General features: G+C 32.5%; 14 protein-coding genes, 1 long non-coding RNA gene and 2 other non-coding genes across 28 annotated transcripts in view; 7 read left to right on the top strand and 10 right to left on the bottom strand.

Moving 5' to 3' along the window:
- Positions 1-21,580: 21,580 nt before the first annotated feature.
- LOC107404884 (probable arabinosyltransferase ARAD1) lies at positions 21,581-25,660 on the top strand. Of its 2 annotated transcripts, none has more exons than XM_016011879.4 (10): positions 21,581-21,732; positions 21,821-22,300; positions 22,407-22,580; positions 22,967-23,124; positions 23,210-23,357; positions 23,820-23,935; positions 24,023-24,161; positions 24,782-24,892; positions 25,134-25,202; positions 25,324-25,660. In XM_016011879.4, the coding sequence occupies exons 2-10, from the start codon at positions 21,851-21,853 to the stop codon at positions 25,450-25,452; spliced, it is 1,494 nt and encodes a 497-aa protein (XP_015867365.3). In that variant the 5' UTR covers positions 21,581-21,732; positions 21,821-21,850; the 3' UTR covers positions 25,453-25,660. The 2 variants fall into 2 exon arrangements, with proteins under 2 accessions (XP_015867365.3, XP_015867366.3); XM_016011880.4 differs by having other exon boundaries at positions 21,594-21,732; positions 21,824-22,300.
- A 23,955-nt stretch (positions 25,661-49,615) lies between these two features.
- On the bottom strand, positions 49,616-49,687 carry TRNAC-GCA (transfer RNA cysteine (anticodon GCA)). Its single transcript has one exon. It is a non-coding gene; the product is annotated as a tRNA-Cys (tRNA).
- Positions 49,688-50,375: 688 nt separating this feature from the next.
- LOC107404885 (uncharacterized) lies at positions 50,376-52,872 on the bottom strand. The gene is made up of 3 exons (XM_016011882.4): positions 52,548-52,872; positions 51,621-51,675; positions 50,376-50,949 (listed from the first exon to the last, which is right to left on the bottom strand). Exons 1-3 carry the CDS (start codon positions 52,749-52,751, stop codon positions 50,600-50,602), a joined length of 609 nt encoding a protein of 202 aa, XP_015867368.2. The 5' UTR covers positions 52,752-52,872; the 3' UTR covers positions 50,376-50,599.
- A 151-nt stretch (positions 52,873-53,023) lies between these two features.
- Positions 53,024-55,691, top strand: LOC107404888 (uncharacterized). Of its 2 annotated transcripts, XR_007242154.2 has the most exons (3): positions 53,024-53,314; positions 54,341-54,476; positions 55,354-55,579. XR_007242154.2 is itself a non-coding variant. In XM_016011884.4 (2 exons), exons 1-2 carry the CDS (start codon positions 53,198-53,200, stop codon positions 55,474-55,476), a joined length of 240 nt encoding a protein of 79 aa, XP_015867370.1. In that variant the 5' UTR covers positions 53,054-53,197; the 3' UTR covers positions 55,477-55,691. The 2 variants fall into 2 exon arrangements, 1 of the variants encoding a protein (XP_015867370.1); XM_016011884.4 differs by lacking the exon at positions 54,341-54,476 and having other exon boundaries at positions 53,054-53,314; positions 55,354-55,691.
- A 469-nt stretch (positions 55,692-56,160) lies between these two features.
- TRNAV-CAC (transfer RNA valine (anticodon CAC)) lies at positions 56,161-56,234 on the bottom strand. Its single transcript has one exon. It is a non-coding gene; the product is annotated as a tRNA-Val (tRNA).
- A 773-nt stretch (positions 56,235-57,007) lies between these two features.
- On the bottom strand, positions 57,008-60,382 carry LOC107404883 (serine/threonine-protein kinase VIK). The gene is made up of 12 exons (XM_016011878.4): positions 59,959-60,382; positions 59,438-59,677; positions 59,247-59,321; positions 58,905-58,985; positions 58,688-58,782; positions 58,465-58,585; positions 58,292-58,371; positions 58,089-58,151; positions 57,882-57,994; positions 57,693-57,778; positions 57,367-57,485; positions 57,008-57,275 (listed from the first exon to the last, which is right to left on the bottom strand). The coding sequence occupies exons 1-12, from the start codon at positions 59,995-59,997 to the stop codon at positions 57,137-57,139; spliced, it is 1,251 nt and encodes a 416-aa protein (XP_015867364.3). The 5' UTR covers positions 59,998-60,382; the 3' UTR covers positions 57,008-57,136.
- Positions 60,383-61,328: 946 nt separating this feature from the next.
- On the top strand, positions 61,329-63,250 carry LOC107404887 (uncharacterized). The gene is made up of 2 exons (XM_048477669.2): positions 61,329-61,649; positions 62,715-63,250. The coding sequence occupies exons 1-2, from the start codon at positions 61,388-61,390 to the stop codon at positions 62,948-62,950; spliced, it is 498 nt and encodes a 165-aa protein (XP_048333626.2). The 5' UTR covers positions 61,329-61,387; the 3' UTR covers positions 62,951-63,250.
- A 190-nt stretch (positions 63,251-63,440) lies between these two features.
- LOC107404882 (F-box/kelch-repeat protein SKIP4) lies at positions 63,441-69,207 on the bottom strand. 3 transcript variants are annotated; one of them, XM_048477426.2, is made up of 4 exons: positions 69,122-69,207; positions 68,825-68,876; positions 65,022-65,527; positions 63,441-64,184 (listed from the first exon to the last, which is right to left on the bottom strand). In XM_048477426.2, exons 3-4 carry the CDS (start codon positions 65,501-65,503, stop codon positions 63,587-63,589), a joined length of 1,080 nt encoding a protein of 359 aa, XP_048333383.2. In that variant the 5' UTR covers positions 65,504-65,527; positions 68,825-68,876; positions 69,122-69,207; the 3' UTR covers positions 63,441-63,586. The 3 variants fall into 3 exon arrangements, with proteins under 3 accessions (XP_048333383.2, XP_048333381.2, XP_048333382.2); XM_048477424.2 differs by having other exon boundaries at positions 69,112-69,199; XM_048477425.2 differs by lacking the exon at positions 69,122-69,207 and having other exon boundaries at positions 68,825-68,948.
- Positions 65,892-69,200, bottom strand: LOC107404889 (pentatricopeptide repeat-containing protein ELI1, chloroplastic). Its single transcript, XM_016011885.4, has 3 exons — positions 69,112-69,200; positions 68,825-68,876; positions 65,892-68,244 (listed from the first exon to the last, which is right to left on the bottom strand). The coding sequence occupies exon 3, from the start codon at positions 68,153-68,155 to the stop codon at positions 66,284-66,286; it is 1,872 nt and encodes a 623-aa protein (XP_015867371.3). The 5' UTR covers positions 68,156-68,244; positions 68,825-68,876; positions 69,112-69,200; the 3' UTR covers positions 65,892-66,283.
- Positions 69,208-70,320: 1,113 nt separating the features above from the next.
- On the bottom strand, positions 70,321-77,468 carry LOC107404880 (acyl-CoA hydrolase 2). Of its 2 annotated transcripts, XM_048477895.2 has the most exons (17): positions 77,283-77,466; positions 76,990-77,082; positions 76,479-76,546; positions 76,316-76,397; positions 75,773-75,819; positions 75,027-75,152; positions 74,629-74,706; positions 74,093-74,180; positions 73,208-73,320; positions 72,552-72,614; positions 72,413-72,468; positions 71,871-71,975; positions 71,655-71,711; positions 71,208-71,309; positions 70,981-71,029; positions 70,834-70,902; positions 70,321-70,684 (listed from the first exon to the last, which is right to left on the bottom strand). In XM_048477895.2, the coding sequence occupies exons 1-17, from the start codon at positions 77,296-77,298 to the stop codon at positions 70,607-70,609; spliced, it is 1,290 nt and encodes a 429-aa protein (XP_048333852.1). In that variant the 5' UTR covers positions 77,299-77,466; the 3' UTR covers positions 70,321-70,606. The 2 variants fall into 2 exon arrangements, with proteins under 2 accessions (XP_048333852.1, XP_048333853.1); XM_048477896.2 differs by lacking the exon at positions 71,208-71,309 and having other exon boundaries at positions 77,283-77,468.
- Positions 77,469-80,766: 3,298 nt separating this feature from the next.
- LOC107408739 (uncharacterized) lies at positions 80,767-85,568 on the top strand. 2 transcript variants are annotated; one of them, XM_048478104.2, is made up of 6 exons: positions 80,767-80,941; positions 81,832-82,542; positions 83,007-83,065; positions 83,702-83,830; positions 84,231-84,366; positions 84,933-85,568. In XM_048478104.2, exons 2-6 carry the CDS (start codon positions 81,838-81,840, stop codon positions 85,242-85,244), a joined length of 1,341 nt encoding a protein of 446 aa, XP_048334061.1. In that variant the 5' UTR covers positions 80,767-80,941; positions 81,832-81,837; the 3' UTR covers positions 85,245-85,568. The 2 variants fall into 2 exon arrangements, with proteins under 2 accessions (XP_048334061.1, XP_048334062.1); XM_048478105.2 differs by having other exon boundaries at positions 81,735-82,542.
- A 713-nt stretch (positions 85,569-86,281) lies between these two features.
- Positions 86,282-93,256, bottom strand: LOC107406235 (beta-amylase 7). 4 transcript variants are annotated; one of them, XM_025069382.3, is made up of 11 exons: positions 92,777-93,231; positions 91,625-92,065; positions 91,085-91,372; positions 90,678-90,755; positions 90,227-90,430; positions 89,563-89,757; positions 88,839-89,003; positions 87,906-88,166; positions 87,411-87,629; positions 86,848-87,067; positions 86,282-86,636 (listed from the first exon to the last, which is right to left on the bottom strand). In XM_025069382.3, the coding sequence occupies exons 1-11, from the start codon at positions 92,996-92,998 to the stop codon at positions 86,614-86,616; spliced, it is 2,316 nt and encodes a 771-aa protein (XP_024925150.1). In that variant the 5' UTR covers positions 92,999-93,231; the 3' UTR covers positions 86,282-86,613. The 4 variants fall into 4 exon arrangements, with proteins under 4 accessions (XP_024925150.1, XP_015868825.1, XP_024925152.1 ...); XM_016013339.3 differs by having other exon boundaries at positions 91,625-92,260; positions 92,777-92,916; XM_025069384.3 differs by lacking the exon at positions 92,777-93,231 and having other exon boundaries at positions 91,085-91,412; positions 91,625-91,884.
- An 801-nt stretch (positions 93,257-94,057) lies between these two features.
- LOC107406234 (beta-amylase 2, chloroplastic) lies at positions 94,058-99,648 on the bottom strand. The gene is made up of 9 exons (XM_016013338.4): positions 98,963-99,648; positions 98,037-98,114; positions 97,467-97,670; positions 97,007-97,201; positions 96,224-96,388; positions 95,761-96,021; positions 95,413-95,631; positions 94,780-94,999; positions 94,058-94,304 (listed from the first exon to the last, which is right to left on the bottom strand). Exons 1-9 carry the CDS (start codon positions 99,245-99,247, stop codon positions 94,282-94,284), a joined length of 1,650 nt encoding a protein of 549 aa, XP_015868824.1. The 5' UTR covers positions 99,248-99,648; the 3' UTR covers positions 94,058-94,281.
- A 13,464-nt stretch (positions 99,649-113,112) lies between these two features.
- Positions 113,113-117,544, top strand: LOC107423592 (transcription factor EGL1). The gene is made up of 8 exons (XM_048478368.2): positions 113,113-113,617; positions 114,165-114,419; positions 114,668-114,764; positions 114,916-114,930; positions 115,251-115,307; positions 115,401-116,285; positions 116,510-116,938; positions 117,199-117,544. The coding sequence occupies exons 1-8, from the start codon at positions 113,493-113,495 to the stop codon at positions 117,268-117,270; spliced, it is 1,935 nt and encodes a 644-aa protein (XP_048334325.2). The 5' UTR covers positions 113,113-113,492; the 3' UTR covers positions 117,271-117,544.
- Positions 117,545-132,394: 14,850 nt separating this feature from the next.
- On the bottom strand, positions 132,395-134,192 carry LOC132803182 (uncharacterized). Its single transcript, XM_060815455.1, has 2 exons — positions 133,091-134,192; positions 132,395-133,020 (listed from the first exon to the last, which is right to left on the bottom strand). The coding sequence occupies exons 1-2, from the start codon at positions 134,190-134,192 to the stop codon at positions 132,395-132,397; spliced, it is 1,728 nt and encodes a 575-aa protein (XP_060671438.1).
- A 4,719-nt stretch (positions 134,193-138,911) lies between these two features.
- On the top strand, positions 138,912-140,401 carry LOC125423565 (uncharacterized). Its single transcript, XR_007242267.2, has 2 exons — positions 138,912-139,259; positions 140,131-140,401. It is a non-coding gene; the product is annotated as an uncharacterized LOC125423565 (long non-coding RNA).
- A 1,849-nt stretch (positions 140,402-142,250) lies between these two features.
- Positions 142,251-142,876, top strand: part of LOC107423585 (uncharacterized) — an 8,398-nt gene continuing 7,772 nt past the window's right edge. The window contains exon 1 of one of the 3 annotated variants that reach the window (XM_060815902.1): positions 142,251-142,446. In XM_060815902.1, coding sequence (XP_060671885.1) covers positions 142,346-142,446 — 101 coding nt within the window. In that variant the 5' untranslated portion in view covers positions 142,251-142,345. The other 2 variants (XM_016033168.4, XM_060815903.1) reach the window with 2 other exon arrangements.

Raw genomic sequence — 142,876 nt, 5'->3', positions numbered from 1 at the left:
GCTAAGAAAAAGCAAAGGGGCGTTGACACAAATTAAAACCGAGAAAATGCAAAATAAGTAGGGAGTAGGTGAGTAGGATCCAACGAATAGAGGGATGATTGGGATTGCAATTGGATGGAAACAAAAGAAGGCTAGAAACACGTGAGAGGATCACAGGAACACAAAAACCTCTGCTGCTCTGCCAGGTAGGTGTGGACGAAAGGCAATAAAGTCAAGACAGTGAAAGCCTATCCGAATCCTAATCAGGGACTCGCATTTGGCCCGCTCATCTGTATAATAGATTAGCTTTTAGCTACTTTAATTTTATATACATATAATATAAGATTAATAGTATATAGTCTATGCTATAGAACACTGTTTTCCCAACTCATCAAAATCTTCTGTTTGGCTTAGCCTACCCATTAGCCCCCCCAAAGTCCTCCCCTCTGCACTCTTATTACTTCAACCCCACTACCCATCACATGCATGTAGGCTCCACTTTTCTTCCCCTACCTCCCTCTCCCACAGCACGCGCCTTCAAATTCCCCACCACCCTCATCAACTTGATGATTAATCTTCTACAGTCTTTCTGTATTATTTGTTTCGTGGGTCATGGAGTACTACTGTTCTTAGGGACCATTATTTACTAGAATTAGCAATTCTTTGACAAATGGAAAAAAGTTAATTTTACCATCGAAATATTATGTGTATATATTTAATTTGATAAATCAGTTTTATGCACCAAATGAAAAAGAGTTTGTAATAGATTCCATAGCAATGTGATAAATTTTAACACTAATTTGATAACATAATTGATTTTTAGTTTTTATTTTTTATTTTTCTTTATGTATAATTTGTTAGGTATTTAATTAATTATAAATAAAGAAAAAACAAAAATAAATATAATTTTAAATTATATTGGAATTTTAAAAAAATTATAATAATTTTAAATGTTTAATAAATTATAATTTATACTAATTTATATTTGAGTTAAGAAAGTTACACAAATTAGTTAAAAAAACATAAAACTAAAAACCACCAACACAAGTAATCTGTTGCTAGTTTAAATCATGACTTGGAGGATTGCTATATTATTTGACAGAGCTCTAACCAGTAATTATTTTGTTATTATTATTATTTTTAATCTCAAAAGTCCAAAAAATTTACTCTGAAAATTACGTGTTTCTACTTTGTATGTAATCAAATTGACAATTCAATATGTACGGACCGAAGATAATATTAGTCCAGCCAAATTTTGAGGGTTGATAGTAGTTTGTAATGCATGGTTAGATGATACTCGCCGTACTAGTCTATAGTGCAAGTCTTAACTTGACCATGACTATTTATTTATTTATTTATTTACTTTCCTTTAATTGACGATTCGTGACTATGCTAAATTTCCACATTGACACATTTAACAATGACTTGTGGGTCATATATGGTTACTGTTTTTGGGGACCATTTTTGTAATATAATGACAAAATTCTCCTTTAAATTTATATGGGAGAGTTTTTATGTTCCATTGCAAATTTTCAAGTTGTATGATGTAGTCAAAAACATTTTTTTTAACTAACCAACTTGCAAAACTCCCTTAGGATACCAACGATAAGCATGAATAAATTAGTTCAATATAGAATTAGGAATTAAGATATTCTATTTACCAAGAAAAAAAAAAAAAAGGAATTATGAAATTGATTTTCATGTAAATAGTGAGAAAAGATTTTATACATACAGTAATTTTGATATTTATCTCACATATTGAATGAATGGTTGATAAACAAGTTGTATATAATTTTCTTTGAAATCCTATTAAAATTGATTGATTTGACGCCATGAGGTGACTTTTGATGTATATAATCTTAAGGAACTTAGAAATGCCGTATATAAAGTATATACTTTTCCTAATTAATGATCTCCTTATTTTCCTTTTATTTTTCTTACTAAAGTCAATTGATTAATTAATATACATTGAATTGATTTAGTTATGAATTAGGTTTTATATTATTTTTGCCAGGCTAGTTGCCTTCTTTGCTTGGCCAGTTGAAGAAAAAAGTGTTTCTTGTTTTAAATTGGTATGCTAGTAGTGGGTAGGTTATTGCCCAACTTGGGATTGTATTGACAAAAAAAATCTACTCATTAATTAAAGATTTGTCTTTGCCTTTTTTTTTTTTTTTTTGTAATAAAAGATTTGTCTTTGCAAGTAGCTTAGCATTTTGGAATTTTCATAAGATTCTTTCATGCAACAATTTGATGCGGTTACGTGGCCCAGCCGATAAACAAGAATTTTATCCAATTTCTAATGCATGTGTCACAGAGATTCTTATCAAATTGATTGTGACAGAAAATTTTTTTTTCACTATTTATAAACTTTTTTGTTTTTCGAAATTTTAATAAACTATTTAACAATAGTTTTTTTGAATATATAAGTTAATACGTTCCTGTAGTAAATTATTTTCCTAACCGAACTGATAGATCAACGGCTAGAACTCAAATTCCAATAAAGCCTTCTACGTTTATAAATAAATATCAATCATTAGATTGTGCAATGATTAATGCCAACAGATTTCATTCAACAGATTTGTATTATTATATAACATTTATAGTACTTCGTGGTTTTAGACCAACCACAAAAGTTATTTGATTTACCAATTTGATGGAGGGCCATATACCTAGACCAACTGTCCCTAAAAGGCAAACTTTATTATTATTATGATTATTTTTTCATCACGCGGAAGAGAATTAAGGACTTGTAATATTGGTGGTCATATACATATGTACATTGATGTTGTTTATACATTAAATGACTACCTACCCTTTTTATTCTTATTTATTTTTCCTCAGCTCGCTAACTTATTAGCTAATGTGTAATGTAAAGGGAAGTTGAGGTTACCAGAAACTCTTGATTATATGAAGATGGGGAGTCCAATATTTTGATATACTAGGTGTTGGCCACGTGGTGGACCATGGTTTAATAGTGTTACATAAATTTTTTTTTTACGTGAAATATAATTTTAATTTGTAAATTTTTGAATTTTGAATTTTATTGAGTTATATCATAATTATTATTCTAAAAAATATATGGAATAACTTAAAAGAGAATATCTTCATGCTAATGAAAATGATTGTTGTATATATAAATATATAAATATATTATATATATATATATATATATATATATAATTATGAATATATGCAATTTAAAGTGAATATAATTATGATATTTATATAAGAATGAAGATGGTCATCATAACCTCATTGAAGCTAAAATAAAAAAAAATAAAAAAAATAAAAAAAGAAGAAGGGGGGGGGGGGGTTGGGGTGGTGTGTGGGTTGGAAGATAAAAATATCGTTTATAATTTATATAACACATGTCAGGACCCGTCCAAAATTCCTCATCGGAACCCTAAACAAACCTTGATCCTAGGAAAACCCTACCGGATTCTCCAATGGAAAATACGGTAGAACCTCCCCTAAGGGTTGGACTTACCACAAATTTCCTGCACTGAAAACACACACTTCTATATACATCCCTTTATTCCTCCCACGTTACTACAATATAATTCCACAATTTGCAGCACTCCAAAAGAATAACAGGAAATTAATGCAGTATTTAATAAAATGCGTCTAATATAGTATACAGAGCATTTTACAAATAAATGTGGAATTAATACAATGATAGATAAAGAATCAATACAAGACGGAGAGGAAAAAGGAAAGAAATGCTTCTTGGACTTTCGGCAATGAACTGAGACGTCGGGCTAATCCCGGATGATCAACGTCTCCCAATCTTTGACCTAGGGGAACGGAATTTAAAAAATATGAGATGCTAATCATCTCAGTGAGTGACCCTATCTACTGTACAATTATAAAGCCACGATAATTATAGCACATTTGATTAATTAAGAATAAATAAGTAAATAAATAATAATTAATTGGAAATAATATTTTCTCTCAAAACCCTCGCTATTCACTCCGTTGAAAAGGTTCCTCTTTTAAAACATTTTCGCAAAATTCGTTATTCGTATGCTCCAAAATCAAGGAATCGTTAATTTAATAAATAATAATTAAATAATCCAAATATAAATAAAATGTAATAAAATATAATAAAATAAATTTGGAATACTTGCATTAAAGAAATATAACATAACGGAAAAACTTTCAATATATCTAATTCATAAAATTTGATTTAATCAATCAAAATAAGGAATGCCAAAAATGTAATTTAAATAATTAATTAGATGGTAACGCAAATAAAATACATTTAATTTAAATACGATTTTAAAACTTTTAGGGTTTGAAATTTCTATCTAAAAATACCATATACCAGTGATGTCCTCCGATATCTAGCGTCCAGAGCACCCACTGGTGGGGGGTTAACAAAATACAAATAATTTTCTCATATCACAAAGTCCATCAAATAATGTTCCATGGGCATAATTATAAAATTTGAAACCACCAATTTAAACCAATATTTTCCTTGAAATATTTAAAATCAAATCATGCCCAAAAAAAATAATATTAAAACCACATGAATTTCATATATAATTGAATTCCACAAATCCTCAAAATCCATTTAAATCAACAAATACTTAAAACCACATAAATTTCATATATAATTAATTCATATAATTGTGCACAATAATTGAATAATAACCATAGCAATAATTAAAATAAATCAAATCACAATTTCTTTAAATTCCCAAATATATTCTTTTGGCACCAAAATATATATTGAAAACATTATAATTTAGCAATACAATTTATATGGAAATCCTCTTAATATCAAATACATAAAACATATTTAACAAATATTTAATTATGAAATATTCCAACAATGAAATTTGATAATAATTACCAAAATCTCAAATTCCTTAGAACCAAAATATTTTATAATGCATAAATATTTAATTCCATTCAATTTTGGCACCAAAATTCCAAATATCAATTTACTAAATATTCAACACATCAAACATATTTTTCAAATAACCAATTAACACAAAATATATATATATATATATATATATATATATATATATATATATATATACATATATATATATATATATATGTATTTTAACATCCCAAAATAAATTTGAAGGTGGGTCACTCACCTGGAGCACGCAATTAACCTAAGATTCTCCATGGGATCAATTCCACGACGCACATATGCTCCTAGAACAACAATTCACACATAATCAAATAAATTAATATTTTATTCGGATAAATAATACTCGGTACCCGGGGGGTCTAACACAAACGTCAACCAAAATTGATGAATAATATACTGAATCGAAGCTTGAGTAACGAGGATCGCATTATCGATCTCCATTGATCCCAATTCCCCCGGTGGTGGTCAGAATTTGCCCGGAAAGTACCGGCCGAACTTGAACTTGAGAGATCTCTTAAATGGTGGGGGTTTTGGGCAATCTAATCACGGAAATGGACTCAGATGGGTCAAAAATGGTGGGATAGAGGTATGGGTCGAGTTGGGTTGGCTGGAAAACACAAGAAAAGAGGAGAGAGAAAATTTCCGGCCGTTGGGCTTCTCCGGCCCGATCTGGGCGCGTCCGGCGACTGGTGGCCATAAAATTTTGTGGCCGAGCTTGCCTCCGTCCCCCGCTCCTCTCTGGCCGGCGTGTGTAGCAAGGTGGTGGCCGGAATTAAAAAATACGACAAGAATCCGAGAGGAGGAAAAGGAAAGGAAAGGAAGAAGAAGGAAGAAGAAGAAGAAAGAAGAAGGGGCCCGTGGCCCTTTTTTCCCACGTGGGGGAAAAGAAAAGAAGAAAAAAAGAAAAGAAAAAGAAATAAAAAGAAAATAAAATAAAATAATTAAATAATATTAAAAATAATATTATTATATAAAATAACAATAATAAAATAATATGGTATTAAGCATGGTTGACATGTAGCATCTCATCATGGTGACACATGGTCACATTTATTAAGTCACACGTGGCACATTGTTACATGTTTAATAAATAATATTAAAATAATATGGTATTTTAAAACTTTGCAGGTCCATAACTTTTTAACCAGATATCCAATTTAAGCATGCCGATAGTCTATGAACTCGTATCGACGAGTACTCCACAACCATGCATGAGTCAAAGCTCAACTTTGCATGAATAAAAAGTCAACTCGGGCACCCTTGGACAGTTTGGATCGCAATCTTGTTTTGCTCATAACTTTCAAACCGTAGCTCCGTTTTCAACGTACTACTAGTCTACAAACTCGTGCCAACATGTACTTCGTAACGGTACCTCAGTCAACCTAGAATTCCATCAGGAGCAAAAAGTCAACTTTTGACCCCTTGGGTCAACGGTCAAAGTCAACGGTCAACCTCAGTCAAAGTTAGAAAATTTTCGTTGTACTTTGGGACAGGGTGTTACAACACATATATGTATAAGTATGTACATAATTAACCATTAATAGAAAAACGAAGAGGTTGATGGAGAGCTTGATTTGTGGGCATATGAAAGTCCAAGTCCAAACCTACTATCAAACCTTAGTAAATCCAAAACATGCCTCTTCCTTGGTTTTTTATTTATTCATTTTTTGTATGGTTTTGCTTGTCCAAAACCTGCTATCCAAAACCAGCAAACAATCTCTACATTTTTTAACCTTTTTTTTTTTTTTTTCCTATTTGATTGTTTAGTCATCTTTTTTAGAATCCTTCAAAGAATTTAACTCACTTTCTATCTATAATTGACCCAAAAAAAAAAGAAAATTGCGAAGGAACAACCAAACATCAGGAAGACGAAGATAATAATTAGGCCATTAAAGATAAAATTGGAAAATAACAAAAGAAAACTAAAATAGTAAGAAAAAAGGAAAGAAAGTGATAGAGAACGTTTAAAAAAAAAAAAAAAACCAAATTCGGTCAAATGCCAAATCTTACTTTCTTTGAGTAACCCGCGCCCCCCCCCCCCCTCCCCCGGGGGCCAAAAAAAAAAAAAGAAGAAGAAAGTAGAGTGTAGAGAAACAACCAAACATCAAAAACATAATTAGAATATTGAAAATAAAATTGGAAAAAAAAGAAGGAAAAACATAGAAAAAATAGAGCACAATTAAATAAGACGCCAAATATACAAGCACAGACAATCTAAAGGCCACAAATGCAATGGAAATTGAAAATCAAAATTTCAAAGAAGATCCAAAGATATACACAAACCAGGTTCAGGGAATTCTTTTTTACTGTTCTAGAAATGCAACGGGAGCAAAAGAAGTAATGCAATAAAAAAAAATTTTAAAATTAAAATCTTACCATACCTACAAATTCAATCCCAAGAATTCATGGTAGAAGGTAAATCTATTTGAGTAGAAGCCATGCCTCACTGTAGATTGTTCGGCTTCTCTCTATTACTGGCCTCCGTCTCTCTCTCTCTCGCAAAAAAAAAAAAAAAAAAAATATATATATATATATATATATATATATATAAATAAAAACTGCAAATGGAAAATAGAGAATGGAAAGTAGGAATAGAACTTGGAAATTTTCGAGGGAACTGTGGGTGATTGGCCTTCAAACCACCACAACATAATGAGAGAGAGAGAGAGAGAGAGAGAGAGAGAGAGAGAGAGAGAGAGAGATTGATAGAGAGAGAGAGACAGGGGGCATTGTCCAGGTTTGAAATGACATTTCTGAATGCGCGCAATATAGAAATTTCTTTTTAGCTATTGCTAATCTACGCCACAAACACACAGCGCACGGAAAGTTTATCTTTTGGGCACCGTACGATTTGGCCATTTGGCTTTGAAATTTGATGGCTACCCATTAGCTCAAGCGGTGGCAAAATGGTAAGAAAGGGGTATCTAAGGTGTATACAATTGATACCCAAAAAAAGTGTTATCCACTTCGAAGATTTAACCGTCCAAATGATGGCGATTGTGGGACCACCCTAAGATTTCATTTAAATACCATAAAATATGAAGCAGCTGATTGACCTTTTTTTTTTAACCTTTTTGGAATAACAAAAATGGAGGCAATACATGCACATAAAAGCCTCTACTCGTCTCCCAAATGAAAGAATGCTGTCAATCTCAACCGCACAAGTAACAGTAAGAAACTGTTTTTTTGACTTTCAATAGTAAAAAAAAAATTTATGATATGAACTAAATTAAATTTGCTAATTTATTTCTAAATTTCTCCCATAACATTTAAACAAATAAGTTAATAAAGTAAAAAGATTAATAACATTTTACAAAATAATATGAGAATTTTGTAATCTATGGAGGATAATAAATTGATAAATTGCAATAGTTTTCAAAGTTTTTTTTTTTCATTAATCCAAGAAAAAAAAATTATTTTTTTGTTAATATCTAAGCATAAGATTTTTGAGAAGAAAATATATAAATAGTTCTGTATAACAAATGTATTGGTCAAAAACTACATCTCTATGAAAGATCATATTGATTTAGAATACATGAGCTAAGCCAGATATCAATTCTACAAAAAAAAAAAAAAACATTTTAAAAATTACATCAGCATGAAAGATCATATTGCCTTAGAATACATGAGCAAAAAAAGATATCAATTCTACAAAAAAAAAAAAAATTCAAAAATTACATCTGCTTCATATTGCCTTAGAATACATGAACCCAAAAAAATATCAATTCTACAAAAAAAAAAATATATATATATATATATATAAATAAAATAAAATAAAATAAAATTTCCATTTTTGGTTCCCAAATTCTACGATCATGCCTAATTTTTATTTGCTTCCAGACTAAATTTTTTGTAACACATTAAAAGGTCTTCTCATTTAGCATGTTTGAACAATAACTTTACTTTTTTATTTTTTTTATTTTGGATAAAAATTCATAGCCATATTTATATCCAAAACAAAAACAACACATTCAGTTATCAAAATTTATAACTATTATGATATAAAATATAACAAAAGTATAAAAAATTACCCTTCTACAGTAATTTATCATGAAGATCAATTTTGACTATTCTAAAACTAAACCAAAAAAAATTCTACACTAAGTTAGCTTTTTCTAAATGGAATTAAATTTATCACTTATTCATTAACTGCTCAAAAAAAAAAAAAATTACCAAAAACAAGTTTCCATACGAATCTAATTTTAATTGTCCAATCAAACCAGTAAGTCCAAAACATGCCTCTTTTTTTGGTTTTTTATTTATTCATTTTTATATGGTTTTGCTTGTCCAAAACCTGCTATTCAAAACCAGCAAACAATCTCTACATTTTTTAACCTTTTTTTTTTTTTCCTATTTGATCGTTCAGTCATCCTTTTTAGAATCCTTTAAAGATTCTAACTCACTTTCTATCTATAATTCCCCCCCAAAAAAAAAATGTATAGGAACAACCAAATATCAACATCAGAAAGAAAAAAATAATCATTAAAGATAAAATTAAAAAATAACAAAACAAAACTAAAATCGCAAGAAAAAAGAAAAGAAAGTGATAGAAAACATTAAAAAAAAACCCAAATTCGGTCAAATACCAAATCTTACTTTCTCTGTCTATGACGAACCCAAAAGAATTAAAACAAAAGAAGAAGAAAGTAGATTGTAAAGAAACAACCAAAACATCAAAAATATAATTGGGAAAGAAAAAAGGAAAAAAAAAAAAAATAGAGCACAAATCAATTCAGAAGCCAAATCTACAAGCAAAGACAATCTAAAGGCCACAAATGCAATGGAAATTGGAAATCAAAATTTCAAAAAAGAACCAAAGATATACACAAACCAGGTTTCAGAGAATTTTTTTTTTCTGTTCCAAAAAAACAACGGAAGCAACCGAAGTAATGTAGTAACCAAAAAAAAAAAAAGTCTAAAATTAAAACCATAGGAGTACAAATCCAATCCCAAAATTTCATGGCAGCATATAAATCCATTTGAGTAAAGCCATATCTGTGGGACCACCGTATGATTTCGTTCAAATATGATGGTGTTGATTGGCCCTTTTTTTTTTTTTTCACCTTTTTGGAAAAACAAAAAAGGAGGAAATACATGCACATAAAAGCCTCTACTCGTCTCCCAAAAGAAAGAATGCTCTCAATCTCACCCGCACAAGTAACAGTAAGAAACTGATTTGTTTTTTTTCCCTTTTTCATACTTTTTTTATTTTATTTTTTTCTTTGTTTCCTTGACTCATTGAATAGATACATTTGCCCTATCTCTCTCTAACCCTCTGTGAAGGAAGCATCGATTTATCCTTCGTGCAGCTCAGCCTAAGTAATTTTTTATTTTTTATTTTTCTTCAACTTGATATTTCGATTTTGTTTCTTTCTATTGCCTTATATTTCCATTTTCTTTTAATTTTTAATTTTTTTTATTTCCCTGGCCTTCAATAGTTCCACTATCAATATTTTCTTTCTTTCTTTAACATACCTTTTTTTTTTTTTTATATTTTCTCCAAATTTGTGTTTCTTCATTTTATTTTTTGGGTATTATAACTTAAAGTAATTTTTTCCTTTTCTTATGATACTCATGGACGTCTATGTACTAACAAGGACAGAGTGATAAAATTATCTTTTTCCAAAACAAAGCATGAAGACGAGTCCCATCATAACAGTATTATAGAAATAAAAATTTATTTTAAAAAACCCAAGAAAAGAGAGAAAGTGAAGAAAGAGTGTGTGTGCGCGCGTGTGTGTGTGTGTGTGTGTGAGTACTGTTTAGTCATTTTCTTCATTTCCATAGAGAAGCACACATCTCAAGAGAGAGAGAGAGAGTCCGCTTTCACAGATTACACCTCAAGCAAAAAAGAGATAGCAAAAAAGAGATAGCAGTGAATAATGATGGGTATTTTGGTAATTTTAGGGGGGCCCGAAAATTTGTATTTTTATATGTAATTATAGATTATAAATATATATATAGCTATACATAAAGTCAGCAATTACCGAAACATATTTTTACATTAATTGTAAGTACAAGAAAGGCTGTCAAGTTGCAGAAAAACCAGTTGTTTAGATGATGCGGAGGATGTGCAATTTTATCTTGACACATGGAAAAAAGGTTGGCAAAACGCATGGAGGAGTGCCGTTTTTGAACCAAAATGAATAGGAAAAAATGACCAAAAATCGCTTCTTTTCGCGTTTATAGTATAGACAAAGGATATTAAAACTTAGTTGAAGCTTCCAACTAAAATTTGTTTTCTGAAGCAAAAAGGAAAATAAATAAATAAAGAATATGATATATTGTAATTCATAGTTTTATTTATTTATTTTTTATGTTTTATTTTATAAGTATTAGTGCCCAAAATCACTATGTTGTGTTGGACAAATAATCAAGATGATATAAAATATTCGAAAATACTCTGTTTTTGCAAATTTGTACAAAATACCTTTGGATTTTCAAAATAATTTTTTTCAATAAAATGTAATATATTGTTAGCCAATAGAAATATTTTAATTAGATGTGTATTAATTTATTTGATGCATAACGATTTTGTTTTATTTATTTTTTCATATTGAAAGTGGGAATTTTCAAACTCGAGACTTTATGCATAAGGACTGGATATATAGTATTACTCTTAAGTAGGATCAATATGGCCATTGCATAGAAACTTAAACCTAAACAATTTTCCTTTCTATCATTATTTTTTTTTTTAATCAATTACACTTTAATACATTTAAACTATTCTAGTTTAAATAAGTTGCATTTTCGCTTTTAAATTTAAAACATTTCAACTTCAATACTTTAGTTTTAATTTGTTACATTTTAATCCAATTAAATTTTTTAATTAATGGTGATTAACAATTTTTTCATATTTAATCGATATTAAAATATAATTTATCAAAATTAATTTTAATTGGTTACAATTTAAACTTTTTTATTTTCTAAAAATTTACATTTTAATACTTTTAATCGTTAACTATCATTTGCCAAAAATCCAATTAGGCTAAAATAAATTTTAATGGTTTAAATTGGAATGTTTAAAAAAGCAACTTTCTCAAAGTTACGAAAACACTAAAATGCAATTAAGTAAATTCATTAGAGAAGAAAAAATGATTTTTTTTAAAAATAACCACCTGCCACATCAAAAATTGAAACATAGTAATTTTTGAAAAACTAACCTACTTTTAACTCAACCAAAATATCCTTCATTAAATTTTTTTCTTTCCTTTTTTTGTTTTTTTTTTCTCTATCAAAAGACAGTTTTTTTTTCCCTCTATTTTTGCTTTCAAAACGCAACTAGGGTTTCCCTTTCTACTTTCCTCTTTGAAAAGTTCAATTGCTGTCGCCACCTAGAGGTAGAGGATAGACACACCACCATTGGCCCTACGCCATTGTCATTGTCCTCTCACCACCGTCATCCCACTAACAACTAGTCGTCATAGCAGCTGCAGGTTGCTCCCTTGCTGTTGCCGCTGCAACCACTAAGTCATTCTGTAAAGGTTGTGTAAGTTTGTTTAGTTAACGAAATTATGAATTTTGTTTCTTTCAAATTGTTCAATTTCTGCAGTATCATGGGTTCTATGGGTTTCATGGGTTTTCTGTTGAGGTTTGGAAGTGGGAATAGAAGCTTAGTCATTGTGTGTGTATTGGTTGGTATCGAATGCAAGTGATTGACATGATGGCTTTTTAGACTGGATTATCTTTGTGAATTAGAATTTGCTTTTGGATCAATTTGGCATCGTCGAGTGACTTCTAAATTGTTGCTTAAAATAAAATAAAATAAAATAAGTGGCTTATAAATTGTAAGAATGTTGGCTGGTTAGAATCCTTAAAAATTTGGAGATATGGTGTTACATAATCAATTCTAAAAGATACGGTTGACATGAAATGAGTGGAAGATAATCTATTAGCAAAATGGAATAGCCTGCTTAGTTCTTGTAGTGCAAGATGTGAGAAAAGTTCAATGGCATAGCAAATAATTTACAATTTCAATCATATTTGGTCTTCTATTAGGGATATTTTTCTTTTGGATTTACCTTACTTTTCTTCTTTGTAGATGCATTTCTTATTTTTTATTTTCATTTTTTTTTGTTTGTGATGTGTTTTTGGCATATGACTATCAGCTATTCTATGGTGATCTCGGTAATGAGGTGAATGATGATGTTTTTTGCAAAGCTTTTTCTTGATTTCCTTCCTTTAACATAGCTAGAGTAAGTATTTATCTTGTTTATTTTTGTTTACCACTTTTATTATTTGTAATTTCTTGCTTAGAGTGAACTTTTTGCATTTCCTCTTCAGATTGTTATTTGAAGTGCATAGAGCAGTTAATGTTTTGTGTTTTTAAGGTAGGTCTTGTCCACAGTTTACATGTTCCATACATTTCTTGGCAATATGAATATCTTTAGTACAAGTTAGTAGAAATTTTTTATGTTATCTGGTATAAACGAAAAAGTTACTAAGATTTTTAATATTCGTGTACTTGTAATATTTATGAATAAGTGGCACACTTGAGGACCTATGGGTTGTGGAGTCCTAGGTTTTAAATTATGTGATTTTTCAAGAACATCTTTTTTGTGAATGTGAGACCTCAGAAAAAGAACAAAATCTGGTCTGACTATTAGCTGGATGGATAGTTGAAATGAACATGTAGAGCTTAGGTTGGTTAATAGCTTGACTTATTGCTTGGTTGGGTCAATTTGAATGTGTTGGAGTCAGGTTAGTAAACCATTAAGCCTTCAAATGGGTTTTATTCTAAGGGTATTTTACTATCCCTGGGCATGGGATTCTTTATGTTTTCTTTAACTATTAACGATGATCCTATTGTGATTTTTGGGATTAAGAAAGCAAAATTGGAACCTAAAAAAATTGCCATGTTAAACTTCAAAACAGGCTTCAATTACATAGAGCACAATAAGAGCCCTTTATTATTTTATGTTATGATTTATGACAATTATTGTACAAAATAATCCACGTTTTCAAGGAGAGATATATGCGTGTACCTTGCTTATTCTGGTCTGTTAAAATAGTTAATTACGTTTTGGTTTGAAGAATTTAAAAACAGAATCAAACCATTTTCTTCTTCTAAATAATAATTCCCAATTAAATGCACTTTCTCAAAATAGGGGGTTCCTATCAAAGGAAACAATAGTTTAGCTAATTTTTGTATGGAAAATCTGTGTGTTTGGTGTGATTGAATGAATGAATAAATTTTTATTTTTCTTTGGAGTCTTAAGAAATCTGTGTGATTATACATATTATACCATATAAGCTTGTACAATGGTCTCGGTAAATTCGTTAATATTATTTTAATAGAGTTTCTATTACTATTTCTCAGAATTTAGAACCATGTAAATTTTACCAACGGTCATGCACTTTATGTTTATTTTAACTGGTGATTTTATATCCAGTGTCTGTGATTGGTTCTTCTAGCATGGTGATTGTTTCATTACATTTTTCATATTTTGATGAGTATATATTGCTTTACTCTGGCTATGCTTTGGAGTTTGTCATCTTGGTTATGCTTTACTTTAGCTATTATGTTGTGGAAGTTGGAAAAACTTATATTATCTATGTGCCTATGCAATTCTAATCGCTATGTCTATTATTTTACATACTAGATTACTATTGAAGTATGCTCATGAGGCTTAGAACAAAGAACCAAGCATATGAGTTGGATGGTGGATTCATAAACAACATAATATCTTTTTTACTGCTTTGTTTTTGTTATTTCATAATATTTATAGATGTAAAGATAATGATGGATTTTGATGTTCATTTAACAAAGATAACTAATTTACTTTATAGAAAATGTGACATTTTTATTAGAATTCATTTTTACACAAACCCCTTAGGTCCAACCTAGTTCCATCTTCCGGAAAATTTTTTGCTTGTCGGAAAAAATTTCCTCCAAGCGGAAATTTTTTTTCTCCAATTAAAAAATAACTGAAAATATTTATTCCTGTCGGAAACCAATTTCCTCCAGTTGGAAAATCATTTTCCAATAGATGAATAAACTAATATTAGGGTAAAAACAAATTTGAAAATGAGAATGGAGACAAAATATGTCATGAACTCAATAAATGAAAGTCCATCACATAATATATATGTATGTGTATATATATATATATATATTAAATTCAATTATTATTATAAATATATAATGAAAATTAACCATTAAGATGAAGAAGGATTTAACAAATAATATCTTGACTTTTAAAATCACTAATCAATTAAAAGTTAATCCAAGTGGATAAGTATTTAACTTTCAATATTTAACATCCACTATTATAGTTTGATCAATGTGTTATCAATCAATCTATATGCTTATAACTTTTGATAAATTCTTCTTCTTCTTCTTCTTCTTCAAAAAAAAAAAAAAATTTATATATTTTGTATTTCTTTTCAAAATTATTTCGAGATTTCAAAAAATCTTTTCTAAACTAAAGATTCAAAATCATTTCCACAATACCTCTTTTCATTTAGAATTAAATTCTTAAAGTAAAATTTCTAAATACGTACTACACTATTATCACAACATAAAAAAACATTATCATCGAGTAGAAAATATATCTATGATACAAAATAATTGTCAAAAGATATTAAACTATAACACTAAATTAAAAATTCCTAATTTGAAGTATAAGATAATGTATTCGTACATCTTTGCCTATAATGTCCAACGCCACCACATCGGCTATATCTACGTCCAAAAACATCTTCACCTTGAGATGGTATGCATTGCATCCTCGGCCTATCAACTCACTTACGCATCTATCTCGGGGGAAGAATAATATGACTTAACACATCATTTGGAGTATGCCATTGTTTTTTATTTAACATAGGGTAAATAGATTCAGTATAAGCTGCATGATATGCATCCACAGTGTAGTAATGAGAACACATCCATAAGGAGTAATTTGGCATTCTCTGCAAGCAGTAATATAATGATCATAAGGATATTGATCAAGATCGAAGATTTTGCATGAGCATGTTTTTGATTGGAGGTTAACTATGCCCTTCAAACTCCCACCTTCCACAAGAAACCCATACATATTAACGGCCTTCACATGCAGCCTGATAGACTCCAAATTGAGGAGTTTGAGTTGCTCTTCCATATAGTCAGTCATATGCTTTGTCAATTTTTCACCTGCAGTTCGTAGTTCATAAAACCATTTTTGTAACAAATCCCGTATGTGCTCAATCAATGCTACTATTGGCATCTCTCCAGCATCTAGCAAAATACCATTTAAGCTTTCTGCAATATTGGTGGTCATGATAGTGTACCTTCTACATGGAGAAAGAGAATGTGCCCACCTTGTAAGGTCACATGCTCAGATGTACTGAGCAGCCCTACTGTCTTTTACCTTAATTTGTCCCATATAAAACTCATTGTGAGCATGAAACATTGTATTATCATATGATCATCTTTCGCATGTTCATTTGCTTTAATATTTCTGTTTATGTGGTAAGCGCACAGCCCATGATATGCATTAGGAAAAACTTTGTATATTTCCTTTTCAATAGTTGGGTGTCTATCACTTACAAACACCAAATCTGGAAAATCTCTAATAGCATCCTTGAGGTTTTGGAAAAACCATGTATATGCTTGCTCGTTCTTTCCATTTCCAATGCCGAAAGCCAAAGGATATATTTGCTTATTGCCATCCATGCCCACTACAATATACATGTATCCTTTGTATTTTTCTTTTAAAGTAGTCGCATCAACAGCCAACACAGGTTTTATGTGGGATATAAATCCCTTAATGTATACTCCAATCGTCATAAAGAAATATACACAATGGTTATTGTCTTATGTTTTAATATGTGTAAGAGTTCCAGTATTTTTTGACATTAACTCATAATAGTAGGGAGGCAGCTTAGCAAAATTCTCCTCTGGAGATCCTTTAACATTGCTAAATATATATTCTTTACCTCTCCATGCTTTATTATAGCTTATATTCACCTCATATTTTAGGAGAAAGTCATGTTGAATTTTTTTGAATTTGTAAACACTTCGGATACGAACCTATGACGACCTGTGCCTAAGCCCATATTATATTAATCTGGATCTAATTATATTCAAGTTCTAATAGTTACTTTAACCTCTAACCAACCTGTGATTAGAAACCTTGGTATATTGAAGATGCCACAATAGGTGATGGATATTCTATTGATAAGTCAAAACTAAAACACTCATTCACTAATGGTGTTTTAGGTGTTCAAAGAGAACAAAAAAAAATCAATCTCACAAATAATTTTTTGTATGAATAATGTACTGAATATTATTGATAAAACAAGTCTTTAAATAGCCTAAAAAGCTACAAAATAAAACCCTAATTATCTAGGTAAAATCAGCCACCAAAGCATAGGAAATCTAGTTTGGCTGAAATTCACTTCATTTCCTAATCTAATTTTTGGGAATTAATCAATTTACAATGAAAATAATAAAATAATAACTTTCCTAAGTTAATTTTTCCAGCAAAGAAATAAATAGAAACCAAATAAAAGACTAATTTTCTAAAACAAAAAGTTAAAATCAAATTAGAAAACTAGTTGACTAGTTTGACTATTAAGGTATTTTTGATCAATCTCTAGCTTGTTTGGGCTCTAAATCAGCTTCCATATGCCATGTAGGATGCCAAATATGATTAATAATGATTTCCACACGTTGCCCCTTGATTGGAATAAGTCAAACAAGAAGAAAACTCAAAGCCAGCAGCTAAACAGAGCACATTTTCGGCCAAATTGAGATGCTGTCCGTACAAGTCCTTTTTAGATGCTTTTGATTCTGCCTTGGCTGACTTCCATGTCCTCTTAATGATATTCACTAGGTTTATGAAGTGATGGAACCATTCCTTGCTTCCCGGAATCCAAATTTGCATGAAAACAGCTATCTGAGTCTGTGTCGGCTTCCACCACTTGGATGCTTAGAACAGATTTTGTATCTTTGGGTACGAACAAGGTCTTTTGAGAATTAAATACTCCCTGTATAAATGCTCCCAGGTTGTCCTTAAACCTCTTGGCTTGAACTCTAGTGATCGGCCCAATCTTCATCCGTATTGGGTTGGCACCCCAGCGGATTGTCAGTTGTGTGGTTTCGGGCGGATTCACATCATTCTCCTCCTCTTGAAAATGATTTTTCCTCAAATAAAAATCATCACCTGCAGCAAAAGGAGATAAGTCAGCAACATTAAATATAGCACTAACATTATACTCACCCGGTAAATCAAGTTTGTAGGTATTTTTCATTATTCCGCTCCAAGACTTGAAAAGGTCCATCTCCACGAGGCATAAGCTTGGACTTCCTTTGTTCAGGAATCATTTCATTCCTTAAGTGCAACCAAACCAAATCTCCTGAGTCAAACACTAACACAACAAAATCTAGAAATACATGCTCATTATGGCAAAAATTACACTTATTAAAGTTAGCAAATAATCTCTTCCACTAAGTAAAGCTCTCAACAATGCAGATAAAGTTCTATACAACAAACAGATCTTTAAATAACCATCTTTATAAATTATAACCAGCAATGATTTCTTATTCAAAATTGCTTTATTAACATCACCAAAACTCAAAATTTTTTATTCTTCCTCTTTTTCCTTTCTTTTCCTTTCTCACTCATGGATCCAAGGATTTTTGCATCACTCTCGGTTTTTGCTAGTTTTTCTTCCCTCTCGGGTTTCTCCCCCTTCCTCACCATATTTTTAGTTTTCTCATGATTTTACCACTCAATTTGAGTCTTAGATTGTTTACCTTGGACAGCTAGCTCGGACTTACCCTTTTGGATGGATGGTGAAGCCGTAGGTGCTATACTAGTTTTCTCTTTGAGCTTTTCGGCCTCCCTCCTTTGTTGTATTTGTATTTGATCTCTATATACTTCATTGGGAGTTAATGGCTCCAGTTTGACCTTTTTACCTTTAAATCTAAAAACAATACAATTATCTCGATCATAATGAGCAGCATCTTTATCAAATTGCCATGGCCTACCTGATAGAATATGTTCGGCATGCATAGGCACAACATCACACAAAATAACATCCACATATTTATCTATGCTAAATTTTATTTTGGCTTGTTTATTCACTTTCATCTCACCACTATCATTAAGCTATTGTAATCTATATGGTTATGGATGTTTAATAGTTGTTAAGCCTAATTTATCAATCACTGTTAATTAATTTACAATGAAAATAATAAAATAATAACTTTTCTAAGTTGATTTGTCTAGCAAATAAATAAATAGAAATCAAATAAAATACTAATTTTCTAAAACAAAAAGTCAAAATCAATTGAAAGCTATTTGACTAGTTTGACTACTAAGGCATCTTTGACCAATCTCTAGCTTGTTTGGGCTTCAAATTAGCTTCCATATGCCATGTAAGATGCCAAATATGATTAATAATGATTCCCACACATTGTGCCTTGATTGGAATAAGTCAAATAAGAAGAAAAATCAAAGCCAGCGGCTAAACAACACATTTTCGGAGAAATTGAGATGCTGTTCGTACGAGTCCTTTTTAAATGCTTTTGATTTTTCTTTGGCTGGATTCCATGTCCTCTTAATGATATTCATTGAGTTTATGAAGTGTTGGAACCATTCTTTGCTATCCGAAGTCCAAATTTGCACGAAAACAACTACCCTAGTCCGTATCGGCTTCCACCACTCGGATGCTTATAACAGGATTTGTATATTCGGGTATGGACAAACTCTTTTGAGAATTAACTACTCTCTGTATAAATGCCCCCAGGTTGTCTTTAAATCTCTTGGCTTGAGCTCTAGTGATCGGCCCAGTCTTCATCCGTATTGGGTCGGTACCCTAGCGGGTTGTCGGTTGTGCGGGTTAGGACGGATTCGCATCTTCTTCATATTTAGATTTGATACATTGCCCAATAACCTGCCTATTTGCCTGCTTATGTTCTCGATACATGATATTTAATGAGCAAATGTGTATGTTATCAAAAATTCTCACAAGAAGTATTTCCCCATTTTTTAATTTGGTTGCACGCAGTTATCATTTACAAGTATTTTCTAAACACACAACCTCATAGCGTTGTGTAGATGACTGTGTTACCTTAAACTCTTTATTTTCACGCATTAAATAAATACTAAATTTATTTTGTAAGTCACATTTGTTGCAAAATATCTATCCAACTACAATGCTCACATAACCAGTTAACTTTTATGGAAATATAGCCATAGAACCACTTTTGTTACTCGATGATAAGTGATTAGTTGTAGCATGATGAACCCTAACATCATCAATTCCTTCATTGTTCATTTCAGAATGCATATCATTATTATTGTCAGGCAAATCATGTTTAAAATCTACATCATTATGATCAACATCATCTCCTGTTGCATTGCAATTCTCATAATTATTAATATTATGTAACTGCTCATACTCCTCTTTGTTAGGAAACTTTTCAGCACAGTCACCTCCAATATCAACTCCTTCATGGATGTTAAATGATGTCCAGGATTTAAAGACATCTACTTGATCTCTAAACTGAGTTTCATGAACTACAATGTCATGAAATGTAGCTTCAATAGGTTCATATTTAGGAACTTGTGGTAAACAAACACCAATTGGAGGACGAGCAAAAGATAGATCATTACTTCCATTATCCGAAGCAAAGACTGTTTCATGAACTTTTCTAGATACATGTTCAACTTTTGAAATTATTTCAACATACAATGGAGGTCGTATTATTGTCATCTCTCATTTCTCACTTTTTGAAGAAAGCATTTCACATCCTTATCATTGCGTATTTTTATAGGATCCAACTTTTCTGCGCATTGTCCATATATCCATTTTAGCTTTAGCAAATATTCATTTCGGTATATCTCAATAGAATTGAAAATCTCATCCTCTAATTCTGATTTTGTGCATCTTTTGCTGACGGAAATTGTTATATTTTTATCATTCTGATACTTCTAATGACCACCATAATTTCGCATCAATGTTCCATCATATAAAGCCACAATTACAATATCATCATCTTCCATTTTACTATAAAATTAAATGAATAACGTTAAACTAAATTAATAATTATATAAAAATATGAATAATACTAAACAAACATATTAACTATCTCAAAAAAACTGATTTTGTTTTTTTTTTTTGGACCAAATATAATATTTTTCTACTGGCAGAAAACTAATGAAACCTAACAAACTTGTGAAAAATGACGGAAGTTTATATTTTTCGTCAATTTTTCTCTACTTTTATTGGTTTTCATGATTTTTCAGTTCTACATAATTTTTCTTCCATTTTCATACTATATGTCAATTAAGTATCTTTAAACTTAAATATAACCGCTCATAAACTAATTTATTATATATCCATATTAAAAATTTTTAAAAAATATAAAAAACAAGAAAATACAAAAATAAGAGAGTAGTTGGACAATTTCACACCAATGTTTCATCTAATAAGAAATTTTATTTTTTTTTGCCTAAGTTTAACTTCAAAGGTGAGAGAATATAAGAAAAAGAGAATAAAAACAGATAAGATATCAATGAGAATAAACTTACCGGTGAGAATGCTTTTGTTTTAGGTGAATGGGTGTTTATTTAAGAAAGGAGTAATGAGTTTAGGCTTAAAAAAAAAAAAAAACTATTTCATAATTTTCAATTTAACCAAGAATATATTTGTTCACATACATGTTTTTAAATTTTTTTTTTTTTAGCTATTTTTCAAAAATATCCCAAAAAAAAAAAAAAGAAAAACCCGAATGAAATCGGGTTTATTTTTACCCGGGGAGGAGCAAACCGTCTCGTATGGTTGGGAATTTCCTAGAGCACCTGGAAGCTTTCTTCCATTGATTTGGATCCCAAAACTCAGCCATTCAAAACCCTAATCGATCTTGGTCACTCTCGGTTAGTTCTTCGTCGTTCCTCGAATTCGATTCAGTTTTATTTCTGCAAATGATTTGAATTTTGTTTTGATGGTTTTGAATTTTGGTAGTAGGACACACACAGAGAGTAGTAGGATATTATGGCTGGTAAGCAAACTCCAAGATTAAAATCCCCAATCCTATTATGGTTCACAGTTGCTCTCCTTGCTCTCTCCCTCATTTTCTTCCTCATCTCCTTCCATAGTCCCAGTCAGTTTCCTGACCCCAAAAATTCAATCACAAAGCTCAATTACCTGCCCGAGACCTCCTTTGTCACCTCGCTTGACCATTTCCTTCTAACCCACAAGCCCAATCCACTTCCTCAGGAGACCAAATTAAGTGTGAATGAGCTTGACGACCTGATTTGGAAGAGTGAAAACCATAGGCTGTACGAGGATCCCTATTACCCTATCACCATGCCCATTAGGGTTTATGTCTATGAGATGCCGAGCAAGTTTACGTATGATCTTCTATGGCTGTTCAGAAAGACCTATAGACAGACCTCCAATCTCACCTCTAATGGAAGCCCTGTGCACCGACTCATCGAGCAGGTATTCCGTTTTTAGATTTTGAGTGTTGGGTGTGCATTTGGAATCAATTTTGCGAAGGTAAAATTAGTCTATAATTTTATTTTATTTTATTAATTTTTTTTTTCAGCATTCAATTGATTATTGGCTTTGGGCGGATCTGATAGCTCCAGAATCACAAAGGCTTTTGAAAAGTGTTGTGAGAGTTCATCGGCAGGAGGAGGCAGACCTCTTCTACATTCCTTTCTTCACCACCATCAGCTTCTTCTTGTTGGAGAAACAGCAATGCAAGGCACTTTACAGGGTGTGAGTGTACTTCCAAGGTTTATTGTTACATCGCTGTGATTTGCTTTATACATCACATTGTAAATCTCAATCGTTTTTTGTTGTTTTCCCCTTAATTTTGTGATAAAAAGCATAATGCCAAAGCATCTGTATGTTGCATTGTTTTTTAACATGAAATCTTGTTGCCCATTAAACTCAATCTTGCATTATCATATGTCTGATCATTATTTTTATCACTATTGATCTTTGTGATTTGTTCTCCAACAACAAGAAAAACTCATCAATTGAGCGAACTACCCCATATCTGTATCACGAGAATGTTTCCTGCAATTCACAACATTATAGCATTTATGAGGAATGTTTTTAGTTCTTGATTCAGTAATGTACAATTACCTATGGTTGTAGGAAGTTCTGAAGTGGGTCACAGATCAGCCTGCATGGAAGCGATCTGAAGGAAGGGATCACATACTTCCTGTTCATCATCCTTGGTCTTTCAAGTCTGTTCGAAAATTTATGAAGAATGCAATCTGGCTGCTACCTGATATGGACTCTACAGGGAACTGGTGACTTAAATTTCTAACAGCTTTAAGTTTTAGCAAATTGTTACTCTCTGAGGCTGTTCTCAAGTAATTTTTACTCATCTTCTAGGTACAAGCCTGGACAAGTTTTCCTGGAGAAAGATCTAATTCTTCCCTACGTTCCCAATGTTGATCTATGTGATGCCAAGTGCTTATCAGAAAGTGAGTTGAAACGAACCACTATTCTTTTCTTCCGTGGGCGACTTAAAAGAAATGCCGTAAGAATCTTTTTTTATTTTTGTGTATCTTAAAGATTACTTTCAATTGAATTATGTACCTACTGGAAGTAAAATTAAGAGATATATGGTATCACTGCATGGCAACATTTTTCAAATGATATATGTTAGCATTAGTTGGAAACTCAATTCTTGGCATGCTTTGAATACTATGTAAAGCTACTCACTTCTAATAAACCTAATTAAGAATAAGATCTGTATATTAAGTTGCTTTTCATGGGATTGATCATGTATGAAAACTTGAATGCATGTTATTATTACTTAGCTATGTATTACGAGGGGATAGTTAGAAATGTCTTTTTGTTTTCCCTGGACAAGGCTCTATCAGTTTTTAATATATGTGTTTCACAATCTTGTTTGTGTTGCTTTATCTTCTTTTCTTTTTTTCCTTTTTCCCCTTGTTGCTGCTATGTGGTTTCGCCGTTCATGGTGTTGTACTTTCAGGGAGGGAAGATACGTGCAAAACTAGGAATGGAACTAAGTGGTGCTGAGGGTGTAGTTATAGAGGAAGGATCAGCTGGAGATGGAGGAAAAGCAGCAGCTCAGAATGGAATGCGCAAGTACAATAATTTAGACCTTACTCTGTTTTGCAATGTGGTTATCTTTTACTTTTGTCACAGTAGTTGATTTTCATCTTATACTGTTAGGTCTCTCTTTTGCTTAAGTCCAGCTGGTGACACTCCATCATCTGCTCGATTGTTTGATGCTGTAGTTAGTGGATGCATACCAGTAATAGTAAGCGATGAGTTGGAGCTTCCTTTTGAGGGAATTTTGGACTATAGGAAGGTAATTGATTTAATTTAGTTTTTATATCTTAAAAGCTTGTATTATTTACTGTCTTCCTTGATGTTTCTCTTTGTAGTATAGAAAGATTGAGTTGAAGGATGATAATTAAAGATGCTCTAGTATATTTATGGAGATATATTGGAATAGCATGAGTAAAGACAAGCTGCTAGAGGTTTTTGAGTTAGAGTACTATTCTATAGTTTTAGTCAAGTTACTGAAAAAGTTATGGATGCAATGAATATAGACAGTAATCAATGTTATGTTTTCTTCTAGTCTTGTTTATTTGTTTATTACTTTCTGTACTTTCATTTTCAATGGCATTACTGTTATCCTTAGATGCTACAAAAACTTCACCCTTTTACTATCATTGCTATTGTTTTGCATAAAAACTGTGGTTTTGATAATCTGTGTCTGTGTATATGCAAGTATGGCATGCAGTGGTGTACATACGTATGGTTATGGAGTATGTTGTGTATAGGACAATAGCCTGCAATTTTTGATACACTTATGCCGTTTATTATTTTTGTGGAACAATATGATACATAGGTATCTTATGATATTAATAACTATAATTTTAATGTTTAGCTAGCTGATCTCAAGGTTTTTATTGTTTTGTGCAGATAGCTTTATTTGTTTCATCCAGTGATGCTGTACAACCAGGATGGCTTTTAAATTATCTGAAAAGTATTAGCCGTGCTCAAATTAGAGAAATGCAACAGAATCTTGCGAAGGTCTGCAATTGTACTTTTTTTTTCCATTTTGGTTTCCATCTATGTTGGGTGACAAATGGCATGCTTTATTCTTATTGTTTAAGCAAAGGATAAGTTGTAATAATAATGTTGTTCAAATGTTTCTTGAAGCCTTAATACACTTTTCTATTTCTTTTTTCAGTTTCACATTGGTATCGTGTAATAGATGTTTCTTGTGACAATAACATTGTGGTCTTGACCTTGTCATTTAATTTTTGTGCAGTACTCGAAGCACTTTATATACTCCAGTCCGGCTCAACCATTGGGTCCCGAAGATTTGGTTTGGAGAATGGTAAGTTTCCTACGCCTCTCGAGGGTCGGTGTTTTATTTTCTGTCATACTTTTATTGTTAATATTATGTGGAGATAAGGATTGGACATTTTTGTGAGGGTGTTGGTTGTTGTGGTAAATAGATGGCGGGTAAGCTTGTGAATATAAAGCTTCATGCTCGGAGGTCACAGCGAGTGGTTAAAGAGTCCAGACGCATCTGTACTTGTGATTGCAAGCCTTCTAACTTGACAACCACTTCCAATCCCTTATAATAATCCATTCATTGGTTTTTGATGTATTTTCATTTTGGCTTGTTATATTCTTTGGTTGTAGATTCTGTTTCTTAGAACTCGTTTTTTAATGGATTCCCAGAAATATGTGATTTTATTTTTATTTGTATTAATCTTTTGTAATCTGAAAAACGTTTTCCACAATCATTGATAATGAGTTTTCTTCTGGCCATGACTATTGGCCTTTCAATCGTGTGGGTTTCAAATGAGTTTCACGCGATGGGAGGCTTTACCATGTGAGAATATTTTGTCGTTGAATATGTTTTTTATGTGTATAATTTAAATCTAATAAATTATTCTAGAACTGCAATTGAATTTCTCATTGAATGGCCATTCTTTTCTCCGTTGAAACTTGAAACGCGATTGCCAATCAACTTTCTATCAAAATACTATTATTGTCTTTGATGATGAGCCACAAATAATAATATATGCTAAGCCCCGAATAATATTTTGCAATAAAAGCTAATTGGCAATTGTTATTATTATTATTTTTTTTTTGGTGGAAAAAAATAAGAATATCTGATGCTCATCGGTAATGATAAAAACTTTATAAAAATAATAAAGAAATTATTTTCATTTCTTAGCTAGTTTGGTCATTGTGGATGATCTATGTTACAAATTGATTTCCATTTGAATTGCATAATTCTTCTCTGGGAAAAGAAAATTATAATTAACTTATTAAGAAATGGCATTAGTTTTTCTTTTTTGACTGAATCAAGCTAGATTGATCTTTCTTTAGGTTTTATGTGTCAGCAGTGTTAACTAATAGTACCATTTTTTGTTTTTTTTGGGTGAATTAGTATATTTTATGTTTATTGAAATGGTGAAGCATGGAATAATTATAAATTTAACATTTTCGAATTAAAAACAAGAGTTTAATAATAGGAAAAAACATGTTAATAAGATATGGACTAAGATATACATTTTTGGCGTAACTACAATGAGTTTTAACTTTATTTTTCAAACATAAAAGGAGGTAGTTTCATAATTAAACTACATAAAGTGTTCCAACTAATCAATTAGTTTACATTTCCCCGTTAATTTTCTGTTATATATAGTTAAGATATAATTTATCAATTATAACCAACCCAAAAAAAAAAAAAAAAAACATTTCATTTATGTTAAAAAAATATTTTATTTATACTGAAAATCTCATTTAAAAATCACTGATAAAACACATGATATAGATAATTCATTGAATATGACTTTTATTTAATTATATATATATTTTTAATTTGTCTTACTGGTATCCAAATACAGTCCTTGCAAGTTTCATAAAAAAAAAAAAAATAATAAGTATGGTCAATATAGCACTAAGAAAAAAAATAAAATAAAAAGAAAAATAGATTTGAATGAAACGCACCGTTTAGGAGGGAAGGAATTAGGAAAGTAGTATCCAAGAAAGAAGGTTAAAATTCAAAAATTGGAAAGAAAAGGGACCGTTGGGGATGGGAGGAATCGGTCAAACTGTGGTCAACGGGGGCATGGATTAGGTTGGGCACCTGAGAGTGAGAAGAGAGCCTCCAAAAGCAAGGAATCCGAGCTAGATCCAACGGCCACAAAATCCATCGTCGATGACCTACTTTGCTCTCTCTCTCTCTCTCTCTCTCTCTCTCTCTCTCTCTATATATATATATATATATATATATATTACCCTTTTCACTTGGTGTCCAAGAGTCGCCGTTTCTACTTTCTTCTTCCAAAAACCCGTCTTTCATTTTTCTCTGCTCTCTGAGAATTTCATCATCATCTTTGTCAGTCTGTGTGTTTGTAATACTTTTTTGTGTTGATATTTTGGGGGGGTGATTAATTAGGACTCAAAAAGTCGGCAACGAATTTCAGGAATGGGGAAGAAGATTGAAGTTGTGTGGACTAAAAACACAGAGTTTGAGAGTTGGGAAGAGAGGGAGATGAGGAGGAGGAGGAGAGAAAAAGAGAGAGAAGCTGCAAGAGTGGCTTTAGAACAAGTCGAAAGAAGCGTGGTAGGTCTGTTTAATGATAATCTTCAAGCCGAGATGGAAATTTCCATTATGTGTCGAGCTTCGCCTTACTATCGTGTTTTTGGTCGCAATCCATTAAATGGGCTGGGCTTGTTTCTCAAGCGTGACGATGATTATGAAGATGATGATGATGATCATGAGGATGTGGTGGTGGAGGTCCATCATACAACCAACAACAACAACAACAACAACAACAACAACAACAACAACAACAACGACAACAACAACAACAAGAAGTCGTTCAAGTCCCACGATGGCCGCCAAGTTGATCACACATCATCATCGTCATCTGAACGGCCGTTGTCACCAAGAAAGGCAAAGGCTGATTGGATTTCCATGTTAAAGTCTCGGTTTATGGACATCATCTCCAAGTCACAGCAACAGCTTCGTCTTCTTGATTTCAACCAACAAAACCAGCTTCTGATGACCAAAAAAGATGCAACTTTCAACAGGAGCTCAACAAGGCACTACTGCAAAAGCAAGCCTCGTATTAGTAGTGCTCCAATTCCTGGTGCTATATTAGCATAGACCATAGAAATTATATGGTATCCTAAACTTACTTTGTGTTCAAGACACAATACTTGAGCCTGCCTGGAATGACGGGATGCAGATTTTGTCTTTCAGAGTAAACAAAGCTCTCTGCTTCTCCCCTGTTAATCCTTCCTCTCACAAGAGTGTAGATGTATATGATTTTTGACATTATGTGGTTCAATTTCTTGTGTTAAACTGTTTATGTATAGCTATAGGTGGGAAGGATCATGGGTTTTTCTTTTTTGTTGTTAATGTATATAATCTTTGTATATTTTAAATAATATAAATACCCAGCAATGCTAATCATTCTTCTATTCTTCCCAATAATTCATCTCTTCTGAATTACTCAATTCTCTGCCTTTTGGAAGTGGTTCGGTGTTTAAGCTTGCAACTTTGGACATAGATATGTTATTGCCAATTGTGTTTCTGGATCACTTCCTTTCTGTTAACAAAATAATAAAGTGGTGCAACTTTTCAATGTTATATACTAATCTTTGATGTGGTGCTGCACTTCCCACCATCATGAAAATGGTACTCTCAATCTAATTGTGGCAATTCCAGTGTAAAATGAAGCCTCCATATTTAAAACTCTTCCTCAAAGCATCAGCTTATTTTAAATCTGATGCTTTTATTTGTTTCTTTATTTATTTTTTAGGCTATAAAGCAGAACATGATATCAATTATTGAAAAATCTGCGAGGTAATATGAGCTAAAGTAAGGAGCATAGAGCTAACAGATTAAAAATATGGTTTAGTTAAGCATCGTTTTTCATTCATTATGAAGCAACTTGAGTATATCAAACTAGTTTATGGAGTGTGTTTTCCACTTTAATGGATATGATTCTTGTGAAAATGAATGGCACAGATTTGTTGTGGTTGCAATGGTTGGACTTCATGTTAGCCACCTAATATGAGTTTTCTAGATGAGATTTTACACTTTGGTTTTGTTTTGTTAGGGAACTGCATCAGTTGCAGGCATATTACTAGATGCATCGAAGATTAACAGAGAGGTAGATTTGTGTCCGACAGTCCTCTCAAATATGTATAACCTAAGATTGCTCAAAATTTATGGATCTGACCCAAAAAAGAAGTGCAAAATGCACACTCCTCAAGGTCTCATTCTCTTTATAATACTCTAGTGTATCTTCAATGGGATGGATATCCTTTGGTATCTTTACCATCAATATTTATCACGGAGAATCTGGTTGAACTCAAATTGGTGCATAGTCAAGTTGAGCTAGTCTGGAATGAAATTCAGGTATATGCATTAATCCTGTTGTTTTTCCCTTATAGTTTATTCATTTATTTTTTTTAACATATATATATATATATATATATATGCACTTTACATTTTCTAGTAATTACTTTTCTACATTTTCTCACATTTTAAGTTTGTTATAACGGGTATTATTCTGAAGGAGGAGGTAAAGGTAGTTTCAACATTAAAGATAAACATAATCTCCATTGACTAGTAGATTACATGTTTTGATTGATGAAAATGGTCAATTTTAACAACAAACTTAAAGTGGCAAGAGTATATGCAATTACTTACTAAGAAATAGAGCGATATATTTATTATGCTTAATTTAGTATATGAATTATGAAGTACCTATCTCTAGATATGCTAAATAATTATAGCTAGTCCTTGTCATTTATTTTTGTTGGAAACTTAAGAAAGATAGATCTTAGTTACTCCAAGAACCTGCTCATGTCCCAGATATCTCTCAAGCACCAAATATCAGGAGTATAAACCTTGAAGGCTGTTCAAGCTTTCTTGAAATTCCTTAGTATTTTCAAAATCTTGAAAATAAGAGTTTTCTGAACGTGAGAGGCTTCTCTAAACTTGTGCATTACCAGAGATAACAGGGAGAGTAAAATACTTGGGATTGGGAAATATGAAATATGAAGAATTTCCCTCTTCAATTTGGTCTCTGGATAAACTTGTTTCATTGGATCTAGAAAATTGGAAAGGCATTATGAATCTTCCACACAACATTTGCAGGCTAAAATAAGTGGAAGTTCTCAATCTATTTGGCTGCTATTTTCTTCAGAAGCTTTAAGATCTTCCAAGGAATACAAGAGAGTTAGATTTGAGTGGGACAACAATAAAAGAACTGCCTTCATCAATTACTTGTTTGTCAAGTCTTGTCAAATTTAATATGAGGAACTGTACAGAGCTTGAAAGTCTACCAAAAAGCATTTGTAAGTTGAAATATCTCCACAATCTCGATTCTCTGGATGCTCAAAATTGGAAAACTTCCCAGAAATCTTGGAGCCTATGGAACATTTGAATTTGATTCCAATTGGTGAAACAACTATTAAGGAATTGCTTGAGTTGGTTCAAAATCTAATTTGGTTAGAATTCTTAGGCCTAGATATGAGAAGGAATATTGAGTTTGTCCTAAAAAATATATACAATTTGAAATTCCTTAGAATCCTTTACTTTCCAGGTTGTTCAAAATATGAAAATTTGCCTCCCCTTCCAACTGGTTTGCTCCAATTCAATGTAAGGTTTTGTAACAGCCTTAAATATTTACTAGAGCCTCCACAATATCTAGCAGTCATTGATGCAAGTGAATGTGTTTCATTGGGATTATCATTGGTGGATGTTGTTTGCCATGAAAGGTGCACATTCCATAATCATCTTGAATTGGATCAGAATTCATGCAAGAACATATCCATAGCAGAACATTTTTCATACTGCAGCATTAACAAGAGACGTTTCCAATGTGTGTTATGTACTCTCTACCCCTTCTTCTCAAGAACTCAATTCCTTGTTTTGATCATGTAATAAAAACTACATATTCAAAATAGTGTTCTGGTTTATAATAACATAATCTCTTAAATGATTAAAAAAGGGAAAAAAAAAAACAAAAGAAGATCTCAATTTTCAAACCACAACATAGTTTTTCGTATTCATGCATGGCCAAACAATGGCTTAATTTTTTATGATATGCTTAAGGAATTAAACTAATCATAGATGACTTATCTTTTCAACAATCAATAGTACAGGAATTTGAACATAACAGTGGCCATGGATCAGTTGTTATTTCTTATTTAGGAAATGAAATCCCAAAGTGGTTCAGGTATCAAAACTGGTGTTCATCAGTAAACGTCAAGCTTCCATGCAAACTTCAAGAGTTTTACAATTTCCATTGTTGTTGATTTCAACAAAGTCTATCAAAGCTCAGGTTTCAGTTTTCATTATACATGTCATTTCCATCTCTGATGCTGAAATTTACAAATCAGATGGTCATATGTGGTATATTGGTTTGAAAAGGGAGGCCAATTCATGCAGCACAGATCATGTGTTTATGTGGTATGGGAACAACTTCTCTTTCAATGAAGCAGAAGAAAATTTAGGACCAAATTAGTCCACTCTTTGTTGCAATATCACAGAGTTGGTGTTTGAGCTGTATGTTTTCGTGGTAAAGTTGGACTAGAAAAGTCTGCCGATAAGAATCTTCCCATACCCATTCAATTGACAACCCGCTAGATCCTATATAGTTAAAGATCATGCCAATCACTAGGGCTCAAGCCAAGAGATTTAAGGACAAACTGGCTGGATTTATACAAGAAGTTATCAATTCTCAAAAGGGATTATTAATACCAAAAGATTCAAAGCATGTTTTAAGCATCCAAGTAGTGGAGGCCGATACGGACCCATGTAGCTGTTTTAGTGCATTTTTGAACTCCGAATAGCAAGGAATGGATCCAACACTTCATGAATTGATATCACTAATAGATCTTGGAATCAAGTCAAGATAGAAGCAAAAGCAATCAAAGAAGCCATTTGCACATGAAAGGAGTTTTTGGCCGAAATTGCTGTATTTGCTGCTGGCTTTACTGTATTTTGTTAATTTAACATTTTCTCTTTGTTCTAATCAAGTGAAACGTATGGGAATCATAAATAATCCTGTTTGGCATCCTACACGGCACATTGGATCTGATTTGGAGCCTTTACAACCTGGAAATTGATCAAAGTTAGCTTAGTATTCAAACTAGTTAACTAGTTGCCTAATTTGAATTTGACTTTCTGTTTTAGAAAACTATCTTTTATTTTGGTTTTATTTATTTATTTACTGAACAAATTCCTTTAGGAAAGTTAGAATTTTATTACTTTGATTGTAAATTAATTAATTTCTTTTTCAAAATTAAGGAATAAATTAATACAAATTAGATTAAGAAATGGTGTGAGATTAGTTAATTTCCTAATTTGATTCTATATTGGCCGAAATTTCCTTATCCTTTTAGGGTTTTATTTTGTACGTTCAAAGCCTATTTAAAGGCTTATTTTCAATGAAAAATCAGCTTACATATTATTCAGAAAATTAATTGTGAGAAAGAATTCTCTTTGTTCTTTGTGAACACCTAAAACACCAATAGAGAGTGAGTGTTTTAGTTTTGACTTATCAATAGGACATCCATCACCTACTGTGGCGTCTTCATTATACCAAGGTTTCTACTCACATGCTGGTTAGGGGTTAAGGTTTCCATAAGAACTTAAACTTAATTTTTCGATCTAGACTAATATAATATGGGTTTAGGAGCAAGTTGACTTAAGTTCGTATCATTTGCTGCCTATGTGTACCATCGCTCTTCAGATGATTTTTATAAGGTGAAAAATAGTGGGGTCCATCTTCTATATGGTCAAGATGCTTAGAATTTCATAGAACCAAATGTAGAACAAGAAGGTACAAAAACTAAGAGATATCATGATGAATTACAACCAAGTGGACTCAAAATGGTTAGATCTGGTAATGATTGAAAGAGAAGAACACCAACCAAATCTTAAGAAAAGTTCAAAACAGAATCAACTTCTTTGTTCTGACTTTTCCATGAGATTTGACACTGAATAGCTGTCTTCGTTCTTGATTCTGGTGACTCAAAAGGCTTAACCATGAACTGCGGAGCCTTTGCTATTTATTTAGTCATTTTATAAATAAAATGATAAAAATACATTTTCTGTTGAAAAAACACATACTCAACTTCATAAGCCCTATGAGATATTTTAATTTTTATTTGATTAGGATGGCTCATTTTTAGGCATTTTTGCTTTAATTTTCTAGTGATTACATACCATGCATTGACAGTCACTATATGGGTGTACATGAGCCATACGTAAATAATTTGGGAGAATTAAGGAAGAACTATCTCTCTTTTAATGTCCAAGACCCAATTGAGTTGGTTCTTGATGATAGGTTTTACAATAGACTTGTATTGAGCAAAAATTAGTTGTGATCTTTTGATCACGAAAAACACACAAAATCAATACAAAAACAAAAAGAGACAAAAAAGCACGAAAAGTGAGAAGAAAAAGAGATATTATTTACTACAAAATTTATACACAAAAAAACTTCTCTAAAACTCTCTCTTGGAGTCTTAAAAACCTATGTTGTCTCTTATGTGTGTTATATAATGCAAGATTAAAATTAAACATCTATTTATAATGCTCTTTAAGGTTGAAAAAACCCTAATAGAGCAGCTTTAGGAGAAAAAAGGCTGGACCCTCACAATTTTTCCCCTCCATCCGCATGTCAAAAACTTGATGGTCACCCACCATCTAAACCAACTATGTCTCTACACAGATTCAACTTCTTTGGCATGACAACCTTTGTAAACATATCTGCTCGATTCTCCTTTGTGTGAATCTTCACCAATCTAAACAATTTATGCTTAGTCACATCGTGTATCCAATGATAGTGGATATCGATATGCTTTGTTTGAGAATGATACATTGAGTTCTTGCTCAAATCCATAGTACTTTGATTGTCACAATGTATCTTATAGTTATTCTGCTTGATGCCCAGTTCATGGAGCAAATGCTTTAACCATAACATCTCCTTACCGACTTCTGCTATAGCAATGTACTCTGCTTTTGTTGTAGATAAAGCTACACACTTTTACAATCTTGACTGCCATGACATAGCTTCTCTAGCAAAAATATAACGATAGCCTGAAGTAGATTTTTTTACTATCAAGATCTTCCACCATATCTGCATCTGTATAGCCGTATAGAACTGGATTACCTCTCCCATAACACAAGCATACTTTTGATGTACCCTTAAGGTACCTGAGAATCCACTTGACTGCTTTCCAGTATTCCTTTCAAGAATTTGAAATAAATCTGCTCACAGTACCAACTGCATGAGCAATAATCGGTCTAGTACACACCATTGCATACATTAGACTTTCCACCATTGAAGAATAAAGTTCTGAAGCCATCTTCTTTGTCTTTATTTTGGATAAGGGGCACGATCTCTTGCTCAACTTGAAATGGTTTGCTAATGGAATGCTGACTGGTTTGGCCTTCTCCATGGCAAATCTCTTTATCACTTATTCGATATACTTCTTTGAAGATAGATATAATTGTTATTATTCATATCTCGAGCTATTTGCATTCCTGAAATCTGTTGAGCTGGTCCCAAGTCCTTCATATTAAACGACTTGGAATGTTCATTCTTCAACTGATTAATTTTTATTGCCTCTTGTCCAACTATTAACATGTCATTGACATACAGCAAAAGTGCAATGAATTTTCCATCTAGAAATCTCTGAATATAAGCACATTGGTCTGCATTCATTTTCTTGTATCTTTAACTCACCATAAAAGAGTCGAACTTCTTATACCACTACCTAGGTGCTTGCTTGAGGCCATACAAGCTTTTCTTTAGCTTGCAAACGAGGTTCTCTTTCCTTGAAATCTCAAAACCTTATGGCTGCTCCATATAAATCTCCTCATGTAGATCACCATGAAGGAACACTATTTTCACATCCATTTGCTCAAGCCCTAGGCCTAGATAGGCTACTAAACCAAGAATAACTCGTATCGAAGTCATCTTCACCACTGCTAAGAAAATCTCATCAAAATCAATTCCTTTCTTCTGAAGGAAACTTTTGATGATCAATCGGGCTTTGTGCTTCACCATCTGTCCGTAGCCATCTTTCTTGAGTTTGAATACCCATTTGTTCTTCAGTGCATTCTTTTTCATTGGAAGTTCAACCAACTCATAGGTACGGTTCTTCTGCAAAGATTCCATCTCATCTTGTATTTTCCTGCTTAATATCCTTTTCTCTCTCCTATTGTGCTTTTGGTAATTCTCTATACACCTCGTCATCATTTGTGGCGGGTTGTGTTGGTGTTGAATCAGGAAAAAAATGATGGGCACTGGTACAAGAAGACTTCATTTGCTTCTCAATGTCTTCTATAGTTTGGTTTTCTTGGATTACTACATCCCTACTTCTGATAACCTTCTTTGTTTTTAGATCTCATAATCTGCATCTGAATTCTTCATCTCCGTATCTGATAAAGATGCATGGAGTAGTCCTTGCATCAAGCTTCTGTCTAAGCTCCTTGGATACATGTGCAAAGGCTATAGATCCAAATACTCTTAAATAAGAGTATGATAGATTCTTACCAGACCATACTTTCTCCGCAATTTCAAAATTCAGTGTTACTGATGGCAATCTGTTAATTAAATAGCAGGTGACATGAATAACTTTTTCCTAGAATGACTTTGTCAGCTTAGCCATACTGATCATACTTCTGACCTTCTCCATAATCATCCGGTTCATTCTCTCGACTATACCATTATGTTGTGGGGTGTGAAGAACCGTCTTCTCATGCTGAATGCTTTGTCCTCTATAGTAGGCATCAAACTCTCAGGAAGTATACTCAACTCCATTGTCTGAGCGAAAACACTTCAGCTTCTTTCCTGTCTCACGCTTTACCATGGCATGGAACTCTTTGAAGTGATCTAAAACTTGATCCTTCATCTTCAGGAAATAAAAAGACACCTTCCAAGAAGCATCATCTATACAGGTCAAGAAATATATGTTTCCACCTAGAGATTCCTCTTCCAAAGGTCCACAAACATCAAAATGCAATAGACTAAGTAATTCTGATATTCTTGCTGAAGAGGATTTAAATGAGACTTTGTGTTGCTTACCATACAAACAATGATTACAAGGATTCAATATAGCATCCTTGGAAATAGTGATAAGCTTCTTATTCGTCAAGGTAGACAGTTCTTTCTCACTTATGTGACCGAGTCTCTAGTGCCATAGATTTTGAGATACCTTTCATTCTGTAATGTTAAGGTTATCTGCAAAAATCTTCATATGAGTCTTGTAAAGTGTTTAATAAATATGTCCTCGAGCGACAACCATAACACCTTTTGTTATTTTCCATGTGCCATTGTAAAAGTGGATGTAGAAGCCTTCCTTGTCAAAGGCTATTCCTGAAAGTAGATTGAGCCGAAAGTCTAGAACATGTCGGACATCCTTCAAAGTAATTATATGTCCAACGTTGGTCTTTATCTGAACATCATCGATTCCAATGATCTTAGCGAAACTGTCATTCCCATCTTTACTGTGCCAAAGTCTCCTGCTTTATGTGTTTTGAAAAACTCTACATGTGGAGTAATGTGGTAGGATGCTGCAGTATCAAGTACCCACTCGACTTCTTGGCTTGAAGTGTGTAGGCATAATTCTTCATGTGTGAAACAATATGCCACTTCTCTTCTGACAGTGACCAAAGTTTCACCATCCTTCTTCAGCTGATTCCTTTTTTGCCCCTGCTCTCACAGCATCTTCCTGCAGTACCTTTTCAAGTGTCCTTCTCGACCACAATAATGACACTTTTATGTTGGCCTCCTTCCATCGGTGGATCTACGTCTACTCTGGCTCCTGCCTCTCCCCCTGTCATGAGTACCTTCTTGCTGCCTCTCTCGTTTGTCTATGACAAGGGCATGTGATTGATCATTGCCAATGTCTTTTCTCCTGGCCTCCTCATTAAATAGGGCAACCGTTATCATAGCCATGGTAAGTTTGCCGTTACGAGCCAAATTGCTAAGAGAGTGTGTCTCCCACCTGTCTGGAAGTGAGCATGTTCCTCAACCCCTAGTTGTAACTCCACCGCAGACAATTGGTTTACTAAGTTTTGAAATATACTGGTGTGCTCGGGTATAGAAGTTCCATTCTTCAACTTCAAATTCACTAAACATCTCATCAACAAGGTTTTATTCTGAGTAGTCTTAGCTTCGTACATGTTCTCTAAGTTCTTCCAAAGGGTGTATGCATCTATGTCCTGCGCATCATGATGGAAGACACTGTGGACGATCCATTATTTTCCTATTCATCTTCTTCCATTCTGCATCTTTGGTGGGATAGGGATTCCTTCCTTCGGCATCCAAGGGGTCAAACAAGTCCTTGCAATTTAGAACATCTTCCATCCGAAGTCTTCAAAGTACATACTTGGTGGCAGTAAGCTTACTCATAGCTCCTGAATATGACTCATTCATTGACATCTTGCCATGCAATAAATTTATAGAAAAATGGGAGCTGAATTCGGCAAAATAGAGTCCACTAATATGTCCGAAAATGGTAAAAAAACATTGGATTTGACTCTCTCGGGTCAAAATGTGAATCTTCAAAATTTGAAGTCAAAATGCAATTTCTAAAAGTTCTGGACCAAATTGCAAATATCCAAACTTATGGGAAAACCTGCAAATACCAAAAATATAGGGATATTTATGCAATTTTGAAAATTTTGGGACAGATGGCGATGTGGCACCACATGGCAGCGAACTGGCAGATGATGTGATAGGATGATGTGTCATGGCTCGTGGCTCGGCTTGTCTTGAGTGGTGCATGTGTGTTGATCGGCGAGTGAAAACCTGCACAAAAGTTGTACCAGCGTGTGGGGGCACATGTGATGGCGGATTGAGGTTCGGTTGATCTCGTTCTCTTCGTCTCGGTGAGATGTACCTCCTGGTATGCTCAAATACTTTGTTTAAGCTTTTGGACAGCTAATCCTATATTTGGGTCTTGGTTCTGATACCATTTATTGTGATATTTTGATCATGAAAAATACACAAAACCAACACGAAAACAAAGAGGGACAAAAAAGCACAAAAATTGAGAAGAAAAAAGATGTATTATTTACTATAAAATTTATAAACAAAAAAACTTCTCTAAAACTCTCTCTTGAAGTCTTAAAAACCTGTGTTGTCTCTAATATGTGTTATATGATACAAGACTGAAATTAAAGATTTATTTATAATACTCTCTAAGGTTGAAAAAACCTTAATGGGTCGGGCTTTAGGAGAAAAAAGACTGGACCTCACATAATTCTTCATAAACTTTAAAAAAAAAAAAAAAAACCACTTAATGAAAGAATAAACTTAGCATATGCTATAACTTTGATCAATACAAACTCCATAATAAAAATTGGTTTGATTGGTAATGTAAATCCCACTCTATAGTAAAACAGCCTCTAAATACCAAATCAAGGTAAAAGAGGATAACTTAGATAGTAAGACCTATATTATAGTCTTCCTAGTTCTATTTCCCATCAAATAAAATGAAAATACGTCGAAGAAATAAAATATAGAAAAAGACATAAATATAGAAAAAGAAATAAAATGAACCATCTTATATTGAAATATGATGGAGTTTAATAATAATAAAACAAAAGTTTAAAATAGTCAGACAAGGATACATTTTTGGAGCAACTAAAATGAGTTTAATTTTAATTTTTGACAAAAGGGGGTACTTTCATAATATAACCAAATAAAGTGTTTGAAGTAAGCAACTAGTTTATATTTTTCCCTATTAATTTTCTGTCATAAATAGTTAAGATATAATGTACTACTCATTTGAAACAAAAACATTTCATTCATTTATGTTAAACAATTATTTTATTTGCACTGAAAATCTCATTTAAAAACAATTGATAAAGCACATGATATAGGTAATTCATAATCTATATATATATATATATATATATGAAATTAAACATTTAAATAACAGACAAATTATATATATTTTTATAAAGTAATTAACAGTTTGCTAATTAAATTGTAGTATTAATTTTTCAATTTAATTTATGGAGTATGGTTGTTATTTAATTATAATTTATTTTAATTAATTTACTTGACTATCCAAGTGAGGTCCTGGCAATGGAAATTGAAATATTGGAAAAAAAAAAAAAAAAAAAAAAAAAGGGGTCAAAGACGATCCAATAATAATACTAGGTATGAACATGACATTGTTTAGTTAAGGAATTAGGATGGTTTCCAAGAAATTAGGGTTAAAATTAAAAAACTTAGAAAAAAAAAATTAGTCAAAATGTGGTCAAATGGGTAACGTTCATAGAATCCATCCACCTAGGTAATGGTCGCAAAATCCATCCACTTACCTAGGTAATGGTCATATAATCCATCCACCTAGAGGTGACAACCCGTGTTTATGTGTCAGATTCGTATCGACCCGTTTAATAATCATGTCAAAAATATTCAACCCGAACCCAATCTGTTTATTAATCTTGTTAGATATTTAAAACACTAACCCGACTTGTTTATAAATAAGTCAACACGATACGACCCGATTAACATGATTACTTTAATAGGTCGTGTTGGCCTGTTAACCTATTAACTTAAATATTGACCTATTACCTGAAAATTAACCTATTTATTCCAAATTAACCTATTAACACAAAATTAACCTATTTATTAAAAATTAACTTGTTTATTAATATATCTATTCTACTAATTTGAAAATCAAGCTCTTTATTTGAAAATGATTTAAAAATAATAATTAAAAAAACAACATAAAAATAATTTAAGCATCCAAAAATTAAGATACAATATTTAAATTTCATAGTAATATACCCTCTGATTATATTTTCAATATTTAATCATATGGTGGAGAGGAGTTTTAGTGCTCTAATTTTTTTTTTATGTTTTTATTTTTTTTATTAAAGATTTTTTTTTTTGTCTTTAAAAAAATTAATAATTGAAAATTACTTTTATAAAGTTTTTTAATTTATAATATCTTTTGCTTATTAAATATTATATTATGGATAAAATTGTAATTTAAAATTAAATATAAATAGATTGTAATAGGTATATAATCGTGTCGGGATGAAACTGATATGTTTAATAAATGGATTATAATGGGTCAATTTTGAGTTAAACGGGTTAACCTGAAAATGACACAATTAATAATCATGTTAAATGGGTTGACCCGATTATGATCCAAACCCATTTATTCTGTATTGTTTTCGAGTCGTGTCATTATGTCATGACCTAAATTGCCACCTCTATATTCACCTAACTAGTTATATGTATTTACGTGGTGATCAAGACTCAATATTTGCCCTGCCATGGTTTCTATTTTCTTCCACCAAAAAGCTCTCTCTTTCTTTCTCTCTTTTCTTCCTCTTGTTGTTTTTCTCTTCTTGAATCTTTGCATGCTGTCAATGGGTTATACTAGTGGTAAAGAAATTGTGGTGCTGAAAAATAGGAAAAGGACAGTGAAGAAGAAGGCTTCAGAACTTTCCACATCATGCGGTGCAGAGGTTTGTATGGTTTTTATGGATGCTAATGGCAATTTGAAAGTGTGGCCTAAGGATGCTGACAAGGCCTATGCCACATTCATCAAGTATAATAATATTATTCAATCTCAACCTGCCAAGAAACTCAAAACTACTAGATCAAGCAAAGCAGCATGGTTTAATGATGATGAGTTTGAAATCATACTTAGTTGTTGCTTTGATACGAATATTTTTGATCTTATCCCAAACAACAATTGCAATATGGAAGTAGTCAACCAATTTGACCAGTTCCAACTATCTCTCCCTCTGGCTACTGCTATGGGCTTCTCAGGCAGAGATAGGGCAACAATGGTGACCTCCTCAGGCTCAGAGTCAGAATCACTTTCCAATAATTACAATAATATGATCGATGATGATCATAATGATCAAATTACTTGTGTTGGACCCATTGATGGCTTTGATGATGAGTTTAAAATTTTACCCGGTTGTTGCTTTGATGTGTTTGATATGAATAATCCTGATGATCATATCACAAATAATTTCCATATAGTAATGGTGGATCAATTTGACCAATTCCAACCTTCTCTTCCTCTCTCTACTATGGATATCTCAGACAAAGACGACGCAATAATGGCTGCCTCCTCAGAGTTCTTAGAAGGTGCAACAATGGCGGCCTCAAGCTCAGAGTCAGAGTCGACAATAACATCATCGATGATGATGATCAAATTACTTATGTTGGACTTATTGATGATGGCTTTGATGAGTTTGATATGAATAATCCTGATGATCATGTTATAAAAAATTGCAATATAGTAATGGTGGACCAATTTGACCAATTCCAACCGTATCTTCCTCTGGCTACTGTGGATTTTTCAAATAGAGATAGCGCAACAATGGCTGCTTCAGATTCAGAGTCAGTGTCCCTTTCCAATAATTACAATAATACCATTGATGATGCAACCTGGGATTATTTCACAAATGATGTTGGAAATACCATTAGTTTTGATGATGACACTAGCGATCAGTATTGGAATAATCTTTTAGGAGGAGCTGTTGTGGATGCTGATTCAGATTTGGGATTTGATATATTTTATTTTCTTGTGGAAGACAAAGAATTTGTAATTAATTAGTTAGATACTTAAATTGAAAGATCACATGTATGTAAACTTAAATTTGCGTGCATTGTGATGTTGGTTTAATTTTATGCAATATATTCTCTCTTTCTCTCTCTCTCTTTGCTTTTTGTTTTTTAATATATACATATATATGTGTATATATATATATATTAATCTTAGCTAGCCTAGCTTGTATATTTTAAATATTATAAATACCTAGCAATACAAATTGTTCTTTTATTCTTCTCAACATTAATATCTCTCTTCCTTCAGGAAGTGGTTCTGTATTTAAGCACAACCTTTTCATTTTTTAGTCCACACAAACTGGGATTTGTCAACCCACCCAAAAGGTACTTACTTGCATTTTGATGCTTTTTTATCTTTCGCTTTGACTACAGAGAAACCAGAGGTAACACATCAAATATGGGTGTTTTTGGTTTAGCTTTGTTGATTCGTGAGTGTTTCAGATTTGTTTTAATCATATGGGTTTTTCATATTCAATTGGAGATTTGCCTAGTTAGCTTAGTTCTATGGATTTTTGATTTGGGTTGTTCTATATATATATATATATATATATATTTTGTCTTTACCATATATAGATTGATAGAGGAACACTTAAAAAACTTGTTAGGCAGTAAATTGTATCGAGAAAAAAAGAGTAATATTTGACTTTCTCAGCTTTAACAAGAAAGAATCCCGGATACATGGTTTTTGCCATTGAAGGAGAATAAAGATTTTCATAGCTTTTTTGGCCACTTCGCAAGCTTATTTCTTACTGGGTTTTTTGTTTGGGAAGCTACGTTTTGTGTTTTTGTTATTTTAGCTTTATCGAATTGACTCAGAAAGCTTAAAAGAAGAAAAAGAGAAGGCTTTGGTGTCGATGTTTTGCATTAATGGTTATTGTTGCTTTAATTTTAGTAATGTTATGGTTAATACTAATTAATAGCATATATACAAAGTGTAAGCAAATATCTATATAAATACATGTGTATATATGTGGAATAACAATTGTAAACAAATACAGAAAAAAATAAAAATTAAATTAGGAACCTATATGTCCTTAGATTTGATCTGCTTCTGATGACTTTGTCCGAGGCTTATGTGTTACCATAGTGTCCTAGTTTTACCGGCGTGGTTGTTTTTCCGACGGTCGTCTTTTAGGATACAAAGATCCTCAAGCTCTTGGACATAGCACCTCTGAAGCTTTTCCTTTAAACTTTCAGTGCACCTCTACTTTACCACTCTACTTGGAAAAAAAAATGTAGAAAAAAACTATTTTTGTTTCTCTTTTTTCAAAACACACATGAGAGAGTGAAAAACTAAATCTTTTCCTTAGTTCCACTTTTTTGTCAAAATACTTTTTCCTTCTTTCGAAAATCCAAAACGGAAACAATTAAAGTAAGCCATTAATGGCCTAATTAAAGCCCACTACCCCACATGAATGATCTGACTACTTGGACTATGCAAGACTCTGCTAGTAAAGCTCTATAATTGGAATCTGCATAAGATAGGTAGATGTTACTCTTTGAACCTTCTTTTGTGAAACTATATCTTCTTTACTAACTAATAGTATATGCGATATCTTTAAACCATTTCGTTGTTTGGGTAAATGACAATATAGTTCACATAAATTCCTTCCTGGTACACTTCAGTTCTGACTGTTGTGTTCATTTTGGCTGTGAACGCCTGTTTGATTCTGTAAGAGTTTATAAAATATTGCGTCTTTAACAATTCTTCTTTGAAGCGACCACTCTTCTCTCTCACATAGGTGATTTTTATTTCCAATGTAATCAACATAACTATGCATAGATTACCACACACACACACACACACTTATAGGAATCATTAAAAATATACTTTATGCTTAACCTCTTTCTATCACTGTTTTATCATAGGAATGGATAGAGGATTAACCCTCACAATGATCCATACCAGTTTTTACAGCTGCACAAGTGCCAAATCAGACTCCTATGTTTCAAGTGCCTCTTGTAAATCATGCAGAAAGACCAGAGAAATTCGATGGAGCGAATTTTAAAAGGTGACAGCAAAAAATATTATTCTACTTGACTACGTTGAGCCTTGCAAGATTCCTGACTGAAGACGGATCACCAAGTAGTGAAGAGAGTGATAAAGAGACTCTGATGGCAATGGATGCGTGGAAGAATTCTGATTATTTATATCGGAATTATGTCCTAAATGGCCTATTTGATGCATTGTACGGAGTGTACTATGGCATGAAGTCAGTGAAAGAGCTGTGGGAAACTTTTGATCGGAAGTATAAGACTAAGAATGCTGGGTCCGGAAAGTTTGTTGTAGGCTGATTCTTGGGCTACATGATGATGGATACAAAGCCACTAATGAGTCAAGTACATGATTGAAAGTGCTCATCCAAAAACTTTTTGCTGAAGGGATGTTTATTAATGAAGCCTTTCAAGTTGCTGTTATGATTGAGAAGCTGCCTTCTAGTTGAGGAGACTTCGAAAACTATCTTAAGTACAAGAGAAAGGAAATGGATATGGAGGCAGCTTCTCAATCATAGCAGCAACTTGAAAGACTTCATTAATGAACATCCCTTCGGTAAGAATTTCTTGGATGAGCAATTGTAACTCATGTACTTGACTCATCAATGACTTGGTATCCACCATCATATAGTCCAAGAATCATCCTACAACAAACTTTCTGAACCCAACATTCTCATTTTTATACTTTTGGTCCAAAGTACCCCACAGCTCTTTCGCTGACTTTGTGCAATAGTACACTCCGTACAAAGCATTAGATAGGCCATTCTGGACATAATTCCAACAAAAATAATCAGAATGCTTCCACGCATCTACCGCCATAAGAGTTTTTTTATCACTCTCTTCATTACTTGGTGGTGCATCTTCAGTCAGGAACCGCGCAAGACCCAACATAGTCAAGTAGAACAATATCTTCTGTTGCAACCTTTTAAAATTTGCTCCATCAAACTTCTTTAGTCTCTCTGCATGATTTGCAGAAGGCACTTGAAACATATGAGTCTAATTTGGTACTTGTGCAGCGGGCACATCTCCACTTGCCATTTTTGTAAAATCAAAAAAATTAGAAATCAATTAGTTGTTAATTTCTATCTTAACAAACTAATTAAAACCAATTTCCAATTGAAAAACACAAAAAATGTGATTTTTTAGGGTTTCTATATACACCATAAAATTTTGTATACATCTACAAAAATTACGATATACATCAATAAAATTGCTTTATACATCCACCAGGACTGACATCAACAATTACACAGTGATGACATCATAACTAATGTCACTGCCATGTGTCATTGTTGCTAGCGTGGCACAATATGCTGACATGGTAACCCCACCACGTGGCACCACGGCTAACGTGGCATCTGCCACGTGCCCACATGCTGACATGGCACCAGCCATATGGTGCAATATGCTGATGTGGTACTGCCACATGGCACCACTCCTTGTTCACACTTGGACGACACATGGCCTCACCATGGTTCACCACGTCACCTTGCCACTATGCACTATTTGTTGTCACCTCATTGTGCCACATGGCACTCTCTCATCGCGACACGTGGCATGTCCATTATTAGCTGGACTAGTTTTCTCATGGGCATGGGTCTTAGGTTGAACAGTAGCTTAATCTAACCACGAGCTGGACTTTGAAACTAGACCAAGTCTAACAGAATTTTAAATTCAGACCCACTAGCCTAGAATCCTACCCATACCCATTTTTCTGATCCGTTAACCTGATTTTCGACCCGTCTTCAACCTCTAGCCGAGTTTTCTCGATCCGTTTCTCTGATAAATGGATTTTCCGACCCTATTCGAATTTTTCCTTAAATTTATCACTGTTCCGGCACCAAAAAAATTCTCTAAAAACCAACAAAAGTTTCAGAAATTCATGGGCAATAAGTTTTATGGAAAAATTTTGATAAAAACAAAATAACCATATGCCCAAAAAATTTTAAAACCCACAAGAATAAAAATAAAAAATTATTAACTAATTCCTTTCAAACCCGGTACAAAATTGTAAATGCATCAACAAAAATAAAATATTTAACACCAAAACATTATTACATTAGCAACATAACACGATTTAACAAAAAATAAAAATAAAGCCCATCCACAAAAATATACAAGGGTTTAAGGCCAAATTTTTATTTTATTTTTTATTTTTCCACAACACAACTACAAATAAAAAATAAACAAAATTTCTAACATCCATATATATCTACATATATTAATGGGATTAGTCTTAAGATTGCAAGCAAATATCTATATGAATACATGTGTATATATGTGGAATAACAATTGTAAACAAATACAAGAAAAATAAATAAAAATTAAATTAGGAACCTGTATATCCTTATATTTGATCTACTTGTGATGAATTTGTCCAAGGTCTGTGTATTACTACAATGTTCTTAAAATTATTTTTGTCCCATCGATGCGGATGTTTTTTTAACGGTTGTCTTCCAGGATACAACGGATTTTCAAACTCTCGGACATAGCACTTCCGAAATTTTTTTCTTCAAACTTTCAGTGCACCTTTACTATACAATTTTACTTGAAAAAAAAAATTGTAGAAAAAACTATTTTCTTTTCTTTTTTCAAAACTCGCTTGAGGGAGTGAAAAACTAAATCTTTTCCTTCCACCTTTTTTGTCAAAATACTTTTTCCTTCTTTCAAAAGCCCAAAATGGAAACAATTAAAGCAAGCCATTAATGGTCCAATTAAAGCCCAATAAATCAAATCATTCAAACCAAATAAATGCAAAACGTTCAAAAACATTACACAAAGAAATTGCTGGTATCCGTGACGATTATGCAAAATGTTGCTTTGAAAAAAAACAAAGGAAAAAGAAGCCACTTTTGTTTTTATTGGTTCATTCTTCTTTCTTCAATTATTATTCCAAATAAATTTAGTAAGAAATGTGATTTGCAAGGAAATTAGCCTCAATAAGAGTAACTAGATTGTGCATCAGTGGAATATAACAGTTAATTTATTCCTTGCAAATATAATTCTAATTTCTGACTAAGGAAAGGACAATCAGGAAATAATTGAGCTTTGGATTAGTTTTCTTAAGCTTCTCAATTAATTAAGTAAACCCGGAAATCAGAGATTTATGGTAGTTATTGATCATTGAATGTGATTCAGTTGGACTGTGTGAAAAATAAGGACCTGGGCTTTGTAGTGGCCGTATGTTAGAAAAGGGGATTTGATGTGGACTAAAAGTAGCCTTTTATATATATATATATATATATATATATTATTTTTTATTTTTGTGGTGATTTAGGAGCATTCTTAATTGTTTGGAATTGGATGTATCAAAATTCTTATAAAGTGTTTCTACATGTAGTGAAATTTTTGGAATGTTTATTAGACGAATTGTTATTACTGGCTTGTCAGCCGAATTTAACTGATATAACCAATATTTCATATATTTATTACACAAAATTCTCTACAACTCTTGCTACAAATTAATTAAGCTATTTTTGTTCAAATGGTGAAGCATGGAGTAATTATAAGTTTAATATTTTCGAATTAAAAACAAGATTTTAATAATAATAAAAAAGGTTAAAAATAGATGGACTAAGATACATTTTCGGAGCAACTAAGATGAGTTTAATTTTATTTTTTTACTAAAAAAAATTTTCATTTATATTAAAAAAATATTTTATTTGCACTTGAAAATGTTATTTAAAAATAATTGATAAAACACATGATAGGTATTCATAATCTATATATATATATATATATATATATTTTTAAGTAATAAACTCTTTACTAATTAAATTGTTGTACTAATTTTGTAGTTTAATTTATGGGTTTTTTTTAATTATAATTTATTTTTTATTTAATTTACTTGAATATCCAACTAAGGGTCCTGACAACGGAAATTGAAATATTGAATAAAAGAGGAAAAGACACAATTGTAAAAGGTATCATCAGTACGACACCGTTTAGGAGGGAAGGAATTAGGAAAGTAGGGCTAGAATTCAAAAAAGTGGGAAGAAAAAGGGACCGTTGGACATGGCGTGGGAGGAAATTGGTCAAAGTGTGGTCAACGGGCCGTTAGAGCCTCCAAAAGCAAGGAATTCGAGCGGATCTAACGGCCAGAAAATCTATCCTCCATGATCTACCTAGCTGTATGTATTATATAAATCCTATTTGCTTACTTGGTGTCCAAGACTCAAAAATACTTGGCCTGCCGTTGCTTCTATCGTCTTCTCTGTTTTCTTTTGCTCTCCGAGAATTTCATCATCATCTTTGTCAGTCTGTGTGTTTTGTACTATTTTTTTGGTGTTGATATTGTGGGGGTGATTGGTTAGGGCTCAAAAATCGGCAACGAATTTCAGGAATGGGGAAGAAGATTGAAGTTGCTTGGGCTAAAAACACTGAGTTTGAGGTCTGGGAAGAGAGGGAGTTAAAGAGGAGAAGAGAAAAAGAGAGAGAGGCTTCACGCTTGGCCTTAGAACAAGTGGAAAGAAGCGTAGTAGGGCTTTTTGATGACAATCTTCAAGCCGAGATTGAAATTTCCATTATGTGTCGCTCTTCGCCTTACTATCGGGTTTTCGGCCGAAACCCATTAAACGGGCTGGGCTTGTTTCTCAAGCGTGACGATGATGATCATGATCATGATCATGAGGAGGTGGTGGAGGTCCATCAAATCGCCAACAACAACACCCACAATGGCGGCCAAATCATCAGCAATGGCTGCTGCCATGATCACACATCGTCGTTTTCGGTACTGCCGTTGTCACCAAGAAAGGCAAAGACTGGTAGGATTTCCATGTTGAAGTCTCGATTTATGGACGTCATCTCCAAGTCACAGCAACAGCTTGGTCTTCTTCATTTGAACAAACAGAACCAGCTGCTGATGACCAAAAAAGATGCTACTTTCAAGAGAAGCTCAACAAGGCACTACTTCAAAACCAAGCCTCGCATTAATGCTCTAATTCCAGGTGCTATATTTGCGTAGACCATAGAAATTTTCGGGGCTTTTGTAGATGCAGATTTGGTCATTCAGAGTCAGTAATGCTCTCTGCTTCTCCCTTGTTAACCTCTCCTCACACAAGTGTAGATGTATATGATTTTTGACATTCTGTGGTTCAATTTCTTCTATTGAACTGTTTACGTATAGGTTATAGGTGGGAACGATCATGGGTTTTCTTTGTATGGAATTCTTTCAGTTTTTGAAGTTGTTGATGTATAGAATACTTTGTATATTTTAAATATAAAAAAATACCCAGCAATGAAACCCATTCTTCTATTCTTCCCAATTATTCATCTCTTCTTAATTACCCATTTCTCTGCCTTTTGGAAGTGGTTCTGTATTTGAGCATGCAACTTTGGACATAGATATGTTACTTCCTGTTGTGTTTTTGATCACTCATCTTTTGCCAAAATAATAAAGTGGCGTAACTTTTCTATGTCATCTACTAATCTTTAATGTGGTGCTGCACTTTCCAGCATCATAAAAATGGTACTCTCAAATTAATGATGACATTTCCGGGTAAAATGGAGCCTCCATCTTTAAAACTCTTGCTCAAACCATCAGCATATTTTAAATCTGATGATCTATTTTATTTATTTATTTATGAGCAAATTTATCACTGTCTCATCTTTTTTTAATTGCGTGCATAGGAGACCAAGAACGACCAATTCTTCCTCTTCTTGCTCTTGTACAAGTGAAGATCAGTCTCTTTATATTGAATTATGCACTGTCAGCTTATAATAAGATTACAATTTCGGATCAAGAAATTTAATGATCATAAAAAGCTTTATTGAATGATCCTTGCTGCAGAGTGTGGCTGCTGCTGACCTGCAGCAGTTGGGGGGTCTATCTAAATGGTAAAATTAGTTATGAATAATTCAGTATCAGTAGACAACCCACCTTGTCTATAATATTCAGGAGACAAAACAATAAAGCCATGGAAATACTAAGAGATTCTTAATTGTAAGCAATGACTATTTAATCTATACAAGAACAAAAAAAATTAAAAAATAATAAATAAAAAAAAAGGTCATAGGTCCAGGATTCTTCAAGCACAGTGTTTTGGACAGTAAAGTTACTTAAGAGTGATGTCACAAACGAGGCCTTACAAGTTAAGAACAAAGGGAAAAAGATAAATAAATAAAAAAATATGTATATATTAAAAGGGCCCAACCGGGTTCGAACCGGTGACCTCTTGATCTGCAGTCAAATGCTCTACCACTGAGCTATGGACCCTTGGTGGCATCAGCTGTAAAATTAAATAAACTATTTTAAATAAAATACAAAAAGACCTTAGCCTTGTGCGAATTATTTATTTTTCTTTTTTTGCTGTGATTCGGGGAGGCTCATCCTTTGTCGCATTTTGTTTTAATTTTCTAGTGACTCAACCATGAACGGTCAGTAAGAGTGCATAATGGTACATAAGACACTAATTTGGGACAATTGAGGAATAATCACCTCTTTTCCAATGGTCCAAGATCCAATTGAGTTGGCGACTTTTTTTTTTTTTTTTTTTTTTTTTTTGGAGGGTAAAGCAATTGAGCTGGTGATTTGTGATAAGGTTTACAAGAGATTTGTATTGAGCAAAGAATTTCTCGATAAAATTAGTAATAATTACAAAAAGTTTTACATGGGTCATTAGACTTCAGTGGAGTTTGAATCCACTTTAACCGCCCGGGGGGGGGGGGGGGGGGGCGGGGTGGGAAGACAGAACATGGTAAAAATTGAATATATCCCATAAATTTCATCAGCAAAAATTCCATAACAAAACTTGTTTGATTATCAATGTAGATCTTATTCTGCAGTCAAATAACTTCTAAATACCAAATCAAGGTAAAAGAGGATAATCTAACACCTATGTTACAATCTTCCTAGTTCTATTTCCCATCAAACAAAATGAAGATACTTTTAATCTTTCAGGAGCTTAGATGAAAACGATGACAACAATATTGAATCTGATACGAAGAAAGTATTACAAAGCATTCCACATAACCCTTTCAGAGCACAACAGGTTAAGAATATTAGATCATCAAAAAAATTTCTGCAGCTACTAACTTTTAATGCCTATCAAGGAAGATAATTTCAACAATAGGACAACAAGCATTGATATCAGCCGTTATTTTGCTCTAACCACTTTATCAGGCTCTACTATATGGATACAGAGGACTTAGCTGCTCGAAATGACTCCTTTGTAACACCATAATAGACTGAATCTTTGCTGGTAAAGGTGATGAAGTTCCACCCAAAAGCTGATCCTCCGACAATATATGATCCTGAAACCTGGCAGTCGTCAGCCCGCAGCTTCTCAGGTGCCGCTGATGGCTTTGCAAATAAGTTGTTTGATTTAGGCTGATCTGTTGTAACATCGTGGGGTTTTTCTTGTGCCTTTGGACCATCCTTACTTTCACCTGATAATGGCTGGTTTTCTGTCGTATTCTTCCCTATGGCAATTGTTTGGGCTGTCATCTGTTTGTATAATTCCATCAGAAGCTTCGTTTCTGCAATTTCACACGCACAATTCAGGAACCAACAAAAAGCTATGTTTCACTTTACCACCATCAAAGTAGAATAAGCAATATCTCATCGTCAGCATGACTTCATCATTCTAAGACCTTTGATCCTACAGTGGCTACAACTTAACTGTTTAGAAAACGGAGTTCAAACTTGCATGGAGAGCCAGAAACATCAGGAACATAATAAGTCGCTTGCATACCATGTAAGACTAAAGGCTCCAAGTTCATTTATTTTCCATGAAAACAGCATGCTTATTGCGAGCATTGGCTAAAAAAATTTGGGCAAAACTATGTCTTCAGTTTCTGAAAGCAGGCAGCTCACCTAAACCAACTTCAACTCTAGGATCTCCATCCAAGCCAAAATCATTCAGGCCTTGTGTGGCCGTGTACTTAAAAAATTGTATTTCTTATTTAAAAATAGAAACTTGCTCTTCAAACAAACAATTTTGAGCTTTTAAAACCAAAAACCAGTTGTTTAGTACATAGCTAATACAAGCTCTTCTTAACAACTGCAAAATAGAGAGTGCAAAAAAGCCTTATAATATTGAAAGGAAAAGATTTAGGAACCATGTAAAGAAATAACAAAGAATTGGATTATTAGCCGTTGATTTGATTCAACCATGAACAGAAAATAAAAGGTGCTATGATGAGCTTACGTTCTTGAATTTCATGGGCAGCCTTGCAGCTTCGAAAGTCAGGGGTCCGAAGAACCTTCAAAAAAAAAACATTTTTACAGAAAAAATAAATAAATAAATAAAAAATTCAATCCTGCCTTATTTGGCACAACATACCAAAAATTAATAAGTGACAATAAGAATTTCACTATACTGACGTAGAGAGAATTAATACAGAGAGATTATGAGTCCTTTAAGAAACACGTTTTCAGTGATCCCTTTAAGTGCTTAAATTTCTAAATGCAGTCCATTCACAGAAAAAATTAAACATTGTACAGCAACATTGATTTTAACACATTTTTCAAAGTTGCAGGAAAAGAAATTAGGCCTATTAACTAGTTTGAGTTTTGAAATGAAAAAAAAAAAACAAAACAAAACAAAAAAAGAAAAAAAAAGAAAAAGAAAAGAACAAATTTTTAGTCCATAAAAATCTTCTCTTTAAGAGAAACAATATTGCAATCAGATTGCTTAAGAGGGTCATGACAAAATATCAAAAAGCAAAATTGCTTAAGAGAGCAATGGACTGCTTGTAGAGAAATTCTCTCTAAAACCAACAAATCTTGTAGAATATCCCTCTCATCAAGAACATTCATACTTTCATCCTCAGTTCTTAATCCAAGATTTTGATATATCTCCCATATTTACAAAAAAAAGCATGTAGATTTTACAAGCATATAATGAAAGGAAATAAATCCAGAAAGAAATAACTTCTTAAAAAAAAAAAAATTAAAAATGCACAAATCAAGTCAACAAAATTGTCAATAGAAAGTTGCAGCATGAACTAAACAGAAAAAAATGAAAAAGAAAGGAAAATACCCAGAAATGAAATCACAAAAGTAAGTCCAAAACTAGAAGAAATTACAAGACAAAAGCGTTTGACACTTTAAAGCAGCCGAGTCCAAATCATACCTCAAGAAAATGAGGACGAATATCTTTGAGAAGAGCGCGAATTTTGAAGAAGCAGTTAGAATTGGGATAAGGAGAATCATTGTGAAGGGGTCTCTTCTTGGGTTTAGGAGGAAGAGAAGGTGGAGGAGGTTGAGAAGTAGCTGTTGGAGGAGGGTTTGGGAGTTGGGTGGATGTGATGGACTGGGCTTGCTTTGGTTCCTCCATGGAAGCTGTTTATCAAATTCTCAAGCTGCCCTCCTGAGTTTCAGACTGGACGATGGAAGATCTCCGGAACGAAAGAAAAAAGAGGAGCTGAAAACATAAGGAGTATACTTTTTAAAGCCCATAACTTTCTTTTAAAAATAGCAATTATTCATTTTGATCAATAATTAAATAATATTATTTTTATTTTTATTTTTATTTTTATGTTTGAAAAAAGATAATAAAAAAGATGCTGTAGATATATTTGTAAAAAAGCTATTTGGAAAATTATCCAATAATAACGGATTTGGTGTATTTTGCCTTTAAAAAAATAATTTCTTTTAGTAAAGAAGAAAGAAACCCAAAGTCTACTTCTAAAGCCTTCCACACGACAGCCCAGTACCACCATCTTCCTCTCTGAACCAAAAAAACCTTTTTCTATGTCTGTTCCATAATCCATTTCGAAAAGCATGTTGAAACCACAAACAGACAAGCTGGTGAGGAGGACAGCCATGGTGGCCACTGTCACTGCTTCTTATTTTCTCATAACCGCTGACTATGGCCCTCAACCCAATGCTCTGGACCCAGTAACTTCTTCTTATTCTCTTGCTCTTCTTCTTGTTTAATTAATCTATTTGTCTATGAATGGGTTGATGGGGGGCTTTGCTTGAGGTTTTGATATCTTTTTACCTCTTGGGTTTTTAATGTTTTCCCCTTTTTATTCCTTTAGATTTTGCAGTAATCAAACTGAACATTACGAGTATTTTTGGAAGGTTCATTTTGATGTTTTTGTTATGGGTTTCTAGTACTTTGTTGATTTTATATGTGATTTTCGTGCCTGAGTTAGAATGATTGCTTTGGTTGTCTTACATCGTTTCTTGTAAAATTTTTTAGTCTTGCTCTTTAGTGAGAAAGATATGCTCTTCCGTTGTGTTTCATTATCTAGTTGTCGTTTAATTTTGGTTAACCATGTGATTATCCTGTTTGTTTTCTGGGTTTTGGTTTTGATTCTTTCGAATTCATGTATTTGCTTTTCTTGTTTTTGCTTAAGACACTTCTTGGCCTAGATATGAAGTCTCATCCGTGCCCAATTTTTTTGTTGAGAACTTGTTATTTAACCTGCTCGAATAAATTTACCTGCTTTGCAATATTGATATTATGTTCATGTGTAAACTTTAACAATTTTTACATTGTTGCTGTTGCATTTTTCAGCCTATTTTAGGCTGAAGAAAAGGAATACATTCTAAAGAAAGTCAAATCCAGGGGGTAGACTAGGGTAGGTAAAAATATGAAAATACAATGATAGATCTAACGAAATATAAACCTACAGGAGAATTTTGTGTAATTATCCCATTTGACCTGCAACTAATATGTGCTCTTATCAAAGAAAAACTAAAACCGATAATAGTACAACTTATAATGACCATGAGATTACCGAACCAACTTACCATTCTTAAGTGTGATTTGTTACATGCGATAAAAACCGAAGATGACTAGCTTTTGACAAATATACAGTTATCGTTTAAGTTATAAGAAATCACAGAGTTAAGAATGAATTGCTTAAGGAATGATAATGAGTATGATGATGAGATGGTTTAGTGGCATATGTGCAGTCACAGGAATAACTCCGTCCACAAATCAGAGGCACTTATTGATGAGGATGATTAGGAATTACATGAATGCTTGGCCATGTTCGACAGAGCCCAGTGGCAAATTGTAGAAAGGTTGAAGTTAGAGACCAAAGAAATGGTAGCCCATATGCTATGAGAAATATCTCTATCATTAGGAGTGTAACATATGATCTTGATATTGCAGGTTGAACTTGGAATGAACTATTGCCTTTTAGCTTTCAGTATTTTAAGATATAAAATACCGAGTACAATTAGATTTTTTATATTGGATCAATGAATTATTGTTAGCCACTCAGATAGGTTCAAATTTGTCACAATTTTGAAATGGGTTCAGTCATTTGCTTGCAGTTTATGTTTTTCTGTCTAAATCCTAGTTTTGTTTATCTTATGGGTTTCATACATGTTCACCTTTTGTCCTCCACTTTCAACTAATATAATTTTCTTGTTTTATTCTCTGCAACAACAAAACTTGCACTCAAAACTTGGTGTGTTATGTGTATATATATATATATATATTTATATTTTTTGGTTTACTATTTTCTTTATTTCTTCTTACTTTTTTGAGTCTGTGGTCTAGATGATTTCTTCTAACTGGCAACTGACTTAAACTGAGGTTTTCTTTGTAAGTTCCATTATATAGATTGGCATTCAAGAAAACAAAAATAGTTAAGCACCAAAAAAAATAAAATAAAATAAAAATAAAAAGACCATATATGAGATATTTCGCAAGGAATAAGTGAAGGGGTATAAGTTTCGTACCATGACATTGATAAAGGCATTACCAAGGACCTGTGAAATATCTGATAAACTTCATTGATATCCCTGCTCACTTTACTGTAATTGACAAATCCATATAATTTGTTGACATTCATTATTGGATAGATTATTTAGTTCTTTTGATGTAATTGTATATTTTGGGTTGAATCATCGTCTGTGTTCGGTTGGAGATTGTTAACTGCTCCGAGTTTCTAATTGTACAAACTTGTCCATGGCAGATTAAGAAGGCGATATTATCGGCAGAAAGTTCTGTTAAGGAATTCATCTTTGGGTCAAACAATCAATCTGAAGAAAGTGAAATAGAGAAGCTGGGATCTGAAAGTGCCAAGAAACATCCATAGATTGATAGACAGCTAACATGTACAGAGAACTTAATGAATTTGAGTAAAGTTTCGACAGTTGCTTGAACAAGAAAGCTGTTAAATGGGATTGAGTTTTTTTTTTAACATTGTTCTTTGTCCTCTCTCCTTGTAATTTTGCATACATGGGGAGAGCTGTTGTTGAAACTAATTTGTGACCGCTTATATAGAGTGCTCTTTGTTAGAACATTTGATCATCTTCTTGCAGAAAATTTGCCCATTTGTCTGTCTACGTTGCTTTATTAGTTGCTCATGTTGAAGATGCTGAGCCTCTTGGCTAAGGGCTGTTAAATATTGCAACACAAAAAGAACACTCACCCATCCATTTTCACTGTAAATTTTTGGTGTTTCCAGGGTGATTTTATTTCTGATCTTTGCATCTTTAACAGGAATAATAGTTCCATTTTGTAATTTCTTTGAAGAGTTTAGGACAGAAACTTGACTCTAGTTCAGGGAGCTTCCTTTGAGATATTGCTAAGCTCTAAACTATATTTTCACGAAATGGTAGGCCTAAGTTTAAGCAAGAAATATTTATAGCGCTTAACAGAGGTGCCCGTAAAAATAATAAATATAACAGGGTACGAAATTAGTCCTTGGCATGAAGAAAACTTAAGGAGAATAATTACCCAAAAGAAAAATAATAACAAACGTGAAATGAAAATTGAATGTCTGAGCCCGGGTTCGAACCGGGGACCTCTAGTGTGTGAGACTAGCGTGATAACCAACTACACCACCCAGACGTCTGCGTAAGGTCGTTGCATCACATAATAAATGTATGTAGTTTTCTCAATCAATCCACATAAATGTGTGGATGATTCTTATGTGATAAAACTTTTGACTATGAAAATACAATTTAGAAGCATTGATTAGATTCTTATAATTAATTTATTCAAACAAGATTTTAGGTGGAATATTCCTATAATTCTATTTCATGAAAATTTCAAACTAGTAATTATAATTTTTAATTTATGTAACCAAAATCTAGTCGTCCTATATTTTTAATTGTTTTGACATTTTATAATGTATCTAAAATGTAAAAAAGATATACAAATCCTTAAGGCAAATAAAAAAAACTAAAAAGAAAAAGAAAAAAAAAAGCAAAACAAAACACCAAAAAAAAAAAAAAAGGGAAAATTGTAGAACACAGGTAAACAAAATTGAAGGAAGCTTACTTTAAAATAAAGAACAAAAGAATAAAGAAAAACCTAAACTAAAGAACAAAAGAATAAAGAAAAACCTTTCTCAAGAACATGTTTTTTCCTTACAGCCAAACAACAATGTCCCAAAAAAAAAATACTAATAACCCTTTTTTATATGATCATGCCTTTTGTTTTATTCACCTAAGTTGCATACTGTTGAATTATCATTAATCCTAAAAGTTTAAACTGATAGAAGGTGAGCTTTCATTTCATTTATATTTTTCTCTTAACACTTCTCTCAAATGTAGGCCCGCTTCTTTTGGGCTATCTTTCTATTTACCATGTTGAATTACCACTTATTCCAAAAACTTAAGTAATGGAAGGTATATTTCCATTTCATTTATATTTTTCTCTAATACATACCTTTGGAAATTTTTCCACCAAGAAAAAACAAAAAGAAGTTATAAAGAAATTGTGTATGTATCTCCTACAATCTATATATTTCATAGGATGGAACACCTGCAACGTGAAGGCATTGGTTCGGTAGTCTGAAACTTGTCTTGAATAGACTCAAGCTCTAAAATTATATCTTCAAATGTAGGTCTGAAATCTGGATTCTTGTGCCAGCATTTTTGAAGAAGTCTGTAACAATTACACTTGTTCGTTAATATTAATCATGCATGCAAAATTTTCAATAAGGGTGAAGTAATTAATTAATACAAGAAAAACTTACATCCTAATTGGTTCAGGGTATACATAAGAGGAGAGAGGCGGTCTGGAATCTTCATATGCTCGTTTATCTGCTACTTGTTCTGGATCATCTGCCAGATTTGATGGTCCTCCTTGAAACATCTTCAAAAATAACCAAATTCAAATTATAACTATATATATATATATATATGTATATATTCTGTATATGATTTGAGACTAGTAAATATAAAGTAATGAACCTTTAAAATGATCGACTAGTATAAGAGGCACTATGAAAGTCATTGTTGTAGTAGTTTGGAGTGTAAAATTTTATTTACCCTTCTAATCATAAAGCTTCAAACCAATTACCTCGTGTACGATTAGAGCAAAGGAGAAGACATCAACACTTTTCCCATAAGATTCACGACGATATACCTCCGGTGCCATGTATCGAACTAGCATGAAAAAGAAAAATTGAAGAAAAAAGTTGAGCTAAAACCAAAATTGTTTAGATTATTAAAAAAAAAAAAAAAAAAAAATGGAGTCAGAAAATCTTACAGGAACCAGTTGTTCCAGTCATTTTATAACCTAAAACATCTTTTTCCTGTGCAATTTTGCTCAATCCAAAATCAGTAACCTTGAGTCGGCCAGCTGCATCTTGTAACACATTCCTGAAACTCCCACATCAAATCTGATCATCATGAAAATTGACTTCCAAAAATATCCATAAAGTTTATGTATAAGAGTCCAATAAGGTGCATTTACCTTGGGGTCAAATCTCTGTGAATTATAGCATGTGATTTATGCTGATGGAGATAATTCATACCTCTGCAACAATATTTCAGTACACATAAAGTCAGCAGCAAGGAACCATTTAATATTCCACAAATGATGACTAGAAGAAGCAGCCACTTCAATACAAATGAGAAAATTGGTAACCATTGCATAGCAGTAAAAAGAAAATTAACCTGGCAATATCAAGAGCATAAGCAACTGCAGTTTGAGGATCAAGTCTTCCTTTCTTTCTTAATATGTCATGCAAACTTCCCTGCATGCAGGAAATACTCAAAAGTAGTATAATTTAAGGGAAAAAAATCATATAGATAAAATAAAAAGATAACGAAAAAGAAAAAGAACTCACATTGCAAAGATACTCGGTAAGGAAGATCAATCGGTTACAATTGTTTAGAACACCAAGGAACTGAACTATATTGGGGTGGCGCAACTTTTGCCACAAAGCAAGTTCTTTCATAAAGGAATTCCTTAATTATTAGCATATATAATTACAAGTTAATTAGTGTATCTTGTTTTGCCTTAATATTACTGGAAAATATTTAAAAAGAAAATAAGAAAGTAAATCTCACTTGACCCTTTGATTTGATGCAATAGAGGAGCGAATCGTCTTTGCAGCAACTTCTGTACCTCTCCATTTCACCAAATATATTTCACCATATGACCCCTGTTGTACTTTATCATGTGAATACATATATAACAACCATATAATACCTATACATAATGCACAACTAGTCCAAATAAAAATTAAAATGATATCATCAAGGAAGAATTCAAATAAATACTCACCTCTCCAATAAGTATTGCGTCATTCATGTTCACCTCAGAATAATCAATAGTATAGCATGGAATCTGGGAGTCAAGCCCCACCTATACGTCCCAAACATTAACAAATAGCACACATATTTACACACACACATATATGTGTGTGTATGATTGTTTTCCAACATAATATTCAATAAGATCTATATATCTACAAACCTCATGAATTATTTGTTTTAAGGGTTTCTCTGTTGGGTATTTCCAACAAAAGTTTTCGAAGTTTAACGAATGTGGAAAATATTAAGCCCAAATGCCAATTATGAGGGAGCAAAAATTGCATATAAGCGTAGTTTAAGTAAAATACATTACCGGATCAATTCCACCATTAGCCTCCAATATCTTGCAGATGCTTTCATGACCAAAGCTACGAGCATCTGACAGTGGCTGTCATCAATAAAAGTACTGATATATAATTCAAAACTATATACAAACATCATCCTTTTTTATCCAAAACACACTTTATTATTATAAAGAAAACAGGAAATGATGATTAAACTCACAGTTCGCCCCCAACGATCAATGGAATTGACATCTGCACCTTTCTCTAGAAGTAGAACAACAACCTCCGTACAACCTTCACACGATGCCAGATGGAGAGCAGTTCTTTTATCATAATCAGCCAGATTAGGCTCCACACCTTTCTCTAATTCCTGCACTACCCCATCTGTGTCTCCCTTACTTGAACAGTATAGCAGCCTGTACGGACCTTCTGAATCTATTGTTTCTGCTCCCCTCATTCTCTGAGTAATAAAATCAAACATAAAAACTACATTTCATACTACCCCATTTCATAAAACCACAAAAAAAAAAAAAAAAAAAAAAGAGGCAATAATTTGCAAGTACCAAACATGTATAAGCATAAAAGTTTTGGAGCTTATACAAATTTGTTGTTCTTCTGCTACACATTGTTATAAGCAACAATTCAATCAAAGACTCATGGACTAGTGTATATACCAATGTTTTCAACATAAAATAAAATTCAGCTAAATAAAAATAAATAAATTAGAAAAAAGAAAATCACCTTGGATGGTGGTGAAGATGGATACTTGAAGTTTTCCATGAAAGCAATTCAAAACAAAAACAAAAAATAAAACAAAAATAAAATTAGAAAGAAATTAAAAGAATGAAAGTATGATCTTTTTTTCAAAAGAAAGTTGAGTAGGAATTAAATGAAAGTTGTTAATATAGGAAATATGCATTGGATATTTTTGTTGTTTGTTCGGTGTGGCCAATGTCTGTTGAATGTCTCTTCGTGGGAGTTAAAAGAATGAAACATCCATAACCTCGTAAGCTTCGTTTACAGATGGTAAAATCGGTGAATGATGATATTATTAGTATTATTTTTTTAATAAGAATTGACTTTTCCTTTTTGTTTCCTGAGAAAAATGGACGTAATTCAAATATTTCTGTAACGCAGAGTAGAAAAAGAGCTGTTTGGTTCGCGCGTGTTGTCCTTTTATTTAGGGTTTTTGTCAGAAATGCCCCTATCATTTCAATATTTTAGCACGACATCCTGTAATGTTGAATTAGGCATATGAGAAGTTTTTGTGCTAATTTGGTATTACATGAAATGAAAATGCAAAATGGAATTGAAATTTCTCAAATTTTCATATTACATATGTATATGGATATATATATATATATATATATATGTGTAATATTTACCAACCACATAATCTTTCATTTTCAACTTTGTTTTTTTTCCTTTTTTTTTTTATTTAATAAGATTGTTTGTTTCAGTTTTTTTTTTTAAACCATTACAATAATTTATGATATAAAAGAGAAAAAGATAAGTTTCAAATTCACATCTTTTAAGCATATAAATTTAATCAATTTTATTTGATTTTTTTTTTCAAATTTCAAAAATTTTTATTAGAGAAAATAACAATTTTATCGCTTAGATTGTTCTACAACGAAATCTATAAAGTAAAAAATTTTATATATTATTTGGCAACGTTTTTTTTTTTTAATATATATAGTTATTTTGTAATCTAATTATGTACTAAATCTGAATTAAACTTGTTTTAAATTTTAAATTAGGTTAGTTATATTTACAATTTTTACACTTTACTTGAGGATAAATGTCAACTTTGTTATCCATTTTTTTTTTTTAAATTGTTTTGTTTAAACGTTTCCTTCTTTTCACTTTTTGAAACCATCAACAAATAAATAAACTATATTATCAAAAAAAAAAAAATTATTGGTGTTGTCGTTCGGTACGGATGAGACAATTGTAGGAGCACTGTTTAGAGGTGGTATCTAAACGAAGCCGACAAGCCGTCCACGTCGACTGTAAACACCTCAGCCTCGGTACCACGTCGTTTTTTTATTTTAATGTGGAGAGCAAAACGCAGCGTTTAGCACATCTTGTTCAAACCCCTCCTCCAGCATTTGAATTCCCGTCGTTCGGTCAGTTTCGGTCAGTTTCGGCTCCGAATCCGAAAAAATTTATGGCGTTAAACGAACCTCAAGTGCAATTCCCGGAGAAGCAGACCGTGGATGGAGTATCCGAATCCGGATTCGAAGGTGGGTCCGACCCGGAAGAGCTGGACAGGTTGGAGATGGAGGTCAAGGAAATGGCACAGAAGATTCTTCACTACAGGGCCACTCTCCCGAACCAGCTCAAAGACACGCTCGCTTCGGTTCTCGCTGCTCAGAGACCCGTTTTACCTCATGGGTCGGACCCTTGTCCCTCCGGAGATCCTAAACCAGGTACACTCTTTCTTACGCTTCGCTTTGCATATTTTTTGTTTTGTGGGTATTACAAGATTGAACCTTTTTTTTTTTTTTCTTTTTTTTTGGTGGGGGGTGGAGGTTTCAGTTTTTTGGTCTGTTTGGCAACTGAGAAAATCGGAGAGGAAAATAGACAATAATTGGAAGAGGCTTATCCTTAATTATTAAAGAGAGATAAACAAGTTCATAATCTCTCTAGGAACAGATTCAAAGAAATGAAAATCTTGATTAAGATTAACCATACTACATTCCGAGCAATTTTTATATTCTGTTTTTTGCTTATGAACCAAGCAGCACAACCAAAAAAAAAAAAAAAGAGGAGAACAGTGGATGATATCTTTGTCTACTGAGCAATGACTCTACTTGGGGTAAAAGGGTTTATTCCAACATAGCCTCAGTTGCTCATTGTAATACAATATCATAATCCAGCTTAGCCCTTAAAAATCTGGCAACCAAGGTCTTTAAGAATTTTCTCTAGAAAGACCCATTCAATTTGTCGTAAGCCTTTTTCTAGATTTATTTTCCAAATCTTAAAAAACCCATATTTTCTTTACAGTCCTTAATAAAGTATAAAGCTAGGTTGCAGGACTCAGCAAATGACCTCATTTCTTGTTGTGCTTGAAATCAGCCTAAGGTATTTACCCTTGTAAGCAGCCCGTTGCTTTCTTCGTTTTCAGTGGCAAAAAGAGAATTTTACCCTATCTGCTAGTTGAATATAAGATTTTCTACAGCTACAAAAGCTAGAACTGGCATGGCCTTAATTCTAATTTAGACTTAAACACGTTGATCTTATAAACTCTTTTGCACGCTCTGTGCCTTGTTTGGTAATGAGTTTGTAGGATTGAATCCATGCCTCGTGGAAAATGTCAATCCTACTCAACTAAAGTATAGCGTTTGGAGAAAAACTGAAAACTTAAAACAAACACATTATCAACGAGCCCATTAATTGTCCTATTTCATTAATATGTTTGTTTAAGCTTTTTTATTTTCTTGAATTAGCTTGGAGTCCAAAATCTTGAAGGTCTTTACCATGTATGAATGCAGGGCAGGTTATTTCTAACAATGGAGCATTATTAGCAGAGGAAGATCAAGAAACAGCCAAGAAAATACAGTTGCTTAAAGCGAAAATAGCTCATAATGTCTCTGTTATGCCGTTTGTTCTGAAGAGGATGAAAGAATGTATTTCGAAGATCGACCAACTAGATTGTCAAAACAACAGAATCATACATCCTGCATTTAAAGGAAAAAGACTGGCTGACAAGGATGTTGCCCTTAATTAGTGTTGTTTATATTGTGCTGGTGTTAACTAGAAGTGTAAGAATGATTTAGGATTTGAGTTCTCCAAAGCTTTTCATCCAGCTTTTGGAAGAGATGGAATTTATACAATAAGATTTGCCTTTGATACTGATTTTGAAGTCTCATTGTACTGACATTGCTCAGGAAAACGAATTGATTTTAAAGTGTTTTTGTATGTAATGATGATCAGGGTTGGTTAAAGGCCAAGGCTGCCTCGGCCTTTGCTAGGGGCCCGAAATGTAAAGCTTATGTTGGTTTTAATCAAGTTCTACCATTTAATTTAATTAGTTATCATGGCCTTCAGTTAAATGCCAACTTTATCAAACTTGGTTTTAAAAATAGATTGGTTAGCATTCAACTTTGTCCTCTCCTCCATTTCATATAAATAGAGAAGATCCAAATCTGAATAATTATTTATAATTTCAAGAGGACAATGAAATATCGTAAAAACTTAAGGAACATCAACTAATGGAATTCACAAACAGCAATGACACATTATAGCATAATAATCTACATGTCAAATGTTTACATATGAATATTATGATTTTATGTAATAAATTCATTTACATGAGATATTCAAACACCCAAAAGTTCATAATACATTTAGAGAAGTATATCTTTCAAATTGCTAAACATTTGCAGCTAATTACATCATGATCAGAGACCAATTTAGGTATGGAGGAACTCAGCATTACACCTTCCACATTTCCTGCACTCCCTACATCAAACATGACAGTGCTAAGCCCCTTTCCAACAACAAAAATGCTCGACCCAATAGCTACAAGCCGACAAGGTGGTCTGGTAAGCAACGAAGACAACCTCCCAAAGAGCACCCACTCCCGAGTCTCCTTCTTCCACATCATCAGTCTGGTTCCTGAATTTTGATCCAATACATACAGAACCCCATCTATCACAACGGCTGGACCTCGCCAGGCTGACACCAGGTCAGCATCTGCATGCTGCCATGTGCCACTTGATGGTTCGTAAACCACTGCATATACATGAGAAGTTACTGCAGACATACCACAGCGGATATAAATCTTCCCATCCAATACAAAAGAATCTTCAATTTCAGGGACAATGTTCGGATCCGAATGACATATCCATGTGTTGATAGAAGGGTCATAAGTATCCCAAGAATGTGGATCGCTTGAGTTTGAACCTAAACCACCAATGGCATATATTTTCTCATCTAAAACTTCACAAGCAAAATAGCACCTGAACACAGAGAAAATATAAATATGGTTCCAACACTGATCAAACTATAACATCTTCCAGAAGAACGTCTGGAGAACTTATATATATATATATATATAACAAAAAAATAAAAAATAAGAAATAAAAAGACAAGGTGTATGAGATCGTGTAATTCTTATTTGAAAAATAGCAACAGTACCTAAAAATCAACACAAACCGTCATATATACAAAAATGCTGTAAAAACTTTCACTACAAATGAAGATATATGACAGTCAATAATGTCAGCAACAAATATGAGCCCAACTGAGACAACAAAATCCCTTAATCCTTTAAGCTGAATAAACTAAAAAATACATATAGCATTCACTCGGTGGGTGAAGATAACCTGAACTTAATACAATTGGCTTTGTTTTATCTTGGGCGGGAGTACAATATTTATGGTATTAAAAATTATTTTTTTATTTTTTATTTTTTTATTTTAAAATTTTCAAGTACTTGTTTAATTTTTATTGAAGGAAAATGTGAACCATAGTGGAAATTAATTACCGTCAATTGCGTAACTTTGAAGGAGAGTCTCAAATTAGATGGTATTAATTTTGAAGGAAAGTCTCAAATCAGATGGTATTCTCAAATGGCCTTAGACAAATGAGATTATTTATGACTAATTTATCTTAATTTACAACATTAAAAATTTTCATTGCATCTCAATCCAACATAAAAGCTATGACTAGATAAACTAATTTCTGTGAAACTGATATGTCACGATCTGTACACAAACCAAATAAGCCTTAGAAAAAAATTAAGATAACCAAATGACCAAAATAACTTGCTTAACAGAAAATACGAGGAATATTACCTTGCAGTAGACAAGGAAGCAGCTTCAGTCCACTTGTTCATAGAAGCATCATAGCAGTAAACTTCATCAGTAGCATCTTCACACCAACCACAACCACCCAACAAGTATACTTTCTTCCCCAACACTTCCATACCCATGCCTTTTCTTTTGAAGCTGCGAGATGGAAGCCCATCAAGAAGCTTCCAACACCTTCTTGATGAGTTGGGGTTCAAAACATAACAGCAAACTTGCTCTGACTTGTCTCGGCACAAAGCATAGATCCAAGTCTCATCCAGATTGTGCCTTTGACGGTAAGAGTACCACTCTTCACTGCAGACCAAGTCTCTCCATCTTTTTGAAACACACTTTAGGAGTGCATGGTAGTTCCGAGGAACTCTTGCCAGGCATAATAGAGCAATGTCATCTGGAAGTCCATAAATAAGAGATTGTTGAGTCAGCTCCATTTGATTATTCCTATCTGATCCACTATTTAGCTCTTCCATTCAAATGCCAGCCAAGTGAAGGTCCTGATAAATGAACAAAAGGATTTAAGACATGCAGCTTAGTATGACCCATCAACAGTGTGTCTGCCATTTATGTCTGAGTTCACCTTCTAAATCAGTTGTGCTATGGAATTCCAACTGAACCTTTCAGTGAATTCAAAGACAATTCTTAGCCAAAAAATAAAAAATAAAAAATATTGTTTAGATAAAAGTTTTCAAGCAGCAAAAGGACTCCAAATTTAAAATTGTTAAATTTGAGCTTTATCAAGCTTTCAAGGGTTATTTCAATAAATATAATAGAATATTTCAACATTTATACATATTAAAAAAGAGGGTATTTTGTGACAGTTGACTAACAAGAAGAGATGCAAGTATAGATTCTATTCAATTATAAAAGTGTTATATAATTATATTTGGTAAAGGGAATTTTCATATTGGCAAATACTAGCATTAGCTTCATTTTTTTATACAAGATATAATTGTGCTAAAATCACAAGGAACAAAATACGAACACAAGAAAAAATGCAAACAAGAAAAGGTAGTGATGCACTGCTCTGTAGACAACTTGACTGCTAGTTAACCATTCTACTGCAGTGGAAGTTTGGTAAATGATAACCTGTTCTACCATTAACAATACATGAACCTATGTCGGAAACTAATAATGCATTTTATACAGAATCCAATACTAATAATACCGAGATATGTTTTTAATTTAGCAATCAGAATCAAAGGTATGCTTAAAAGTAGTGTTTCTGACTTTAACATGGACTTTTTTACAATTCACCAATAATCGCCACAAGAGCAAGACCCATTCTCAAAATGGTGAAACCGATTTCTGTCCCTCATTACAATCTTTCTTCCAGTGATCTTTGAAATCAACTTGGTGACAGCATGACAATCCACACACACCCGAAGGTTCTTTACAATTTTTATGGTGGTTCCAGGTTGAGTACTAATCAACCCAAAAGCAATTGCAAGCTTCTCACTATGAACTTCCAAAGACTTCTCCTTCTGTCTTTCCTCCAAATCATGTAATACAATATCTGTTTGTGGGGTGTAGCCATAGGCCTTGAGCCAACCATTTATCTCATCCAACATCATATATATTTCTTTGCTTTTTGGGTGTTTCCTATCTCCAGCAAGGAATTCATGGATCTTGTTATTCACTTCAATTGAGCTACAACCAGGCTCCTTCTGGATCCCACCGTCCTTCATCAAGCTCCTCACCCTTGCTACACCCTCCCAATTCCCAGCTGCTGCATATATATTAGAAAGAAGAATGTATGTTCCTGAATTTGCAAGATCCCGGCTAACAAGAAACTCCGCAATCTCTTCCCCCAAAGCAATGTTACCATGCAGTGTACATGCCCCAAGTAAGGTTCCCCACAGCACCGGATCAGCCTCAATATTCATGTTCTTGACAAGTGCATAGGCTTCTTCTAAATGCCCAGCTCGGCTGAGAAGATTCACCATACACCCATAATGTTCGATCTTTGGTTCAATCCCATATTCATCTTTCATTGAACTGAAAAACTCCCGTCCTTGGCTGACTAAACCAGCATGACTGCAGGCACTCAAAATGCCAATGAAGGTTACATCAGTAGGTCGGTATCCAGTCCTACACATTTCATTAAACAATTGCAGAGTATCTTGGCTACATCCATGTATTGCGTACCCAACAATCATGGAATTCCAAGCAACAACATCCTTCCTGTCAATCCTATCAAAAACTAAGCGAGCATCCTCCAAATTACCACATTTGCTATACATGTCGATCAAGGCAGTAGCTACACGAACATTTACTTGAATCCCATTGTTCTCCATGTAGGTGTGAATCCATCTACCAGAGTCCAGTGCTCCAAGCTGTCCACAAGCAGATAGCACAGACAGTACTGTGATTTCATTTGGCTTAACTTTAGCTGACAACATTTTCCGGAAGAGCAACAAAGCCTCATTCGGCATCCCATGCTGAGTATACCCATCAATCATCACATTCCAACACACTACATCTCTATCCTCCATTCCATTAAACAACACAAGGGCCTTATCAAGCTCCCCATACTTGGCATAGCAAGTTATCATCGTTGTCAAAGAAACCAAACTCTTCTCAGGCATAGTATTGAACAATTCTTGTGCAGACCAAATATCACCTGCTCTCGCATAAGCATCGACAAGACCTGTTCTCACATACAAATCAGAGTCCACCCCGAACTTGATGGCTTGGGAATGGAGGGCCTTTCCTGGTTCAAGTGGACAACTTTTCAAAAGTGAAGAGAAAGTGAAACAATTGGGTTGGACACCGTGGGTTAGCATTTGGGTATAGTATAAGATTGCGTTATCATGAAGACCACATTGGACATGACCGTTGATGAGGGCAGTCCAAAAGTAAACATTGGGATTGTGGGTGCGATTAAAAAGGGCAACAGAGTAGTCAAGGCGACCAAGAGATGCGTATGAGCGCTGAAGCTTGAAGTTCAAGATTGAATGATTGTGGAATCCATGACGGAGGAGAGCAGCGTGGGTTTCAAGAAGGTGGTTAATTGACTTAGACCTGTCAATTAGGAAGGCGAGTCTGTCAACTGAATGTTGAGGGTGAGATGTTTTAGTAAAAGGAGAGGGTGGTAAGATAGGGGTAACATTTGTGGTAGTCATGGTTATTTAGAAATTTGATTTCTTATTTGGCACAATAGGGTGGTGAATATTGAACTCATATCCTTCAATTCCCAGCCCAAGTCGGCCCCCTGACACCATGGAAACTTAAACATCACTTCCATGGAAATAATTAGTGCAACCTCCTAAGCCCTACAACTGCTGAAAAAAGGCAATAGAGCAACTAATTCGTGACATGCCACTCGACTGTATAATGGTCAACCTGTTTGTTTAGCCCCTTTACCAAAACAGTAATCATACTAAAATCATTTTCCCTCTCAAAATTGTCTTACTGTTTCTGGTTTATGATCACTCAGCTTGAGTATCGATCATTAACTCACAAAACCAATTCAATGGAATCAAACTAGAACAATCACTCACAGATGCAAAGTTTTCTACCTTATCAGATGTATAAACCCAAGCAACAATACAGAGCATAAACTACAAAGAACGCAACTGAACAAAGAAAAACCGGAAATATAATTGGATTGGGGAAAAAAAAATTACACATTACCTAAGAATAGCAATATAAGAAACAAGAAAATCAAACTAAAGCAAGAACACCACATCCAAACAAAAGAAACTCAGAAATTAAAGAAAAACCCACATAAATTGGAACATTTCAGCAAATCGATCCAGCAAGAAAGGAAAGAAGATTTTAGAGTAGGTTACCTCTAATGCAGAGAAGAACTCGAGCCCTTCTAGCCCTTTCCTAGCTGCTTAGCTGGTAGGTAGAATCCCAAATGTTCAGCGAAAAAAATAAAGCAATAGAAATTAGAGGAGGAGAGGGAGAAAACTGAATGCCGCAGAGAAACCAACCAAAAAAAAAAACAGAATTTCAGCAACCCAAGAGGGAAATGAAGAAGAGAGGAGAATATGACGAATCAAAATGTAATTTTGGATTGAACCCAAAAGAAATTTATATGATTTCAGAAAGAAAATGATTTGGGAAGCCTTACCTGTACGAACCTGTGAATTGAGTATTGAAATTTGAAAGTTTATTCTTTGTTTTTCCTTGTTCCTTGTTCTACACAGACAAGGAGAGAGACAATGAGCACAACAGATTGGTTGGCCACTTCACCATTAAAATAGATTTTTTGTTTTTGTTTTTGTTTTTTTTTTTTCTTTTTTTTTTTTTTTTTGGGCCCTTTCCTTTGGGATAATTGAATTATAAAAAGAAGCAGGGTCAATGTAGGAATTCAATTTTGTAAATCTTGAAAATTGAATTAATTATAAGTTTCTGAAAAAACTAAGAAAATTGAAAGAGGAAAAATATTTCATCAGAAAAAAGAAGAGAAAAAAAAAATATATATATATATATAGATTTGCATCTTTCCCGTTGCTCATCTAATTAAAGTATTATTCTTCTTTTTCATTAATATTTATAATTTTAAATATAAAAAATATTCTACTAAGTTGGATTGATTTGAATCCATTTTATTGCTTTTTTATGTTTGAAATTCTTATGTTTTAGAGCACTTAATTTTTCTTTTATTTTGAAACATTTAATCCTTTTTTTTTTTATCAAGAAACATTAAATTCATTTATTATCTGAAGAAAATGACATAACTTATTATTTTATTCTTATTTATTCGAAGAGAAAAATTCCTCCAAATAATTCTGTAGAAATACAGCTTTTTTTTCATTTCTTGTATTTTTTTTTTGTTGGATATTATTTTCTTGTGATTGGAGAAATGTATGTATTTTTACAATTTTTTTAAATAAATAAATAATAATACATTTATTTATTTTATTTTTCGTACGTTCTTCTTCCTTTCTTTTTTTCTTTTTTCTTTTTTCTTTTTTTTTTGAAAATATAAATTGAGCAAAATAGACATTTAGACATAGACTTGATCCTTGAAATATAAAAACAAAAAGAGAGAAAATGATAAATAAAATCCATATAATATAAAAAAAAATTATGGTGGAGATCATTAACTTTTTTTTTTTTTCTTCCCTAAAATTAGAAACAGAGATGATAAAGGAAAACACTTGATACATCCTTTTTTTTTCTTTTTCTTTTGCTACCATTTTAGTTCTTAAATTAAATGTTCATGAGAGAATAGTGCAACAAATATAAAACCACGAGATGCACTGATTTCTGAAAAATCAAAGGGAATGTCTTGCAATTTCTAAAAAATAGAGGGGTATATAAACATAGACCAAACTTGTAGGATAAATGAGACATTATCTTAATGAATATTTCACTATTCCAACCAATACAATCAAACTATTTAATCATTCTATACTGCTCAACAGCATTTTGATTATAATAAAAGCCACAAGAAATCAATAACTCAACATATTATGTCTCCTTGGAGACAAATTTGATGATAAAAACCCACTAATAATATAAATATGCTAATAAGCAGATATCTGGGAACCAAAACTAAAAGTGGTCGTGGATTATAAAATAGCAATGCTCTTTCAGGTTTCATAGTAGCATACAACAGTTCATAACTTGGACGTGACAGCAGGATTTGGATTTTTAATCTCTCTGAGTAGGCCTTCTTGAGTTAGTGATACCACAAGCTGTACATTAAGAGATGCATCAACTCAGTTCATAAACGAAGCTTGAATGTAGATAAGAGACTACTCAAGAAAAATTAACTATGAATATTGGTTAAGGACACCAAGGGATAACTTTTGGTAATGTATGAATACCAAATAAAGTCTTTTACCTCTCCATTTCTGTTAAACATTTCACCTTTCACAAATCCACGAGCATTGTAGGCACTAGAACTGGAAATCTGAAGCAAGGCCAGATGCATTAGCATTTTGAATAACGAATAAAACAGGTAATGATAAGGAGACAATTGCACACTTACCACAAATAATATCCAGTCATCAGCCCTAAGAGAGCGGTGGAACCACATCCTGAGAGAAAAATGGCGAAGAAGAAAAGGAATGTAAATATTCTTCTACCATTCCGATATGGAAAAGGAAATAGCTCTACTTTTTTCTTTTTCTTTTTTTTCTTTTCTTTTTATCTGTTCGCATACATGATACGCTTATTAAATATATAAGGTTCCTGTCAATTAATGCAAAGACTTACGAGTGGTCCAGACTAACTGAACTTGTCTTCAAATTCTTTTTACGGTGGGGATTCAAACTTACAGTAAGAAATATTAAATCTGAAGCATATGCTACTACACATCTGCAATACAAGCATAAAGCGACGATTTAAAAATGGAAAAACGATCATCGTAGATATGGAAAATGGACCATTAACCAGAGGATCATAAATTCATTATGAGTGTTTATAGCATAAGTGATTCAGTCATATAGTTTCATATAATCAACTGAAAATTTTATATCTGATGCCAAATTGCTACACTTGGGGAAAGGTTGGAAAGAAAAAAAACAATAGGATTGAGTGAAGATACATATAGGGAAATACCGCAACCTAAGGGGCCAGAATGTTTCTGCAATTACAAAAATCATCATACCCGAAATCAACAAGAAAACAGATATGTATTGACTGTTAAAGAAAGTTGCATACCTATGCAAGGCTTGGTCATCTGAAAGTTTTCCTTTTGCTCTAAACCAGTACCTCAAACTGCAACAAAATTCCATTTTATCTAGTAAAAGGAGTCAATTATTAAATCTGTTGGGAAAAACACAATAAAATTGAGTGCCCATATGTTGAGATTGAACAAGAAGCATATGCCAGTTTCAAGCAAAGATAAGATTATGGAACACAGTACAGCAGGCTAACCTGGGAGGAGATTTTGTCTGATTGGTTGAGTTGTTAGGCTCACAAAAACGTATCTCTATTGGCCAAGGGACAAATTCTTTTGTTGCCACCTTGTTTCGATAAGTCCTGTATCAACTAAATCTAACCTTTAATATTCTGCAACTTTATGATCAATATCAACACACAATAATCGTTGATATACAATTATTTAGTAGATTTATAGTCCAAATATAGCGCCCAAAATGTCAACACACTGATATCAACTTGGCAAATGGGGGGAAAAAAGTGTATACATATACACACATATATATATATATATATTGATATCTAACTTCATGAATAGTACTCAGTACAAAGCAATTTAATTTCATATTAGCAAACAAGGAGACAATTTTTCTTTCAGAATATAATTGTTATCATTAACGAAACATCAGACACCCAGGGTAATGTCTCAAATACCAAATTAGGAATATTATAATAAATACAGCATGCTTGTCTATTCAGCAGGGCAGTAGAACATCACATATAATCGCATAACGCAGTGACATGACCAAGGAATTTACCTTGGAAGAAGAGGATCAGTAAGACGTCTCTCACGTAACTCTTCCAGATTGAGAAGCTGTGATGGACCAGAGTTCAAAAATTACAATCACAATTGACAGTAAACTTTTTAATAAAGATCAACAGCCGCATACTATTTACCCTCTCTGGATCTGGCACAGATGGCATTTTTGCTTCCTGGTGGTCAAATCCTTGTTCTTCTTTCTGCAAAATCAACACAAGGAACTGTTATAAAACTTGCATGCTTAAAATCTTGCAGCAGTTTATCTGCAGCTAACACAATTGTAGAGTCCAAGACAGCAAACATCTTAGAAAATCTCCCTACAAAAGTTGCATACAGAAATACAGCAGTATATACATGCATATATACATAATCAGAGATTGCTTTCAAGAATTTTTTAAGAAATTTTCAAAAAGAGTCAATCTCCTACCAATAAGAAATTAGCATTGAAACACAAGAAAATCAAATGGCCAGAACACAAAGCAGCACACTAGGGCTTTGTATTTCAAGTTAATAGATAAATCACTCTGGCTACAGTAAATATTCTTTAATTGAGGATAATACATTTTTGCACATGATGCTTTAGTTTAACATGGCATAAATGAATAACTAATTGTATATACGTAGAGGAGATTAAGAAATAGTTCTTGATTGCAAGTCTTATATGAATGCAGAGCCATAACCTAATAGAATACATGTAACAATGATCCAAATTCAGGGTAATAATAAAAAATTGTTAATGCTTAATATTCAAATCTCACAAAAGTTTGCTCATGTGTAATAACAAACTGCATACTTGAAATGAAGCGAGCAATGTGAATATGAGATTCCCTTTTTGTATCGCATCTACTCGTCTGGTAGCAAAGCTTTTCCCATCACGTACACGGTGAACATGATATACAATTGGAACTACAAATGCAAAGCGAAATGCTTATTGTTTATAAATCTCTGATAATCGTTACATTTCATGAAAATGATATTGCACAACGATTACATGGAAATTAAATAATTTGGGTTTTGCAAAATTGTAAACGTATATCTTGTGATATAAGAGTGAAATTATTGTTATATGCTCCTCTACCAAAAAGAATAACAAATATACTGACCATGTAATTTGACATGGAAATGGCAAGCACAAATCCCAGTCAAACCTTAGCTTATTTACCCTTTTGGTTCTATCCATTTCAAATTCAATTGTTAGACTGCAAATTGGTTGTGATAGCTGAGACAAGATAAGTACTTATGGTGTATCATCTTCATTGACTTATTATAACAAAGGGCATAGGCCATAAAATTGCAAGCAATCCACTATTATACTTTACAAAGCTTAAAAGTTTCCAACAGATAACCTATAAAACCATAAATAATTCATGTAGAAGAGTTCACGGAGTACCTTGCAAGCAAGCAATCCACTAGGATACATTACAAAGTTTAAAAAGTTTATAATACAAAAAAAAAAAAAAAAAAAAAAAAAAAAAAAAAAACACAAATCACTCATTTGAAGAGTTTATAAGCAACTTGCTAAATTGCAGTCATAGCTACTAAGGTGACTAAAGAAAAGAGGAAAAAGAAGCAAACTCTGGGTGTGTTCAATATATGGCGTAAAATCGTTAAAAAATTATGGTGCACGTGAATGCAAACTATGAAAAGTAAGAAGAATCATTTAGAGATAAATACTTACTGTTGAAATCTCCAACAAGAAGAAAATATGAATGCAAACTATGGACAACCTTAAAATAATCAACGGTTTTTGATGCTGCAGCCACTGCCTGCAAGTTACAGGTATTAAAACAGAAGGGAAAATTTGAATATACTTAATACTAAAGTAACCAGAAACAAAATCTAGTGTTACATAAAAAATGTAAAAATAAAGAGAAATATTGAATCCTCTTTGAAGGCTTCTTTTTGTCCAATTTCTCCATAAAAATAAAATTTACATGGCCCACTTCACCAAGAAAGTGATAAAGATCTTTAATATAGAAAATGGATTCCACAAGAGTAAGCTTAGATAATTTCCCAACAATATAAATGCACATATATACTTGCACTGAATATATACTATATGAAATGCATGTCTTGCAAGCATGTAATGTGCAAGTTAGAGAGATTATCATGACACACCAATATCTTCTTCATATCTTTACCATACATCCACTGATCCTCATAAATATTAAGTGCAATATCATAGCAGAAAAGAAAGAGTTATTGTGATCATGCCTGTCCAACTAACTGCCCTCCAAAAACCTTTCCAAATTTTGGTGCATCTGGCAAAGTGATGCCCTGGAATATATTTACCTTCAAAGCAAAGACATAATTAAATCTTAGCATAGACCAAAATAATCATTCTTTATATAGTAAGATTAAAGTACTTTTCAGAATCTTAAATAATCTTTATAAAAAGATATAAAGGGGAAAACAATCATTGCAAAATGGATGGAAAACTAGGATAATATTACTGAAGGCACTTAAATAAAAAATTAAATACATTTTAAACACACACAAAGTTGTCAATGAAGTTGCAGGAGCATAAGAACTAAACTTAAAGAAGAAAGTTTGTACACAAAACATACGAATTAAACTTAAAAAGAGCTCACACAAACTTAGAGGAAACATACTTCTATTGGCTCCAAATGCAATATACTCTCAACAAGTGAGCATGTCCCTAGAGATTTATCAGCACTCCAGATTGATTTTGGCTCCAACAAAAGACAATGCTCATGTGGTAGCATCAAGCATGTCAACTGCCATAAGAAAACAACATATCAGAAACTTCCAAGCAGAGGATGCACATAAAACCTGGACATATTTAAGCTTAGGTGAAGAAAAAATATAATTAACCTACCAAACCAACCCAATCCAAACTTGGATGAGGTGAAGCACTTGACTCGGTTAAAAGAATAACTACAGCTAGTATGGAGTGGTTTGATTGAATAAGAGAAATGGAGTGGTTTGGTTGAATAAGAGAAACTAACTGAGCTATGCCAACTGTAGACTTGCTATATTTTCTAAAGGTCTTACTCATTTTGATTTTATTGCATGTGTTGTATGTTTATGTCGGTAGCTTTCAGTTTCAAAAGTTCATCTTTTCAATATAAGAAAAAGGGTTTTACTATTCAAACACAAGACCTAACACCCACAGCAAACCACCCCAATCCATTAACAGTTTGGTTTAGTTGGATGTTATATGTATAATTGGATTGGTTTGTGTAGATTTTAGAATCGAGTAAATAGAACAGTTACATATTTAATAAAAAATCAAACCAACACAGCCTATCCCTACCCCTAGTTTAAAACTGCCAGCAAAAATTTTGTCACACTAAAGCGTATGAAAAGGCAAAAATATATATAAAGTTGCAACTACCTTAGTCAAAGCAACAACATTTGCCTGCTGAACAGAAGATGATGTACCTACAAAAGAAAATTTATCTGATTCTTCCATGACAACTTAGAATCAAACAGGACATAGAAGAAACACACTCCCATCAACCTGAAGAGAAATACATTTTGACCAAGTGACCAAGAGACCAAGAGTTTATAATATTTCTTTGATCATAAAAATACACAACAATATCCATTAAACTATAGACAACAAACATAAATCACAAATGAATACAAAATCAGGCTACCTACAATAAACCAACATTACTTACTATTCTTTAGATAATAAAGAATTACAGCAAAACAGTGCCAAATAAACAATGGGAATCTACCATTATAGCAATTTCACAAGCCCTTTTATAGAATATCTCAAATACATATAGAAGCAACAGAAAGTTCTGACATGACAAAAACCAGAAGACCGTTTTAGCAGGCATAATTTTTAAACACAAAAGATTGACATACTTCCAAGAATCTGACAGGAACTATCAAACATAAAACTGGAAGAAAGTGGAAAGCTTCTAACCATAACCAAAATAATCAAATCGTTTCAATTGGAACTCCTGTCGCTCTCGCTCATCAGCATTAATGGAGCCAGTAACTTCAGCCTGTAAACCATGAAATTAGACTTTACTAAAAAAAAAATCCCTCATTTAAGGAAATGAATATTAAAAACAAACCAAACTAACCTCTCCTTCCAATACGAAGTAAACTCCCTCTCCAGTCTCTCCCTCACGAACAACATATTGTCCACGATCTACACAAAAATATTCATAAATCAGGATAACTCTAGCCCTGTATTCTTAGCAGCCAAACAATACAAAACAGATACTATTCCAAAACTTCTAGGATCAAATGAAATCCCTGGCCTCTTTATCTTTCAAAAAACTCAACCAATAATATATATATATATACACCTTTTTTCATGGTTAAGACTATCATCCTCTACATTTTTTACTGAATGCTTTTTTATTCTAATAAAGTTTTGGTTTTTAGGAAAAAAAATATATATATAATATATTCCAAAACATCAATTCACACACAACTATATGAATATATTCCTTCTAACCAAATATATATGTATATATATATATATATATGAATATAGTCCTAAACGTCATTTCACGCACAATTAGAGAGATGAAGAAAAATTCAATTTACATACTACGATAAGCAAACCTAAAAGTTTAAAAAATTCACCATAGTGTTTGACAAGGACCAGTTCAGCAATTCTCCTGAGAGAAGAGCTCGGCAGCCTCTGCAGCAATGGAACGCAGCTCAAGAACTCGATCACTGAAAACAAAAGATAAAATATAATATATACATATATCTCAGCCTGATTTTAGAAAAAAAAAAATTAAAAATGACGTGGCAACGCACAGTTCTCAGCCTGTCCTTTCATTTTCTTTTAGAATTTTCCCAGCAACCAAACAGATAAAGGGAAATGGAAAAAAAGAAAAATAAATTCAAAAGATTGATCTATGATGTCTCACCCGATTCGGAGTCCATGAACGAGCAAAAACGGGGTCGTTTCGTGACAGTACGTTAGAGTTTTTCGGTGTTACTCTGAATCTTTCAAAAGCAGAGGATATATATAACAAAGAGGAAGAAGAAGGCTATAGGTTTCCATCTTCTGCTTTGCGATTCACGGTAAGAAATTTGGAGGCAATAGGAAAGGGGGTTTATGAATACGTGGAGAAAAGTTAACGGTAAGAAGGAAAAGGTTTTAAGGGATATAAATTTTATGGACAACACGTGGAAAACGATTCTGGTTGGATGGGCCCCACTTATTATCTCTTCAATATAAAAAAACTTTCTCTTTTGGAGGAGAGATAGTTTCGTCTCTTCAAAAATAATAAAAAGTAATTATTGATTTTGTCTATATTTAAATATTTTGATTTTATTACAAGAAGTTTGGTAAGTTATGCAAAATCCTCTTGCGTATATTTTGACATTTACATAATATTGAAAACTCTCTTAAACTATTATTAACAACAAACTTGCAAGTGTTCCAAAAAACAAAAAGGGTATGCATCAAAACAAAATTTCTCTTATAAAAAATCAAATAAAATTTTAAAATTCTAAATATTTTCTAATAATGAATAAATTCGATTAATTACTATTAGTATTATTTTATTAATAAAATATTATTTTCCATATTTTATTTTTTAACGAAAGTATTATTTTAAATAATTAGATAATAAAAGAACGTTTGAATTAAATAATTTGGAAAATAGTATAAGGAATATACTAAAAGTTTATTTTTGTTAAAATAAAATAATTTTTAGAATTAATTGCACTTTAATATTTTTAATTTTAAACGATTTGCAATTTAAATTTTCAACTTTTTAACTTAGTAATTTAGTGTTTTAATTTTTTTTAATTTGTTACAATTTGAATTTAGTTTAAATTTTAACAACAAGTTTAACAATTATCTCATTTAATTAATATTACAGTATATCAATTTTGAAACTAAAAATAGTAAAAGAAAAATATTAAAATTGTTTTTATAATTTTGCACTTTCTTACCCTTATTTTAAATAAAAAATTAAAATAAAATTTATACAAGTCACTTAACTAATATTAAATTATATCAAATTTCAAATTAGAATATACTAAAAATATAAACTTTTAAATTCTATAAAATGCTATGGTGTAAAATTTTAAAACTAATTATAAAAATCTATATTTTTAATTGTTATTAAATCTTGTTAATCAAAAGTTAAAAAAATACAAGTTACAACAAATTGAAAAATTAAATATCTAAATTGTAGAATCGAAAAGTTAAAAATATAAATTACAAAAACCAAAGGTATTAAAATGTAGCTAACCATCATTTTTTGCATTTAATCAATATAAAGAGGATAATATGTTATATATAATTATAGTTGAGGATTTTATTTTTATTTTTAAAAGTTTAAATAGGCTATTTGTAAATGTTAAATAGTTTAGACGAATTTATGTAATGTATCCTAACAAAGCTTTATTTGCATTCAATTGCTTAATTTTGTATTGATTTGAAGTACAATCAATTGAATTAAAACAATTTGGTGCAAACGTAATGTCCCTGAGACTTTCAGTCTTTTAATTATAGTTGCAACTGGAAGGAAATTGACTAATTAAGTAGGGATGTCAACGGGGCGGGGCGGGGTCGGTTTTTAAAATCCCGTCCCCGTCCCCGTGGGGAATTTTACATCCCATCCCCGCGATTTTTCCCGTTTCTTTAGGTGCGGGGCGGGATCGGGGATTTTGCGGGACGGGGACGGGGCGGGACGGTTTTCCCCATTTTATTTTTTAATTGATATTTTTTTAAAAAAATTTATATAAAAAAATTATTTTATGATTAAAATATAAAAAAATGACTACAGTGCAATAAAAATATAATAAAATACATCAAGGAACAAATTTATAATTATAATAAAATACATATTTAGAAAAATAAATAAAAAAAAAGAAAAAAATGATTTTACATAAATAAAATTTTATAAAAAAAATAATAAATATATATATATATATATCGGGGCGGGGTTATTATTCCCCGTCCCCGGTCCGTCCCCGATTCGGTTTTTAGGTATTTGCCCCGAGCCCGCCCCGCATCCCCGAATTTTCGGGAAAAAACCGCCCCGTTAGGGGCGGTGCACGGCGGTTTCGGGGATGGGCGGGGCAAATTGACATCCCTATAATTAAGGTATGAAATATTTCTTCCACACTTCACTAAAAAGGATTTTAAAAATATCGATAGTTCAAAGCTAGTTTTAGGGTCTAACCATGCTCATATTTTCGAGTTACTATCTTTTTTATCATCGTCTTTGGATAAAACACTTTGTTATTATCTTCTTGTAAAAAGATTTGAGGTGGAATTAACCCTTTTGTTGTACACTTATATATATATATATATATATATGTGTATGTATATATGTATATAGTTTTGATCCAATTAAAATATCATAATTTTATAAAATCACAATACAATTCAAGTTAGTTAGAATAAATGGTTCATTTCTATTTCAGTTTAATTTTTTTACATTCTATTTTATTTTACAAAATTAAAATTTTTTGATTGAAAAAATTAATCTAAATATATATACAGTCTTACTTATATTAGAATGACTTAATAATATTAATATCAGATTTTTTTTATTAATTTATAAATGATATCAATTGTTAAAATTTAAATATAAAAAATTAATAAATATGAATTTAATAACATATTAAAATTTTAATTAGAAAAAACAAACTATATTTAAACTAATGATTAATAAATATAATTTTATTTTTTAATTTTTAATTTTTAACCTTATCCAAAAGCTTAAAAAAGAAGTGCTGATATTAATATGATGTATATATGCCTTCTATATTTTTGAAAATTACAAATTATTCCCATCACATTTTAGTTTTATTCCATTTCATTCCATGAACAAATCCTCTCAATTCAAAAAAGAAAAAAAAAAAGGAAAAAGATAATAATAATAATTATAATCCTACGAAAATTTAGAAAATCAAAGAATCTAAAATTATACGAAATAAACAGTTTTATGAGATGATAGTAAATATATTACATTGTTAGCTGTTGTTAAATGAAGCAAAACAAAATTAAGATGTGATGGCAGTTTTTTTTATAATTTACAAAGGTATATTTGGAAAAAATAGAAATGGCAGTTTGTTTATAAATTACACTTAATATACTCATTAAAAAATATATATATATAGTTATGTCATGAATATAATGAATTACAAATAATAATTTTTTTTTGGAACAACTAATATATTTTCGTCGGACAATGGTTCTGAAAGTAATGCTTATTTAGTTTAAAAATTGTTCTTTATAAAATAACATTTTGACTTATCTCAAAAAAAAAATAAAAAAATAAAAATAATAATAATAATAATACTTTGACTAATGGAAACAGAGAGGACAGCCCATATGCAAGTTTAATGGTGCTGTTGGGTTGTGGACTGGGACACACGGTCGGACCCTTTTTCTTTTGTTTTTTTTTCGTATATGCGTGCGTAAATATTGCTGTGTATGTGCGTGTAAATATTGGGTACGGCACCAAATATTCAGCCTTAGGAAGCTCACAATGGAATCTTAAGCAGTATCGTTCTTAGACTCTTGAAGCCAAACCCAAAAAGAGATGGTTTTGACTTTCAGGTAAACGACTCGTCCATCATCTTCTTCTTCTTATTCTTCTTCATTCTCTCTATCTTCTGTTAATATTATTATTATTATTATTATTATTATTATATGTGTGTATAAATATTTATTTTGTGTCAATACAACTTTATATCTACCAACTATTGCTTCAAACTACCATTCAACGTAGTCCAAGAAGGCTCCCAGTCACTCAATCTCAAAAACCTATCAAACCCCTTGTTTGTTTACTGGGATTCTCAATTTCTATCCAAAAGGAGCAAGTTAATGATATAATCTTAATGGGTTTTGGTTGTGCGTTTTGTTTGCCAGAAAACCCAAGAGGCTGCTAAACTCTCCCCCTGTCAAAATTTCAAAACCTGGGTTATGTTTGGTTCTATTTCAATTTGTCACATATGGGTTTTGTTCTGTACTATTGGATTAGAGTTGGTTTTCTTTTGCTGAAACTCCAATTTATGCGAAGTTACTGAATTTCTCACCAATTGGTTGTCGTCCATTATTGTTTTTAAACTACCGAGGTCCATGAATTTGGAGCTTAATGTGCCTGTATATCTGATCACATTCCTAGTGTTGTTTGTATGGTGCTAATTTTTATGTTTTTGTATTATAGGAGCTTTTGCTGCTTCCTATAATTTGTTGTACCACATATTTGTGAGTTCATATATGTTAGCTCTTGAATCACAAGCTTCCATATTTTTTTATGATGTTGTTTATTTAGTTGATACTTTAGTTGTGTTAATAGAGTCTGAATTAAGCATATCCTATAATGCATCTGATTTTCGACCGAATTCAGGAGCTTGATTGAATCCAGTTGGTTGCCTATCTGGCTGTGTTCGAATATAAATATTTATATGGAGAACTTAGTTTCTGTTAACATGATTTATTCATAGGCATCCATGTCAATTGCCTGTGGGCTTCCTGTCCTTGAGTGTGTATACTGTCTGGCCTGCGCTCGTTGGGTGTGGTTAAAATGCCTCTATACTGCTGGCTATGAAAGTGAAAACTGGAGCCTAGCTACTACTGAAGAATTTGAGCCTGTTCCTCGCCTCTGTCGTCTAATCCTATCCGCCTATGAAGAGGATCTTCGTAACCCTCTTTGGGCTCCACCTGGAGGTTATGGCATTGATCCTGATTGTGTAGTCTTACGAAAAAACGATGAAGAAACCCTTGGTCGTGTGACTCCGTATATGATCTATCTTGATCATGATAATGCTGATATAGTCCTGGCAATTAGGGGACTCAATTTAGCAAAGGAAAGTGACTATGCGGTTTTACTTGACAACAAACTGGGGCAGACAAAATTTGATGGTGGATATGTCCATAATGGGCTATTGAAGGCTGCTGAATGGGTTTTTGACACAGAGTGTGATGGTTTGAGGGAATTGGTCGAAAAGTACCCCACTTACACCCTGACATTCCTTGGCCATTCCCTAGGAGCAGGGGTGGTGGCATTATTGACAATGGTGGCATTGCAGAATCGAGACAAACTGGGAAATATTGAGAGGAACAGAATCAGATGCTTTGCTTTAGCTCCTGCTCGATGTATGTCTCTAAATTTGGCTGTGAGATATGCAGATGTTATAAGTTCAGTGGTACTCCAGGTAATGTTGTCAAACTCTATGGTAGATATTCGAGTTCTGCATCCCATATTTTGTGAATTAAATACTTAGTTTAGTTGAAAGTTGAAACAGAAATGTGTATGTTATGAGGACTAAATTAACTTTCATTTTTTGTCATTATTGCACCCCCTAAAGGTGAACCATATATATTTATTAGGTGACAAACACATCTTAAAGTCATATCAATTACCTTGAAGATTTATAAAACCCTGCTAGCTAGTAATGGATGTTAGTTCCTTCACTGAAACATGAGAATATAGAGAATAGCAGCAAAGTTTTGTAGAAGTTACATCTTATGAACTGGATGTGGAAATTGATTTGGTGGAATGGGTTTAAAATAGTAAAAAAATGTTGTTTATATCTAGTGTTAAGGGAATTAATGTGCTGCTTGCCTATGAAAGATTCACTGTGCTGCTATTTTAATACGGGTTATTTTGATGAACCAGGATGATTTCTTACCTCGGACAACAACTGCTTTGGAGGATGTATTCAGATCACTTTTCTGGTAAAACACAGTATGTCTTAGTCACTTATCCTGCATTAAGTAATATCTAATATATTTATAATGTTAAATTGTACTAAACTGATGCAAAGCTATAAATGCAGATTTGAGTAAACAAAAGATTGAATTCCATTTGCTAGAAGATTCGTTATAGCCTTGTCGTATGTCAAGCTAACTATTATTTTGCTTTAGGAGTGGGGAGGGTAGTTTACATAGGTAGGACACTAAGACGCATTAAAAAAAAAAAAATTGGGTACATACTAAGGTATCTTGAAGAGAGAGCTAAACCTTGTACTTCTGGACAAATTTGATGGTGTTATAATTGTCAAGGTTTTAGGTTAGACTGGCTTTCAGCCTCTGACCAAACGTTCATTGTTTACTTGTCTTGTTTCGGTTGTATTGATTTCTCAAAAATGTTAAATTTTATGTTGCATCTGCATTAAAACTGGAAGCTTGTTTCTGACAGTGCCCAGAAAATATTCCAGCTTCAGTGATTATAAAGGGGTCTCTGAGGGATGGCAAAACTGTTATTAGAGGAGATGCATATATATCCTTTCTAATATTTACACTTTTTCACAATTCACTTTGACTATAAATTTAGATTAAATGAACTTTTTCCTTTTTTCTTTCACTGGACAGTTTGCCATGTTTACTTTGCCTAACGTGCTTGAAGGATACATGCACACTAGAGGCCAAGATGCTTAAAGATCCAAGAAGGCTATATGCACCTGGTCGCCTCTATCACATTGTCGAGCGAAAGCCCTTCAGGTAACAATAGACTTCGATAAAAATATTGTTATAGTTCTACTTAACTGGGAAGTATTGTTGAATGTTTGTTGTACATTGCAAAATTGAGAAATAAAAAATAATAATAATAATACAAAAAGAAAAAGAAAAAGGAGGAATATAATATTAGATTCAGCAGAAGAAAGGGAAAAAACAAAAATGCTGAGAACTGTATGCTTGTTATAGCTGCTATGCGATTTTGATACTTCAACACTTTCCACTAGGGTGTTTATAAATGAATGTACAAATTGATATTCAAATTATACGCATTTAGAACATGTTATTAAATTTCACCGCTTGATGGAAATTTGGTGATAATAGTTTTTGGGTAAAAATGAGATTAAACTATTTGAGGTGATAATCAGATGCTTGCTAATTGCAGGATAGGAAGATTTCCACCTGTAGTGAGGACAGCAGTACCAGTGGATGGGAGATTTGAGCACCTAGTTCTTTCCTGCAATGCAACAAGTGACCATGCCATCCTTTGGATAGAGAGAGAATCGCAAAGGGCTCTTGATGTGAGTAGTTATATCTTCCTCAAACTTTATAATGGAATTCATAGTTAGTACAACTAGAACACCATAATTCTCACCCCTAGCTCTGCCATAACTTTGCTAAACCTAGTCTTCTATACATCTTAATGCCATATTGGGAGTAAAGATACTGCTAGGAAATGAATTTCCCCACTTACTTTTCCATGGAAAAACAAGAATTCTAGATTGTACACAATTTATTATAATGCCATGTTGGGAGTAAAGATACTGCTAGGAAATGAATTTCCCCACTTACTTTTCCATGGAAAAACAAGAATTCTAGATTGTACACAATTTATTATAAGTTTTGAGTCATAAATCTCTTTCTTTATAAATTTCTCATAACCAAACAATGGATTCAATTCCCCCCTTTTCTCTGTTTTACTTTCCTATTATCAAATATAGCATAAACGTTCTGGATCAAGTACTTCTGTTTGCTGTATCTTTAGTTCTTATCTATTATAACAATTGGTGCACACACAGGGGTATGAAGATTTTGAGACCTCTATCCCTGCAATAATAACATTTAATTATTTTTCATGTCTGTTCAGTTAATGCTGGAAAAAGATCGAGCCATGGAAATTCCGGCACACCAGAGGATGGAAAGACAAGAGTCTATTGTCCGAGAACACAGCGAGGAGTACAGGGCAGCACTTCAAAGGGCTGTAGCTTTGGATATTCCCCATGCTTACTCATCATCACCTTATGGGACATTTCATGAAAAGGAGGTAGGAGAAAATTCTGGCCTATTGGATACGGAGAATCCATTATCATCATCCAAAAGAAGGAGAGAAAGTTGGGATGACTTTGTGGAGCGGCTTTTTGATGTGGATGAGACGGGTCACATGGTGTTCAAGCAGTAACCACACGCTCAGTGTAGCTTAGCCAATAAATCATTCTTTGATCCAGGTTTTATATCCCTTTTGTGCTTATAATCGTATCAAGGGTTAAGACTTTCATTCATTGTATAGGTGTTAATTAGTTAGGTAAAAGATCATTACCTTGACCTGTCAAAAATAAAAAAAATAAAATAAAATAAAAAGAAGAAGAAGAAGAAGAAGATATGATCTGAATAGTTATTTAGTTTCATTACTCAACTTAGTGTAAATTTTAATTTGTGCTTAAAACAATATATTATATTTATATATATATATATATTTATAAATTGGAGAAGAATTTTAATATTAGGTCTTAGCATTATCATTGTCAACTGAACTCTCCTAGCTGAACTATTGAATCTTCCATTTGTTAATCTATTTAAATATACTACAAAATTTAAATCAAAATCATCATTGAAAATCTATTTAAATGTATTACAAAATTGAATCTTCCATTTGATAAATTGGAGTAGAATTTGAATACTAGGTCTTAGCATTATCATTGTCAACTGAACTATCCTAAAAGGACAATAATATCTACCTTAAACTTCATAAATGTAAAAATTGAATCTTCCACTTGTTGATCTATTTAAATATATTACAAAATTTAGATCAAAATCATCATTGATAATAACCTGTGCAAAAAACGCAATTATAGAAGGAAAATATACTTGGAAGTTTTCTATTACACAACGTTATTCAAACTTAGGTTTTTATTTTACTTTATTGTTACAAATTTGTCATAATATTTTTTCAAATGAAACTTGCAGCAATCCCTAAATTTTATCATCTACAATTTATTCACATAGTACACTTAAGGGAAACATGTCAAAATCTGTCAAATTTTAGTAAAATTGATAACACATTAACTAATTGTTAGGCCAATTAAAGCAAATGTCCATGCTAAAACAGAAAAAGGACCAAATTACTATGTGTCATGTTTCTCTGCAATTAGCACCAAGTATAAATGGAGAAAATTAGAGGCATGGAAACCTCAGCTCTAGCAAAAATTCAATCTCATCTTGAGACAATATTTTGAAGCATTTGCTTCCTATTCATTCCATTACTTAACAGAAACAGTAACATTGAGCTTGAGCAATTGATTCCACTTGTGGCATTTCTGACATGTGAGGTTAATGTTACAAAGTCGACCACTTTTACATATTAATCGTGCTTTGATTTTTTTGTTACTTACAAAAATAGTCTAATCGGACTATTAATCACTAGCCCTAACCACTAGTATATCAAAACAAAATAACCATAACCCTAACTGCAATAGATAATTACCCCGAAAATTTTGTGGGGAAGAGAATAAATAATAAACTATCAGCAGAGGATTTCCTGCATGCTATACTTAGAGATTGAGAACCGCTTCCCCTGCACTTGAAAAGTGAAAAAAATTACAACACTGTTTTCGTACTATGTGATTTTCATAAAATAGAAACAGCTTTAATCAGGAAAAATGTTCATTTCCATTTCTTGAAGTTATATTTCTAAAGAAAAAACCATTATGACAATGAAAGTGAGTCACTTCCAGATCTATCCATAATTCTTCAAACTAGGCCGTTAGAAAGTTGACAAGACTTACCGTGCATTCTCCTAACAAATCGTTCAAATTCCATGAAGTTGTGTCTTTCCATGAGATGTGGACTAAGCCTAAGGTAGGTGAAATAAGAAAGATGTCTTCCATCTGGATCAGTTGACGGCTTTGCATTAGCCAAAATCTTGTTATAGGCTACTCGATCATGACAAGGAAGAGAATTCTCCTTAGCAACCGGTATGCTGACATCCCATGCAGCATTCAGCACCTGAAACAGAGAATATTATTCATTTGCCAAAGTCTTTCCCACCATAAAAATCATACAATTCAATCTCAAGTAATCTCTTGCACAAAGCTTTTTCTTATCAGCAAGTTATCAACAATATACATTCTTCAGAAATTCTGTTTTACAAATAAAATTCTTGCCACAATCACTTTGGCTCATGTACAAAGAGGTATGTGTTAGATCCTAGCAAATTTTCAAAAAACTTTGGAGGGGAAAAAAAAAAAAAAAAACAATTATAGCGCTTGAAACAGGTAATTATTGAAGTATGGTTCACAAAACGGAAAGTTTTTAAGTTGCTTAGGAGGATTAAATGTTCAGTGCTTACTTGCCAGACTAACCCCTCAGGATTCGCAAGTGCCTCTTGGAAGTCTTCAGCATGGTCTAGCAAGTGCAATTCAGCACATGTGAAGTTCAAACTAGCTCCATACTTCTTTAACATTGCCATAATTGCGGCATAACCATCACGATTGCATGGATTATAGAACCCAGCTGTCAACTCAGCGGCATGACTGGCTGTCTTGTACCACCAATGAATACCTGATAGCTGCTCAACAATTAAAATATAGCAAATACAATGAATCAAGACATAACTAAAAAAACATGTATATAACTTCTAAGGTTCCATGTTCAAATTAAGTCTACCGCAGAGGATGCAGAAAAACCTCCACCTTCAAGACAATAAATTAAGTCATGAAGACAATGCATATTTTTGGAAGTGGGGCTGAAGCAGTCAAATAGTGTCAAAGAGCAAACATATATAGCAACCAGATCGTGAAAAGCCATCATTCATGCAAAATAACAGGAAGAGGAAGTAACTTACTTTTGCAGAAATGCAGGTGCCATCAAAAGCTAACTTTGCCAGAGAAAGTACCCGCTCACCATGATCAACTAAAACCTTACAGTACCAATTAAGGAAAAACCTGCCATAATAGCCATCGTAATCACCCCCGTCACAAAAGAAACTCGTTTCGTGCGGCCGGGAATTATATGAACCTGCATTATCCGGTCCTCTAGCCCATAAGGAGTGGCCTCTTGCTTCTGCTGCCTTTCTCAAACTTTTCAATAAATACTGATCATAACACTGTAAGAATTATGTAACAAATGTTATCCAGAATCCAGAATAATTATTAAAGAAAATAAGACAATAGAACGTAATTCCCAAACTCTGCAATGTCACCATGGACATAATAATGAAAATTCACATCCTCTGCATTGGCAATAGGTGCAGAAAATCAACTCATTTCATCAAGTAAAACCGCATTCAGTTCTACGAAATATCATTTTCACATTCTGAAAACATTTACTTTCTGGAACTGCACTTGCTTTGCACAAGCAGGTGAGATAAATAACACCTATATAGTCATTTCTTATCGTATAGTAAAGATGTCTACTTTAAGGAAAAGTAGATCCACGACATTACAACAGAACAAACTTTTGAAACTTTCGATTATTCACTTTTTCAAGAAATTAATCATATATTAACATACAGAAACCTGCTCCGCCTTGTTTCCCAACCATCAAGGTTTTTTTCCCTTCTACAAGGGAATAAAAAGGTACCCGTGGGTGGGGATAAAGATGAGTGAAATGAATATAGATGATCTCATGTAGCAGCACAATACCAGGGCTTAATAATTACTTAATTATTACATATAAGCCAATATCAAAAAAGAAATGTTTGAAAAGATAAAGATCACTCCAGTATATTAACACCCTTGGAATACTTGGGAAAAATAAAATGTACTCAAGCAATTACCTGGAATTCACCAATGCCAGGATATCTCCAACCATGCTTTACTGGACATGCTGGGTACCGTAGCTCTCCACATGGACCTAGTCCAACTTGAATCATGGAGATGATACCATCTTCAAAGAATTCATGAAATTCTATTCGAAAGCTTCTCATGTAGTCAAAGTATACCTACATCAGTCTATCATGAATTAAAATACTAAAACTCTTAATCCTTAGACTCACTTCACTGATGGAAAGGAAATATGTCATGGATCTAAACACTAGCCACAGTTATAGGAAATTCAAATCTTGATGCATCGGATGAAAAAAGCAACCTACTAACTTTCTTTCAATGCAGGATAGCCAAAAAGATAATGACCACAGAGATGAAAAAAAAGGTGGAACCAGATCAATATACCATCGGGAACCATTCGTACAGCACACTTTTCATTCTAGTTATAATACTAACAAACCATCTCCATAATGAATCAGAGCACATTTGGCTTCAAAAAAAGATGTTGGAAACAAATAAAACCAGCTCTAATAATGCACCATACAACATACAAAAGAAACTAATATTTACTTAAGCAGGTTCAATACCCAAAGGCACAGTTCAAAAATACAGAAAAAGCCCATAGAAGAAATTCTATCACACAACAATAAATGGGCATGTTGATGATTATCCATTATACTATTTCAAGCACATTTTGAAATGATTCAGAATCACAGTTCTTTCAAAATTGAATACCTCAATAGCTGTTCGGCCTCTTAAGACTCGTTCTTTGTCTATTCCCCATGATAGACATTCAGGATTGCGTCTTCCCTCTCTATCAGTGAAAAATATGTCAGGATTACTTCGACCAATTTCTGCCACCCAATGTGGCAGTGGAATACAGACATCATCACCAACATTGCCTCCACATTCATGAAATGACATAACAACCTGAAATCAGACAGCTAAGTATTAAATCTAGAAGGCATTTCAGAAGAATTGACAAAAGCAGCTTCTAAACAGAAAACTAATCCTATATGCAGTATTAGGTTAGATATGTTCAACATTAACAAACAGAAAAACATATAAACCATAAAGCTGCCTCCTCTAAATGGTAAAAACCAAATTCAACAATGTGTCAAAGTTGTTGAATTAGGCTGCAAATTATCAACAATGGGTCAATCTGAACATACCAAAGCTGTTCACATCAGAAAGGCAAAAAACTAACCAAAACAAGTAAACCTTTCCCTTTCATTCAAAGATGGCAGTGTGCACATAATAATGAAACAACAGCAAAAAACAATAAAAATTATACTAAGCTAAGCATCATGTGTAACTATTTCTTTATATATATATATATATATATATCAATAAATGGTTTTTTAGTCCAGGTAATCCAACAAAACTATAAAAAACTCACTCGCAATTTAAGCTTAGTCTCTCGCACCATCTGAAAGAGCCTCTTGTAACCATTCCAGTTATACTCCTGTGGAGCATGTGCCTCTACTATTCCCCACCAGCAATCAACAACAACACCATCCACATTAACTGATTTCAATACCCTTAACTGCTTTAGTAGACCATCTGGGTCAACCAGCTCACACTTCATATTAACAACACCAAGCTGCCAGCAAAAGTGTAAATTGTGATAACAGAACTAAACAAAGTGCAAAAACAAAATTGATACTAGAAGGTATCTACCAAAACGCATTAGGATTTTCTTCTCAAGGTCAACAGGACAGCAGAGTGAAAATGATGCATTACACTCAGTAAATAAGATATTGAGAAGGAATGGAAGTTATTTGAGAATAGATAAACAGAAAATTAACTTCACATAGTAGTAACATGAAAAAATAAAATAAAAAACTCACTGGTAGCATCACATAAACTGGAATATAAGGGGTGCCGGAAAAATCACGCTCTGGCGACTTCTGGGGTATTTCAACCATCTACAAAACATAAAAGGAAGAATGTTGAAGCATAGATGAGATGGCCCACCATAAGGAGTGATGATTACAAAGTAAAATGTATTGCTATGAATAAATTAAGAGATGATAACCACAAAGATGGAAACACATATAAAGATACTGTAATGTAAATATTGCAGGGTTAATGTGGGAGTGAGCTCCAAACATGATCTAGTAGTAAAGACAAGTATCATTTATCACATTCAAGTTGATATATGCAATTCAAAAATAAGATAAATAAAATAAAAAAATAAAAGAGTATTAAACCATAAAAGAAGAATTCAAATCACCATACAACTTTATTCTACTACCTGCTTGTCATCAACAGTATCCATAGAACCACTAATAAGAGGATGAATCTCTGTTTGTTCCCCTCCATCTCTCACCATGGATGAACTTTGTGATCGAGTGCTTGTAGAAAGATCATAGGGTGATGCATTGGGAACATAAACACCCTTGATGTGACATGCATTATACTCGACAGAGTTCCGATAGCCAGAATTAACCCCTCTTATGGAAGCAGTTGGAGTTTGCTGTGGCACCATATGTGAAGATGATGAAGTAACCGCAGTTGAATTGACGGCAGCAGGTCTTGGACCCTGTAAAAGTCGAAGAGAAACATCCCCGTTTGGGTTTTTTCTGAAATTTGTTAGAAATTAGAATAATAACAGAATGTCTTACATAACTTTTCTTCTTTTTTTTAAATGTAGCAGAATCTTATGGATTAAATCCAATAGGTCTAAGCATTGTTTATAGCTCTATTCCTAATAGCATTCTCTCATGTCCATGACATAGCAACACAGAGACAATTTTTAATCCATAAAAAGCTGCTTCATTTGAAATTTAAATACCTGTGATCTTGAAGGAAAAGTGGTTCCATCTGGTAGAACAACCCAACCAGCTTCCCTAGCCAGAGCTGAAATGACATCATTGATATCAGCTCTGACTCTAAGATTATAATTTCCATGCCTCCGAAGACCTGCCAAGATTCGTGCAGTAATAGCTCTTCGATGCCGCTCCCTTAACTTTGTTCTCTCCTTCTCTTCTAGTGGTCTACACCTTCTCCCTCCTCCCCCTCCTGGGGTCCCCACTTGCTCTTGAATTTGCTGGTGCTGTTGAAACCTATTGTTGTTACTACTACTACTTGTTGGCATCCCACCATCAATTCCCACCATCACCTGTGTAGCTGCAACATGCTTCTCTCCATCTTCCTCATCATCATCATCATCCTCTTCTTTCACATCCATCTCCATTTCTTCTTCATCATCTTCTTCACTAGTTCCGATTAACTTCTGCATATCCGTTGCCATAATAAACTTCTCTTTCCGTAATCTAAACTTTCAAACCCAGTTATTCAAGCAGTTTGGTTCTTCTAAATTGAGTAGCATTGTTCACAACAAAAATTCACAAATTTATTAATGAAGAGCTAAGAATTTGCCCCCCAAATAACACATTTGATTCTTCTACCATGCCTATTCTAAAATCCCCTGGAAACAGGAAAATCGAAAATTAGCCATACTTCACATTGACCAAAAACCCCTCCCAAGAAAGTTTTTAAATTTACATTCTAAATTTTCTACCCACATCAAAATATTAGATATTTGAAGAACAGAAATATTTAATTCTATCACAATAATTCATCAAAATAATAATAATAAGAATAAGAATAAGAAGAAGAACAATAGTAATAGAAACAAAAATTGACACCAGGAAAAAACAAAACAAAACAAAACAAATGAATCAAAATTTTCTACTTCCTTTATAGTAGAGACACACAGTTACCATTAGCAACCCAAAAACGCAAAGAAACAAGGTAAAGCTTGCAACTCACTTGGAAAAAATTCTACTCCAAAAGTTACAAGGCGCAAATTACCTTGTCATAAAAAAATCATAATTGACGTTTCAAAAAGTCGAAACTTGCTCATCCAAAAAATCTCCCACTCCTTCTGTCTTCCCCCCAAAAAAAAAAAATAGAAAAAAGAAAAATCAGACTAACAAACTACCTTAACAGATCGATTCTCTCTTCGCCGCACCCCTGACAAATCCAAATACCTCCGAAGGATCAAAGGGCGGTTTTCCGGCAGACGGCCGGCGGAGTTCCGGCGTGTAGGATCGGGAGAGAGCGGGGCTCCGGAGAAGAAGAAGAAACCGAGGAGGTCCGAAATCGGCGGGGGAGAACGGGTCGGGTCCGGGCAGAGGATGGTGGCGAAGAAGCGTGCGAGCATGCGAAGGGTAAACGGACTTTAGGGTTTTCACGCGTGTGAGTAGGATTTGCGTGCGATTGGGAGGTTTTGGCACGGACCAGGCGTGCGGTGTATAAGCGAGTGAATAACACACACATTGACACACACCAAAACATTACAAAAATAAAAAATAAACAATGAATGAGAGAGAATTCGTTACGAACTCGCTACGAGTGAGGCGTTGCTCGGCCGACACGTGTTGCACGTGTGTAGGGCACGGGATTTGCGCGTGCCTTCTTTCTCTTTACATTTCCTTTTTCTTTTTTTCTTTTTTCTTTTTTTGTTTTTTGGGAGGTGCATATTCACGTGATGATTATTAACCTGTATTTTTTCCATGCATTTCGTGAAGCTCTTTTTGGTTTTGCTTTATTCCATTCAAAAAAAAAAAAAAAAAGGAAGAGAAAATTATAACTTGTTTTATACTTTTTAAGATAAAGAATAAAATGAAATAACTGCAATACCCTTTTATTTATTTTTTACAATTTTGTATTTAAAAAAAAAAATTGCAGTTTTGAAAATATATTATTTTCATTGCAATGTAAACTTTTTTTTTTATAGTTAAATTAAATGATGTATAAAAAATGTGCAAATGTCAACTAACAGTTTACAATAGCAATATTCAGTTGGTAACCTGGTATATAAATACAATTGAAGTTTTAAGAGTTTCAAAAAGTTTACAACAACTAAAACTTGGTTGTAGTTTACTTTTTGTCCTCTAGTCCTAAATTAAATAAATAAATATTATTCAACCTCTAGCAGCTTTAGACTTTGCTTCTGTCTCCTAATGATTGGGCTGATATTCAGACTATTTTGGTCTCTCTTTTTGTTCCTGATTTTTTTTTTTTTTTTTTTTTTGGGTTCTTGATCAATCTTTTGGTATTTCTTTATTCGGATATTAGAATGATTCTTTTTCCCACTCCACCCTATGGGCTGCTTGAACCTAGGACATCCCAATCCCATAAACTCATCCTCGGAAAAGCTAAAGAAGACTGAATGGTGGACCAAAGTTCAGTCTTGAGAGAGTGAATTTGAATGGTAATATAACCAAAAAGTGAAGCACAACCTTGTTTCCCATTAGTACAGTCAACAAGGACAGTCAGCTCATTACAGCTAAAACATCCCTTAAAACATGGCATTTTGTAACCATATTAGATTCTTCATCTTATACAACAAAGAACGTTGATCAATTTCGTGTATACACAAATATAAACTCGAAAGAAAATCTTTCTCAAGCTACAATTTGCTTTGTTTCTTGTTCATATTGCTTAAGCATCAGAAACTGCTTCCCCTGCAAGTGGAAATAAGAATGAAGTCAGTCTCAGGTCACCAAGTAAACGTATGCTCCAGTTCATTTGGTAAGATCTGATGAATTCATATTGACACTAATTAGACAACGCCATACATGTTTATGAAGTACAAAACAAACATATATACTTATACAATGATTCAAATGGAAATAAGGTTAAAACCCAGGCATGAAACCTGCATCACATATCAATCGAAAACAAAAAAGACTAGCATATGGAAGAACATTAGGTTAAGTAGGTACAAGAGGAGAATGAAGATCGATTTTTTTCCTAAAAGGAAATCATTATGGTCTATAGAGCTGATTTATAGCTTCAAGAGGTGAGAAGGGCATGCTATGCTAACAAGTTAAGTTGGAACCATCATCACTTCCTCAAAAATCAATTCTGACGGACAGAATAAAATGTTGTATTTTAAAAAAGATTAATAGAAAGAAAGGCAGAGAAATGATGAATTACCATGCATTCTCTTCACAAATCTTTCAAACTCCATGAAGTTGTGTGTCTCCATAAGAACTGGACTGAGCCTGAGGTAGGTAAAGGCAGATAAATGCCTCCCGTCTGGATCATTCAGAGGCTTGGCATTTTCCAATATCTTGTTATAGCCGTCTCTATCATGACAAGGAAGGGCATTCTCACTTGCAACTGGAATATTAACATCCCATGCAGAATTTAGGACCTGGAAAGAACTTTGGTGTAAATGGTCTATTCAACACAAAAAATTTAAATCATATATAAGCAATGGATTTGGAACAGATTAACATCCAAATATGGCCACATTTTTGTGTTCCAGATTCCACAACTTCTCAGCAAACAAAATACAGAATCAGCCATATATTATGGCAAATAATTAGCATATAATTTACCACAAGATAAAGGAATTATTATTTGGCATACTGAATCCAAACTGTTACGTCTCCATAATGATTTATAGTTGTTGCAATTTTCTTTAAATCATTAGATGTTGTATTTTAGTGCTAGTAATTCCACATTCAGCTAAACAGAAGAACCAACATCTGTTGGAGACGTATTTTCATCAGGTTTAGAATTACCATACTAGTACTAATACAGCATAATGAAAAACATGAATACCTGCCAAACTAATCCCTCTGGGTCTGCTAGTGCCTCTGGATGGTCCTCGTGTTGGTCCAATGTGCGCAATTCAACACATGTGAAGTTTAGAGCAGTTTCGTGTTTTCGTAGCATGGCTGCAACTGGGGCATAACCATCACGATTTGCAGGGTTGTAAAATCCAGCAGTCAGCTCAGCAGCATGGCTGGCAGTCTTGTACCACCAATGTATACCAGAAAGCTGCTCAGTAATTAAAGAAATGGTTAATAACGTGTAAAATGAGATATTTTTTATAATATCTAGTAAAACAAGAAAATATAAAATATAAACCACAAGCTTATGTGTAAGAAAAAGATCAAGAAAACCAACCTTTGCAGCAATACAATTTCCTTCAAAAGCTAAATTGGCTAATGCAAGAACACGATCTCCATGATCAACCAATGTCTGAGAGTACCAGTTAAGGAAGAATCTGCCATAGTAGCTATCATATTCACCTCCATCACGGAAAAATCCAGAGTCATGTGGTGGTGAATTATAAGAACCTGCATTATCTGGTCCTTTCGCCCAATTTGAGTGTCCCCTCACTTCTGCTGCTTTCCTCAAACTCTTCATCAAGTACCTATCATAACACTGAACTGAAATAAGTTACATCAAGACACGGTAGAATTGCACTTTCTTTTTTATATACAGAATTAAGAGAAAAAGGCAATTGTTATGCAAGATCATGACCATAGTATTTCTTTACATGACCATTGACTGCCCCATCACTGATTGTGGAAGCTTACTCCAGAATATAAAGGCATTCTAATCACCAGTTACTCAAAATTGGTACCTGAAATTCACCAATACCAGGATATCTCCAACCATGCTTAGCAGGATAAGATGGATATCGTAACTCCCCACACGGACCAAGTCCAATTTCAATCTCAGAAATGATTCCTTCCTCAAAAAACTCATCAAATTCTACACGGAAGCTTCTCATGTAGTCAAAATATACCTGCATGAATTTGTTGCAGAAAAGAATACTAATCTTGGAACTTGGCATGATGCATAAAAAACGACTAACATGTAATAAATTCATGCTCAGGAATCTTCAACCATAAGTTCAAACAACTTTTTCCTCCATTTGATTTATAAATAAAAATAAAAAATAAAAAATAAAAAAAAACTGTTAACTATGAGTTCTAGGAAAAATCTTTATAATATTAGTTTCATACATTAACCATATGTCAAACATACACTGGGAAACACAGTTCATCCATATCATCCTCAATAAGAGACGAATAGAGGATGTATAAAGCCAACAAAGATTCTGCTTATAATACATACATATATATATATATATATATATGTAAGGTACCCCTTAAAGAAAGCCTTTGAAATCGTTGGCATTGGTACATATATATACATATATATATATATATATATATGCTTGCTACAGCTAGAAAAAGCATCAGAAACAATTTATATATTAAGATGTAACCGCATAACATAGCGACACTTATATCAAATTTAGCTTAATAATCATATCAATTGGTGAGTGTTTCAGCGTTTATTACATTATTCAACCTGTTCTTTTAGGAGAATGGTTAATGATAATATCTAAATGAAAAACCTCAACAGCAGTTCGCCCTTTTAAAACTCGTTCTTTATCAATGCCCCATGAAAGACATTCAGAATTGCGTCTTCCTTCTCTATCAGTGAAATATATGTCAGGATTGCTTTGGCCAATTTCTGTGACCCAACCAGGGAGTGGAATATGTACATCATCTCCAATATTGCCTCCACATTCATGAAATGACATTACAACCTGAGCTCAATATAAAATATAAACGGCAATCAACCAACCAGAGTTTCTAAAAGGCACATAGGACAAGATGTCAAGGTATTAAGAAAAAAGAGTAAGAAGATTATTTTAATTTTTTCACCAATGTAAATGGTCCATCCATTGACAAAACAGAAACACCCAACAACTAAGGTAATAAGAAAGAAGAGCAAGTAGAAGAAGAAGAGAGATACTCTAGATGCTTATAAGAGTAGAATGCTACAGAAAGCATATTTCACATAACGCTCACCTGTAACTTGAGATTAAGATCACGAACAATCTGAAAAAGCCTTCTGTAACCACTCCAGTTATATACCTGTGGAGCGTTTGCCTCCACAATTCCCCACCAGCAGTCAACCATAACACCATCAACATTTACTGACTTCAATATCCTAAGCTGATTCACAATGTCTTCTGGATTAACCAACTCGCAGTTCATATTGATAATACCAAGCTGTACATCCCCCATGGCAAGAAATAAGAATAAAATTGCAAAATCATGCATATCAAAACTGAAAAGTAGATAAGGCTTTTATCAAAACACAATGGTGTATAAAGTAGATAATGATTCTATGTACTACTTTCTAAATACGTTAACTATGGTAACTTAAGATGTTTGATTGTTTTATTTTGTCAATGTACCATCAACACAAAAAGCTTAAAACACTTAACACTATACTCATTTGTAGGCTGGATTTATATCCATACTTAGATTCACTTCCTACTCACATTAACTTCGAGATTGATGATAACTAAAGAAAATCAATGCTGTACAAAGAGGCCTACCACATAAAAAGACAACTTAAATAGCAAAACTCACCGGTAGCATCACGTAGACAGGAACATAAGGAGTGCCTGAAAAATCACGCTCTGGCAATTTTGGAGGTGTATCTGCAACCTACAGAAACAGCAGAAACATTAAAGAATGCAACCTAAATATATCGAATCTCAAAAAGGTTTTTCAAATTTTCTTAAAACCTCCTCTTCCACATGATTCTCATTTCAAATTTTCCAAAGTAAATACTTCATTTCCACTAAATTTTCAGGTTGCTTTTATTCAATTTTCTTTTACCTTTTGATTTCTATGATAAAGAGGTGTTTGTATGTGTGTGTGAAGGAGTGGCTGCGGAGTGTCAAGATCTTAATTCAAACTTCTAGTTGCATTATCACTATCCCAATTCCCAAATTACCTATCATTCTAAGATTTTCTTCCGATACCGTTGGAACATCTTTCTTCTATATTTTTCATTGATATTGAACACGTATTTATATATGAAAAACTACCCGTATTAATGGGATGTTTATTTCAGTGCCACAAAATAATGAGAAATGTTATCACTTATCAAGTGTGAGTATGACAAACAGGTGTAAACACACTTTTTATTTTTATTTTTTTAATTCTCACCTATTGTTCATATTAGGTCATCTTATGCATTTTATTGTAATTACTTGCTAAAAATGGTCCATGCAGAAATTTTCCTTCCAATGCTTATTAACAACATGCTTATTAGGATCTACAATCTTCTTCAACCTTCCCTAATACACCATAATATAACATTTACCAGTAATTCAGTAAAACAAAACAGTCAAGTTCATATAATTACAATTATTTCCATAATATTACCACAAACCAAACCAACCCAACCCAATCAATCACACACCCAGAAATCAACAAAAGAAATGGAAATCCAACGGCAAAAACAAGTTCGCCCAAATAATTGGAAAGCGAAGAAACTATGTCGTAACCTGGCTATCATCCATGGCGTCCGCAGAATCATTAACGGTGAAATGACCCACAGTTCTCTCTCCTCCATAGCTCACCATTGCCAGAGTCCGAAACCGAGCACTAGCCAACCCAAACGCGCCTCTCGAGCGCCAAGAGTTTCGCCCCACCGACCCCCAAAACCCAAAACGTAAACTCGGAGAATTCAAAAGTGTCCGTGTATTTGACGAGGACGAAGCTATAGGAGCTGCGAAACAAGCTATAGGACACCTCAAGCTATGAAGAACCTGAATTGTCGACATTGTCATTCCCAAATTTTTCAGAAAGAATACTAACACTATGGCTTTGTTTGTTTCCGAAGAAAATTTTCAGAGGAAGAAATTTTGTATAAGTTTTTGAGTGAAGTGACGCTTCTACTCTAAGCTGAGTATATAAGAAGTAAAAATATTTAACTGATTTTAAGCTTCAGGAGACGCTCAAGGGAGGTGATCATATTTACTTTCTCTTACCGACGATTTTTCTCTCTTTTTACATTTCGAAGAAAATCATTAAGGGAAGGATTCGATTACGATATGAAGAAAAAGCTGTTTTCCTTTCTCTGTTTTCCCTTTCTTTTTCTCGGGAAAACACAGATGGAAAAGAGACGGGCGGGAGAGAAGCCCGTGACTATGGATCCAAGATTATATTTTTCACTTTTTTTTCTTTTTTTGGTGGTATTGAAATCAGCAAAGCAAGCTCATTTCCAATTTTGTATAAAATTAAATTTAAAAAAAAAATATATATATATATATATATATATATATATATATATTCTAAGCTTAAAGCACAAGGAAATATTTAATTTATGCGTGATTACAAAAACATTCCCAGATTTCTAATAAACTATCAACACTTTTAAACGACTTATGCTTCATTTTTTTTTTTTTTGGGGAAAGATTAATTTTTTTGATAATTTTGCAAAAGTTAATTTGAAAGCATCAATATTAATTATTTTGATAATTTTGCAAATGTTAATTTGAAAGCTTTAATACTTTTTAATCTATGTTTTAATTAATTCTATTTAAACTATTTGTTAATTTGTCAATTTAAAAAAATATATATATGACGATTTTAATTAAATTATTTTTTTAACTATATAATAATTTGTCAAATGTATTTAATTGAATATATTATAACGTATAATAATCTGTAAATATATTTAACTATAAGTGCTTCAATTATATAACTTGCTTGCAAAAACTTATCTAATTAAAATTTTCATAGACTTTTTTTTAAAAAAATACTATTTAATTTAAATAAGAATTAATTAAAAATATAGAAAAAAAAAAGTTGGAGTTTTCAAATTAATCATTGTCAATAAATATAAAAAAAATTTAAAAGCAACTTAATTTTAGTACATATATAAAAGTAATTTAAACTTCTATATATGAGAAAAGGTAAAGGCTAGGATTGTAGATGAGTTATTAAAAATCCAAGGAATATATGTTGTATTTATTTCAAACTTCATTATATAAATGAAATATTCCTTTATTTAGATAAATAAAAATCGAAGCCACGGATCAAAAAGTCTACCATTATGTCTATAATTGATTATGTATTACTATTTAATTAACTTAAACTTAAGTTGCATTTATCTTTTTTAAAATTTATTTATTTATTTATATTTAATTTATATTAATTTTTCAGTCAATTATATAATAGCACATATAATATTGATAAACTTTATCATAAATGTAACATTTACTCTAAATAGGAAGAAAAAAAAGGTCTAAAATTTCATTACAAAAAAAATAATTTTAAGAGATTGATATTGCAGTAAAAATGAATTGATGTAACTTAAAAAAAATAATAAAGAATAATTGATGTAAAGGATAAAATTTATTAACTAAATTTGAGTACTCAAATTTTTAAACAGAAAATAATTTGGATTGGACATAACAAAGATCTTAAATGATCAATTTGAAGTCTTTATTTTCATGGGGATGAAATTGGCTCCCTAGGACCCTTCCTCTTCTTAGGGTCGATTGTTTGACTTAAGCTTCAGTGGATCAAAAATGGTGGCTCTGTAAAGACCTTTTTCGCATGTTTAGCCTATATAACCTCTAATGGTGAAATTATAAAGTAAAATTTTTTGCTTTTTTTCATTTTTTTGCCAAAAATAAAGAAAGGTAAGAAACCGAATAGTAATCAAATTTTTATTAATGCTAATTAATAGTAATAAAAATTTGTTACACATATCAAATAAATATAGGCTTAAAATAAAATAGAATAAATAAACGTCCAAAACTAATATAATTTGGTATTTATGTTTTTTTCTTCTTTAACTTTGTAATTAATTAAAATGCTTAATAAATTTTATACACACAATTATAGATCAAAAATAAAAAAACCAACGTATTACCTGTGTATAGCAAAATTCTAATATTATATACGAAATTGGTAATATTACACAAAGATGAAATATAAAATATATTTTTATAATTTTTTTTTTTGGGTCAAATATTTGAAATATAAATGATATTTTTATAATATTTGAAAATACAAAAGTAGATCTGGAAAACTCACAAAACGTGAAAGGATATTACTTATTAGTGTTATTTTCCTTCAATTTAAAGTGTCTAATTATTCGTTTACAACATATATATATATATATATATATATTAAAGAAGTCTAAATATTAAAATTAAGAATAATGTCAGAAAATTATGATACCATTACAGGAGAAAAAAAAAATTGATGCACATTAGCCAAACTTTTTCTTGTGAGGTGGGAATTTCTTGGGCCATTGAGGTAACAATTCCTTAAGCCTAGGGCCCAGATTGTGGGTTTCTGTACGTAGACTCAGCCCAGCACAGTTTTTTATTGTTATTATTTTAAAGAAATATTCACATGCTTTAACAAGAGGTTAAATTACATAAATACCCTTTCAATTTTTTAAAATACTCTTATTATTTACAAATATTTTCCCTCGCTAACCAGCAAATTACATGGTTTGGTTAATGGAAATGAAATTTTTTTGTAACAAATTCAAAATATTAGAGTATATAACATATATGTCATTACTAGAAAACAAAAACCAAGATAGGGTTTGATAATATTTTTTTCTTTTAAAATGTATGTAGTTTGTTTACTTTAATGGTTCATTAATGTTAATTGATAATAGTTAAACATATCTATAAATCATAAATGTAAGAAGAAAAAATATAAATATAAATTAAACACAATTAAATTTTTTTTTTTTGGTTTTCTTCTTTAACATTTGTAATTAATTATTAAATCTAATAAATTTTAATTATTATCAGCTAACATTGATAAATTATTAAACTAAAAATAAATAAACTTGTTATCAAATGAGATCTTTATTGTAAAAAAAATAAATAAAATAAAATAAAATAAAAAAGAGTATTTATGTACTTTACCCCTATCAACACCTCAACTCAAAAATTAAAGAATATATAATATAGGAGGTACGACATAACATAATTGAGGTTTGTCCAAAAATCAATAAATAACATAAGACAAGCTCTTTGAAAAAATAGTATATGGTTATTTGATTTAGTAAAATAAAATTAACTCAATTAATAAGTTGTTTATATTTACATTTGGAATATAGTATGCATTCAAGATATTGTGAGTGGGAAAATTATTATAAACGATGATGATGATGATGATAATAATAATAATAATAATAATAATAATAATAATAATAATAATAATAATAAGATAATATATCATTATTTGATTTAGTAAAATGAAACTGGTTCGATTGATAGCCATTTACATTCACATGGGAGAGGTGGTTCGATTGATAGCCATTTACATTCACATGGGAGAGGTCATTAGTAGGTTGGCCTAGTCAATAAACTAATAACACCTGCACATAGAATATTATGGATTTAAAATACCTTAATAGAAAGAAATCATTGTAAATAATAAGACGCTCTTTAAAAAAAATTAGAAACTATCCTCAAACAAACAGTATAATGCTTAAAAAAAAAGAAAAAAAAAATTAAAAGCCATTGTTTTCCACTCATCAGTCTGATTTCCAATATCCCACCCTGGAAAAGAAAGTTACATAATTCAATCTAAATTTTGCAGTCCTTTTCCAACCATGTAAGATTCAAAACCATATGGTTTGCCCCACTTTTGATAGTGTGGAAAAATGGAAGCAGCATGGTTGTTGAATACCACATCTCCTTTGTCATCTTCTTCTTCTTCTTCTTCTGGATTTTCTCTTCCTTTTGGTGGTTTCTTCAAGTTAGGAATGTTTCCAAGAAAAACACAAGGTGGAGGGCCTCCTATACCTTGCTTTTAAAGCAACGAACACTGCGTTTAGGGCGTCAGAATTAGAGCATGATACAATCTCATCAACATGATAACCAGAACAACCAAGCTATTGAAAGCACCTCTTATTGACTTATTATATTTGTTTCATATATGGGTGTATAACAATATTTATTAATTGATCTGTTAGGAGGGGGGAAAAAAACAAAAAAAAAAAAAAAAAAAGACATTAAAATTTTATGAATTAAGTAAGTATTCTGTTTTATTAATCTCATGGCTTGCAGAACTTTATTCTTTTTACATCATTACATAAATCTTGTATTTTATGCATATTAGCATGGTTTGCATGATTCTTTTATTCTTATTACATAACATTTCTTTGGGCATCTTGGTCAAAAGATGCATCGATCTTCACCATTTTTGTGGCTTGTTTACATTTTTATGGATTGAGAGAGGGAAATATATAGAGTTTAATTGAAAATTGGCGCATTAGACCGGAAAACAAATAAAATATTTGTTGAATCATTTTCATTCGAATGCCTAAGATTATAAATTATTGAATGAAGAACGTGAATACATTTTATTATTATTATTTACGAAGGAACATATAATTTTAGAGAACCGCTTTTGTTTAATTTTGAAAATCAAACTCACCAAGGACTCGAATTCTTCTCCACGTAAAATCTATTTAAACACTTTTTTTAGAAAATCTCGTATTCTCGCTTACTACAAACCTTTTGAAATATTTTCTTGAACTTTTTCCATTAACCAAACAAGGCATTAGAGCCATAAAAATTCAATATATATATATATATATAAATATTTCTTTACACATTGTCCCCTTGTTTTTCCGAGAATATAAAGCCTTGTTTTTCCGAGAATATAAAGCCATGGGTGTCAAACCAAATTATAATTTGTCGAAACACATATGGATGATTAAATTATTGCAGGCCTACATGAGTCATATATTGTTGACTTTCTTTTCGAAAGTAGTTAAGTACCACGAAAATGAAATATGATTGTTGTATTGATTGTATGATTGTTGTATTGATTGACATCTAAATGCAAATTAAGAATAAATTTCATTTACTACTTTCTTAGTTTAGTTATCATTTCATTTAGATCAAAAAATCAAATTTAGATAAAAAAAAATTATTATTAATTATTTTAATTTTTTATATAATCTATAAAAATAAATTTATTTATCAGTTTTAATCAATTAATTTTAACAGTTTAAAATTAAAAAAATTAAAAATATAAATTTTAAAATTGAATAACATTGCATAAATACAATTTTAATTTTTAATTGTCAAAATTAACGGATAAAAATGAATAAAAATTGATAAATCAATCAAAATAATCTATTTTGATAGTTTTAGAAAACTAAACAAGCAGATAAAATAATGAAGCTCATACAAGCAAATAAAATAAATAACATATAAACAATACAATACCCATAGATTGACTCGCATAGAATATATATATATATATATATATAGACATAAGTAGGCTAACATTGAAACATAATGATAGTTTTAATATTATATTTTTATTTATTAGTTTTTAAATTATATTAATAATTTGAAGTTAAAAAATAAATTTACATTAATAGTTAAAATTTAAATTTAAAAAATGATCAAATATAAATTTAAAAACATAAATTTTATTCTAAAAAAATAAATTTATTAAAATATGATGATTAATAAATATATTTTTAAGTATAATTTTTTAGTACGATTCATTATTCAAAAGCTATTCTCGATGTAATGAAAAAAGAATTCTAATGTTAGTATTAATATTGAAGACATAATTTGAATACGATCATATATTATACATACATATTCCATAAGTTATCTACTTGTATATTTTATATGGTTAAAATTATATGCAGATGTAGTTGGCAATGATCAGGATTCAAGATTGGTTTTGAAACCTCTTCTCCAATTTATTAAAAATAGAAAAAAAAGAAAAAAAATGTCAGGGTCAGGCTTTGATATTCCTCATCGACCAATCAACCTCCACAAAGCCTCGTGAGCATGTAGAACTTTTTCTTTAAAAATTTTCCCTTGGTATTGTTTGTAATCGTACCAGCTCATTGAAGTTGTATAACAACAAACAAAAGAAAACAGACCAAGAGACAAAAGGCCACACAGGGGATGAAGACAGACACTAAGCCAAACATCACCATTTTTTTTATTTTATTTTTTGGTTGAACAAAGCAAACAACCTTTTGAACAATCAAAAAAGTAAACCTCTTATCATAAAAGGTCACAAAAGGCAAGAATCCAAATTGAAGTTTACGGGGAGAGATTTTGATTGATTGGAAACACATTTATGAACTTACTAATTGCCACCCCACCACATGACAAGGGCATGGCTCCAAAAATCTTAACAATCATATAATAATAACTTATTTCCAAAGCATACACATGAAAATGGTTTTGAACATTTAATGGGCAGAAACATGTTAACAAGTTAATATTTGTTTTACTGTGTGTCGTAAGAGAAAACAACATCAAATTATAGTCCTTAATGACGATTATATAGTATTTAAAATAATTTTTTTAACAATAATTCTGAATTTGAATTAGATGTTGTTGCAAAACTATTGGACATTTCCATTTGCTCTAACTTTTTTTGTTTATCATTGTATTCTCTCTAACTGAGTGGCTGTAATTTCATATAACCATGTTTAATTTTGACGTTGGGTTTAAAATTATAGTAACATGGGAATTAATTACAAATGCTCTACTAGGCAAGTTTTTCATAATATTAAAGTTTGTACTTTTGGACAATAAATAATGGGTGTGAAACATGAATTCAATAGATAGATGCAATGTTTTCAATTTATTGGTGAATTGATGAGATACAAGTATCATTGAGGAGGTGTCGTTAGTTTGCTCATCTATTTGAATTTTCCAGTTACAGATTTAACTAAATTATAGCATACAAGCTGCAAAAAGACAAGAGAAGGTCATGGGTGTAGAAGAAGTAGGGGACAAATTCACTTGGCCATCGACAATGATGAACCCCACCTCCTGATACATTCAATACTCCAACTGAAAGCAAAATCACTCAGATCCGCTCATTAAAGCATCTGCTAAATTTGTCCCTTTCTACTTAAACTTCAATACCAACCCCTGTTTTTCTTTTTTCTTTTTTCTTTTTTTTTTTTCTGAAAGGACAATTTTATCCACCTCTTCCAATTTTTTTTAATAATAATTATTGATTTTCAATTTATATAATTATAATGATATCTTTATTTTTCAAAAAATTGTATTAGAGAATTTTTTTTTTTTTTTGGTTTCTAAACAAAAAATTTTAAAAAATATCCTTATTGGGAACAGAAGAGATAAGATTCATCATTTGATGCTTGGAGCAAGTAATGTGGCTGAATGATTTTTTTCTTTTTTCTTTTTTCTTTTTTTTTTTTTGGTGAATAATGTGGCTGAATGATTTATGTCCTGAGGTATTTGGTACAATGCATACATTTAAAAACGAAAAAGTACATATTCCTGTACCTTTTTTTTATTTTGCTTTTTTTAATATTATATTTTTATTATAGTATAATATTTTTATATTTTAATATAATATTATTTTTTAAAACTTAATCATTTACTCTTCATTTAATTTTTTTTTAAATAACAAAAATAATTTGATAATTCATAATGAGTTAAAAAAAAAAAACCAAAAACAAAAAACAAAAAAGGAAAGTATTGTGAAGGAGTGCTAGCTCCACTTGTTTATGCACTTGTTTAGACACTCTCTAGCTTCATTCGATGACAGATATCCGTCACTATTTGTCAAAATTAAAACATCCATTAGAAAAATTATTGCCCACCTATTTAACCTTTAATTATCAAAATGCCATTTTACTAATTTACTCTTTCTGTAACAGTTCCACTTCCACATTTTAATATTGATCGGAGGTGATAAATATTAGAGGAAATAAAATACGGATAACAATTTCACGTAATTGACTTCTATTTAATATTAATAATTAATTGTAAAAGTATTATTTTTTTAAAAATTTAATCTTTAATTTTACAAAGTAGAAATATGTAATAACAGTGTTTATGATGGACATACTTTTTTCAAATTCCTTTTTAACTCTTAAAAACCTTAATATAAATACAGTGTTTATTTTTTTCTCTTACTCCATCAATATAACTTCAGCCTTTTATTTTTTTTTTTCTTACTCTATCAATAAAACTTCAACCTTTTAAAAACTAAAATTATATACAAATTACATGATTTGTACATTAATTTTAACTCATACCAAAATAATAATTTAATAATAAATATAATAAATATGGATAATTCAAATGAACTTTTTAAAATACCCGATCTTTTAATCTAATAGACCAACCGAAATATTACAGTGAGTATGTATCCAAAAATCCTACTATCTGATTTAGTAATCATTAATGACACAAAAAAATCCTATAAATAAGTTATTGATTATATTAAGCCCACACAATAATTATATATGTATATAGATATATATATATGTCTAACAATAAATTCTTTGTTTGTAGGAAAGATAAAAAAGGTGGAGAAATATATATTTTTTCTATTACCAATTTCCAGTTTTTCGAAACTTGATATTTTATTCTATGGCATTTGTAAATTATTTTACTTTTATATTAGTCTTTAAGAAATTCTCTAATATTCCTCATCCAATTTTTTTTTTTTTCTCTAGTGATCTAAAGAGCTAAACTACTAGTATTTATCCCCTTTTCTTTTTCGTTTTTCAAATACAAACAAAAAAAAATAAATTGAATCATACTTCCCCATAAATCAAATTTTTTTTCTTTTAAATTCTAGTTGTATTACCAAATGAATTTTATACAGTTTCATTATAAATTTATATTTTTATTCTTATTTAAAATTATCATTAAAGATATTTACTAATTAAATATATTTGTGTTTAAAAGTATAAGATTGAACATTTCAAATGTGTTTAGAAAAATATGACCAAACATTTTAAATTTATTTAGAAATATACTATCAAACGTTTTTATATATGAATATTTCAGATGTGTATAGAAATATGCAGTTGAACATGTCAAGTGCATTCAAAAATATGCAACTGAACGTTTTTAGATATGAACATTTCAAATATGTTCATAAATATGCGATTGAACGTCTAAAATGTATTCAGAAATATATTATTGAACATCTTTAAAAATATTTATAATTTTGAGACTAAATAGTCTAATGAATACATCTTTCTATTGCCCAAAAGTGTTCTAATCAGAAAGAAAAATTTTTAAAATTTTCATAACTATCAGTTTCGTCCAAAAACATTATAAAGAATTATCATAGAGTTGTGTCTAATTTGTAAACAATTTGTAGAAATTTTTTTTTTTGACTTAATTAAGACTATAAATTTTGGATATTTTAAGTATTATAAATATTGTATAAAATTACTTTATATTTTTTATATATTTAAACAATAATGTATAAAATATGTTACTATATAAAGTTCTTTTAAAATTGTGAAAATATATTATTTTTTTTAATTCTTCAAATTTCCAATAATCATTTTTTATTTCAAATCCATAGTTACTATTTGTTTCATTCATACTATGAAAATCAAAATATTATATAAAACATAAAAAGAATGATCATTAACATCATTAATCTTATATCAATCTTAGAAAAATATTAATTATTATTTATTTATCAAACTCTCACAAAACGTACATCTATTTTAAGAATGAATCACATAGATGAAGAAATATAGAGTGTTTTTTTTTTTTTTTTTGAGCAAAGAAGAAATATAGAGTATATAATTCATTAAGTATGAGTTTTGAATATAATATCAAACAAAAATTCTAATTAAGTTAGATAACAATACAAGATGTCAAACTCACACACACAAAAGTATATCTACTCAAATCTCACCATTGTCAAATAAATTTAAAATAATAATAATAATAATAATTCTAACAAGCTTATAACAAGTATATTTCTAAGAAAGATTTTACTTACACAGTTTTAGCAGACTAGTTCACATATAATACCTTTTTGAATCACATACAAATAATCTTTTTAATAGCATGAAAAGATATGGTTTAAGCCAAAAAGAAAAATAAAAGATATTAAAAAAAATAAATATAAAAAATAAAGAAATAAAATATCAAAAGTACGTTTGATATACGGAATAGACATACAAATCAAATAGCTGTTTTCTAGGATTATCTATTATTATATATGGTAAATTATGAACTTACGAAAGATTTATTCTATAAGAATACTTATTCGTCCATTTTAGAAAATAGTTATTTTTTTTTTTTAAAGCTTAGGATTGCTATTCCTTAATTTGAAAGAGAAATGTTTTTATTATATTTAAAATATATTCAAATCAAAATTAATTATCTTAAATTAAAAATACATAAATAACTGTGAAATTTAAATTTTAATTAATTTTTACTAAATTTAATATTTTTAGAAATTTTTTTTTATAAAAACTAAACATTAACCTAATTCAAAATAATAATCAAACATATTAAAAAAAATCTATTCCTTTCTGTTTTTTTTTTCAATTCCAATGAAATTGATATTTATATTTTGTAATAACAATTATTTATATATACCGAACGTGTGTGATCTGAGAGAGAATAACATAATTTTGAAGAAAATTAAGATGATTATATATACCTTTCACGCTTTCATCCATACAAGGCACAAACAAACCACAATTAGTGCGTCATCCCTATGAAACTAGCGAGTGTCTGAACGAGTGCATAATTAGTGCCGCTATCACCCTTCAACAAAGCAACTCACAGTAACCCTTTTTTTTTATTATTTAGTTTTAAAAAGAAGGAAATAATTTCAAATGAATTTAATGTGAATCACTTTTTATTTTTTAAATTCTTCCTCCTTTTATTATTATTATTATTTTGTCATTTTGAGGACTTGTGATTATGATTTTAATTAAAATTATAATATTAGAGCCATCAAATTTATTTATTAAGATATAATATCAAGTTGGGTGTATTAATTTAGCCAAAAAAAAAAAAATGGAAATGGATTGATTACTCATGTGAAGAAAGATAGTTGAGCCACGGAGGCTTTTTCTTTCCTCAATAATATATATATATATATTGTGTCTTTAAGTTTATCAAATAAATTGATGAATCTACTGCCCAATTAGTTTATTTTACAGAATTATTTTATTTTATTTTTATTAATGGAGAATTCAAATTAATAATTTATCAAAAAATAAAAAAATTTCAAAGTAATGATATTTTTGTTTGAGAAAATAATAATTTTTTTTGTTTTTTTTTGTTTTTTATTTAAAAAATTTTAGTTACACTACTAAATAAACTCTATTAAATTTTTATTTTTATTCCTATTTAATAATATTATTAAAGATATTTATAAGTCAAACATATTTGTGTTCAGAAGTATAAGATTTAATATTTCAAATAGGTTTAGAAATATATAATTGAACATCTTAAATATATTTAAAACCATGTGATCAAACATTTACGGATATGAATGTCTCATATGTGTTTAAAAACATACAACTAAACATCTCAAATGCATTCAAAAATATACAGCTGAACATTTTCAGATATAAACATCTCAAATATATTCAGATGTATGTGACTAAATATTTTAAATATATTTAAAAGTATACGATCAAATATCTTTACAGACATTCATAATTTTGTAAAATTCATAACTATTAATTTCATCTAAAAACGTTTTGAAGAATTTTGATGAAATGGTATTTGATTTGTAAACAATTTTTGAAAAAAATCATATTTTTTTGGCTTAATTAAAACTTTATAAATTATAAATATTTTAAATATTAAAAATTATATATAAAATTATATTTTTTATATATATTTAAATAAGAGAAAATTTCATTGACTCGCTCCAGGTTTAGCAAAACATCATTCACCTCCCTAAAGTTATTTATTTCATTATTAACCTCCTTAGATATTAACGTCTGATAACAAATTTCATATTTTAATTTATTTAAATTATAAAAAGTCTATTTTGCTCTTATATTAATTAAAACTAATATTAGTTTAATATTTTATCATTTTACCATTGATTTACAATCTTTTTGCCAATGTACATCACATATTATAATATATATTACCTTATATATGTATATATATTAAAAAATTATTCTACCAATTTTGAAAATTTTAATATTTATATTTATTTTATTAATTATGAACATGAAATGAAATATAACATATAAAATACTTATTAAAAAAATTTAAAGCTTAAATCATTAATTAAATATTTCATTTATTGTTACATTCAAAATGTGAAATATGTCTATTTAAATATAACCATCTCTCACAATCAAAGATTCACATCTTTCATTCCATACAAAAAAAAGAATCATAACCCAAACATTTACTATGTAATAAAAAAAGATTTTTTCATGTATACCAACACAACTATAGTCATCATTACAAAATTTTATCAGCTTTTTTTTCCATAGCAATATATATATATATGTATGTATATATATTAAGTGTTTATAATCCTAAAGCAAAAAAAATTTAAACCAATGACAGTACAATCAAATAAAAGAAATTATAAGGCCAAAAAAAAAAAAATATTTCACTTTCAACATTATGTTCGAGTCCGTCTTTTTCTTTACTAAAGAATTTTTATTAAATACTAATTTAAAGTACCTAAGATAAATTCTTTAAAAACCCCATATACATTCAAAATAAAAATTTTAAAAAAAGAAGCAAAAAATGTAGACAAGCCTAAAATTTATTTGATTTCTAAAGGTTTCTCACTCAAGGTTTTAAGCCTTCATCAGTTGTTTCTCTTTTTCATCGTGGAAGCCAACGATGGATTTATTTGGCTTGATAAAATTTTATTTTCATTTCTATTTTTCCTTATATTTAAAAAATCGTTGTTAGATACATTGAAAAAAGTGTAAAACTTCTATAAAAAGCTAACTTATGGCATTTTATTCCAAAATCACATCTTTATAATTTTGTTAATCAAATATAAATGTATTTACCAATTTAATCTTTTACCTGTTAAATAAAAAAGAACTAAACAACGATTGAGGTGGTAAATGGTAAATCTAAAATTTTAAGAGGATCAATGATATTTGAGCAAATCCTTTTCAATGATTTTTTCCTTTTAAATACCAATATATAAACAACGAAAATAATTTCTTTTAGAATTATAAAAGAATTTCTCTTTCAAAAATTTTAACCAAAACCCAACTCAAAAAAGTTATTGCAATAAAGCTGCTAACTGGATAATTATCCCTTCCCCACCACCCATAAAATATTTTTAAGAAACATAATGATTAGACTTCATTGAAAATATGTCGGCTTCAAATACATATAATACGTCAAATATACATTTTATATAATATATATTCCAAAAACTTTTTGGACCATTTGGTGTTGGAGAGTCGAGGCTTGGAGTTAGGTACAGACTTTAAAAGATAATAATAATAATAACAGAGAATATTCCTTCTAAATTTCTAAATTTACATTCATTACGATGAAAATTTTTAAAAACTTAAATTGGCCATTGATAACATTCGTGAAATCTTAAATTGTATTTGGACCAAATTATAAAAAAGGCAAGTGATATTAACCAATATATATATATTATATAGATTATCATGATTATAAGCTTTTTTGGTAAAATATCATGATTGTAAGCTTATAAGTACTGTGAGCGTTTATTTGCATAATGTCAAAATTCTTAAATTGATACAGGTCAAGATATTATTGAGCTTCACCAAAACGAAAGGTCAAGATACTATTGAGGACGAAAAAACAGTACTAAGAATAATAATAATTAATAATGAATTTGGATCATATGTAGTGAAATATATTTTTTGTTCAAAAAGGAGGTACCAAAAAAAAAAAAAAATGATTTTACCCTCAAACCCTGAGAAAGGTTATTGCAATAAATAGTTATTGCTTATCTTTTCCAGTTTTATGGTTGATTTGCATTTTAACCCTCAGAAAGGCCTGGTTGTTTGTACCTTGGAAAAGGAAAAGTAACCCAGAAAGTTCAGCTTTTTCAGTTTATTACTAGTTTTTTATTTTCTGACTTTTAAAGAACTCTGCATACCATCATCTCACTGATTTGAGAGAAAGCCCACCACTTGGGACTTTAACTTTTCCACACTTTTCTAAGCAACCAAGCAGCCATCTGGTTCGAAAAAGATGGAAGGAAATGCTTTGGTGGATTGAGTGGGTTGGTGGGTTTCGTTCTAATTTGTTGTAAAATCAGTTTGTTTCTTAGGAAATGGCTAATGGGAGTCATAACCATGAAGGAATACCAGAAAATCTAAGAAAACAACTTGCTGTTGCTGTAAGGAGTATCCAGTGGAGCTATGCAATTTTCTGGTCATTGTCAAAAACACGACAAGGGTATAATTTCCCTTCTTTTAAGTGTGTTTTTTTTCCTTCTCATTTCACATAATTTTCTCAGGTTAAAGAAATTTTTTTCTCCTTTTTCTTCTTGGAGTTTTGTTAATTTCATTTTCATTGTTCTTTCTATATGTGGATTCTTCTATCGTTTTAGGAATATATGTAGTTTAAGAATTCACAGACGGAAAGAAACATTAATGTGAAAGTTTGGGAAACTTTGGAAAGTCTAGATCTTCCTATTTTAAGGACAAAGTCTACGGTCCAATAATTCACACAATTTCTTTTATGTGAAAGTCCCTAAAATGCATTTAGGTTGCTAAGAGCTTGTTTGAACGCAAATTAAACCACCTTTTTTTTTTTTTTGAACTTTTTGTTAGTTTTAGAAACATTCCTAAATTTTTCATTTCATGAATGGTTTTGTTCTGATGGTTTTTCGAAAATCATAAAACAATTTTTGATAATGTGGCCCAAACAATGACTTAGATATTCACACCACCATTGATGATTTACATGGGAAATTTATGAATTTGGTGGAAAATCGTTTTAGGGTACTGGAATGGTATGATGGGTACTACAATGGGGACATCAAAACAAGGAAGACAGTCCAAGCCATGGAACTTAAAGCCGATAAGATAGGCTTACAGAGAAGTGTACAATTAAGAGAGCTTTACAAGTCCCTCTTGGAAGATCAAACTGACCAACAAGCAAAAAGGCATTCTGCTGCATTGTCTCCAGACGATCTCTCTGATGCTGAATGGTATTACTTGGTGTGCATGTCCTTCGTATTCGAGCCCGGTCAGGGGTATGCTAACCTTTGTATTCAACTAGCATTTTTACATCCAAAATTATGACTTATCTATCCTCAATGCTATTTTTGGTAGTAGGGAAAATAAAGGCAAAAAGGGGGAAAAGAATACATAGAAGCATTTTGGTTTCCATTTTCAGTGGACTTCTTACTCTGAGCATATCATGACATCTATTTTAGATTGAATGTTATGTTAGTCTATATGTGTATCATAGTTTGTGACTGTTCTTTCTCCACATTGCCAGTCTACCAGGAAGAGCTTTAGCAAATGGGCAAACCATCTGGTTGAGCAATGCTCAATATGCAGATAGCAAAGTGTTCTCCCGATCTTTGCTAGCTAAGGTTGGTTGGTTTTTCTTGGCTGTTGATTTGTTTTTAGTGCTAATTTGCACTACTATATTTGCTATGTCATCTTAAAGCAGCAAAGCAGACTAAAGTCTTTTTGTTTCTCTGACAACTTCTTGTGCTACTGGATGGCAATGGTTTCTCTCAGAGTGCTTCAATTCAGGTATAACGATCCCTCTGTATACAAATTATGCAGTGCGGAACTAAATAGATAAACGATGCTATATATTTACATTATTAATTTGTAAAGAAAAAGGAAAAAGAAATAAATTAATAAATGAAAGAAATAAGAAGCAAGCATTGTTTCAAAAGGGAGTGAAACCATTTTTTCTCAAACTCAGCTGTTCTATCTATTAAAATAGCAAGCAAGACAGATATGCAAAAAAGCATTATTTGAAAAAGAAGATTGTCATTAAACCTCTAGTATTTCCAAGTGGTCAAAATTATGGTACTTTTCTAATATTGTTTGCATTTTTTTTGTAGACTGTGGTCTGCTTTCCTCACCTGGGAGGTGTAATTGAGATAGGTGTTACCGACCTGGTAAGTTATTTTCTTGAACCACATCTCAATATATAGTCATAAACTTTTGCAATTTGACTTATCAATTATTCTCTCTATGAACCGTATCTAAAGGTATCGGAGGACCTGAATCTCCTTCAGCGCATCAAGGCTTCCTTACTAGATTTCTCAAAGCCTGTTTGTTCTGACATATCTTCTCCTGCTCCTCATAGAGCAGATGATGATTCAGACCCAATCTGTGCTAAGGTTGACCAAGAGATACCCGATACTTTGGCTTTGAAGAATCTTTGTTCTCCTTCAGAAGATGTCAAATTTGATCAACATGGACACCCTGAAGAGTTCAGCATCGATTCTCCCGATGAATGCTCGAATGGTTGTGAGCACAATCACCAGACAGAGGATTCCTATATGCTGGAAGGTACAAATGGCGGTGGGGCTTCTCAAGTCCAGAGTTGGCATTTTATGGATGATGACTTTTACACTGGTGTTCAAGATTCTATGAATTCAAGTGACTGCATATCTGAGGCTTTTGTTAACCAAGATAAGGCTTTCTCTTCTCCCAAGCATGAAAATCTAGAGCAGATGCATTTGAAAGAACTTCAAAACTCCAATCATACAAAACTGAACTCCTTGGATCTTGGAACTGATGAAGACTTGCACTACAAAAGAACTCTTGCTACTATTCTTGGAGGTCCATCTCAATTAATTGAAAATCCATGTTTTCGAAGTTGTGATTTCGGGTTCAGTTTTACAAAATGGAAAAGAGGAGGACAGGTTAATAATTATAGGCCAAGGATACAGCAGAGCATGTTAAAGAAAATTTTGTTTTCAGTTCCATTCATGTATGGTCGTTGCTCCCTTAAGGAACAAAAACAAGGTGTTGGAAAGGCTTGGCCTTCAAAAGTGCAAAATGATTGCAATGGACATGTTAAGTATGATAAATTAAAAGAGAATGAAAGGTTTCTGCTCCTGAGGACAATGGTTCCTTCTATTACTGAGGTAATGCCGGTTCTCTCATTAACTACTGCATCAACAATGAACTGTGACTAGCATTTTCATGTTGATTTCTTTTAGTTTCCTTTCATACGTTTTCTACTGCAGCATAGTCTTTTAGCACCGGCTTTGGATAATTTATTTATTTACTTTGCTTATTTGGAAGCTGAATATCTGGAAATTTATATTTACCAAGCTTTGTATTGATATGCTCAATCATATCCATGCAGATTGATAAAGCATCAATCCTCAATGACACAATTAAATACTTGAAAGAGCTCGAGGCAAGAGTAGAAGAGTTAGAATCTTACATGGGATCTGTGAATTACGAATCAAGAGCTAGAAAAAAATACTTGGATATAGTAGAACAGACATCAGATAACTACAAAAATGGAAAAACCACTTGGATAACCAAAAGGAAAGCCTGTGACATTGATGAAACTGATCCAGATCTCAGTAGAGTTATTCACAAGGAAGGCCCGCCATTAGATATAAAAGTCAGTTTAAAAGATCAGGAGGTTCTGATTGAGATGAGATGCCCTTATCGAGAATATATTTTGCTTGATATCATGGACGCCATAAACAATCTGCATTTAGATGCCCACTCAGTTCGATCTAATAATCATGATGGTGTTCTGACATTGACCCTCAAATCCAAGGTTTGTAACAGTATTTTTGTAAAATACTAGTAGTTTTGCATGATCTTTAGAAACCTGTTTCCATGATTATATGAAATGCATATAAAGTAGATCCCTTGTTTTTGCTTGCCATCCAAGCAACTGAAAAGAAATTCATTTTAAGACTTAAAATGGTCTTTATTCAAATAATTAGTCTAAACTAGAATTGATTTGATATTGACGAAGAACACCGATCCCCTTTTGATGTTACATAAAATTGTCATCTTGAACTGGTTTTTCAGTTTCGAGGGGCAGCACTTGCACCGGTGGCGATGATCAAACAAGAACTTTGGAAAATCGCTGGTAAGTTTTGAGAAGCTAGCAAAGACAGAATTAAGCAACATGTTGCACTATTTTCTTAAGCTAAGTGTAGATTTTAGCTTCTTGGTTCTTGTGAATTGAGTAGTAACCAAAGAGCTCTGCTCAACTAATAAAATGCAATGGCAGATAAGATTTCAGTAGTGTACTTTGTCAATTGTGATGTAAAAACCAAATCCTTCAATGTAATGCATCTACTATATATATATTAGGTAACATTATGAATGTCATGGTGATTTCAATAAAGTATTATCACTTTCTTGATGTAAATTATTCCTCAATTACTTCTTTTTATTACCAGTTAGCTAATTTTTGAATCTCATCCCAACAAAAGTCTAGAATTGTTATGATATAATTTTTGGGAAATTTGAATAAATACCTCAGAATATCTCACTTCTTTTGTACTTTTTTTTAAAAAAAAGAAAAAAATTTATTGGTGGTTGACATCTACACAATTTCATACATTTAATATACCTGTGAAAATTTCAACAGGTTATGTAAAATGGGGTGGGGGCGGCATTGCAATAAAAGTAAAATGTACAGAGAGTGACACGGTAGTTTCTAGAAGTACACATGGATTTATATAATAAAAAAAAGGTCAAAATAGAGGGGGGTATTACTGTGATTTTTCCATAATTGAAAGACGTTATGGACTTAAAATTGCTTTTTTTGGGATTAAGGAACATGGAGTGACACCAAATTAAAGAACAGATTTTCGTTTTTTTACTTTTTTATTCAATATATTATTGCAAAGAAAAGTCAAAATATTAAATCAAATTGGATTTGCCATAGTTCTTTAAAATTGTTGATATTGAATGTAAATGCTAAAATATCATACATGACAATGTTTATATTTCTCCATGGCTGAAGTTTTGGGTTCAACTAACTCTCACAAATAAATAAATAAATATATATATATATATTTATATAGTTTTTCTATGGTTAGAACCAATCTGATCAAAATAATACGGTTCAAAAAATACTAAAAATTATAGCTATTAAATTCAAATAAATATAGACAGTTCAAATTTAAAATTTTTTTATATGAGAAAAATTATTAAAATTCCCTTCCTAGCCGATGCCACGGCTCCCGCTCACATTATCAATTAAAGGATTCCCAGCAAAAGAAAAGCATAAGAAAAAAAAAAAAAAAAAAAAAAAAAAAAAACCAACCTCCACAATCTCCATACCAAATATGATTCCAAAAAAATTGCAGGAAAAGAACAAAATAAAAATAAAAAGAAAGCTCCACAAGCATTACAGAAAGAGAAGCTTCTTCTCCTCTGCTTCGTGTTTTTCTACTTACTTCAAAACGTGGAGCAATACGCAAAAACATCGATAGCCTTGACGAAGCCTCTCATTTTCTCAACCCATCTGAAGTAAGTCAATGCTGATCTTGGATCACTCCTGTGGCTTAGAAGAGTGTTTATGACATTGGTTGGCGTAAAGTCCCAGTCTTTGGTATTTGGGGAAGATGGGGTTTGTGAAAGAGAAGGGAGAGAGAGTGTGGGTTTAACCAAAAGCGGTGCGGTAATAGAGGGATCAGCCAAAAAAGAAGTGAAAATTCTCATCTTTGGATTTTGGGGGGCAAAGGAAGAAGAAAGAAGTATACGGAGTCTAAAATCCTGAAACTGAAAGCCCTTGTAGAATTGAAAATTTGGGATTGGGAAGATGTACAGAATGGGGTTTATGGCTTGTGTTTGCTATGGCCATTTCGAAGTTATTTTTTGGAAATTTACAAACAAAAGAAACTGCCTCCTACATTGAATTTTCTTTTTACAAAAAAATAAAAAATAAAAAGTAATTAAGCTTTACAGTATTACTTTTATATAAATTAAAAAAAAAAAAAAAGAATGAATGAGTAATTAAAATTATTAAACAAAGAACAAATAAATTTTTTTTTTAAACTTGGAAATTTTTTTTTTTTTTTTTTTTTCACTTTTTTTTGCTCTCTTCGTTGAGAGGTTTTCGCTCATGCAGTTTTTCTCATGAGTTTTTTGTCTCCTTCCACATCAGTGAGGAGGTTTTTACGTTCTGATTTACTAATGGACAAAATTACTACTAGTTTTCAAAAACGATTACATTTAACATTGGATGAATCGACATCTCTGATTGTCAACAATGCCAATCATTTCTCTCATCAAAGTTTACTAGTGCAAGTCCATACACGCTCTTGTTTTAATAAACGTGCTTTTATGGATATGATGCAATCCTTATGGGGTATTTCGTGTTCGGTCCAATTCAAAGAACTTAATGATACGTTGTTTTTATGTCGATTTATCAGTTTGACAAATAAGGAGAGGGTTCTTGACAGTGCTCCATGGCATTTTGAGTGTGCTTTGATATTAAAAGAAGACATATCTGGATCTGTCATTCCTACTTCAACTTCCATCCACAACGCAATTTTCTGGGTCCAGTTTCATAATGTTCCTTAGAAATGTATGACAAAAGGTATGGGAGAGGCAATTGGTTCACAATTGGGGGAATGTGTGTTGGTCGATTCTGATGAAGAGGGGCTCTGTTTTGGAAAGTTTATGCTTATTCATATTAAACTGGATGTTCGACGCCCATTACGTAAGGGTATGAAAATTGTTTTGAACTCTCAGCAACAATTTTGGATGGAGTTTCAATATGAAAAATTGCCTGACTTTTGCTTTCGATGTGGACTCCTTGGACATACCCAAAAGGACTGTTCTTCTGTTCCTAATGATCAAGGGGACCAGTACGGAGCATGGTTACGTGCTAATCATTCTGTAAATCTATCTTTTGGATGAAAACCCATTCTCCGCCAACATCCTCGTTCAAAGGATCCTACAGATGAAAATTCTTTAACTTCATTGGCTCTGCCAGACAATCCTCGTGAGATGGAGAATCGTTGTGTTTCTTCGGTACCCCTGCAACATGCCTCACTGGTGAAGCAATTACCATCATTTGCAGTTACAGAAATGGAAGTTCAGCAATCTGAATCACAAACTGCACCTTTGCAACTAGTCCCAACAACTGCTGTTGATGTGGACAATTTAACTGACGTGGTTGTCTCACACATGGATGATTTTGGGGTACAATTTATTAGGAATTCATAGTTTAATCCACATGTTGACATTGTCTTAAAGGAAAATTAGATAAGTCTTATTTCTTCACAACTATCTGGCCAGTAAGCTTTGCCTCCGGTGAAGCTCAAAACCTTTGGCACTAAACGTGGTCGATGTAACCATGTAAAACCAACTTTATCCAAAAAACGTCTTAAATTTTCTGCTCTTAAAGAAGGAGGTGTTTCTTCTTCTGAAGTGGTAAGGTCTGTGGATTAGCCCCACCACGAGCCATGAAAATACTAAGTTGGAATGTTCGGGGTTTGGGGAATCCCTGAACATTCAGAGCATTTCTCCAAATGCTCAAATATCATAAACCCGATATTGTTTTCTTAATGGAAACAAAACTTTCTTTATGTCAACTAAAGGTTTTTCGGATTAAATGCAAGATGGCAGTTTGTTTTGGTGTCGAACGAATTGGATATGGTGGAGGTTTGGCCTTTCTATGGACATCATCTGTTTCTTTGTCCATTACGTCTTTCTCTCCTGGGCTTATTGACTCAATTGTGAGTCATCCATTTAAAGGTCCATTCCATTTGACTAGTTTTTACGGTAACCCTGAACCAACTGCATGACATTTCTCTTGGCAATTATTGGAGATGCTGCATTCATTATCAAGTATGAATTGGTTTGTCATCCGAGATTTTAACGAGATATTGACACATTCTGATAAAAGAGGTGGTCGACCAAAAGTAGAGCACCAAATTGATCAATTTTGGAGAACAATTGACAATTGTTTCCTATGTTCTATTTCTTTTTCTGGGTACAAATTCACATGGTCCAACATAAGGATTGGTAATGCAAATGTGCAAGACTATTTGGACAGATGTTTTACTTCTATTCATGGACAGCTCTTATTTCCTAAAGCCATTGTCAAGCATATCTCAACTTCGGCTTCCGATCATAATGCTATTTGTTTGTCTCTGGTAGGTTTAAATAGTTCTGGACTCGGCTTGGCTAAACGTTTCCACTTTGAATCGGTATGGATAGGCAAGACTAAGTGTGAGAAAATTATTGAGCAAGAATGGAACTCTTTAGATGACAGAACGGTATCAATGACTGATATTATTACTGGTTTATCAAGGTGTCAACATCATCTTCACATATGGAATAAATTCTCTTTTCATCATATTAAGCTACGACTTCGGGAATGCTATCAACGCTTATCAACATTACAGTCCCAATCTCCTACTGCAGGCAACATACGGTCTCTTCAACAGGTGGAAGGTGAGATTGATTATTTGCTGGACAAGGAGGAAGCACATTGGAAGCAACGTTCCCACCTATCTTGGTTGCGTGCAGGAGATCGAAACACAAAGTACTTCCATACCCATGCAACTAATAGGAACCGTAAGAATCAGATTTTTAGGAATTTCAGATTCATCTGGCCAATGGATTACCAATGAGCATTCCATTAATGGAATTTTTCTGCATTATTTTCAAACATTGTTTACTTCAGTAGGTTCTACTACTTGTCGAAATTTGAGTTATGGAATTCAAGGGAAAGTGACAGCATCTATGAATGAATATTTATGTAAGCCTTTCACTGTAGATGAAATTAAAAATAGTCTCTTCCAAATGCATCCCCCCAAGGCCCCGGGTTTTAATGGACTCCCTGTTTTATTTTTCCAAACCTATTGGTCCACGGTTGGTGAGAAATTGACTACAGCATGTTTACATGTTCTTAATGAGGATAGTGATATGGGGGACATAAACCATACTCTCATTGCCATGATTCCAAAAGTGCATGAGCCCTTATATGTGTCGATTTTAGGCCTATTAGTCTTTGTACTGTTATGTATAAGATAATTTCAAAAACACTTGTGAATAGGCTCAAGCTTTTCTTACCAGATATTATCTTGGAGGAGCAGAGTGCCTTTGTCCCTGGTAGGCAAATTTTTGTTAATATTCTAGCAGCTTTTGAGCATATGCACACGTTGGCTAAAACAAAATTGGGTTCTGCTGGTTTAATGGCTGTTAAACTAGATATGAGTAAAGCATATGATATTGTTAGAAATAATGTATGAATATATATATATGAAGATGCATGTGGAAATATTAATATAAATAAATAAAATTACATAAAATAATTAAAATATTTAGAACCTGTATTTCCTTAATTGATCTGCTTTCTGGAAGTCTAACTGTAAGGGAAACAAACATTTAAGGCCCAAGGCCTACTAACAAATCATTCACACTCAAGTTGGGCCCAAACTACAACAATCCCCCACATGAATGATTTGACTTTTAAAATAAAGCATGACTCTGGTGGTAAATCTCTGCAGTTGGAACCTGCATAGGATAGATAGATGTTACTCTTTGAACCTTTCCTTGTGAGACTACATCTTCTTTACTGACTTATAGTAGATGCGATATCTTTGAACCATTTCATCATTTGTGTAAATAACAACATAGCCCACACATGATTCCTTCCTGGTACACTTTAGTTCTCATTGTTGTGTTCGTTTTGGCCCTAAACACCTCTCTAGTTCTATAAGAGTTTTTAAAGAATTGCGCCCTTAACAATTCTCATTTGAAGCGGCCACTCTTCTCTATCACATAAGTGATTCCTATTTCCAAAGTAATCAGTATAACTATGTATAGATCACCAAAAACACACTTGTAGGAATTATTAAAAACATACTTTATGCTTAACCTATTTCTATCACTGTTTCATCATAGGAAAGGGTAGAGGATTAACTCCCACAGTAATCTATATCAATCTTTACAATTGTGTTGTCCCATTGAACCTAGATCTTGGAACCTCCAGTCAACTAGGTTGGGTTTCCATCATATTGACTTTATTCATGAGCTTCAATCCTATTCCCCTCGACGACTTCTCAACTAATTCTTTATTTAACCCTTTGATTAGTGGATCCGTAATGTTATCTTCTGACTTTACATAGTCTATTGAGATAACTCCAATTGAGATTAACTGTCTGATGGAAATGTGTCTATGACGAATGTGTCTAGACTTTCCATTATATATAATATTTTGTGCCTTGCCAATTGCAGATTGACTATCACAATGTAAACTTATTGCTGGCACATGTTTAGGCCACCTAGGAATATCCTTTAAAAATTGGAGTAGCCATTCTGCCTCTTCACCATATTTATCTGATACGATAAACTCAGATTCCATCCCGTTAATGTGAACACATAGCCATTAGTGGATTTTAAATCCTTTATATATGATATCTAATTTACATCACTGTATCCTTCTAATACAGTAGAATATCTTGTATAGTGTAGTTCGTATCCACAAGTATATCGCAAGTATCTTAGTACTCTGGCGATCCCTTTCCAATGATCTTCATTTGGATTACTCATGTATCTACTCAGTCTAGTAGGCTAAGTCTGGTCTGGTACAACTCATCAAGTACATCAAACTTTCAATCACCCTAACGTATTCCACTTGCGATACACTTTTCCCTTTATTTTTGGATAAGTATAAACTCAAATCTATGGGTGTTCTGCCTATATTAGTATCATTATTACTAAATTTAGCCAGTATTTTATCTACATAATGAGTTTGACTAAGAATGATTCCATTCGAAGTCTTTGTGATTTTCATACTTGAAATCACATCTGCAAGCCTCATATCTTTCATGTCAAATTTAGAATTTAATATGACTTTTGTAGTTCAGACCATATTGTAGTCACTACCTACTATGAATATGTCATCTACATACAAATATAGAATGACATATCCATATAAGGACTTTACCAATCTACAGACTTTCTTTTCTTATCTTGGAGCGGTGAAACCCTCAAGTTGCTCCATGTAGATCTCTTCATCTAGATCTCCATTTAGAAAGGCTGTTTTCACATCCATTTGATGCACTTCAAGAACCCGTAAAGCAGTAAGTGCCAGTACCACCCTTATGGAATTTATTCTCATTACTGGAGAATAAGTGTTAAAATAATCAAGGCCTTCCTTTTACTTGTATCCCTTAATTACAAGCCTTGCCTTGTATTTAGCTATTGTTCCATCTACTTTCATCTTCCTTTTAAAGATCCATTTGTAACCCAAAGGTTTACAACCTGGAGGAAGATCTACTAATTCTCAAGTGTGATTCTGCAAGATGGAATCAATCTCACTTTTTATAGCTTCTTTCCATAAATTCCCTTCAGAAAAATTTACAGTTTCTTGGAAGTTTTGAGGTTCACTTTTTAGCATATAAGTAAGAAAATCCGGACAGTAGGATTTTTCTGTTCTTACTCTTTTACTACGTCTAATCTCATCCTCAGTCTCATCTTCATTCTTTTGCTCTCGATCACTATCATTATTATCATCATCATTGATAGCATCGTAACTTCGTTTAGACGAACTCGGTCCTTCTTCCACTTTATACGGAAAAATATATTCGAAAAATGATGCATTTCTCGATTCCATTATTGTGTTCTTGTGAATATTAGAAATTTCTAACCTATACACAAGAAACCAATATGCACTACTATTCTGTGCATATCCTATGAATATGCAATCAACAGTTTTAGGACCTATCTTCATGTTCTTAGGTTTAGGTACTAATACTTTGGCTAGACACCGCCACACTCGTAAATATTTCTAGAAAAGTTATCTTTCCTTCCACAACTCATAGGGTGTCTTTACCTTATCTTTCTGGGGCACCTTATTTAAAAGGTCGTTCGTCGACAAAATGGCTTTCCCTCACGAGTTCTGAGGCACTCCAGAACTTATCAGCATTGCATTTATCATTTCTTTTAAAGTTCTATTTTTCCATTCAACCACACCATTTGATTGTGGCGAATATGATGGAGTAACTTCATGTATTATACCTTGTTGAGCACAATACTCTCCAAATGGAGTCACATACTCCCCACCATGATCACTTCTGATCACTTTAATCTTTTTGTTAAGTTGATTATCAATTTTTGTTTTATAGAGAATAAATTTCTCTATAGCCTGATCCTTACTCTTTAGCAAGTATACATAGCAATATTTTGTGACATCATCAATAAAAATGATAAAATACTTATTACCACCTCTAGTCACTGTGTATTAAATCCAAAGGTTCATTATTTCTATCAATTGTTTGATATGATGACCTTGTTGATTTTGTTTCCACACAAGTTTCACACTTATGATTGCAATCAATTCAAATCTGGGAATATGATTTAAGTTAATTAACTTCTGCAGAGAATTAAAATTAACATGTCCTAGTCTACCATGCCACAAATGGAAGACTCAAGCAAGTAAACAGAAGAACTACTAGCTTTATTCATTTATTTAGGCTTTACAGTCATTATATTGAGTTTAAATAAACCATTGACTACATAGTCCTTTTCCACAAACATTCCAAATTTGGATAAAATAACCTTATCTGACTCAAACACTAAGTAAAAACCATGTTTGCTCAGCAGCAATCCAGATACCAGATTCTTGCAAATGTTTGGAACATATAGTACGTTATTCAGAGTCAGCTCTTTTTCCGAGATCATCTTCAAGATTACTTTGCCCTCACCTTGGATTTCTGAGGTAGTGGAGTTTTTCATGAACAACTTCTCCCCATTCTTCTTTGGTTCAAAGGAAGTGAGCATACTCTTATCTGAACAAACATGGCGGGTCGCACCAGTATCTACCCACCACTCTCTAGGATTGGATCCCACCAAGTTCACCTCAGATATCACAGCACCAATGTCAATCTCATCAGCCTCTTGAGTGATGTCCTAGCATTCCATAACTCTGTGACCCATCTTCTAACAATTAAAGCACTTGCCTTGAAACTTGGCCTTCTTGGAGATTCCTCCTTTAGGCCCCAACTTGGAAGCTTTTCTAATCTTCTTCTTGTTATTGGAGCTTTGACCATGCTCTACAACATTAGCCTTCAATCTGGCCTTTGAAGCTCTCATCTTCAATGCGAAGCTTGCCAATAAGAGTCTCCATATCCATTTCCTTTCTTTTGTGCTTCAGATAATTCCTAAAGTCACTCCAACTTGGAGATAGCTTCTCAATCATACAAGCCACCTGTAAGGCTTTATTCATGATCATCCCTTCAGCAAGCATTTCCTGAATCAGCACTTACAACTCATGTACTTGATTCATTAATGGCTTCGTATCCACCATCATGTAGTCCAAGAATCGGCCTGTAATAAACTTTCCGGACCCAGCATTCTCAGTCTTGTACTTGCGGTCCAGTGTTTCCCATAGCTCCTTAGCTGACTTTGTGCCACAGTATACTCTGTACAGGGCATTAGAAAGGCCATTCAAGATATGATTCTGACATAGGTAATTAGAATTATTCCATGCATCCACTGCCATGAGTGTCTCCCTATCACTCTCTTCATCACTGGGTGGCGCATCTTCAGTCAAGTGCTTCGCAAGTCCCAGGGTGGTCAGGTAAAATAGCATTTTCTGCTGCCACCTCTTAAAGTTTGCTCCATTAAACTTCTCAGGCTTTTCTGCATGACTTGCAGAAGGAGGCATCTGAATCCCAGAAGTCTGAGTAGGCACAGTCCTATTGTTTTCACTTGCCATTTCTGTAAAATCACAAAGCATAAATCAATTAATTGTTATTTTCTATCTCAACAAACTAATTATAAGCAATTTTCAATAGGAAAACATAAAATATGCGATTTTTAGGGCTTCTGTATACACCAAAAAAATTACTGTATACACCCAAAAATAATGTTCACATGTACTTTTCATCGGCACTATTCATAGGTACTGTTCACCCCATGTGTCACTATAAAATACCACCATGTGTCACGTAAGACTTTGCCACGTGTCACATTTAAAGGCCGACCCGTGTTACCCGAAGTAGGTCGACACGTGTCCATCTCAGGCCAGACATGCGGCATTCTCAAAATATGACACGTGGCATGAGCAGAGCCTGACACATGGCATGATCCAGAACCAACACGTGGCACTCGTATAGATTGACATATGTCTCCACTCATTGAGCAACACGTGGCTGAACTTCTGTTGGACACGTGGCCTCGCCACTGTCTGCCACTTGTCAGTTTTTTTTTTTTTTAATTTTATAATGGCACGTGGCTATTTGTCATTTTGACACGTGACGAGCCCATTTTCAATTGGGCCGTTTATCTTGGGTCTGGGTCTTAATCGGATATGGTTCTTGGGCTTAACAGTAGCCTGTTCTAACAATGGACTGGGCTTTTAAGTTGGGCCAGGCCTAACAGAATTTAAAATAGACCCATTAATCCAAGACCAGCCCAAAACTATTTTTGACCCTTCTTCAATCCTTAAACCGGGTCGATTGTGACCCGTTTTTCTGGTAAATAGGTCAGCCGACTCGGTTGCAATTTTCCAGCCAATTTTTACTATTCCGGCGGTCAAAAAATTTCCAAAAAATCACCAAAAGGTTTAGAAATTCATGGGCAAATCAATTAAGGAAACAATTTTTATTTAAAACAAAATTTAATAATTGCCCAAAATTTTTAAAACGCACGAGCTTGATGCAATTTTTTTTTTTCCCACTCACAGCAGCTAGAAAGTATGTATAAACACATAAAACAAACATTCACCTCAAAATATAAAGTCAAGGGCACTTATATCAATGATTAGACAAACAAAAATAAAAAAATAAAAAAAATAAAATAAAATAATATACATCCATCACATACACACGGGTTTGATGGTTTTTATTTTTGTTTTTTCAATGTGAAACACACAGAAGCACATATCCCAAAAAAAAATGTATACATATAAACATATACACATATGTATGCATTATAACCACAATGATCAATTAACATAATAAATAAATCAAATCTCTACATATATATACATATATAAAATTTTGGATTTGTCTTAAGATCATTGGAAATAATGTATGAATATATATATGTAGATACACGTGGAAATATTAATATAAATAAATAAAATTACATAAAATAATTAAAATATTTAGAATCTGTATTTCCTTAATTGATATGCTTTCTAGAAGTCTAACCGTAAAGGAAACAAACATTTAAGGCCCAAGGCCCACTAATAAATCATTCACACTCAATTTGGGCCCAAACTACAACACTTTCAATAAGTGTAACCGGTACGTATACAGTCAAAACAGGGTATTGGGAGGCTCGAAAATTTGGTGTGGGTGGTTCACTTGGTGGTCCAAGCGATTCAAAAGTTTGATCTTGGTGGCGACTCCTTTGGACATTACAGGTATCAAATAAAGTTGAGATTTTTCTATGGCGTTCTTGCCAATCGGCTATCCCATGTCTACATTCTTTAACATAAAGACATATTGCGGATTCTAGCTTGTGCCCCATCTGTCAAGCCATGGACGAAACTGTATTACATGCATTGTGGGAGTGCACTACGGTGAGAGTAATATGGAAGAAGCTTGACTTTTATTTTACTCTCAAACATGAAAGGTTTGATTCTTTTGCTGCTTTGTGCTGTTTTGTTTTTGATCGGTTGTTTGTTTGTCAACATGAGATTTTTGCGTGGACTTGTTGGTGTATATGGAATAATAGAAATGCTTTTACACATGGGAATTTTGTTAAGTCAAATGCACAAGTGTTGGATACAGCAGCTATCTTCAAGTAGAATACAAGGAAGCAATGGGGTCTTCTGTGGAGAGAAAGAAGGAAAGGATTAAGCACTGTTGGTCACCCCCACAAGGTAATTGTTTGAAAATAAATGTTGATGCATCACTACAAACATGCACACAGCAAGTTGGAATAGGTGTGGTTGTCAGGAATAGTGCCGGAGAAATGCTGGGGGCCTTAGCAAAACCTTTTAATGCTTCATGGTCGGTTCTTCATGCTGAACTCACTGCTGTACGTGAGGCAATAATCTTTTATGTAAAGGCTGGCTTTAGCAGTGGATAAATTGTTAATGACTGCTCCAGTGCAGCGTAACTAGTTAATGAAGGTCGCATGGGAGATCTTTTGGATCATTCATGCTTTCTGGTTGAAGATATTAAAATGCTGCTTGCTACTTCTGAGGGGTTATCTTTGTCTTTTGATTATAGGTATACAAATACTGTAGCTCATTGTATTGCTAATTATGCAACTGGTATGTGTTTGTATGAATCATGGCTTGAAGTTGGTCCACAGTGGCTAAATCTTGCACTTCAGGCTGATGTTTGTATTCTTGTTTCTTAATTAAAGGAATATGCCCTTTGTTTTCCCAAAAAAAAAAAAAAAGAATAAATAAAAAGAGAATTAAAGATGAACCGGGCTGTAATAGAGAAAAAAATAATAAAAAAAAACTTCGTTTTTTTTTTTTTATCTTACAAAGAAAAAGGCAAAAAAAAATTGATGGAGAAAAACCAATGCTTTTAAGCAATAAAAGCATCAGCTTTTAAGCAATAAAAGCATAAGCTTTTGTGCTTTTAATATTTTAAAAAAAAAATTATTTTTTTTTAAAAAAAAGTTAAAAAAAATTGAAAGGGAAAAGCCATTATGTAGTAAAAGAGTCGGCTTTGATATTTTTAATATTAAAAAAAAAAACTTACTTTCTTTGTCTTACAAAAAAAAAAAAAAAAATACAAAAAAAAACAATGATGGAAAAAAACTAACGTTTTAAATAATAATAAAAACGTCAACTTTGTTGCTTTCAATATTAAAACAAAAAAAAATTTAATTTTTTTTTACAAAGAAAAAGGTAAAAAAAATTGATGGGGAAGAGTCAATATTGATATGCAATAGAAGTATCGGTTTGGATGCTTTTAATATTTAAAAAAAAAAAAAAAACCTTGTTTTTCTTATCTTACAAAAAAAATGATAAATAAAATTGATCGAGAAAAGCCAACGCTTAAACATTAAAAGCGTCAAAAGAGAAAAGAAAAAAAAGCCCTCTAGTTGTACTTGTACATGTAACTAAACCTAAGCAAGAAACAGCTTGCGAAATCCAGCGAGAATGGTGTCGGCGATGTCGTTTGCATCAGTCCCTTGTCTTGTGCAGCCGGGCGGTTCCCAATCCCCACCGAAATCCTACCCATCTTGCCGAGCCCAAAATTCCTCTTGGAATACGACGCAATCTAATCATGGGTTGTGGTGACACCAGTAGTGAAATGTTGGGTATGGCAGAATTGGACACGGAAGTAGGCTGGAGGATGAAGAACGTTGAGTCAATCAAAATACCCACAAGGATAAACAGAAGCCTCTATGATAGGTCCCTTGAGAATTGATAGAGAAAGAACAGCTAAGAAGAGGGTTGGAAAATATGAGATTAAATTTATTGCCCTTCCTCTGTTGAAATCCCAAGAATAAATACACTAACACTCTAACAGACTTTCCTACGAAAAAGCAACAACAACAACAATTAAGCATTAGTTTCCTACAACTAAGCACCCCAAAACAACAGTAACTCAATAACAACTTGGAAACCAACTTGGACTCAATCAAACCCATGGACTTGGTCAATCACAACACCACGTCCCACTTATGTGGGTCATGCATCCGAACCCCATCAGTCCTCCCCCCTCAAATCATTCTTGTCCGTAAGAATGAAAGTTGGAAAGGTATGTTGAAAACGACAACGATTCTCCCATGTTGCATTAGAATCAGGCTTCCCAATCCACTTAACTAATATTTCCTCTCGTGGCAAATATTGGCCTTTTTGAATAACCCAGGCGTCTAAAATCCGTTCCGGCCAGGAAGATGAAGGATGATCCAATGGTAATGGTTCCGGGGGAGACGATACAGACGATATTGGGCCTTCATGTTTTTTGAGAAGGCTCACGTGAAAGACGTTGTGAACCATCGATCCTTCTGGTAGCTCGAGCCGATAAGCAACCGGTCCCACTCGTTCTAGAACTCGATAAGGACCATAGAACCTAGGAGAAAGCTTCTGTGAAGTACGTCTAACTAGGGACTGTTGCCGATAAGGCTATAATTTCAGATAAACAAAATCTCCAATGCTAAATTCCAGCTCCTTACGATGTTGATCCGCCTTCGATTTCATGCGATCCTTGGCAAGGACTAAATTACGTTGCAGGCTTCTTAATATCGTATCCCTCGCGCTCAAAATGGCATCCACAGCATGCACTTTAGTTGTACCTGGAACATAGGAGAACAAGAAAGGGGGTGGACGACCATAGATGGCCTGGAAGGGAGAAATTTTGGTGACAGAATGCGTTGATGTATTATAGCTAAATTCTGCCCAAGCCAACCAATCTGCCCAGCTCCTCGGTTATTCCCCCACAAAGCAACGGAGGTATTGTTCTAGAGTTCAGCTGACCACCTTCGTCTGCCCATCGGACTGCGGATGGTAACTCGAGCTCATATTAAGAGCCGTCCCCTGCAATCGAAACAAGGTTTTCCAGAAAGTGCTTGTAAAAATTTTATCCCGATCACTTACAATCGAAGTTGGAACTCCGTGATGTCGAACAATAGAGTCCACAAAAGCTTTTGCCACTGAAGGTGCCGTATAAGGATGCTTGAGAGGGACAAAATGAGCATATTTTGATAAACGATCAACGACCACCATAATCACCGTATACCCTCTTGAAGATGGCAACCCCGTCAATAAAATCCATGGAGATTTCAGTCCACACCTGATCAGGAACTAGTAACGGTTGGAGCAACCCGGAAGGTTTGGTACAATCTACCTTGTTTCGTTGACAGACTGAACATTCCCGTATGAATTTCTTGATTGTCTTGTTCATCGAAGGCCAATGGAAGTCACGCTTAACACGACTCAGTGTTTTATGGTAACCAAAATGACCACCTATTGGCGTGGAATGCAGTTTGGGCAAAATAAGTGGGATTAGAGTTGAGTGAGGACTCAACATTATGCGCCCTTCTTTGAACCAAACCCCATCTCTTTTGGCAAAACTGTTAAAAAGAGTTTGAGTAGGAGTAGACAACTGACCATAATAAGGATCGGCACCAACCTCTTCTTGCAACGTTTTCCACCAATTGGGATTCGGCAATGAGACGGCAAGACAACAAAGCTCTGTTTTTCGTGATAACGCATCAGCGCCTGCATTTTCTCTACCCTTTTTATATTCGATTGTGTAATCATAGCCCATTAATTTCGGGAGCCAACGGGCCTCAGCTGGAGTGGTTATTCTGTGCTCCATCAAAAACTTCAGGCTTCGGTGATCCTTTCAACTAAGAAAGGTTTCCCCAGCAGATAAGGCCTCCATTTTTGTATGGCTTTTACAATTGCTAGCATCTCTTTTTCATACGTGGACCATGAAAGCGGTGCCCCTTTTAAAGCCGCACTGTAATAAGCGACTAGTTTGTCCTTTTGAAGCAGAATAACGCCGATTCCTTCACTGCAAGCATCACTTTCGACAATGAATGGCTGAATAAAATCAGGAAGGCGTAAAACTGGTGGAGTGGTGAGCATTGTCTTCAGACGTGTGAAGGCTTCCTCGGCTTTGGAATCCCAATGAAACCCAGTTTTAGATAGTAGCTTATTAAGAGGAGCGGCGATGCCTCCAAAACCACTGATGAACTTTCGATAATAACCGGCAAGCCCCAAGAAATCACGGACCCCTTTTGTCGTTGTCGGCCTTGGCCAACTGATGACTGCCTCAATTTTTGCTGGGTCGAGACTAACACCGTCGCTATTGATAATGTGGCCCAAGTAATCCACCTGCTGAACTCCAAAATGGCATTTTGATTTCTTTGCAAAGAACCGATTAGTAGGTAAAATATCCAATACAGTGCGTAGATGAATTACATGGTCATTCCAAGATTGACTGTAGACTAAAATATCATTAAAAAATACCAGAACAAACTTTCGCAAATAGGGGTCGAAAGATATCGTTCATTAGACCTTGGAACGTTGCAGGAGCATTTGTGAGCCCGAAGGGCATGATTACAAACTCGTAGTGACCCTCATGTGTACGAAACGCTGTTTTGCCGATATCTGCCTCCTTTATCCGGATTTGATGATACCCTGATCGTAGATCCAGCTTCGTAAAAAATTTCGACCCATGTAATTCATCTAGAAGTTCATTAATGACAGGAATTGGATATTTGTCTTTGATGGTAATTTTATTAAGCGCCCAAAAGTCCACACAAAATCGCCAGCTACCATCTGATTTCTTGACCAATAAAACCGGTGAAGAAAAGGGATTGTTGCTAGGACGGATTATTCCTGCATCCAAAAACTCCTTCACTATTGCTTCAATTTCTGATTTCTGATAATATGGATAACGGTAAGGTTGAACGCTGACCGGGGGCTGATTTGGTAAGAGAGGAATGGTGTGGTCATGAGCTCGTGGTGGAGGCAGCCCACTGGGAGTGTCGAACACCCTCTGAAATTCTTCCAACAGCCGCTCAAGTTCCTCCAGGGATGATTCATGTTCACAAAAGGTATCCACCTCAGTCGTTAGCAAAAAACATGCGACCTGCTCTACTCCACAAAGGTCGCTGACTTCCAAAGCAGAAATTGATGCTCGCTGGATGCCTTGAAGTTGGTAGGGCCGATCATCCAATTTAAACTTCATGGTGAGTTGACGATAGTCCGTTTCTATTGGACCGAGAGTTTCCAACCATTGCACCCCAAGAATTATCGGGCAAGCTGCTACAGGAAGTACATAAAAATCAGATTGCACTGGGCAATTTTGTACTGTTAATGTGAGCCCCATACATTTTCCAACACACTCAATTCGGTCCCCATTAGCTACCATTACAGGAAGCTTGTTCCCTTGATCCATGGAGAGACCAAGACGTTTTACTAGTGTCTGATCCATAAAGTTGTGTGTGCTCCCTCCATCAATCAAGGTTGTTACCTCAATGTTTTGAATTTTACTTTTAACCCGAAAGGTCTGAGGATGGGTGGCTCCGGTAATGGCATGCAGTGAGATTTTTGGAAGAGAATTTTCGATGTCGGATATTTCAGTGATCATTTCCTCCCCTTCCCCATCGTGCATCGTTGGTTCCGCAATCATGAAGAGTTGAGGCTTGTTGCAACGGTGGCTGGGCACAAATTTTTCATCACAGTAAAAACAGAGGCCCTTCGATCGTCTTTCTCGGGCTTCTTGTGCAGAAATTCTGCGAACTGGAAGTGAATCGGTGGAGTTGATTCAGTTTGCCAGTGGTGGCCCCAATAGTCCGGCTGAAGTCTGGGCAGCGGCGCGCTGAGGCGGGCTTACTAATGTTGCCCGTTGGGCAACCATGTTTCTTTGCGATAATTGGTTCCGTTCCTCAATCAGCCGGGCAACTCCAATGGCTTCTGACAGGGAACATGGTTGCTTCATCTTCAATTCTACCCGAATATCATCTCGTAACCCCACAAAAAAACATCCCACTAAATGGGATTCTGGTAGATGATCTATTTGTTGAGAAAGTTTTTCAAATTCAGCTTGATATAGAGTGACGGATGAAACCTGTTTTAGGCGAGCCAAAGCTTCAGACGGGTTATCGTAGTCAGTAGGACCGAATCGGTGCAAGACAGCTCGGGTAAACTCATTCCATGTTAAAGGCCCTTGGAACTTACCAAGCGAATGGTACCATTGTAGTGCTAGTCCGTCCAAATGGAAAGAAGCGAGTTGGACTTGCTGTGACTCTTCGACAAGCTTGAACTCGAAATACTGTTCACAACCGATATATCCAACCATTTGGGTCCTCACCTTTAAACCTGGGAAAGTCTATCTTCAATCTTGTTGGATTGGCTTTGGAGAAGTTGGATGGTTGACCCATTCTGGAATGAGGACTCGGTTTTGAGAATGATGGCCCCCCCGTGCTGTAGTTGCCATTTAATCGTTACTATGCATTCTTCAGAGTCTGTGAGTGCAGGTCTTGGAGGTCAGCTAGCATGGTTTTCAAAGTTGCATTGATGTGCTCCACATTAGTATTAATTTTCCCAATGCTCGTTTCATGCTGTTGCAAAGTTTCTTCCACAGCAGTCTAAAATTCAGCTTGGGTCACTGCTCGCGTCCTATGCTCCATAGGGATGAACTTGGCTCTGATACCACTGATAGGTCCCTTGAGAATTGATAGAGAAAGAATAGCTAAGAAAAGAAAAGATAAGAAGAAGAGGGTTGGAAAATATGATATTAAATTTATTTCCCTTCCTCTGTTGAAATCCCAAGAATAAATACACTAACACTTTAACAGACTCTCCTACGAAAAAGCAACAACAACTACAATTAAGCATTAGTTTCCTACAACTAAACACCCCAAAACAACAGTAACTCAATAACAACTTGGAAACCAACTTGGACTCAATCAAGCCCATGGACTGGGTCAATCACAACACCACGTCCCACTTATGTGGGTCATGCATCCGAACCCCATCACTCTATTCTTGGAATAGGTAGTTGATGGATTTGGGAAGCGATGTTTAAGCGTTTTGGGTGAGTATGGCGAAGTTGGGGCCGCTAGGATCTCTTAGTCTTGTCTGTGATTCACGCTAGATTGCTTGTGTAACTGCTTCATTGCTTGGAGCGAATCGAATTTCTCGGTATACATCTCTTCGTCTTCTTTTTCAAACTATGGCTTTCTGGGCTTCAAGATTGAGAATGGAAACGAAATTCTAATGAACGTGTGATTCTGAGCTTTGAAACTTGAAGCTTAATGTTGAAGCTTTTGAAAGCTAGGAAAGAAATAGGAAAATTGGTTGGTGAGGCACTGAAACAGTGGCTCCAGTTCCTATTTCAAATTATAACTTTTCTTTCGTAGTCTTAAGAGAAAGAAATTGAAATCCAAAGCAGTTCGAGAGCCCCAAAAAGAAATTGCTATGGAGATTTCTTTTTTTTTTTTTCCTGCAATTTTTTTGAAATCATATCTGGTATGGAGATTGTGGAGCTTTTTTTTCTTTTTCATAATGCTTTTTCTTTTGCAGGGAATCCTTTAATTGATGGTGGGAGAGAGGAGCAGAGCTATGGCGTCGGGCCGAAAGAGAATTTTTTTCACAGGAAAAAACTTTAAATTTGAACCGTCGATGGTTTTTTAGCATATTTTAGACTGCATCATTTTCATCAAATCGATCCTGAATATAGAAAAACTATATATAAAACTAAAACATAATAGTAAAATTGAATTAAGGCTTAAATGGGGTTTGTTATAGATTATGAAAAAATCAGCCAAAACTTTGCTAAAGCAACAATCAATTTGTCAACAATCTAATTAGTGTTCAGTAAATTATTATTTCAAGATTGTTAAAAATTACAAATTAGAATTTTCAAATTTGGTTAAAAAAAAAAAAAAAGAAACCTAATTAACTGTTTCAATTACATATAATAATCAAAATATATATGAATCATTATTTCCTTATATATGTAATATTACTATATAGACAAATGGCGTAAAAGGAATTTTATTATTAGTTGAAGAATATAATAATAATTTTAATTTTAAAATTTTGATTTTGGTAGAAAAGGAATATGATAAGCTATCCTTGATTATTTCTCATATTCTAGCTTTTAAAAGAGATAAATTATTAAAAAATCTAAAATTATAGATCTAATAAGCCATTAATAAAAAAAATTTTCTATAAGCAAAAAATAGAGGTTTAAAAGCAACCCAAATGCACACTAGGCATTTACATAAACAGCCCAACGGTAAATTATAGTTGCAGATGACAAAATTCATTTTTCAGATTGAACAATCCATTGTATATAACTTTTGCTTTCAGCAATCAATAAATAAATAAATAAAATAATTTATTTTAATTGAACGATAAGAATATAGTTAGTTAAATATATATATATATATATATGTTTTGCATAAATTAGGGAAGAGGAAATTTGCAAAACAGGGATGAGGAATTTTAACACTATGTTTTGAACTAAGACCAATGAATGCTAAAACTAATTATTGTTATTAGACAAGTAAATATATTAGCAAAATATGCATATATATATATATATATACACACATAACTGCTATTAGGAGTGAAATTGAGCACGATAGTGTAGGTAACAATGATTCATGATTATTATATCTACATAATTTGTGTGATTGATTATGAATGACCGTTCTTCACCAAATGGTGGGCAACTTTTTCACGACAACATTTTCGTATATAGATTTATATACAATTTTATTACAAAGAGGAACATATTCATTTTATAAGTTGAAAATTTAATATTAATCATTTTAAAAGGTTAATTTTGCTCCAAAATGGATAAGTTTACTCTGTAAACATGTTTTGTAAAAAAGTTTATACACTAAAGCAAAACAAATTTCCTGAAATAAATTTCAATGTCAAATTCTTATCTTACAAAGTCAATTTTAATTTTTCTAATAGCAAAACTGAATATATAAATATATATATATATATACGGAAATTCTATAGTAAGGACGGTCCGCATGAGAACCGCAGTATTAGTGACGGTTTTTCATAGTATTAATGACGGTTTTCTAAAAAACCGTCATTAATACTATGAAAAACCGTCACCAATACTGTGGTCCGCATGAGGATCGTCCACACCATAGACGGACTGTATATATATATATATATGTATATATGTAGGAAATGGTGACCATCTTGCTTGATTGCTTGATTGAATATATAAATATACATATATATATATATTTTTTTTTTATACTTTTTTATTTATTTTTTATTAAAAAAGAAAAAAATAGTTTTTTTGAAAAATAACCACAGTACAAATGAAAATTTAAAAAATACCAAAATTTTTATTTTTCTTAAAAACTAGCTAATTTTTAACATATTCATACCAAAATACCCTTTTATATATTTTTTTTCGTTCTTTCTTTTCTTTTATAGTCTAGGTTTTGTTTTTTTGTTTTTTTTTTTTTTTCCTCTAGTTTCCCTTCCAAAGCACAGCTAAGGTTTTGCTTTTTACTTTCCCTACAGCTTTGCTTTCTATCTTCCTTTCGAAAATAAAAGACAAAAGATAAAAATCCTTAGATCTAGGGGTAGGCATAGATTGGGTTGGTTTGGTTTTGGACCAAAATACAACCCAATCCATACTTATCGGTTTTACTAATATAGAATCCAAACCAAATCATTAAAGTGTTAAACCTAAACCAAACCAAACCATTTATGATCGGATTGGTTTGAATTGATTAATTAGTTTGAAACTTACTAATTTATACATATATAATATAAATAAAAAAATTTTCAAATATAAAATATAAATAATAAATATAAATATAATTTAGGAACAGATGCTGAAGCTGCCGTGAGTCTTGAAGCAGAAGAACAGACGCTGAAGCTGCTGTGAATCTTGAAGCCATGAGTTTTAAAGCAAAGGAGTAGATGGTTGAATCGAAGCTTGGCGTGGTTAATGGTTATGGTAATGGATTGGTGGTGGACAGCAACGGAGGTGAATATTTAGTTTAGGATTACAATTTACAATTCGACTTGGGATTTGGGATGTAAAAATATATATATATATATATATTAACAATTAATATATAAAAATGGAAAAAAAAAGTTAAAAATTGAAATATAAAAATGAAAAAAAATATTAAAATTAATATATAAATATGAAAAAAAGAAAAAAAATATATAATTTTTTAATTATATAATTTATTATTTAGATTGGATTGGATTTATATTTTCAATTCATAACCAATCCAATCTATACAATTTATAATATTTTGAACCCAATCCAATCCATTGATATAAAAATCAAATCCAAATTTTTAAAAATGGATTGGATTGGACGGATTGAACGGGTTGGATTGGATTTTGCCCACCCCTACTTAGATCTATCAAGTAAGAAATAGAAAAACCTTCTCAAAAAGTTACAAACTGCATCGATGCCAAGGATGAATGAATTGCTCTTGTGGCTTGGCTTCCATGGCTGAATTTTTCTCTCAGTCTATCCTGCCTCCTCAGTGCTCCCTCTCTGTATCCAATTGTTTATTGGGTTTGAGAAGCCATTATAAATAGGCGAAAGAGAGAAAAGGTCGAACAAAATCTTGGCAACGGTAATATTTGTTGAAACACCATCTGGTCCCATTTTGAAGCAGGCTGCGTCCGTGCCAGTGTTACCGCAACCACCAAGTCATTCTGCAGTTGTGTAAGTCTGTTTAGTTAACGAAATTATGAATTTTGTTATCTTCAAATTGTTCAATTTCTGCAGTATCATGGGTTTTATGGGTTTCATAGGTTTTCTGCAGACGTTTGGAAGTGGGAATAGAATGTTTGTCATTGTGTGTTTACTGGTTGATATCGAATGCAAGTGATTTACATGATAGCTTAATTTTTAGACTGGATTGCTTTAGGAAGCTATCGCGTTGGTGTAGATTTACTAGGGTCCAAAAAGTCTTTTACACTCACCTGTATATCGCATTGGTGTAGATTTAGACCAATGGATATTTGTTTATTATCCAGTAAAATTTGTTTATTATTTATTTATGGTTTCATGAATGTTAATGTTGGATAATGCATGATCTGTCTTAGGATTTAGCATAGAGAAAAGAGGAATAGCGAAAACAAGAAGTAATGATGGGTATCTACCGTTTAATGATTGATTATTCATAATCTGCTAAAAGCTATGTATTTAATGGCTGATTATTTCTCTCTCTTGCCCTGGTTATTTTTTTAGTAGTATAAACATTGCCCATCTATTTTAATCTGCTAGTAATCTTGTGTCCTGAAATTTTGAAGGTTTTTATCGATTGACTGTATTCATAATCTGCTTAAAGTTATGCATTTAACTTTTGATTATTTCTCTCTTTTTACCTGGTCATGTGTTTACTAGTATAAACATTACTCTATTTTAATTGGTTAGCAATTTTAGTCAGGTATTTATGCATGTATGATGGTTCTGTATACATGATTAGCCGTAGTTTGACCTTTAAAAGGTTTAAGCCTTTGATCTCTCTTTTTATCCCTCTCCTGCCTGCATACTGAAACTAAAACAAATGAATTTTTGTGGCATTTTGCAGTGGTGACTGTGGCATTTTTATATTCAAATCCATGTAATTTTTACATGTTGTATTGCCCATGAACTTCAGACAAGACGACATAGTATTTTTTAGAAGAAAGTATGCTCACGAGGCGTATAACAAGGAACTAAATATATGAGTTAGATGGTAGATTGATGGATAATATAACATCTTCTTAACTGTTATATTTTTGTAACTTAATTATTGTTTTGTTACTTCATCATATTCATATCCTTTTGAATGTAAAGATAATGATGGGTTTTCATGTTCATTTTACAAAGAGGATGATGGATTTTGATGTTAGATAACTAATCTACTTCCCTAAAAATGTGACATTTTTTATTAGATTTCAATTTTACACAATCCCTTTAGGTGCATTTCGTTTATAGCTGCTGAAAAATTTTCTCCAGTCAGAAAAAATTTTTTCCTTTAGAAAATTGATTTCTGCTAGTCAAAAAACCTGTTTCAATAGAAGAATAAATTAATATTGGAGTAAAAAAATTGAAAATGAGAGTGGAAACAAAATATGTTATGGACTCAATGACTGAAAGACTGATGGATTTAAAATCATTGACATTTAAAATCTTATAAATAATTTAATGGCTTTTAAAATTATTAACCAATTAAAAAAAGGAAATATGATACATTTTGTTTTCCTTTTCAAAATAATAGAGACATTCCAAGCAATCTTTTGTAATCAGCTTCTTTTATGATCAAAATTTCTCCTTTTCGTAGTTTTCCCGTAATATCTCTTTTAATTTAGGATTATATTATTAAACTAAATTTTCTAAGTAAGGACTACATCATTATCACAATATAAAAAAATATTAACATTGAGTAGAATATATATCCATGAGTATATACTAATTGTCGAAAGATATAAATTTAAAATGCATAACTATAACACACTAAATTAAAAATTCTTAATTTGAAACATAAAACAATAGATTCGTACATTTTTACTTATAATGTCTAACACTATCGCATCGGCTACATTTATGTCCAATAACATCTTCACCTTGAGATAGTATGCAATGCATCTTTAGTCTACCGGCTCACCTACGCGTTCATTTCAATGGAAGAACAATATATCCATTTTAGCTTTAGCAAATATTCAATTCGGTCTATCTCAATAAAATTAAAAATCTCATCTTTTAATTCTGATTTTGTGCATTTTTTGCCGATGACAACCATTATATTTTTACCATTTTGACACTCTCAATGACCACCATCATTTCGCACCAATGTTCCATCGTATAAAACCGCAATTATAACATAATCATCTTCATTTTAATACAGAATTTAATGAATAATGTTAAACTAAATTAATAAATATATAAAAATATAAATTATTTAAACAAACATATTAACTGTCTCAAAAAAAATTAATTTGTTTTTTTTTTTTTTTTACCAAATATAATGTTTTCCTACTAACGGAAAATTATTAGAAACTAACAAATTGGAGGAAAATAGCAGAAGTTTATCTTTTTCTCCAATTTTCCTCTGCTTTTAATGGTTTTTGTTATTTTTCAGTTCTACATAAATTTTTCTTTATTTGCACATCATATGTCATTTAGATATTTTAAAACTTAAATATAACAGCTCATAAACTAATTTTTTACATATCTATATAAAAAAAATCTTAAAAAATATAAAAGTAAGAAAATACAAAAATGAATGTTTATTTGGACAATTTTACATCATTTCGCACTAATATTTCATCTTTGAAAGTGAGAAAAATCCAAAAAAAAGAAAGTGAGAGTAGACAAGATACCAAGGATAGAGAGAGAATATTTTTTTCAAAAGGAAAACAGGTGATTATTTGAGAAGGAAAAAAAAAAAAAAAAAGGTAAGAGAAAAAATATTCTATAATTTTTAATTTAGTTAAGAATATTTTTGCCTACAGTTGATTAGATTAAAAAAAAAAAAAAAAGGGCTATTTTTTAAATTTTGATTTATACGATGGGTATTTTTTCCATAAAAGCCCCAAAAAAAAAGTCATAAGCTTTCTAGCCCAGCCCAGTAGAAAAATAGACGACCCACCAAGGGCTGGAAAACGACACCGTTGTGCTGATTCCAGTTGGGTCGCATGTGTTTCTATCTGTGTGTGTATAGAGGCACAGTAAAAGCTTTGTCTGAGTAAGCGAACACTGTGAGACAGAGACAGAGTGAGAGAAAACGAAAAGGATCGGTGGAGGAGGAGAGGAGGGAAAAAATGTCAGGAGTGGACGAAGACGAGGAACGACGTCGTCAGAGGAGGCTTGAAGAAGCCCTAGAAGTCAAGTCCCTCAGGCGTATCATTAGTGCTTACCTCAAGTATATGATATCTCCCCCACCCTCTGGCTCAACTCACTCTTACAATTTTAATCCTCAGCTCTCAGATTTTTTGTTTTTTTTTTCTGGGTGTTTTATGGTGATTTTCGTTTATGCGAATGATTCGGATATTTATATAAATTACAATGATTTTATTTTATTTTATATAATTACTTATAATGAAGTTGTTTGTTACCTGGGTTTTGACTACTGGCATTTCATATGCGTTTGAAAATTATGGTAATTCTAGATAATTTAGCCTTTTGTACAAAGTTTTTGTTTATTTATTTTTTGTTTTAAGAAAAGAGTTTCCTATTTGACCTCTTGGGTAGTCAGTTTTGTGTGGAACGGTGGGAAAAAATAAATAAATAAAATAAAAGATTACATTTTCCAAAAGTGATTTTGCTGAAAACAGAGTTTCTGGCTGCCTTAT

Source organism: Ziziphus jujuba, chromosome 3, assembly GCF_031755915.1.
Source record: "Ziziphus jujuba cultivar Dongzao chromosome 3, ASM3175591v1".
In the NCBI taxonomy this organism is placed as follows: domain Eukaryota; kingdom Viridiplantae; phylum Streptophyta; class Magnoliopsida; order Rosales; family Rhamnaceae; genus Ziziphus; species Ziziphus jujuba.
The sequence above is the reverse complement of the archived record's forward strand: the minus strand, read 5'-3'. Positions and strand labels throughout refer to the sequence as shown.

Excerpts from the sequence above, each read along its gene's own strand:
- LOC107404884 (XM_016011879.4), top strand. The coding sequence starts at position 21,851 with ATGGCTGGTAAGCAAACTCCAAGATTAAAATCCCCAATCCTATTATGG. Across the intron at positions 23,358-23,819 it reads GGCGACTTAAAAGAAATGCC|GGAGGGAAGATACGTGCAAA; the intron begins GTAAGAATCTTT and ends TTGTACTTTCAG. Across the intron at positions 23,936-24,022 it reads GCTCAGAATGGAATGCGCAA|GTCTCTCTTTTGCTTAAGTC; the intron begins GTACAATAATTT and ends TTATACTGTTAG.
- LOC107404885 (XM_016011882.4), bottom strand. The coding sequence starts at position 52,751 with ATGGAGGAACCAAAGCAAGCCCAGTCCATCACATCCACCCAACTCCCA. Across the intron at positions 51,676-52,547 it reads TTCGTCCTCATTTTCTTGAG|GTTCTTCGGACCCCTGACTT; the intron begins GTATGATTTGGA and ends TTTTTTTTGAAG. Across the intron at positions 50,950-51,620 it reads TGCCCATGAAATTCAAGAAC|AAACGAAGCTTCTGATGGAA; the intron begins GTAAGCTCATCA and ends GTGAAATTGCAG.
- LOC107404888 (XM_016011884.4), top strand. The coding sequence starts at position 53,198 with ATGTTGAAACCACAAACAGACAAGCTGGTGAGGAGGACAGCCATGGTG. Across the intron at positions 53,315-55,353 it reads AACCCAATGCTCTGGACCCA|ATTAAGAAGGCGATATTATC; the intron begins GTAACTTCTTCT and ends TGTCCATGGCAG.
- LOC107404883 (XM_016011878.4), bottom strand. The coding sequence starts at position 59,997 with ATGGAAAACTTCAAGTATCCATCTTCACCACCATCCAAG. Across the intron at positions 59,678-59,958 it reads CATCTTCACCACCATCCAAG|AGAATGAGGGGAGCAGAAAC; the intron begins GTGATTTTCTTT and ends TTTATTACTCAG. Across the intron at positions 58,986-59,246 it reads CTAATGGTGGAATTGATCCG|GTGGGGCTTGACTCCCAGAT; the intron begins GTAATGTATTTT and ends TGGGACGTATAG.
- LOC107404887 (XM_048477669.2), top strand. The coding sequence starts at position 61,388 with ATGGCGTTAAACGAACCTCAAGTGCAATTCCCGGAGAAGCAGACCGTG. Across the intron at positions 61,650-62,714 it reads CTCCGGAGATCCTAAACCAG|GGCAGGTTATTTCTAACAAT; the intron begins GTACACTCTTTC and ends GTATGAATGCAG.
- LOC107404882 (XM_048477426.2), bottom strand. The coding sequence starts at position 65,503 with ATGGAAGAGCTAAATAGTGGATCAGATAGGAATAATCAAATGGAGCTG. Across the intron at positions 64,185-65,021 it reads GCTTCCTTGTCTACTGCAAG|GTGCTATTTTGCTTGTGAAG; the intron begins GTAATATTCCTC and ends CTCTGTGTTCAG.
- LOC107404889 (XM_016011885.4), bottom strand. The coding sequence starts at position 68,155 with ATGACTACCACAAATGTTACCCCTATCTTACCACCCTCTCCTTTTACT.
- LOC107404880 (XM_048477895.2), bottom strand. Across the intron at positions 75,153-75,772 it reads ATGTTGTTGCTTTGACTAAG|TTGACATGCTTGATGCTACC; the intron begins GTAGTTGCAACT and ends TTCTTATGGCAG. Across the intron at positions 71,030-71,207 it reads TCAGTTAGTCTGGACCACTC|GATGTGGTTCCACCGCTCTC; the intron begins GTAAGTCTTTGC and ends TTTTTCTCTCAG.
- LOC107408739 (XM_048478104.2), top strand. The coding sequence starts at position 81,838 with ATGTCAATTGCCTGTGGGCTTCCTGTCCTTGAGTGTGTATACTGTCTG. Across the intron at positions 83,831-84,230 it reads GTCGAGCGAAAGCCCTTCAG|GATAGGAAGATTTCCACCTG; the intron begins GTAACAATAGAC and ends TGCTAATTGCAG. Across the intron at positions 84,367-84,932 it reads AATCGCAAAGGGCTCTTGAT|TTAATGCTGGAAAAAGATCG; the intron begins GTGAGTAGTTAT and ends ATGTCTGTTCAG.
- LOC107406235 (XM_025069382.3), bottom strand. The coding sequence starts at position 92,998 with ATGCTCGCACGCTTCTTCGCCACCATCCTCTGCCCGGACCCGACCCGT. Across the intron at positions 90,756-91,084 it reads ATACTGTTGATGACAAGCAG|ATGGTTGAAATACCCCAGAA; the intron begins GTAGTAGAATAA and ends TATGTTTTGTAG. Across the intron at positions 89,004-89,562 it reads GAGGCCGAACAGCTATTGAG|GTATACTTTGACTACATGAG; the intron begins GTATTCAATTTT and ends AGACTGATGTAG.
- LOC107406234 (XM_016013338.4), bottom strand. The coding sequence starts at position 99,247 with ATGACAATGTCGACAATTCAGGTTCTTCATAGCTTGAGGTGTCCTATA. Across the intron at positions 97,671-98,036 it reads CTGTCTACGTGATGCTACCG|CTTGGTATTATCAATATGAA; the intron begins GTGAGTTTTGCT and ends GGGGATGTACAG. Across the intron at positions 95,000-95,412 it reads CAGAGGGATTAGTTTGGCAG|GTCCTAAATTCTGCATGGGA; the intron begins GTATTCATGTTT and ends AGTTCTTTCCAG.
- LOC107423592 (XM_048478368.2), top strand. The coding sequence starts at position 113,493 with ATGGCTAATGGGAGTCATAACCATGAAGGAATACCAGAAAATCTAAGA. Across the intron at positions 115,308-115,400 it reads AGATAGGTGTTACCGACCTG|GTATCGGAGGACCTGAATCT; the intron begins GTAAGTTATTTT and ends CCGTATCTAAAG. Across the intron at positions 116,286-116,509 it reads TGGTTCCTTCTATTACTGAG|ATTGATAAAGCATCAATCCT; the intron begins GTAATGCCGGTT and ends ATATCCATGCAG.
- LOC132803182 (XM_060815455.1), bottom strand. The coding sequence starts at position 134,192 with ATGCACGATGGGGAAGGGGAGGAAATGATCACTGAAATATCCGACATC. Across the intron at positions 133,021-133,090 it reads TGCTCCTGCAACGTTCCAAG|TCTACAGTCAATCTTGGAAT; the intron begins GTCTAATGAACG and ends ATGATATTTTAG.